General features: G+C 33.4%; 9 protein-coding genes, 2 long non-coding RNA genes and 3 pseudogenes across 12 annotated transcripts in view; 1 reads left to right on the plus strand and 13 right to left on the minus strand.

Moving 5' to 3' along the window:
• Positions 1–1,336, minus strand: part of LOC128183454 (uncharacterized) — a 2,275-nt gene extending 939 nt beyond the window's left edge. The window contains exons 1-2 of the mRNA XM_052852436.1: positions 1,045–1,336; positions 648–821 (exon numbers count right to left, since the gene is read on the minus strand). Coding sequence (XP_052708396.1) covers positions 648–821; positions 1,045–1,336 — 466 coding nt within the window. The remainder of the gene's footprint in view (positions 1–647; positions 822–1,044) is intronic.
• Positions 1,337–6,018: 4,682 nt separating this feature from the next.
• Positions 6,019–26,938, minus strand: LOC128186318 (uncharacterized). 2 transcript variants are annotated; one of them, XM_052856117.1, is made up of 7 exons: positions 26,801–26,938; positions 26,473–26,658; positions 26,179–26,369; positions 7,953–8,214; positions 7,596–7,781; positions 6,687–6,759; positions 6,019–6,581 (listed from the first exon to the last, which is right to left on the minus strand). In XM_052856117.1, the coding sequence occupies exons 1-7, from the start codon at positions 26,844–26,846 to the stop codon at positions 6,377–6,379; spliced, it is 1,149 nt and encodes a 382-aa protein (XP_052712077.1). In that variant the 5' UTR covers positions 26,847–26,938; the 3' UTR covers positions 6,019–6,376. The 2 variants fall into 2 exon arrangements, with proteins under 2 accessions (XP_052712077.1, XP_052712078.1); XM_052856118.1 differs by lacking the exon at positions 7,596–7,781.
• Positions 14,365–19,310, minus strand: LOC128186319 (uncharacterized). The gene is made up of 2 exons (XM_052856119.1): positions 17,686–19,310; positions 14,365–14,958 (listed from the first exon to the last, which is right to left on the minus strand). Exon 1 carries the CDS (start codon positions 19,066–19,068, stop codon positions 18,220–18,222), a length of 849 nt encoding a protein of 282 aa, XP_052712079.1. The 5' UTR covers positions 19,069–19,310; the 3' UTR covers positions 14,365–14,958; positions 17,686–18,219.
• A 3,705-nt stretch (positions 26,939–30,643) lies between the features above and the next one.
• On the plus strand, positions 30,644–32,607 carry LOC128185193 (uncharacterized; annotated as a pseudogene).
• Positions 32,608–37,288: 4,681 nt separating this feature from the next.
• LOC128185550 (uncharacterized) lies at positions 37,289–44,615 on the minus strand. The gene is made up of 3 exons (XR_008243825.1): positions 44,526–44,615; positions 37,609–37,687; positions 37,289–37,504 (listed from the first exon to the last, which is right to left on the minus strand). It is a non-coding gene; the product is annotated as an uncharacterized LOC128185550 (long non-coding RNA).
• On the minus strand, positions 39,079–43,309 carry LOC128185548 (piggyBac transposable element-derived protein 4-like; annotated as a pseudogene).
• A 12,160-nt stretch (positions 44,616–56,775) lies between the features above and the next one.
• LOC128185551 (uncharacterized) lies at positions 56,776–62,481 on the minus strand. Its single transcript, XM_052855121.1, has 6 exons — positions 62,270–62,481; positions 60,474–60,664; positions 59,152–59,410; positions 58,776–58,946; positions 57,443–57,521; positions 56,776–57,242 (listed from the first exon to the last, which is right to left on the minus strand). Exons 1-6 carry the CDS (start codon positions 62,427–62,429, stop codon positions 57,101–57,103), a joined length of 1,002 nt encoding a protein of 333 aa, XP_052711081.1. The 5' UTR covers positions 62,430–62,481; the 3' UTR covers positions 56,776–57,100.
• A 1,943-nt stretch (positions 62,482–64,424) lies between these two features.
• On the minus strand, positions 64,425–69,531 carry LOC128185552 (uncharacterized). The gene is made up of 7 exons (XM_052855122.1): positions 69,445–69,531; positions 69,026–69,307; positions 68,764–68,826; positions 68,278–68,637; positions 67,109–67,510; positions 66,666–66,741; positions 64,425–66,145 (listed from the first exon to the last, which is right to left on the minus strand). Exons 2-7 carry the CDS (start codon positions 69,165–69,167, stop codon positions 65,752–65,754), a joined length of 1,437 nt encoding a protein of 478 aa, XP_052711082.1. The 5' UTR covers positions 69,168–69,307; positions 69,445–69,531; the 3' UTR covers positions 64,425–65,751.
• A 134-nt stretch (positions 69,532–69,665) lies between these two features.
• LOC128186156 (mucin-3A-like) lies at positions 69,666–74,957 on the minus strand. Its single transcript, XM_052855900.1, has 6 exons — positions 74,634–74,957; positions 72,722–72,787; positions 72,294–72,626; positions 71,081–71,932; positions 70,834–70,912; positions 69,666–70,513 (listed from the first exon to the last, which is right to left on the minus strand). Exons 1-6 carry the CDS (start codon positions 74,698–74,700, stop codon positions 70,201–70,203), a joined length of 1,710 nt encoding a protein of 569 aa, XP_052711860.1. The 5' UTR covers positions 74,701–74,957; the 3' UTR covers positions 69,666–70,200.
• An 8,898-nt stretch (positions 74,958–83,855) lies between these two features.
• Positions 83,856–95,008, minus strand: LOC128185194 (mucin-5AC-like). The gene is made up of 7 exons (XM_052854853.1): positions 94,981–95,008; positions 91,888–91,947; positions 91,414–91,767; positions 90,753–91,137; positions 85,594–85,640; positions 85,233–85,311; positions 83,856–84,992 (listed from the first exon to the last, which is right to left on the minus strand). Exons 1-7 carry the CDS (start codon positions 95,006–95,008, stop codon positions 84,908–84,910), a joined length of 1,038 nt encoding a protein of 345 aa, XP_052710813.1. The 3' UTR covers positions 83,856–84,907.
• A 5,756-nt stretch (positions 95,009–100,764) lies between these two features.
• LOC128186269 (integumentary mucin C.1-like) lies at positions 100,765–109,855 on the minus strand. Its single transcript, XM_052856065.1, has 6 exons — positions 109,407–109,855; positions 108,363–108,419; positions 105,212–105,538; positions 104,385–104,813; positions 103,898–103,976; positions 100,765–103,678 (listed from the first exon to the last, which is right to left on the minus strand). Exons 1-6 carry the CDS (start codon positions 109,540–109,542, stop codon positions 103,306–103,308), a joined length of 1,401 nt encoding a protein of 466 aa, XP_052712025.1. The 5' UTR covers positions 109,543–109,855; the 3' UTR covers positions 100,765–103,305.
• A 1,900-nt stretch (positions 109,856–111,755) lies between these two features.
• LOC128185195 (uncharacterized) lies at positions 111,756–124,219 on the minus strand (annotated as a pseudogene).
• A 2,662-nt stretch (positions 124,220–126,881) lies between these two features.
• On the minus strand, positions 126,882–127,645 carry LOC128182990 (uncharacterized). The gene is made up of 2 exons (XR_008243511.1): positions 127,484–127,645; positions 126,882–126,961 (listed from the first exon to the last, which is right to left on the minus strand). It is a non-coding gene; the product is annotated as an uncharacterized LOC128182990 (long non-coding RNA).
• Positions 127,646–127,721: 76 nt separating this feature from the next.
• Positions 127,722–130,127, minus strand: LOC128185196 (uncharacterized; the record flags this gene model as incomplete). Its single annotated transcript, XM_052854854.1, has 5 exons — positions 129,788–130,127; positions 129,479–129,607; positions 129,149–129,205; positions 127,968–128,294; positions 127,722–127,846 (listed from the first exon to the last, which is right to left on the minus strand). Coding segments are annotated over exons 1-5 (678 nt in total), but the record flags the coding sequence as incomplete, so codon positions are not given.
• Between the last annotated feature and the right edge of the window lie 13,304 nt (positions 130,128–143,431).

Genomic DNA, 143,431 nt, shown 5'->3' on the forward strand with positions numbered 1-143,431 from the left:
GGGATTATGACTATTTGTGACGGTTTCTACATTTTGTATTTTCAAACATCATAAATGTAATAAATTTGTTGGGATCTTTTAAGTTAACATTAACAGAATTATATTGAAAATATATCAATGATGTATTTAACGCTTGTGATTCTGAACATATACTAAACTGAAAACTATATGGGGCAAAAATCAAAATCGATATGTCCTTCAAAATATATCTATAGGTTTTATTAACGACAAAGTAATTGACTTCCGAAATATTTATTGCATGTTAAACAGTACTAATCATTACATATGTATTCAAACGATTAACAAGTGTGACCTCGATGTGCGGTTTTCCCTTAAGGCATATTTACAAAATTAAAAAGTATTCGTGTACTTTAATCATTATATTGTAACACGTGTTTATTTATCAAGAATATACTGTTATATATCAATATTTTGGTTTTTTTAAACTAATAACCGAATAACTAGGTAAGATTTATTCTTCATATTTCTTTTTGTTGTATGTCCGGGGAGCTGTTGTTGAATGCACACTGTATATTCAATTTTTTGACTGATTAAATGCTTTCTAATATCTGAAAATGTTTTAATGAATTAAGAAGTTTTTGAAAAAATTCTGATGTGAAAATGTTTTTTGGAAAAAAACTGCTCACTTGTTTTCCAATCAGTTATTTCTGAGTTTGTTTGTTGAACAAACACACCGTTTGTAGTCTGATGCAAGTTTGAAAAATCAAAAATCAACATCTTAGTTGCAGTTACTGTTTTACTTGCAGAAGTTGTATTTCCGTTGATTGTCATTTCAATGGTCATCGTTTTGTTTTGTAAGTCTGTAAATAAACATAATGGATAATGTTTTGTAAATTTGGTTAATGTGTATTTAAATGGTTTTTAGTTTCAAATGATCACAACGAAGTTCAATAACATATCTTTTTTTATGTTCGTAATATATAAAGTGTAAAATACATGGCATGACCTTACATGTATTTACTTAAATTGTCATAAATATATAACAAGTATGATATGCTAGTATGATCGTTAGATTTCAATTACCACAAAAAAGTTCGAATTTTCCCAGTTCAGTCGTCTCGTTGTGGATCTCCATGTTATCATCGCAGTATTCAAGCGTATCACTCACATAGAGATTTTTATAGATTGTATCACTTGAGTTTAAATTCCAGCAAGTAACACCGTCAAACAATGTTCTTATGATTGGTAGATTTGGAAAGGCAGCGATAGTATACAAAATACATACACCAAGAGTATTTCTGTCCGTAAAGTTTCGAAATACTGATGTAAAGTTTATGTTAACCTTGTAAAAAATAAACAATAAGAATGTCATCATATATATATATATATTTTTATCTATATCTTATCTTTGTTTGTTCAATTGATTGTCGCAAAAATGGCGTGCGATTGTATCCATCATCCATATTTTACAATATTATGACACGCACATCACTTTCGAGTACACATCACAGTTCTTACAGGTTTCACTTAAATATAATATTGTACTATTTATCGTTAATTGCAGATATATTTTTAATGATGCAAAAATTAAAGTCGAATTGTTTCGTCATACTTAAATCACCCCTGCGAATGTTTTTGTCATTCAAATTTTAGACCATGTAGTTTTATTTGACACTTTCAGTTTCGCAGTAAAAATCGTTCCTCGTGTTTATAGTATATTTCATAGAATCTAGGCAGTTGGATTCAAATATAAAATCTAGACGTTTATTGATTTTAAACTTTACCCCGATAAATAACGTTCTAGAAATAAATGTGACAATAGAAAAATAGTTTTTTTTCGGCTTTTCCAAGAAGGATGTTTAGTAGCGTCCCCCCCCCCCACCCCCCCCCCCCAAGGATAAATTTTCGATCCGCGCCTCACCTAGTAATATCATCAACAGTGAAATACACTTTACTTTTTTATGCAGAATGTTCCTTAAAAATGGCTCAATATACTAAGTTTTTTACAAAACAGACACCCATTTTTTTCTAAAAAGCATGGTTTTACACACCACAAGCATCAAATATGGATATGCTTTTATTAAGAAAACCAATGTTGATATTTTCAACCACGTGTAGAGTGGTTGAACACAAACGATAACTCTCTTCTGAATATCATCGTTCAATTTAAATAACTGCCAGATGATGAAATAAAACATACTTCTTTACAAATTTTCGTGTTTTAACATAAATCAAAGTAGGACATGATATAAAAAATGACCAGAACCTACGTATTTTGAAAATGTTATCCGAACACTTATACTTCCGCTCATATTTCACAGGAACTGAACAAATCTCAGGGAATTCTCGGGAAATTCGAGAACCTCTGAATTTATACTGTTTACTTAACCGTGATAAAGAAAACATTCCGAACACATTCGCAGGGTTGAAATCCAAGCAGATGTATAGCGATGCATACTTTTTTTTCTAAGTGTATCATGAACATTATGCTTACTGTTAAAATCAAGACCATGGTATATTAACAAGTGGTTTTGTTTTCTTGGAAATAAATGCTTTCAGAGTTTTAAAAACAATTAAGTTGCAACAAAATAATAACGTTGACTAATTAATAAAAAGTGATAATAAGAATATAAAATGACAAATCAACGTAACTATTCGTTTGTCTTTTTCATACCGTAAAGGATAAAAAGTAATATGAAAACCGGGCTGTAGAATTAATATATTATCCATGACAGTTGCTCGAAAAGGTCTCTTCTAGAATTTCCTTTAAACTGTCTAACCGTGTTGAGATGTTATTACAAGCTGATGGTATGATTTCTGGAAAAATCCAACTGGCTGAATAGGTGACAGAAACTAATGGAAAACCTGTATGAACGAAAAAAGATTTTAAAAGATCCTTGTTGAACTAGTGATACTGATTTCTAAAACACGATTTCACGTGACCCTGTATATATATATATATATATATATATATATATATATATATATATATATATATATATATATATATATATATAATTCATTTCCTCAGTTTATACTAAAACTTTCAATATCTTAGTGTATCTAAAAATGAAATTGGTAGATGTGACTTTGAATTTTAATTTTTTCTAAGTTTAGAAACAAAATTGTCATGTAAAAAAGTGTGCATGGTTCAAAAATGATGAGCGTTTATTTTAGAGACACAGCAATATCGATTATAACATAGTTCAACATTTTGTTATGTGTATCTTATAACCCCGCCCTCTCTGTTTTATACAAGGATGCAAAAAGCTTATAATTTCCTCTATAACAGGAAGAAATGAAGGACAAGGAGCGTTTTAAATCAAAATATTATCTAAATATTTATCGAATAAATACCGTAAACCAATTTTTATTCGCAGCGACTTTATCTCGCGATGAACTGCCGATAAACTCGCGACCAAGCCTTAACTTGAATAAAAGTTGGTTTACAGTTTTATGTTTTGTCATCTGTTCGTGAAAATGAGAGGTAGGCTACAGTCTAAATATTCTTTCTGTCAGTTTGCACAATATTGTGTTATGATTAGGAGTTTTTGCATGGACTGTTTTTACGAGATTAATCTATGGCGAATGATTATTTTATCTCAAAATAAGTCGGATTTTTATCCAAGGTTATCTAGGGTATCGTACCATTTATTTGCGTTAAATGACATGTTATTGTAAAGAGATCCAAAAGTATTGAACGTTTTTGCATTATGGGTAACCATCTCTATTTCACAGGTTTTGTCATGTTTACTTAATATGTGTTATTTAAACAATAAATTACGATTTGTGAGTATAACAATTAGGTACTTTGCACGAGTGTAAAAAATTTGAGGCTTTTTGAACGCTGGAAATTATTTCGGCACATTATTCAATATAATTCTATGTGAATTTTTTTTTCCGAATAGTCTCGAAATTCAAATATTTAGCACATAAGACGACGTTCCTTTTAGAAATAAAGAGCATTTGTAAACGTTATATGTACCTAAATTGTTTAATGTATAGGCATTTAAAATGTTTGATTTACATGTTAAGATGTTTCAGACTAATATCCATTTCCTTTCTTTGTCATTTTTAAACCGACCAGGAAATTACTTTTTTGCTTTATTATTTTAATGAGTTTACGTTTATCTTAAGTACTACTTGTACTTTTGTGTGCTTTCAATATCGATTCAATAGCACAAAATCAACCTACAATACATTTTAAATTAAAACACGGAAAAATACTAATGAATCGACTCTCTAAAAAAGATATTCAACTGCAAATTTAAGAAAACAAGTCTATTTAACACTTAATAACCTTACGCTTGCAGGTTGATAACAAAGGCGTCCAATTTTCATTCTGACAACTGTATGACTCCTTCGTAATGCCACTAGGAAATATTTATCCACGGTAGCACTCAGCAATACACGTTTTATTTGTTGAACACAATATCAAAGCGTTTTCTACAGCCAGGTCTATCATATTTCTCAAACAAAAACTGGCCATTCCTGCCACGAAAATTACGATATTCGATTGATATACAGAATGAATATATTAATGACAAGATGCAATTGACTGATAATGATACTTACATGTGCTGTTCAGAAAATTATCTTACCTGTTGATTGGATGAGAAAGATCACTGTAAAACGTACGTTCATTTTAATTAAAAAAATGGCGCGTGTAAAACTTTACAAACAGGACACAATATCATACATTGTCAAACACAGATATTTTTTAATATTAAAATATTTTCCTTAAACACAAATATAGGGCTACAAAACACTGACATTGTTTATATGCTGCACATGGTATTGTTAATTGGTATACTTTTTTTTATATAGCTTGTAGTTAAACTTTTATATGTATAGATGTATGTACGTGGTCAGTGTATTCGATATCGAGCAAAGCTAATTATGAAATTAACTGACCACAACTAAGGAATACGGAATCATTCTTTGGGTATTCTGAGGTGATACTTATGGTCAGGCTGTGATCAAATCACAAAAGCCCAAAGGTCTTTATGATGGACTTTATCATGTACAAATGTACCGATTATGATGATAACCTCATCATATTCGAAGCTAATTTTGGAATTAACTGACCACATCTAAGGAATAAGGAATCATTCTTCAATTCTTATGATCAAATCACAAAAGGCTCAAAAGGATTTATGATAGATTTCATCACGTACAAATGTACCGATCATAATTAACCCCTGATCATAATCAAAGAATGATTTTTTATCCGTTAAATTTATTTAATTTTCAGCAATTGTACGATTAAATATTAAAACATTGACATTGATACGTTATTTTCATTTTGTATAATTATGCAAACCCAACTTACGCTTTACACTACGTCATTTGCATTTATAGGAGGTGACAAACTAAAAAAAACTATAAGTATTTAATATCCAATTACTTATTAGGTTTGTTTCTGACCGTCAGAAGCAGATCTTTTTATGTTCTTGAACAACCCAAAATATTTCGGTAAGGACACGTAGTCAGTAACAAACTTGATAACTGTTTTGTTTTGTCAAGGCCCTAAAATGTTGGTAAATAGTTCATAAATACGCAGCCATCTATTGGCGGCTTGGTACAAAGATAATGTCATTTTCTAGGAAAGGCGTTACGGTAACGGAATGACACATTATTTCAGACATTTTTATTTCATTTTTATTTTTATTTTTGAAATTTTGTTCTTGGTTTTGGCATTACCAAAATAATTATGATTTCTTTCGATCTTGTTAGCAATGTAAATAAAGCCATTAACCTCTTCATCTAGTAATATGATTGTCATCATACATATGAAATTGCAGTCCTTTTCCTTGTTTTGTTTTTCAGATTTACATCCCCTCTGCACTCCAAATAATCCAAAATATACAAACATTTTTCATGTCTAAAATAGTCTTTGGTTATTATGTATTCAGTATATTATCTTTCTTTTTTTATCGGAAATTAAAAGGAACATTCATTTTATTTTTAACCGATATACACCAGAGGTTTGAACGCACATCAGCCTGAATGAAAATAAATATGAGCACTTTTTCTATGAAAAAAAGTAGTGACTCCTCAGATTTTTACGAATTTGTTTAATAAATCAAGCAGAAACAAAATAGGAACTGGTTTGCATTTTAGAAGAAAAGTGGCAAAACAAGGTTCCAACAGTTTTAATTCTTAATTTTAAATAATCGTTCATACATTTATATACAAAGGAATTGCTTTGGTGCTATCTCTAAGACATGAAAATTTAAAATGCAATAATCTTGCACGTACATGTAACAGGTGTATCTTCTCTTAAAATAATTTGCACATGAAAAAAGTCATGGTCACGATTTTGTACTGACATATCTTGCTTTCTTTCTAATCGAAGATTGCTGTTTTTGTCTTTAAAGTTTTTTTGCGTAGTTTTGGTTTTGAATTGCTTTGTTCACTTTGACGGGTACTTCAGAGCTGTATTGGAATCTTCTAAAATATCACAAACAGTATCCATATTGTTCTTACAGTCTATAACGTTATCGGCGCTTTGGTAAAGTTCGTTTTCAATAAGTTCTCCTTTAAAACCAGAATGCATGTCTTGGCTTTTTATTCTGTCTGGCATTTCTAGTTTTTCAGGTCTTTTTGATGACGAAAGCCTGAAAACAAAGTTGATAAGATGTATATTTGCCCGATTTAAAGAAGAAATTTGAGTCGACACATTTTTATTAAGCACTTAAATTTAAGGTAACAAGGTCCCTTACCTCATCTTAATGCAAACCACTACGATGATAAGAATTAAAGACACTCCTCCGGCAGCTGCAGCAATATAAATTTCTTAAAAAGCAGGAAAAAAATGTGGTCATATATATATATATATATATATATATATATATATATATATATATATATATATATATATATATATATATAACAGATAATCATTGATAAAACATATTACATACCTATTTAATGGCTATGAGGATAATAACAAGTTTATTGTCTCACAAAAAAGCTACTATTTCACGATGCAAATCCAAGAGAAATTGTTGCTTTCGAGGTGGACTATAAACTTGTTATTTTCCGAACAGTTTGTCAATAGGTATTTCATTATACCATTTAAAACTTTATTTCTTGGTGGTTAACAAATTAGGGTTATCGGACTTGGAAGACACCAGAGTTGTTCCGAGGTTAAAATAGAGGAAATCGCATGCTGCTGGTAAATAGTTTAGATGACTATTTACCATGGGCAGATAACACGGAAATTATTTCAAGGTAAGATAGAGTAGCATGTTTATCCGTTGTAATTGTACGTAGAAAATATACAAAGAGGTATAATAACATTCGATATATGATGTCTTTACCTATAAGTATATATTCTAATTTAAATATTAGCATATATTTTTACTAATCAATAATAATGACATGTGTTTGACATTAGGCACTCTGTAAAACCAAGCCTAAACCATTCCAAAAAAATGCATTTTAATGCTGTAGGTCCTATTTTATCTATTTAGTTTTAGTTACATTTACCATAGGTAGCAAAATTTATACATGTAAACAAAAATATTTATACTAAATTTGATATCCATATTCGGTCTTAATCTATATATTGTACTTTAAAGAACATATATTGTTTATACAAAAAGTCGTTTTATACTTTGAATACATACTGGAGATGGACTCTAGACCACTCTCAGAAAATTGCACTTTAAATGTGGTAGGTGTCATTGTGTTTGAATAGCCGTAGGTTACATTTAACTTTGCATCTGTTTCAGATGTAAAATTTCCCAGGATAGTTGTCACTATTGTTGATACGGTTGTAGTCATGTGTGGAGTTGACCCAGTTATTTCGAAATCTTCACATGGAATTAATGAAAAAACTTATAGCTCAATATATACTAAAAAAGGTAATTCAAATAAATTCGCAATACCAAAAATAAAAAAAACTATCGCATATGAATTGAAACTTTTTAAAAAACTTATAATAACAAATATATTCAGAGAAATATGCGACAGCAAAATATTACCACAATAAAGTTCATTTTGTCCTTCAGCATCCTTTGTCACGTTGTAAATGACTTTGCCAGTAGAACAGTTCTCGTATCTATCATGGATGAAGAGTGATTTAAGAATCGAAGAGTTTAGTGTCGAATCATTGCAAGTTACTCCTTTAAACATATCAGCCAAGGTTTGGTTCAATGAATTTGATAGCGTTGTTATGGAAATGCATGTATCAAGACTTTTCCAGTTAAAAAAATGTTGGTATTCTGCTTTTAGGTTTACTGATACCTGCAAAGATAAAATAAAGAGTAATTATACCTTTAACATTAAACTTGAATGTTTTCTATAACAGCATATATATATATATATATATATATATATATATATATATATATATATATATATATATATATATATATATATATATAATCCTGCTGCCGCCAAAAAAAAATACAATAATATTGAAAAAAAATTGGTGTTTTGAATAGTCAACACTATTCTCAGAAGAGCAGTTACACAACTTTCACTCATGAAATATCATCTACATGTAAAATACAAGCTTATAAACATATTAAATTGTTCCGCTCGACCTCTCCGATTTTTATGTAATCGATGCTACGTTTTAAGGTCTTCTGCTTCCGAGCGGAAGACTTTACTATTATTCTGAAAAAAAATTCAGATTTTTTAATGTTTTCTTGTATACGCCAACTTTGATCCTTTATATCTCGCTCGTTTGTTCACCGATTGTTTTGACATTTTCAGGTCTGATAACATGCCGCGCGATGTTGTCGTTTTATATTTTACTTGATGAAAATCACCATCCGATTTTGATATTTTCCCCTTTTAATAAAATTTAACGACTTCTTTTGTCAGATGGTTTTAGCTTTAATGATGACTGACAGAGTCTCTAGGATCGGCTTGTTTGGCAGCTGATACATTGAATTGGTGCAAGACATATTTCTTTTGTTATTTAAATGCAAACAAAAGGAGTGGTATAGGTGTTGAAACAACGGTTAGAAAAAAATGCCAACAATTTCACGTATTTTCCGTTTTAGTTTTCTACCTGATAATAATTTGTTATAAGATGTATTTTTAAAGTTTTTGATCTTACCGAGACCTTTCATTCGGTATACAGAAAAAGGGGCTGGTCCCTATAATTAGGGAGGTAGAGGCGTCAAAAGTTTTTTGTCAATAACTTGTAAAGGAATAAAAATTTCTAATGCATTATTGAAGCAAAGCTGTAAAGAAATGAATTCCAAATCCTTCCGTAGTATTCAGTTTGATGGTTTTGTTACTTATAGTCAGTATTTGCAGAAACAATTTTTGTCAGTTCGGTCCATTTTTGTGGAGGTGTGCACGTTTAAGAAGTTATAAAAGGGCTTCTTGTAATCCATTAACTGATACATGCAAATGTTCTAATTTATATGTACATTTTCATTTCATAAACATGAAGATCTTTGACCTTATTTTTGTTGTTTGTTTCATAACGGTGCCCCTCTCTATATTTAGATGCATAACGAGACTCAGGTAAACGATCGATAGCAGAGTCGCTAGCTGTATTCAGGCCGTCGCCCAGACGACAGTGCATGTGCCCAACTGTTTTACTGTAATGAAGACATCTTAAATTGTTCCAGTACTTGGAGATTTGTTAATAGCGAGCGAAGCGAGCTCTAAGAACCAGTGTGCGCGGGAAAAAGAACGAGCTAAACCTACAGTTCATCAAACAAAATTTTTTGTCTACGTCCCATTATGCTCTCTAATTTTTCACCCGTGGTGCTATGCAAAAAATGGCCGACTTTTAACTTGTAATTTACGGTGTCTTAAAGTTTGGAGACACGTTTTGAGTACCGCATATGCTTTGGAGAGACTCAAAAGATTTGTTACATGCTTCCATACCTTCGTATTGAGTCGAGAAACGTAAACAAAGACGGAACAAAGTCATGGATGACGTCACAGTGCCCTCGCGCTATATTTTCCGCGATAAATTTAGAGGTGGATCAAACATATGTAATGAGTGTACTAGCTATATCAGTAAAGACTGCAATTACTGCCTCATTGACATATGATTTGTTTTTGATTTTTTTTAATATAGAGATTATATAAATAAATATTAGCAAGAGCCATACTTTAGTGTCATATCGATCCATTTTTAAGCTAATTCTACATGCATGTACAGTAGGCAGGTATACAAGTATATAAGTAGGGACGAAATAAACAATCGGACATTTTGAACTAAATAAAAAGGAAAAAATGAACAGAAAAAAAAAACAGTTAAAAAATTTATGTAGATATTGCATATAGTCTGGCCATTAAATTTAAAAGTGAGAAATTACACACCTACAAACAGGGACCAGGCGCTCTCTCTCTCTCTCTCTCTCTCTCTCTCTCTCTCTCTGTCTGTCTCTCCTGTCCGACAAACTGTACCAATGATGGTATAAAGTTAACACGACTTTACCACATGTATGTCACCATGCACCTTGTAATAATTGATCTTTTTTTAGCGCAATAGGTCTAACTGCCAGTTAGCCTTACGTTGTATCCCGCATCAAATTTCATAACAAATGATTTGTTTACATGTGATTAGCTGCATATGACAAAACATATTGAATTAAAACATTAAGATGTTTTATGTCTAAAAATTGAACATAAAAAAACGTGACATTCCGAGTCATTCGCAAACATCCAACTTCAGTTCCACCCCCTTCCTATTTGTACAACAAAATTTTATGTGCAACAAATAAAACCGCATATCACACTTTTTTTAATTATGACAATTTTTCTTATCATAATTTTTTGTTAACATTAAACAAATTAAATATAACAGACCGAGTTAATACTTCAAAATAAAATCAGTCTATATAAACTTTACAATGTATCTAAGTAGCTTAATCAATTAATGGTGAAAAACGACATTAAAAAGATCAAGTAAAATTTCATTCCGTAAGAGTAAGAACAATGGGGTCAGTACATCTCTAAGTTTTTCAGTACTGTCTGATTTGATTTGAACATATTTTATTATGCAAAATAATATTTACATAATAGGATTGGGCAGCAGGCAAAGCCTATTTAAGCCTTCTCCACTAGGTACAAGGTAGTCATATGTATAAAATACAAGACTTGTGGAATTAAATGATACAATTAAGGATACATGATTTTTTTGTGTAGCAAAGTGAACAAAAGAAAAAAAAGAGGGAAAAAAAAGATAAAATTGACAAAACCGGTTATAACAAAAGTAGAACAGAATTATCAAGTTTTGTCAATAAGGTTACAGCGTATATATATAAATATAGGTATATGCATAATTTTGTTTACATTTTCAGTATATGTGTTAATTACATTATTTTCTTTACACAAATCTTCTGGATTTTTTAATGTATTCATGTACAAGCTTGAACAATTTAACATTTTCATCATATGAAACATCATTATCTCCATACAGTAATAGATCTAAGGTAATTGGTTTTTGGAGATTTAACATAGATATTTGATGAAAGAGACAATTCCTTTCATCATTATATTTTGGGCACTCAAAGAAAAAATGATTTGCATTTTCAGTATGAAAACCACAATAATCACCAACAGAATTTTCTCGAATAAAATCACAAAATAAGTCAGCATTTAAACTGCTAGCATTATTTCTTAGTTGACAATGTATATTGTTATACTTTCATGTTAAATACTGAAATCTGATTGGTTAAGACGCAGTTAATAATATTTACTATTACCCTCAGCGTTAGCAACGCACTTGGCAACGGGTAACATTAAAAAATGTTACATGCGCGAAAGTTTTGCGCGTACGGTTCGCTGTAGAATTCACGTTATTCCTATATAAAAGCAGTAAAATTTTCTTAAAATTTTTAAAAAAGACATTCAGTATAACAAAATAAATAGTGCCTGTTTGGGAGGATAACAGTTGAAATTGACATCCCTCGAAAACCATTGTCAACCTCCGCTTCGCGTCGGTTGACAATGGTTTTCTCGGGGTGTCAATTTCAACTGTTACCCTCCCAAACAGGCACTATTTATATAATGTTTTCCCTCCGAATCCCTAAATTAAAAAGTTTTGTTGGATTCTTAAAAAAATGTTTCTTAATAGCATTTGAAAAGCAAGCCAACTTTGGAAGACTTCTAATAGCTAGTGGAAGATCATTCCATAGCTTAACTGTAGATGGTATGAAACTTTTTAAATAAGATGTTGTTCTGGCTTGAGGGATAGTGTAAGTAGATTCATCATGATTTCTTAAAGGATATGGGGTTATAGGTGGAATACATGGTTCTAAAAGATTTTCAAGGTAAGTAGGTACCATGTGCTTTACCATCTTATAAAACAAAATTAACTTGTGCACTTTTCTTCTTTCTGATAACATATCCCATCCCAATTCATAATACAACTTTGTTCTAGAGGAATTGATTCTTAAGACTGTGATAATTCTAGCTGCTGTGATTTGAACATCTTCTAAAAGATCTGATTCCCTGTCATTGCAGTTGTCCCAAATAACATCGCCATATTCTAAAACAGGTCGGATAAAGGACAGATATATTTTTATTAATGCATCGCAACAAAGTGTGTGTTTGAGCATACGCAACATGTTTAATCTACTACAAGCTTTTTCATATATGCCTTGTATATGTAATTTCCAGTTTGCATCACACTGGAAATTAAGTCCTAAATGAACATGATTATTTTGTATTGTAATAACAGGACCATTATTACCAAATTTAATAGTAGGATGAGGAATATTTTTCCGAGTAAAGTTTAAGTTTATAGTTTTTTTAGGATTAAAATCAACCATCCATTTTTTGGACCATTTATCTAACTTTGTTAGAGAATCTGCTGCTTCCATAATATCCTGATCAACAATAACATAGAGTGATGTGTCATCAGCAAATAGTCGAACATTATTGGACAAGTCAGAGGCAATATCATTAATGTACAATAGGAATAAGAATGGCCCTAACACTGATCCTTGTGGGACACCAGAGTTAGTAGGACCCAATGAAGATGTAAAACCATCTAAGACTACCTTTTGTTTTCTATTCCATAGATAATTTTTTACCCAGTTAATAATTTGACTTGAAATGCCATACTGTTTTAATTTAAGAATGATACCCTCATGCCAAGCCCTATCAAAAGCTTTGGATATATCACAAAATATGAACCTTATGTCTTTGCCTTTGTCTAAATTGGAAACAATAGTGTTGTAGATTTCAACCAGCTGATTAGAGGTTGAGTCTCCACTTTGGAAACCTGATTGATATTTGTACAAAATGTTATTTTCAAGAATGAAGTTATTGAGATGCTTGACTATAATTTTTTCTAATAACTTACATATAACAGATGTAACTGATATGGATCTATAGTTATTTACATCATCAGGAGTACCCTTATTTTTAAAAACAGGAGTAACCATTGCGATTTTCCATATGTGGGGAAGTACACCATTACTTAGTGACATATTGAATAGTTTAGCCAAAGGTTTGCAAATAACATGTGCAACCTGTTTTAAAATTCTTGGTGTTATGGAGTCAGGACCTGATGGCTTAGATATATTGATAGCTTGTAATTGATCCAATACTTCATTGTCAGTAATATAGTGTGTGTTCATGTGATGTAAAGGTGGGTCTGGTACATTTTGTACTAAGTTTTGGGACACAGATATGGTAGAAATATTTGTAAAGAAATTGTTAAATGCATTAGCTTTGTCTATGGGATGAAATAATGTCTGACCATTGACTTTCAATGGAGGTGATGGTTTGTGTTTGTTGTTTAATTTACAAAGTGATTTAACTATTCGCCACCATTTACCAGGAGGAATTGACTTATTAATTTGGTCGGAATTTTTTTTATTATATTTCTGTCGAGAAGCACGTATTTCATCTATAACTTTATTACGCAAGTATCTATATCTTTCCCAGTGTAGAGGATTTTGGGTTTTTACAGCTTTATGGTGGATACGATTGCGCTTCCTCATTAAAACTCTGATTGTGCTATTCATAAATACTTTATCCCGTGGCCTTATTGTGACAATTTTCTTGAGTACATGTTTGTCTACAATAGTTTTAAAAGTGTTTGTAAAATTTGAGTATGTTTTATCTATATCTGTGGAATTGAAGACTTCTACATCCCAATCAACATTACTCAACTCGTTATTGAGTTTATCAAAATCAGCATTGTTGTAGTCAGTAATTTCTCTCCTATAAGCATATTGTTTGTGTGAACAGAAATGCAAGTCAATGCCTACAACTGAGTGTGTACTACAAAATGGAGGAGATACAGTTGTATTTCTAACTAAGGCTGGGTTGTTTGTAACTATTAAATCAATACATGTACCTTCTGTGATTGAAAAGTTTGTCGGTGTATTGATTAAATTGTGTAAGTTGAGTTGTTGAAGTATTTGTTTGAACCTTGTACTTTGATTTGAAAAAAAACATTGGTATTAAAATCACCCAGCAAAAATGTTGGGAGATTATGATCAAGAACTTTGTTAAGGTTTCGGGCGAGTAAATCCCAATAACTAACTAAAGAAGAAGGCGGCCTGTATAATGTACCTATCAGGAATTTTTTGTTATTTGTCTGAATTTCTGACCAAACAATTTCTAACCCTTGCATTGATAAATCAGTACGTTCGTAATAACTTAATTTGTCAGAAATATATATTGCAACACCACCACCATATCTATTTCTATCATTACGTATAGGTGGATGAAAGCCATCTATCTGTATACTTTCGTTATTAATAGAATCATCAAGGTGGGTTTCACTAATTGTAATTATATCATACATTGATAATTCCGCAGTAATAATATCTAACTTGGGTAAGAGGCTACATACATTATTTTGTACAATACTAAGAGGTTTCGTAAAAGAAGTATTGTTATTTGGTCCTGGGTTGGTTTCAATATTACCTAACATGAGGAGCAAAAAAATAATGCAGAAGAAGTGTAAATTTCTCATAGAGTAAGAATGAAAATGAACCCCTGTCATCTCAATATAGGTTGAGTTTACCTTAATCATGTGTATCAAAAATATAGCTTAGGTAGCAAGGGACAGTTTCGAATAAAGTACCCGTCAATATTTTTGTAAAATTGAGAGTTGCAGTACTTGAAGGCTTATGAGTGTTGCCAAAATTCATGAAATGATTTTTAATGATTATCATTAGTTAGAGGGATGTCTGTTGTTGAAATTGATATGCAATATGTAGGCCCCTTATGTTAGGTACATAAGAATCAAAAGTAAAATGCGAAAGCTGCGGCTATGACTGTTGTGCTGACTTTACACAGTGAAATTGCAAGTTACAGACGGGAGGTAAAATAACACGAAAAGTAGGTGGATGGGACATTGTTAACTATACACCGGTAAGTTTCTGACATGTGATAGTGCAACATGCACGCGGTACGGAAGGTCAACCCTCTGCAGGGAATTAGCTGGGGGAGGTCTAAAAAGCTGAAAAATCATGAGAAATTAGCAAAATATGAAAGGGTCAAAATCTCATAAAAACCAGTCTGTCGAGAATTTTACAGGTTTTGACTAATAATTCTCTTCAGAAATTGGTGATTGGCCTTATAAAGAGTGAATTAAAGGTATTTGTGCTGAGTGGGAACTGAGGAAATTCTAGTTACAGAGTTCCGAAGACATGCATCCCTTGGCTACAATGAATTGTATAAAAAAAACTGTCCCCTGCCACCTTCAAGACTACATGGTATTTTCATATTTCTCCTTTAACTGTAATTTTGAGTGGATTTTGTACCATAGGTAATACTTTTTGTGAAAATGGATGATTTTCTTGGCTATAGATGTCATTACATGATTTATTAGCTAAAATATTCAGGGGGAGTAACTCCCTCTTAAATGTGTAGAATGACCACCACCAGAGTAAATTGGCTAAGAGAGTAGGTATTTCCTATCCTGATGACAATCAATAGGCTTAAGTTAATTACTGAGATAAGAATAAATACTTTAAAACAGTTTTTATCAATTAAATCATTCAATTTATGAATTTGCAGCCATTTTGCTGTCTGATTTTATGAAATAACATTAAGCCACCTGACTTATATCCCCCAATTCTTTTAAAACAGCATATTTTTATTTCAAATGAACTTTACATGTAGACAAATGCAGTTATCAAAGTATACAATATGTCAAAAAACTCAAGTTTTTGTTCCTTCCTATCAAAAAATGGTATTTTAGATGTATTTACAGAATTGAAAAAGCCACCCCCTCTTTCCAATGGACTCCATAACCATTACATGTAGGATATGTAAATGTACATTGGACCTTGAAATAACATCTGCTATGATAATTACTCTTGAAATGAATAAAAAAACAGCATATTTTTACCCTTTTATTGTATATATGCATCAAAAATGTAGAAAAACATGTAAAATTTGAACATTTTTCATGGAATTCTCATCCGTCCCCAGGTACCCGGGTGTGTTTGAATTTCATTTTAATTAAACGCACACATCACACTTGTAGGTCTTACTAATTTAGCAAAGTTAAAAGGAGACTAGAAACCAGAATATGTAAGATATCCACTAAATATGATTATAGGCTTACTTTTTCATGAAAACAAGAAATCACATGTAGGGCGACGTGACTTTTTGTGAATAAAAATGCTACAAATCATCCATTTACCAAAAAAGATCAATTTTAAATATCAGTGATGGTTGTTTTCAAATATGTGTAAGAAATGACTCAAGGAAACTGCCAAAAGTTTCATAATATTAGGTTAAAGTGTTCAAACTAATCCTTCTTGTGAAAATCAAAAAATAGGGGGAGGGTATAGATGTAGAGGGATTTCTAAGTGATGTGATGCTTTTATCATGATAATATCAAGCAAATGTATGTAGTATTGAATAAGGTTTCTTATTTAAGGGGGTTGAACAAGAGTTGACCTCTAAAAGATTAGGTAAAGATGCTTTATTCATGGAGAGCCCTATGAATCTGTGTTAAATAGAGGAAAGTGGAAATGGTGGGTTCACTTAAATGGCCATATTTTTCTTAAACCTCAATGGAATTGTCAAAATGTGGAGTACTTTTTCTCAGAAAAGCATAAGCCTTTTAATTTTAAGACAAGATGACTTTTCAGAGAATGTTAGTGTATGTTCAAGGTAGCAAGGGACAGTTTCGAATAAAGTACCCGTCAATATTTTTGTAAAATTGAGAGTTGCAGTACTTGAAGGCTTATGAGTGTTGCCAAAATTCATGAAATGATTTTTAATGATTATCATTAGTTAGAGGGATGTCTGTTGTTGAAATTGATATGCAATATGTAGGCCCCTTATGTTAGGTACATAAGAATCAAAAGTAAAATGCGAAAGCTGCGGCTATGACTGTTGTGCTGACTTTACACAGTGAAATTGCAAGTTACAGACGGGAGGTAAAATAACACGAAAAGTAGGTGGATGGGACATTGTTAACTATACACCGGTAAGTTTCTGACATGTGATAGTGCAACATGCACGCGGTACGGAAGGTCAACCCTCTGCAGGGAATTAGCTGGGGGAGGTCTAAAAAGCTGAAAAATCATGAGAAATTAGCAAAATATGAAAGGGTCAAAATCTCATAAAAACCAGTCTGTCGAGAATTTTACAGGTTTTGACTAATAATTCTCTTCAGAAATTGGTGATTGGCCTTATAAAGAGTGAATTAAAGGTATTTGTGCTGAGTGGGAACTGAGGAAATTCTAGTTACAGAGTTCCGAAGACATGCATCCCTTGGCTACAATGAATTGTATAAAAAAAACTGTCCCCTGCCACCTTAGGTATGAAAAGTTGGGTGACAGGAGCTCTCTATACATCGGATATGCTGTGGAAGTACATAAAAAGAAAACCGGTTTGATTGATCGTAAGAATACGGAAAGAAATTGAAAATACAGTCAAAACAGAACATATATACAAAATAACATGTAAACTTTGAAATACATGCAAGAATAGGGTTTTCTTGCGAAAAGCATTTCACAAAAATAACATTCCAAAAAAGAATCGTCACATGAAGAAAAAAAGACGACCTTTGAGTGTTTGAAGTATACAATACAGCAAACAGTACAAATAAAGATATGTAGATATAGATTACTTGTATATACAGACTCATATTTAGATACGAGTAACCAGCAGAAAAAAAAAATAAAGAGTTATTTAATAACGTATAACAGTGAAAGTCATTTAGAACGCATCTCTGGAATAGCGCATGAACACGTCAAAATGTATGGGGGAAATCCCATTCTAAAAATAGCACAACGGTATGTAGGATCAGTCACACACATGATGAAAGCGGGGCGCAAGTAAAACAGTTTACCTGCCTGCCGGGGTGGACGTAACCGGTTGTGGTCGCTCACTACGAATAAACTCCTTCAGTTTGTCGATATCTGTGGACCGTGTGATAGTCCACTTCTTCCCGGTGTGGGTTTTCGCCATAATCCGCCCATCATAGGTCCATACCGAGTTGATGCGTTTTTCTTTGAATATCTTCTTTGTAGCAACAAGCAGGTCCATGCGTTTTCTCGTTAGGGACTCATTGATGAAGATCTTGTGTGCATTCAGTTCATTTTGATTGTACGTTTTGAGGTTGCTTTTCTTTGCGTATACAAGAGCTCTGTCACGGTAGGAAGTAAATTTCACTATGATATCCCTCGGACGATCATCCCGGGGTTTCCCAACACGATGCGAGCGCTCAACTTTATCTAATGAGATAGAGGTCTTGTCGGGTCCTAGTATAAGCTTGTTGATGACGTTCAAAGCAACTTCGTCAGTATTCTCTTCCTTACCCTCAGCAACACCCGTAATTTTGATACAGTTCCGTCGCGAGTATTGTTCCAAGTCATCTAGTTGATATTCAAGTGAATCAATGCGACTTTCGAGGGTTGAAACTTTCTCTAATAATATGTCAGAGATGTGGGATCTGAAAGACTCATGATTCAGGATAATGGTCACAGCTTTTTTAGTGGTATTTTCATCTTTCGAGAATGTCTCAAGTAGAGTGTTCAATGTATGAAAGTCCTGGTCAAAGCCAGTGTCTTCTATGTAACTAACGTTAGATTTTGCCATTGTATTACTAATGTCACTTTCGCTAGTGCTGATTTCTGATCTGGGGCGTTTCGCTTGGTGTTGTCTAGGTTTATGTTTGTTTTTCCTGTTTGGCATGATGATTTACCACAAATAACACACACGCATGGTGAGCTTTACTCAATGGCATGTACAATGCAAGTTCAAAAAGCTTATAAAATTCGTTTCTCAAAGTTTAGTGTAGATTTACTCACATGAAACAGAATTAGAATCCAAACCAAATCCAAAAGTCACATAATAATAAATTTACTAATGCAGATTTTTCACTTAAATTTGTTTTTCGCTGGTCAGGATTTTTCAACACCCTACATGGCGGACGACCTTGACCCAATCTTTCAGTACTGTCTACGTTTGTCAGTACTTCTGTACGTTTCTCAGTACCGTCAGTAAAAACGTTAGTACTTTTCTAAGTTTATCAGTAATGTCAGTACATTGTCAGTAAATGTCTATGTTTATCAGTAAAAAATGGGAATGTCAGTACTTTGTTGACTAAGTAGTGGCTGGGCAAGTCGTAATTAATATCCCTAATAACCGTAACTTAAAATAAGGGGCTTTGGATTCAAATAATATGTTTTACGGTGCTACCGTTCTGGCGAGCGCAGCAAGAATTACAAATACCTTGCATCATTGTCAACCTAGTGTTATTTAGGTATCAACGAACGTTTAAGAATTTTTGAGAGAGTATTGTTCTACAATAAGTATGGTTAAGGTATTAATTTTAATGGTTATGATACATACAGCGCAACCCCCCTACCCCGATAGAGAGAGAGAGAGAGAGAGAGAGAGAGAGAGAGAGAGAGAGAGAGAGAGAGAGAGAGAGAGAGTTTGCATTGATTTTGAATTAAATTTACTAATAGTTTACCCGGGAATTTATTTCCTAATAAGTTAACTTGCAATCCTAATTTCATTACCAATTCTTTATCATTCCGCGGCCTTGGTAAGAACATACACGACATACATGTAAATGTAGTACGTGTACTAGTGTATTCTATACATGTAGGAGTTTATACACTCACACATACACACACACACACACACACACAGAGAGAGAGAGAGAGAGAGAGAGAGAGAGAGAGAGAGAGAGAGAGTTTGCATTGATTTTGAATTAAGTTACTAATAGTTAACCCGGAAATTGATTTCTCGATCAATTGATCAAAGAACCTGAAACCACATGTTAAACATTTGGTTGACACTTGACATTATTTTGTTTTTCACTCGGTCAGTGGTTATTTCGAAATGCATAAATATTGAACCACTGTTGCACAATTATATATAGATATTGTGCACTTATTGATCTTAAATTGAATTTCTATTTAATCCAACTTCACCTCTGACATGTGAAAAAAAAATTTACTCAAACACATATATGGCGGAACTGTCATGGCTTTTTATTCATATCAACATTCACAGACAACATGCCACTTGCATGCAGGCACGTAGCATCGGTTTTGAAAGGGGGGGGCAGACTCAGCCATAAAATCTTGACAAGCAAAAAAAAAAAAGGAAAAAAAGGAAATATCATGGCGTTCCCAAAAATCTTCAAATTCCTAATCCTTGGGGGGGGGGGGGGGGGGGGGGGGGGGGGGGGGGCTACCGAACTATATCACTTCAATTTCAATCCTAATTTCATTATTTTCATATCAATTTCATTTCCGAGGATAGAAATGAAAAGGCCAGGAGCGCATGCTCAGGAATAAATAAAGTATCAGTCATGATGTAAAGAAAGATTTAAATTACCTAATTTATTCTCAATAACTGTATTTATCTGTAAAGGATAAATTTGATTATATAATAGCTGATGTACACAGCGCTTCTTGACAATTTACAGTGCACGTTAGCGAGATTTGGAACAATGAGGTGACTGACACACGTGTACATCTATTAATATAATTATACACACAAAGTATAGGTGATCATTTCGAACGGTGTGTGTTTATCTGCACGTGCTAATTATGTTGAATGTGTTATTATGCGCTATTGTAAATAACTCAGGCAGGTTACATGTGTCCTCCACTAAATTTCTATTTTACAAAATGCAAAACACGGTCATTTGTTTAAATACATGTATTAAGATGTATAAGCGGTTTTGTCAGTATACAAGTCTAACTTAATTTGTGTCAATGTGACAGAGTCAGATGTTTAGATAATATCTAGTCTCCTCAAGCTTCAATGTAGATAAATAGGGTTCATTTCTAGATTTATGTTATTTCAAAAAGACAAAATAACTCATTAACATGTTCGGCCTCTGTCCCAAGCGCTTCAATCTTAACGCGATTATAAGTATGCGGAAGCACAGCGCATTAATTTACTATGTAAAATGCGGGGACCCCAAAATCATGTTTTTATGTTCTCCCAGGGGTGGGGTGGGGGTGGGAGTCTGAGCCATATTTATTTTCTATGCAGATTTAAGAAATTAGAATTTTCTATGGAAGGTGCAAGGGGGGGGGGGGGGGGCAGATCGCCCGTACATGTAAATCCGTGCATGGGTAATACGGGTAGATTGAGTGCTAATTACTAGGTGTTGATTTGGGTGATCACGTTTATTGATGTTCAGCTCAAGAGTGTCTATTTTTTAAACTGACTTTTCGTTTCTAAACAATTATCAAAACTAAAGCTAACAACATAAATATTTTAAAATCCGCCATTTTCTTTTTTCTAAAAAAAACAAGGCTCAATTGTTCCTTCACATATAAAATTACATATAAAATTGACATTTTTTTCCAAGATAAATGTTATCAATAAGTTTATTAATCGTTTGATTCTTAATTATAATTAAAAAACATTACTAAATACAATTCCACACCTTTTAAGCTCTAGCGGGAGTAAGAACAATGCTGTCAGTATTTGTCAGTACTTCTCTAAGTTTTTTAGTACCGACAGTAAAAATTGTCAGTACTTTTCTAATTTATCAGTACTGTCTAAGTTTATTAGTAATTTTCTAAGTTTATCAGTACCGTCAGTAAAACCGTCAGTACTTTTCTAAGTTTATCAGTAATGTCATTACATTGTCAGTAAAATTAATGTCTAAATTTATCAGTAAAAAAAGGGAATGTCAGTACTCTTATGACTTAGTAGTGAGCGTTTCGTGTTTTTTATTTGCAAAACTTCTACAAACGATAATATCAAACAACCTTCAGCAGCAATTTATAAATTATTTAATTTAAGAAGTATTTTATTCAAGTAAATAGATACATTGAAATAGATTGAACTGCAGGCATAATGCCTATTCATGTTCTCTCCTGTAGTCAAGGTATAATATGAGTAATTATATAATTTTATATAAGATATATATACATATATATTGCAACTGAATTTTGTATAATAGATTAATATTATAAATAGCATTTGAAGGAGGTACAGTGCAAAAAATAAACAAAACAAATAAAAAAAAATGAAAAGAAGGGAGTGTAAGGAAAGTCAGTGGTACCCATTTTGATACATTTTTTATACAATGTGTACATTTTTACCTATTGACTTATTAAAATCTGTTTGTACTTTTTATGTAAAAACGAATTTTATCCAAAAATAGTAAGTTATTTTGAAATGTTAGTTTATCACTTCCAAAAAGTAGATTCTTAATAATGTGATTGGTATGGAATTGTCGTTCATATAATCAAATAGAAATTTTCTTTGGGAGGCATATAATGGACAGTGTAAGAAATAATGTTTAGAGTCTTCCACTTCAAGGAAGCACTTCTGACATAGCGGAGAAGCAATAAGGTGGTGTGACTAAAGGTCAGCATTTAAGTTACTACTGTTATTTCTCAACTGACAATGCCAAATATTTTCTAATCTTTTGCCATGGTTAAATAATTTATGCATATTCAGTTTTTTACTATTAATATTTGAGGCTGTTCTTAAATGCTGAAACTGTAGTTATATTTTTTGTATTCTGAGGTAGATTGTTCCACAATACAATTGTAGATGGTATAAAACTATTGAAGTAAGATGTGTTCTTGCAACAGGAGTGCGATAGATGAAATTGTTACGAAGATTGTAGGTATTATGTGGGGGGAGACATTCACCAACAATATTAGATAAATATTCAGGGGTATAATTGTTTAATATTTTGAACAATAATATTAATGTATGGTTATTAATTTATGGTTATTTCTACGTTTTTAAGTGTTTCCCAGCCTAATTCCTGGTATAGGTATTGTTTAATTGAGTTTCGTCTAAGACCAGTAACTATTCGTGCAGCTTCAATCTGTATACTTTCCAATAAATTACTGTGTTCATCTGTACAATTGTCCCAGACTACATCACCATACTCTAACACCGGGCGAATAAATACAAAGTAAATTTTAATTAATGATTCCCTATTTATTTTATATTTAAGAATGCGTAGCATGTTTAATCTTTGGCATGCTTTTTCGTAGATATTTGATATATGATGTGATCATCCCCCATTTGATTGCAAAGTAAGTCCTAAGTGACAATGATTATTTTTTTGGATTATATTGTTTAAAGTGTTACCAAAAGAGACCTGGGGATGGGTTTTTCTTCTTTCTAGAAAAGTTTACATTTATTGTTTTGTTTGGATTAAAATCCACCAGCCATTGATTAGACCACTGTTTGATTTTTTCGAGATCAGCTGTTAATGATTTAGCTGAATTATTTTCATTATCATCAACTACTACAAAAAGTGATGTGTCATCTGCAAAGAGTCTTATTTGGTTGCATATATTTTCAACAATATCATTAATGTAAATAAGAAAGAGGAAGGGTCCTAACACTGACCCCTGGGGTACTCCTGCATTAGTGGTTTCAATTCCTGAGGAATAGCCCTCGATGACAACCTTTTGTGTTCTATCAGTAATATAGTTTTCTATCCATCCAAGGATTTCTCCTCTGATTCCATATTTTTATAATTTATAGATGAGACCTTTATGCCAGACCTTATCAAATGCTTTTGATATGTCACAAAATATGAACATAATATCTTTACCTTTATCAAGGTTAGATATTATGATATTATAAATTTCAGTAAGCTGATTCAGAGGGCTGGAATCAGAGGGCTGAAATCCTGATTGGTTTTTAAATAAAAGATTGTGGTCCGTCATATAATTGTGCAGGTTTTTGAAAAGAATTTTTTCCAGTATTTTGCATAAGGTGCATGTGAGTGCAATTGGTCTATAGTTTGAGGGGTCCTCTGGGTTGCCCTTGTTCTTATATACAGGTGTAATATGTGACAATTTCCATATAAAAGGTAATTCTTGATTTTGAAGTGTAAGGTTAAATAATTTAGCGATTGGATGCTTGATTGAAGGTATGACATTATTAAGAATCTTAGGTGAGATACCGTCTGGGCCTGGAGGTTTGGTGATATTTAGATTTGATAATTGATCAACAACATCTTGGGCTGTGATGTTAATTCTTACTATGCTGTGAGGGGGCCCTGGGTCCTGAGGTGGAAGTCTTGGTTCATTAGTTGTTTCTATATGTGATATGCTTGCAAAATGTTTGTTAAGTTCTTGTGCTTTATCTACTGGGTGTATATATATTTTACCATTTGATTTTATTGGAGGTGGTACTGTTTTTTATTGTTACACTTTGATAATGATTTAACTATATGACCACCATTTACCAGGAGGAATTGATTTAAATCTAGTATTTGTGATGTAAGTTTCTGCTTATACTTGTTTTTTTTTTCAGTACGAACCATGTCAATAACTTGATTTCTTTAGCAACGATATTTGTTCCATTGGTAGTTTTTGTAGTAATTGGTAATTTATAAATTATTTATTACATACTCAATTTTTAGGAGATAATTGAATAAATTGTGCTTTATAATCGTACTCGCGATCTTCCGTGGAAAAAAAATTGCATGGAAAAAATGTTGTCCAATGTTCATCAAATACGCTGTAGCCTTAGCAATCGAAAATAATTAACTAACTGCATATTGATAGATTGACATATTAACAAACATTCAGACCCGCAATGTGTTTTTTACAAATTCTATAAAATGTAGACTCAGTGACTGAATTCTCTACCGTTTTCTGTTTGGGGTATTTTGAATCACGTGTTTTACACTTTATAGATAAACACTGTATGTAAAAACTTTAAGTGTTGAATTTTTAAAAGGTATTGTGTACATGCAAAGCCATGCAATGCTAGGGTTATTAAATCCGAACACTATATATGGCCAGGGTCGGACTGATACTGATTCTGCTTGTTCTACAAATAGCGAAGTGTAAGACAAAGTATTGGGGTGTTATTTTTTAAACAAATATTTAGTATTACTTTTTAAAAACTTGCATTTCTAAACAAAGTATTTCATCGGAAGCATTATTAGTTACTTAGTTACTGCATATATGTAGCTCTCGGTTAATATGAATATTATTTTTTTTTTGGGGGGGGGGGGGGGGGGGTTATGGTAACTTCATATTGTCACAATCTGGGTTTGGGGCGGCGGAATATCGGGATTACCACGAAGGAGGATTTCTCTAATCTCTGTCTCAAAACTCTGGGAGTTATTCATCCTCATTGCTGAGCAGAATTCAGGGGTCACTTCGTTGGTACATGAAGGACCGACTTGACCCGACTCTTGGTGCCAAGGGCAAGCTTGGGGGCCTACCACTGTTGGGTGTGTTATTCCCAAGTGGGTTATACCAGTGAAGGCATGTTAGAGTTATGGCCCGAGTCAGAACTTGAGATTTACTCCTTTGGTTGTGGCAGTCACTCTGGTGGGCACCTAGAGGACTTTTCCCACCACAGTCGCCTGTGGGGCACTATCGCGCCAAGGACAAGGGGAGGTCACCACTGTAGGTGGGTAGTGTTCCTTGTGTTCTGTCGGTATGGGCTTGCTTTGTATAAGTAGATTGCGATAAAACTCGCCACTATATGTAATTACAGTTTTATTATCGGAAATAAATTCTCATGTTTATTTTCTTGTTGTTAATTCTAATATGTGGTGTATCTGGGATTAACTAAATATTAAGAACATGATATTGGTAAGTAAACATCATTTTTTTTTACTTTTGAAAACCGAATATAAGACTTAGTGAAAAATTTACAAATTGAATATTTTACAAACACGTAACAAGAGATGCAATATGTGATTAAAATTACTGTTTCCAAGTGTTTTAAGTTTTTTTTATCATTGTTAAATTTTACAGGCATAATATTGATAAAAGAAATTATACCATTCATGCGATTAAAGCTAATAAACTATGTGCTAATATATACCTGAAAAGTACGTATTGAATATGTTAATTTCACCATTGTGTTGATAAACAAATCATTGCAGAAGTTGGTAAATTTCTCTTCAAGCTTATCTGTGGATTCTTTCAGTCGTATCAATACATTGTCACATAATATTGGTAAGACGTCTTTCATTTCCCAGATGGCTGCATACGTGACATACACTACAGGGAAGCCTGGTTAAAGTTTAAAAACAAACTTTGAACAAATATTTCAGATACATAAAACCTTTTTTTAATAATCGAACTCATATAAATTGAAGTACAGCAAATTACTTACGTTTACATGCTAATAATAAAGGCGTCCATACTGCATTCTGACAGTTATACGATTCCTCCCTGGACCCAGTAGGGAATATGTAACCGCGGTAACACTTAGCATCACAAGATATGTTGCTAGTGCACGATACAACGGCGTTCTCTACGGCTCTACCAAAATCCTCACCAGAGCAACCATCATCAAAGGCTGATGTGCATGTAAAACAAATAACACATTGATAAAAATCTACGTCATGTTTCAGCGAGGATATTTTTTTTTTCTTTTGTAGAATACAGTTTATTAACAAAAGTCTATACATGTTAAGATTGAATCTATGAATATAACTTACCTGCTACATGAACAAAATACAATATCACAGCATATGTTGCTTTCATTTTATATGCAGGAAGATTTAACGAAATACATTTAAAACAGGAAAACAAAACACAATATCACAGCATAGTTTGCTTTCATTTTATAAGCAGGAAGATTAAATGAAATATATTTGAAACAGGAAAACCCGAATGTGTAACCGGCAGCCACCGATGTACGTATATAATTACATCCGCTCTTGTTTTATATTATTTGTGCACTTGTTTCAGCGATTATAACTATACCTTATTTTAAATTTAATTTAACTTCATATCATGCACTGTTTATAATTCATTATTGGTTTTTTTTACCTCATTTATTACTGAATGTCTCTTAATTCTTGTAGCGAATGATGTAGTTTAATTAATATTCGTGGAAAACAATGTTCGTGACTTTAAAAACAAATTTACAGTTTCTAGGATACGTAAATCTGGGGCTAACTCTATGTTAAATGTCCATCAATGACCATTAATTTTCATTAATTAACTCTACAACGAAAACCCCGACATCGTTATTTGAGGAATGATTCGATGAAAACACATTATCCTATATCTATTCACAAATATGTCCGATTGCATCTTCATATCATGGCGTCGTAATTTTACACATATCATAAATTCTGTTGAAGATTATGCCAAGCGATGGGCAAAATCTGAAAAAAGAAGACCTTGATACCTTGTCAGAGTGAGTTAAAAGCATCAGATGTATATCAAAATCTCGTATTATACGATTGAGAGGTCAAATGAAAACCAAATATCCTTCTGTTTTCAATAAAGCAGAAGTGAGGAAAGAACTAGACAGATTGCACGAGCGGTATGTACTGGTCCCTGCTGATAAGGCAAGTAACAACATTGTCTTTGTTTGTATGGCACATTAAAATAATTGCATTTTCAAAGAACTAGATTTCGATTCATAGTATTAAATCCTACTTACACCCATAGCAGCCTTTTCAAGCAGGAGATACTTCAAAATCATAAATCGGTTTTGGATATTTCTAATATCCCCAATCAGCGAAATGAATTTGTTTTACCTTATTTGTACGAGGGTTGTCCCAAAATAGCGTAGACAAGTGGCGTTATTCAGTTAATCGAAGACAAAGGAAGATGAAATTTGTGCCACAAAGGGTTCAAGAAATTTGCATTCAAACAATGTTTTAAAATTGAACATTGTTTGAGATTAAATAGTGAAATGAAAGCATGTTAGATCAGAAATTCGACATGCGGCGCAATGTCAAAAACAAAAAGTTAAAATCAACATTTTGAATTGAAAATTGGGAGGAAAATTACTTTTCGAATGAAAAAATTCAAATAAAACATACACTGATATTTGATAATAATTCTATTATTTACTCAGAAAATGTTTTGGCTATAACAAAACTTTTAAATATTTTATAGCGCGTTTTGTGACAAGTTGAAAAGTTAACTGGTAATAAAATGACGTTGTCAGCGCGTAAGGCGGCGCAGCAGTAACTGATACAATTTTGTAAAGACCATGAAATAAATCCTAAGCGGCTTCGGAAGTAAATGAAATTAACAAAATCGATGAGAAATGCGTTTTGTGAATAAGTAGTTAAACAACATTGAAACTATTTGAACAAGTATGATGACAATAAGTGGAAAAAAGAAACCCCGAACGATATCAATGGACGTCAAAATGTTGAACGACACATTTCGGTAAGACGGACGTTAGACAACAAGTAATACGGGGCAAGTTTGGAGCCGACAGATCGTTTGTACTTAGAAAATGTTTAAAAAATACAAAACTAGAAATATATATTGAATGTGCAAGCAGGGTACATGTTCAAAGATAATATAATTTCTAAGACATTATCAGAAATAAAACGTAAATGTTATCGTAAGCGATATGGAGGGTTTAGCAACAACGTAAAACTGGAAATTTTCGACGTCGCATATTGCGCCGCCTGACAAAACTTGTTGTTACTAATTATTCATTTTCTCGAGAAATAAAAAAAGTACAGATTTGAACTTTTCAGCATTGTTTGCCAAAGGGTCATTGAAAAAAACACAGAAGTCTAATGAAATTGCTGTGAAAAGATTATAAATTATGTGTCCTGTCTACATTATTTTGGGACAACCCTCGTACTGGATTCGAAAGCTTCACAAAAGTGCTTACAAACAAAGGTATAGAGCAGGTTCCAGCAAATGTTCTACCAAACCTCTCTCTTTACTCCTTACTGAAATTCTTACAGTATTGAAGGAGAAACTTCAAGAGTACTGTACAACAATATACTCCAGAAGTGGTGTGAATCAGATGTGGATACTTAAAAGCTCTGAAGAATTGTTAGAAACTTTGAGGTCACAAAATCTTACCAAAATCAATAACATCAAATCTTACGATTTTCAACGCTTTATACAATCATTCTCCATGACAAATGAAAATCTAGGCTTTTTGATATCATCTTCAGTTGTTTCTTCCATAAAAGTTGAAGTCATAAAAATGCGTACCTTGTCATTGGAAATCTAAGAAATTATTTTGTTAAAAACCATTCTGATTGGACACACAAGTACTCTGAAGTTGACATTAAAAAGATGCGCGAGTTTCTGATCGACAACATCTATGTAGTTTTTGGAAATCAAGTCTTCCAACAATCTGTTGGAATTCCCATGGGTACCAATTGTGCCCCATTGTTAGCAGATCTATTTTTGTATTCTTATGAAGCAGAATTTATTCAGAAACTTGTACGAGAAAAAAATAAATGACTTGTTTAGAGAGAGAGAGAGAGAGAGAGAGAGAGAGAGAGAGATCACCAGACTAGAGATTAATGGGGGGCTTGGTTTGAATACCGTACTGGTCCGTAATTTTTTCATCTGTTCTTCTGTTACAGTATCAATTATCTATTATACAGTTTTTTGTATAATTATCTAAACCACTATATCAGGTCAAATTATTCAGAAGTCTAAAGCCATCAGACATTGATGTGGAGTCAGCCAGGTGTGAAAACACAAAGGAATGGAGAATGAGATGCCAGCAACATCTCTCTCTCTCTCTCTCTCTCTCTCTCTCTCTCTCTCTCTCTCTCTCTCTCTCTCTCTCTCTCTCTTGGATCAGTATGTAATTTTTAATAAATCCGTAAGAAAAAAATGTTATCTTAATTATTGATTTATATATATAGTTTAAATTAACAACATTTTTAACTCTGTTTTGAAGGATATTTCTAGTTACCAGTCTATCTTTTTGATTTCATGTGCCAGTGGCCATGTTTACAGAGGATGTTGCTGATCTATGAGATCTATCCGCAAGGGAACTTGCAGAACCATAAACTAAAGGTGTTGATCAAATCATAATTAAGATTTATAAGGCTTAACATTATCATTTTTCAAAATTATGAACAAAAACTTAATATATATTGCGGATTATAAGAAAGCTGAAATTGCTCCAACCCAGGTTATACAAGTATAACTTAATAAGATATTGAGTTCATTTCTTATAATTTAATTTTCTTTATTTTCTTGTACAAATCGAGTGCATTTCACTTTTAAAAATAATATTAATCTGTTCAAAATTCAAACTTAACGTCACACGGATTAGTACGTTTTCGACTTTAATGCATTGTGACGTGTCCTGTGACATGCAAACCAGGTTATACAAATATAATTTAATTCTGGTTGTAAGGCGGCATTTGATTGAATAGAAAATTTTAGTTAAATGTGTATAACCTGGTTTGCACAGATCAATATCATGTTTAAAAGTTAAACGGACTCAGTCTGTACACCAAATAACAGATAATTAAATTATAAGGAATGAACTTTGCGGATTATAAAGCATAAATTGCCCCAATCCAGGTTATACTATATTGAAGATGGTACTAGTATTTGATATTGTATGAATATATGTTACTGTATTCCAAAGTGGTGTGATTGTCAACAAATTTAATTTTAAAAAGTTAGATGGAATCATTTTAGCCATATTAAATATTATTTAGTTTTAGTTATTTATAAAAAAAAAAAAAACTCCATTTTTTGCCTTGAACTACATTTTCCCAATATCATTACCCAAAGCTCTTTTTAAGGTCAGATTTTTATAGTCTAATTTAATGGTAACAACCGTCCATTTCTCTTAAAGAAGGCATTTAAAAAACCAACGTTAACTGATTCCAAAATGATTTTAAACAGGAAGCAGCATATCTAAAAGGAACTAGGAACATAGAGTATGCCTCGTGGAAGTTGACCAAATTGTCGTGGTGAAAAAACACTAGATACATTTTGGTCAACAGAGGAGGAGGCTAAAGAAGAACTTAGCCATTTCATTGGATATGTACAAAGGTATATCTTACCTCATGCAACTATGCTTGAATGTGACCAATTTTTAAAGCTTAAATACATAGGAGACATATTCAGGATACTCTTGCTGATACATGCCTGTACCAAATCTGGTGAAGGAAAGATAAAAAGAAATAGGCTTAAATTATATATGTTTAACCACCTGATATTCTTTCTTTTCAGGGATGTTAAAAGGGGTGTTCCAGGGGAAAGGCTCCGTCAGTTTGTGGAAAGGAAACTGAAAGTTCCCTCTTCAAGGGCGAAACCTTGTTTTTCAAGATGATCCATTTCATTTCTTAAAAGGGGCAGCCTAGAAATACCTGTTGATGTCATTGTATTCAATGAGGAAAAAGTAAGTACTTTTTGTGACAATAAACTACAGATTGTTTTGAACAAGATTTTTTGAGACATGCAATATAAGCACTTCAAGCCTTTCTTCTCTTTTTTTAAATTTAATGCTCGTAGTTGTATATATTGATTTTAATAATTGCTGGTATTTACATGTAGGTGAATTTATTAATTTTTTTCATTCAACTTACTGATATTTACGCCCGCAAATTTAGAGAAATGTTTTATTTAAACCTATCAAGTCTGAGTGGCAAACACTTCTCAGAATCTGTATGGACCTCCCTTCACTAAATGAGAAACACACCATTGTATTAACAACATCGTTGGCCAGTGTCAGCGACACAAAGAAAGGATTAGAATAAATGTATCCAAACAAAGCTACACTGGCGGTTGTCCTCTTCAACAGCAAAAGTGGGTACAGTTGCAAATCTTTTAAAGACAAAACATTTCATTAAACTTTTAAACTATGAAATAGGCCCAATTCATTGCAATTAAAACAAATTGTATCAGTAATCATTTGTAACATGAAACATCAATCTTTTTTAAGTAATTCAACATGTAAAAAAAAGAAGAAGATAATTTAAAGTTAATTTTTAACCTGAAACTAATTTAAAGTTAAATATTTTAACTTGAGCAAATACATTAAAGGTAACTACACCCAGCCATTTCTCTGCATCACATCCAGCAAAACAGGCATCAACGGTTTGTCAGCCCTGATTGAAGGAAATACTAAGTCAGCGTTCTATGAAAAGCTACTCCTTTAAGCATCACAAAAAATGGAATTCTACGGGTACTTCACTGTGCAAAAGGTAAGGCATATTAGAAACAAACCTAATTAGATATACATATAATAAACTGGTTCTGAACTGTGCATTTAAGGCAACATACACATGTAGACCTTGTGTTTATTTATTACGTTTATGTCTTTCAGGTGAAGCACTACAAGCTTGAGTAAAGAAAGGTCTAACTGTAATTGGAGTAGACACCAGGAATTATATGGTCCGGTCTTGTAATAGAGCACTTTTTAAAAACAATATTACCCATCAAAAACGATGAATTAAAACAAGTGTTTTGCTTTCTTTTAAATCAAAATCAAGCTATGTCTCAGAAATTGAAGTTATGTTACATGCAGTATCCTGTTGAACAAAAAAGACAAATGTACAAGGACGTTATATGTAGAATTATCTTATTTTATGCATAGGATGTTCAAAGCAAGCAACGACTCCAAATACTTGTCTATTAATTTCCTTCATTAATTCTTAATATCACTTAAAGTACATCTCATGCTTTGATTTTCTCATTAAAACATCGCTAAACAAACAAAATGTCATCCATTAGGTGAAATAATCCTGCATTAAATCCAGAAAAATGGTCAAGATGGCTTAAAACCATCAGCCGTCCAATGCCCAAATTGACTCTAGACCATCAGTTGTCCAATGCCTGCATTGACTCTAGACCATCAGTTGTCCAATGCCTGCATTGACTTGGTAGACCATCAGTCGTCCAGTGCCTGCATTGACTCTATACCATTAGTCGTGCAATGCCTCCATTGACTCTTCATCATCAGTCGTCAAATGCCTGCATTGGCTTAGTATACCATCAGTCGTCCAATGCCTGCATTAACTCTATACCATCAGTCGTCCAATGCCTGCATTGACTCTTGATCATCAGTCGTCCAAAGCTTGCATTGGCTTACTAGACCATCAGTCGTCCAATGCCTGCATTGGCCTATAGATCGTATAATGCCGCCATTCTGTCCACATGAGGTTGTTCAATTCAAACATTGACAAATTAAAAGTAAAATTGAAACCTTACTTAATGACAAATGATACTTAATAAACTTTCAAAACGAGCATTGTTTAAGTAAATAAAAAATAATTGACACAAATAAAAAGTAGATAGAACTGTATTATATGGTGTTTTTGTCTCTCAGTTAATTTCATACGTCATCTTTGAAGTCATCGTTTCGTAAGTTCTATGATACAACGAGCTTGTCAGCAAATGCAATCTTCCACTGGGTCGCATGCAGACTCTCGTTTTTCATACTAATTGTTAGACCATAATTAACCACCTACTTGTCTACGGACTTTTCCGCCCCTCCCCCTTCGATTACGATAAAGAGCACACGGCGGGTGTGACCGGTCAGCAGAGGAAGCTCACTCCTCCATGGCACCTGATCCTACCTCTAACTTTTTAGAGGTCCGTGTTGCTCTGCTTTGAATTTGTATTTCGTTTTATGGATTTTTGAAATGGTTGACAGTTAGTTATTGTCATTTTTTCATCACTGAAATGCGAGTTGCGTTCATGTATCATTTTGGTTGCCATATATTATCTATCCGGTAAAATTGTCTCATAAAATGCATTGCTTCCTGCTGCCGATACATTAATTTATTTTACAGGCTTGCTTAAAGTTTCCCTTGGACAAGTTTTTACAAACCTGATCTGATTCATATGTTAACGTTAAATATATCTCCAAACAAAAAGGGCACTTGTAACAGTGGTTAGAATGTGTAATACGTACTTCGATCAACGTTACAAAAGCAAAACAGATGTACATGTGTGATAGCTCTAAGATTTATTTGAAAGCAGCAACAGGTTGTGCGATATGTATTCCCGGCAATGTGGTATTCGTTTGCTTTTACTTTTACTAAACTGGGATAATGCTGATCCGTGCGCGTACACGTGTCACCCGTGGTTTTTTGTGCCTATCCGGTGACAACTGAAATAATGACCAAGGCTTCTTTAATAAAGTTTACGTCGTTTATTCTTGAGTGTCCAGCAAAAAGTCATAAGATATAAGATGACATATAAAAACATAGGTAATAAAACAATGAGTCTTTGCACTGAAAACAATATGAAACAAAATCTTTAAGTTAAGATATTTACTGACCACATCAATTAGAATCTATGATTCACATGTGCATATAATATCAAATGACAATGGATGTTCAAATACACTAAACAATCACTAAACAAATGGGGAAATAAACTTAAATGGAGAACTTGCTTGACCATGATGAGGTACGCTATTTATGAAGAAGAATTGATAAGTACCAATCAACATGAAAAAATAAGAAAAATAAAGGGTGGATCCTTAATAATGGGAATAATCATCCGTTGGAGCCTTGTAATAAACACCGAATGGGACTAAGAAATAGAAAAACCTATCTATGCAAATAACACCTGGAAGTATACAAATTTCAGTTGTCAAAGACATAAGTGCACATGTACCTGAGTATAAAAACAAACAAAACTACAACGATGCTACGAAATTGCTAAAATATTGTATTAAAAGACATATCAATACTAACACATTGTTCTGTGAACAACCGGTCATTGCAAATAATTGAAAAACACATATTTCGTGGAAAATATCCTGTCAGCGTACAACTTTCCATTTGTGCGGAAACATAAACACATTATATAAACTCTAAACCGGTCACGTGACAATATCTGGAATGTGAAATTGCAATTTTACAAATGTTGAGTAACTTAGTTTTCTGAATCTCAAAAAGACACAAGAGTTGTAATTGAGTAGTAATCAACAACAGCGTATCCTTGAATTATTATTTAAAATGATTAATTAGTAAATTTAAAACTGATCACGCCACATGCGTTTTTCCGGAAAGAAAAAATTCACAAAGAAAATAAATAAAGATTTTAACTTACTAATTTTGAAATTAACAGAATAAAATAGATTTACCAAATCAAAAGTAATTTTGTTAATGATAGTTAAAATGAATCTTTGAATGCATTTTAACAAAGATCTGAATAACATTTTGTGACAAATTAAGCAACCCGAATATACAAATTGTATTTTCATGCTCTCTATGAAAATATTGTACAAGAAGCATTAAACCAAATAAACACAAATAAATCAAATTATTACCTAATCAAAGGGATTTTGTTGTTTTATTACAAATTAAATAATTGCATCTATTTTGAACTGCCGGTCAATAGACGGCAATCTATTAGACCGCCGGTCAATAGACTTCGATCTATTGGACCGCCGGTCAATAGACTGCGATCTATTGGACCGGCAACGTATTTTAGACGCGGGTATGTCAATGTTACATGTACATCCTTTCGATAGTTCTCGGGGAATGTATATTCCTTTACATAGACACTGTTTTTAGTACTTGGTGAAACCAAATACAATGTTATCAAAATGGAGTATCAAATAATCAACAGGTTTAAAGCTTTATATGAGGTAAAAGACTAATTAAAATCTAATGGGTTGAAGACTCCCCCTTCTTTGAGTAAACTAATATTAAATTGAGATGTTGTAATGCATGCAACAGGCTTTGTGCATGTAAAAGATGAAAAAAAATCTGAGTATATTGAATAATGGCACGAAAACCATCTGCAATATGCAAATTGTAAACCCCGAAAACTAAAAAAGGAATTAGGTAATAAAACAATTATTTAATGCTTGAACAGTCAATAGACCAGAATTTGTTCCCTTGATGCAGGGAACAGCTCAGTATGATCTATTGCCCTCGGCCGTTGGCCTCGGGCAATAGATCATACTGAGCTGTTCCCTGCACCTCGGGGAAAATATTCTGGTCTATTGACTGCTCAAGCATTAAATAATTGTATATTATAAAATTGGAAGTTGCATACTTATAAATGGTATACATAAAAATAAAAATATAGTTTCCTACCTGAAATAATGACCAAGGCTTCATTAATAAAGTTTACATCGTTTATTCTTAAGTGTCCAGCAAAAAGTGACGCGCTGGGCACTGGATACAAAAATCAGCCTGGTCGAGGTAGGGTTCGACAAAGGGGTAATTATCAAAACAACAAAAATATATATAGAGATACATATACCCAGATTACCTCTCGGAGGCCTCTCACAGAAAAGATACCTAAAAGATCAGGTCTAACAAAGAAACTTAATCCGATGACCTAACACTAATTGAGTCAAGCTGACATCAAAATAATTCGTTAATCGCATTGCGTAGCTTCGCGTAAAGGATATTTGTTGATAAATAAAATGGAATTCAACGTGCAATCAAAATGTGTAAATATGTACCTAACTTCTTAACTTGTTGACTTTAAGCTGAAATATGTTTTAATCATTATTCTGGGATAAAGAAAGGATTAACTTAGGAATAGTCTTCAAGATGCTAATTTTAAGATAGAAAGAATAATTTATTTTTATATCAAATTTATTATAAAATATAGAAGAGGGTCAATAAGAACTTATGATACATCTACAGAAGCTGAACAGTGATTCTTTTGAAGTGACAAAAAGTGCCGCTCAGGCAATATTCATGTCAATGTTAGTGTAACACTGAAATATGTTCTGCGATTATTTAATAAAAACATACGCGAACATATAAGACAGTAAACTTAGTTCGGCATTTCTCGGAGCAAATGAAATACAGTAAATATCATACATGTTATTTAAATCATTATTACATCTCTCATTACATTTTATATCATGCAGTAAAATCTTTCATACATTATACGAAAAAAATTCTTATTCTTGTTACATCTGACATTTTATAAAAAAAAAAATTAAGTTTCGCAGAAATGAATACAAGGAACACAGCAAGAAATATACATGCGTTCCAAAATCTTAAAATTGGCTCACAAATCAAAATTCCGATCATTTAAATTTCATTTAATAAAACCACATTTACAATAAATAAATTTACATTTTCCTAGATTTGTGGACTACAGTGTTCTGGCAAGCATTCTCAGAATCATGATTTGGTGTCTGGAAAATATATCCTGCTTTTTCATCTAAATCGCCATCCGTGTCATAATCAAACGCAACATTGAGCCGCTCTTCTATGCATTTTGATATCTTACACGGATACGTGTTCGGCTTTTCTTCTTTAAAGCGCATGTTGCGGAAGAATTACCCATCATGATCATAGCCTCTGTATTATACCCATTACCATCACAATCTAACACGTCATCTACACTTTTGTAAAGTTCGTTTTCTATCATTTCTCCCTTAAAGCTGGTATTGTCTTTTCCTGTGTTTTGTTTGTCGTTTCATTTTAATATCATCTGTCAAGTTTTCAGTATCCTTTATTCTATACAAATATCAAGGAATTTAGATGACTTTGAACATTGTTTTTATCTATTTAATGTCAAATTCATTATATTTTTGAAAAAATATAAATGATCATAATCGTACCTCTTCCGTAAGCGAACTATTGAAATGATTATAATAGAGATCAGAAATACTCCTCCAGCGGGTGCGACGATGTATATAACTTGAAAAAGAATAAAAAATAAACGGTTCATGAAACATTAACAACTTTGGTTTAACCAATGTTGAAAAAAACAACAACGCATAATTCTTCTAATGATTAAAACATAGGTATTTATAATTTAGTAGAATTGATTGCATTTATGTATACAAACTACATGTATATGTAATATATTATACATTGTTTCCGATATGCGATATCAATCGCCTGACAATATCCAAACACATGATGCATTTTGTCGCAAAACTGCATTCTCTATGTTATTAAATGCTTACTTGATTGTATTTTTAAATCAGATTTACTGGAAAACGTTGTAGATGTTGTAATTTGACTGATATTAGAGTTTTGATCGGTTAACGAAACCTCAGTCCTTTAAGTTGTGCTTTGATTGATATTTTTCTCGTTTGACGAAACTTAGATGTTTAAGGTCAAGATGTAGTAAATGAGTGTCTTTTTAATGCTAGAACCATTATGACGTCATGATTTATTTTATGAATCTTTTCCCGTATTTTACGGCTTTAACCCTTTAACCCCCAGAACTTTTCACAATTTACCAAAATCAAGTTATATAATAACAAATTGAATTTAACTTTATACTGGTAATTTTTTTACTCAAACAACCTTATATGGAATGAAACACATTTTTTTGCAGATTTTAAATTTGATTAAAAAAAAGTCAAATATGCGGTTGCCATGGCAACGTTTTAGGCTTAAATCATAAAATAATATTTTTTCATAAATTTTTCATTGAATAGTGGAATATTTTGATACCATATTGAACGATAAAGTAATATACAGAATATTCTACATAAAAATACATTGTAAAGTATTATTGAACAGCTGGAGTTCTAATCAAAACAATTTGAAACAACTTTTTTGATGTTGCTTTGCGCAACATTTGGCATTTTCTGATCAAAAAAAAAGTAACAACAATTGTAATAAAGTTTCAAAGTGTGTCTTTAGTGACCCAAAAAAGGCAATAACAGTCTACAATGTGGTTTATAATGTTACTGACGATATGTTTTTTTTTTCTAATAATACATCCTTGAAAACGCAGAAACAATAGTTACCATAGCAACAAGACCACAAGCTTATCAATAAAATTATTTCATTATGAATACAACAAAATTCATATGGAAAGAAACCAAGAAGCTTTATCAATTTTTCAAGAAAAACAATGAATAAAGAATTCAGCTTTAGTATACAATAGAAATATTAAATACATGTACATAAATTAAAAATGGTTGTCATGGCAACAGTTACCAACACACAGTGATGAATAGTTTATTTCTTTTCAATAACATATTTCGATTATTTTTTAGATTTAGGTTTTAAAAATACATGGTACACGACAAAATCACCTTTGAAAAAAGGCAAACCATTTGAGTGGATTAGATAAGTGCTTGGAGCCACCAAATAAATTAGACACATATTATTTGAACAAAACATGCAATTATAAACAGACATTACATGATATATAAACCTATTCCATAAGCAAGTGATGATAAGTGTGATAGGCCTGAAAACAAGCTCCTCTACACAGATGTACATTACAAATGCTACAACCAAAAAATGTGTCACTTCTTCTGCCATTCTTCTTGCACTGTTTGCATCTTCCTCGCGGTCTTGTCAACTTTGTGCTGATGTGCCGGTTGATGTTAGCAACACTTATACCTGCAACTCCCCTTCCACATGAAGGTGCCCGCTTTCTGCTAGAGAAATCACCATTAAGTTTCTCTGCGATAGACAAGTTGCAGTCAACCATAGAGATATGTTTTGTTGGTTTTCTTGTTCCTGGGGTTTCAAACTAAAGAAGGAATGTGTTGATCAGAGAAATTTCAAAAATATAGTTGACCAGATACTTCCAAAACTTTTTGGATGGACGGCCAACTGGACACTTGGATCTGTATTGCTGTGCTCTGTCTACACCATAGTAGTGCTGTTGGTAGTGCTCAACTGCAGGCGGGCGCTGAATGATGATAACACCACCACCCCGAACCCTTCTTTGAGCTGGGCCATCTCCGAGAGGGTCAGATGTTGTAGATGCAATGTGAACCTGAGATTAAATTTATATGAAAAATTAAATAACCCTGTCTTTTGAATCATTTGAAAACATGTTTACTCTCACAAATATCCATTGTTTTTTTCACGTAAAAGAGATAGGCACTGAACCTAGACTTTTACAAATACAACACCTATTTTACCACATAAAAACTACGTACAGGTTTAGCATCATTCCATACGGTGGCAACAAGGTTATTATGTTGCATCTGTTCAGCATCTCCTCTCTCAGGAAGGTGTGGGTTCTTCAGTTGTGAGGGAAACCCTTTCCTGTTTTCCATTATAGTCCCGCAACCATATACACCGTAGGATTCAAGAGTTTGGAGAAGAGGAATAGAAGTGAAATATCTGAAGGAAAAGAAAACCAACAATAAAATGAACTAAAGGTGGTATGGGACATCTGTCAATATTAATGTGGATTAAAATAAGTTGTAATTGACATACTTTCAACGGTTTAAAATTTTCAAATTTTACAATATTCAACCAAAAAATAGCTTTTAAAAATATTCTATCTGAGAGGTAAAAATTGTAAAATCCCCAGCCGGATTCGATCTCATGACTTTCATATTCGTAGCAATCCCTCTAACTCACTATACTAAGCTGTTAGGTGACAATATTGGGAAAGACTCTAGCTACTTATATAATTACAATTGGTTTTATTGTTTATTTCGATAAACAATACGTCACAACATGGAAGTGTCCCATACCACCTTAGTTTCAAAATTTTAATAAAATAAGATTAAGAAAAAGTCATATGACTGATGGACTGATTCTGATTTTTTATAAAGTCGTTAAAAATATGACTGCATGCACGAGACACGTAATTGTATGTTCCTTTTATAAATTTAGTCATTTCAAAATGAGACATCAAACTTAATTTAATAATCAGAGACAATATTTTACCCATTCCCATTTCAGTCTCGAGCAACTATGACAGGATAGAATGTAAACATATGTAAATAATCCCCTAAAAATTGAGTAGTATGAATAGGGTCATGATTGTAATTCAAAACTTTTGCCATTGGTTTACATATTTGTCAATATAGCAGAGACATACTAGTAGAGATATAGTAGAAGTATACAAAAGTTTTCTATTTCACAAGAACATAAATGTGTCACATTTCCTGCAAATAAATGAAGTAGCATTCAAGCGTTTCATGCATCTCTAGAAAAAGAAGCCCCCCCCCCCCCCCCCCCAAAAAAAAAAAAATAAAAATTAGATAAAACACACAACTGATAAAACCTATTCTGTGTCACAGCAAATTTATGGTGCATAAACTCTGAAATTCTTATAACCTTTGTTCATAAAAAGTCATTTTAACTTGCATGTAAACAGACTGACATTCTGACAATAATTTACCTATCAAAGAACACATGATGACCTTTCCACTTCAGTGGCTTGCATAAATGTTTGACGACTCGTTCCCCTAGTGATGGGCCACACATTGAATCATGTTTACCAAGATACACTCTGTAATCATTGGTGTAGCCACTTTGTTCACATCTCATCCATATCTACATGAAAATAAAGTTTCCATGTCATAACATTTATGATATTTAACGTTTCAATATTTTTTCAATTTCACATAAAAAGTGTCAGTAAACTTACTGGGGTTTTTTAAAAATAAAACTTTTAAAATATTTTTTAAAAAATAATGATCACTAAGGGAATCCAAGGTTTTGAAAAAAGATATGAAGATTACAAAAGTTATAAATATTGAAATACCTTTAGACCGCGCTTTATTGGTTTTCCTGGCGTGTACTGCTGTGCATAATGGTGTCCCTTGTACCTGTAAGAATATGAGAATTGAATCATAATATAGGCAAATCTATGCATACTGGATAAAGTAATGTAGTAGGAAAGGAAGAATGAACATATAAATATAATGAAAATATATGGCTTGACTGGAAATCAAGGCCAGGACCCAAGCAGCTCTCACTAGCATTATGCTAACAAGTTGCGTTTAGAAAGCGGATAGAACAAGAGCAAGGATGAAATGCCATGACATGTACCTTATCATTCCTTCATCTATACTCTGACACTTAGCTGGTTTGTAAAACTTCTGGAAATTTCCTCTTGGCATGTCGGTAAGTGGTCTGATTTTATGAAGTCTGAAATGTAATAAAACATGTATTCTAAAATGTATTTGGGAGGGGGGTGGTGGAGGATTTCAACTGCAAGCCCACACCCCCTTTGAAAAATTCAAAGTTATATAGTTCACATAGTAAAGTACCGTAACTAAAAATAGATCTTGGAACCCACCCACCCCTTCCCTGGCAAACAGAATTTCTGCATCCGTGTATACATGTAATATACTTGTTCACTGAGTTAGTAGTTTTGTATTCTAGTTTTGATATTTCGGTTTCAGTCAAAACTCTAAACCATGATCCAAAACTTGACATGCCAAGACTCTACTAATACTGAACCACTGATTGTGACTTAGGACATGTCATTTACATCTGGTTGTTCATGTTATTTTCTAAGTAAAATGGTATGTGAATAGAAGTAAGCTATGAAAATCAAAATCAAATACAATTTATATTACTTTCAAACAACTTGAAGATAAAATGATCCAGTTTACATTTCATCTGGATTTTTTTTTACTTTTCTCCCTGTGCAATCCACGTTTCGGTTAGAATCACTCACATGAGGGACCAAGTTTTATTACCAAAGGAAATGAATCATATAAAAATTGTTTCCAGTATTTGTTCAATGTGAATTTTTTAGCACATGCTTTTCTGTTTGCTAATTTTTTTTTACAAATGCGTCTTTACAATCTTTACAAAAAAATAATAATAGCAAACAAAAATATATCAAGTTCCCTCACAAAAAGAAATTAGTTTTGTATAAACCAAAGCAAAACCATGTATGATGGTGATCCAGCAGGTGCTTGAGCCTGGTTGTCATTTATGTGCAGATACTGCAGCAATTTTTCAAACCTTGTCCTTGTCATGCATTTCTTGAAACCTTCATTTCCTGGGAGAATGAAAACCAAAAATATTAATTCTTAGGGGGTATATTATTTAAATTACTCTTTCTGTGTGGCAGGTTGTTGTTGTGGTTTTTGTTATTCTATTTTTTTTTCAATATAATTTGGTGTATTTTATATCGTACAAGCGGCTTAGCTTTAGTGAATTTCTTGCAATATATGCAATACAAATCATATATTTTACTTACCAACAAATGGGTTTTCCGACCAGTACATATCGATGCGAGGTAACTGATTTATTCCCATGATGATATTCAGTCCAAAGAAAGCTTTCATTTCTGGGCTAGTTGTGGGGTACCAAATCGAATCGCGGGAACCTTTGCGAGTCATTTCCTCTCCTGAGCCGCGGTTTCAAAGAAATCTTCGTTTATCATAAGATAAAAATACTTCAACAAGTCATCGTCAGGCTGTAAAGTATGATCTGGGCCTACTTGTTCAGTAAATGGTGCTATGTCCACTGGGTGGAGATCGTAAGACCAGAAGTCATCATCAGTTGCTTCTGTTTGTTGGCTGTCAGGCTCCATTGATGACTCTGTCTGCTGTGTATCATCGTCACTGTCTGTGTTCGATGAAAATTCATGTTCACTAAATAGCTGGAGATCTGAACCCTCAGACAAGGTATCGCTATCGTCATCTGATGAACTGTTCTCCATATCAAACTCAGAAATCCCGCGCTTGTTCAATGTTTACATTGTAGCGTAGTAACGGGAAAGGGAGATAAATTCAGCTTGTTGTGATCTCGGCAAAGGACTTCGTATTTTATAAAATGTTGACAAAATATATATGATTATAAGAAGCAGTTACTAGCTTGATCCATTTTAGTTTTATATACAAATATAAATACGTAATGCAATCGATACTAGCCTTCACGGCGTGGATGAAAACTAAAAAATATATGTACAACAACGTAATTTACTATTGAACCCTGTTTATAATTTTGTTCTTCTAAAAAATCACATGAAACGTGTATAAAAAATATCAAGGATATTATAAAAAGTGGTGTATTACTTGTTTACTTAATAATTACGGGGATTTTTTTTTTATTTAAATCGGTGCTTTCGAGCTGTAAAAGCCGCCCTTGTCCGACAATGCGCATTCAAAATGAAGAGCTAAAAATGATTTTAAATTTTAACTATGATTTATTTTTTAAGTTATTAATCATTTTTCTTTAATTACTCCTGTTTTCCCGAGGATTTGTATTTTCTTTTGATATCTAGTTCTTTAGCATACGATATAAAATAAGCGAGTAATTAAACTTTTAATACATGTATTACCAAAGTGCGTCCAAATGCGTCAATGGGGGTTAAAGGGTTAAAGGAATTATGTAGGAAATAAAACAATATTTTGACATTCTATGTTCAGTCACGGGAAAAGTTATCCCGGTACCTATATTCAATTTGACATCATTTCAAAGAGGAGGTCAAGAGCTTGTTTAATGCCGTTTTTGGAGAGACTGTAGGCAGTGTAGATAAAAATTTAATTTGTCTAAAATGGACAAAACTCCGAGATTTGTTACTTTTATCCTTCATATTTCATAGAATATTGTTGTTTAAAACATGGGTTTTCATTGTGTTTACCAAAAATTTAAGCCCCGGTACCTCCTATGAAACAACGATATTGTTATGAAGCATCATTAAAAGAATTTATATCTTAATTTCATAACCCTGTAGGCATCTTTCATTTACTAGATCTTGACCTTAAAGTTGTACTTGGACTGATGTTGGAATTTTCATTGCTTGACAAAACTTCGTTTTCTAAAGTAGAGCTTTGACTGATACTGAAATCAATACCGTTAAACGAAACATCAGTTCCTAAAGTTGGGCTCTCCGGGGTACTCATGCCAATTTGCGTTGTTTCTGTAGCCAATACAGTAATTGTAGCTGTGTCTGTATTTGTAAAACATAACCATATCTAAACAATTGCTGTACGAAAAATTTTCTCATCAAATTTAACTTAACAAAAAACTTCATCTAATACAGAATATGTGAGAAAGCGATGAAGAAAAAAGGTTACCACAATATTGTGTATAATTCTTCTTATCAGACGTCGTCAGATTGTGGCGTTCCATTTCAGGAGGACAAGTATAATGTTTGTCAAGAACATGTAGATTTTTAGATAAACTATGATTACTTGTGGTTAAATTTCCACAAGTAACGCTCTCGAATAATGATCCAATGACTTGAAGATGTGGAAACGTATATATATTATAGTTGATGCATACGTTCAGATTGTTAAAGCTCGTGAAATTATGATATTCAGCTTTGAAGTTCGCTTTTACCTAGCGAAAAAATGAAAATGTTTTATTTCTGATGTGAAAAATAAGAAAATGTTCCACATCAAAATATATGGCAGTATATCTGTCTTAATTAAAAAGTAAAAATAACATGACATGTGACTGTAAGGACAGGCGGAGAGAGATCGAAATTATTAAGTAACATCCATGCCTATAATATTGACCAACAATAAGATATTGCAACAAATGAAGCAGCGTGTTGATATATACATAAATACATACCTGAAAAGACAAAAACGAATACGTAAATTGAACTGTTGCATTGACACCCAACTCCTGGCAATTTTCGGCAAGTGTTTTCTCTAGGATATCTTTAAGCTTGATTAATCGTGTAGATATATTTGGACACTTTGATGGTATAACCTCAGTTAAACTCCAAATGGCTGAATAGTGAACAAAAACCAAAGGATTTCCTAATAGTAAAAAAAAGTCATACATAGAAGTTATCATTTACACTTTCATTTACATTTTCATTATGCAGGAAACACACACTTTTACATGACTTTAAAAAGTTACCAAAATGATATAATGTAGATCAAGTCCACTGGAACTCTTTGGCACTCTCAATCATGTGAAAGAAAAAACAACGTACGTTTACATGAGGGTAACATAGGCGTCCATACTCCATTCTGACAGCTATAGTATTCCTTCGTGGACCCACTAGGGAATACGAAGCCTCGATAGCATTCAGCAGTACATGACCAATTGGTCGGACATGATATAAAGGCGTTATTTACAGTCATGTTCATATTTAATGAACAGCAATCAGTTGTTTCTATAAAACAAATAAATCGTTGAAAAAAAAAATAAGATGATCAAGAAAAAAAAATTTATTTGATGTTAAAGTAAATTAAAACTTACTTGATAAAAATATCACAGACAATATCAAAATACAACGTGCTTTCATTTTAATCAGGAAGATTTAGTTTGAATCAAACACCGCATAGGTACTCATCGAGGTCAAAATATATAGTTGGACGATTTTGCTAACAATATTCCGACCGCCTTTAAAAGATTAATAGACAGCTTTATAAAGTTCACAACGTATTTCGTTTAAATCGCTCTGTTCATCCAACGTCTAAAAAATGATGATTTTATCACTCAAACTTTATTTTTTTCTAATTCTTTAATTAAGGAAGCATAAATAACATCCAATATGATTACAATGCGGAATTCCATCTGCTGTTTACAGAGTCGTTCTTACGCTAAAAGACCAACTGTTATTTTTTTCGTTTGCCGTATCATACTACATCATAATTAAACTACAATGTAACTTTGTTAGAGCCATGATGTTGATTTAAGGTAAACAGACAGCTGATAAGTAACAGAAATCTGGAAGGGCATATGTATACATCACGGCGGACATTACATTATATGTAGAGTATATAATTATTTGGCATAGCCAGCAGTACTAGTGGTAAACATATTATGTCACATAACATAGGAAAATATTAATAAACATTCATAGTAAGCACGATGACTAGCGCATGCGTATCAATAACATTTGGGATTAATCGGCAAACATTGGGCTAGTACGGTGTCTGCATCAAATTCTACAATTTTTTATCAACTGAGACTAGTTGAATGCAATCAAAAAAGGTGAAAGTGCGAAGTTGCGAAGGCGAAGGAGCGAAAGTAGTATCGCTCTTTCAACATCGCACCTTCGCACTTTTGCCTTCGCATCTTCGCGCTTCGCCGTCGAATCTTTGCAATTTCGCTCATTTGCCTATCCAACTTCGCATTTTCGCATCTTCGCACTCTCGCATCTTTGCCCTATAGGCGAAAGTGCGAAGGTCGAAGTGGCCCCATTGGAACGCCATAAAGGGTTTAATGCACTTGATGAGACTTGAAGGTAGACCGGAATATGGTTAGAGAATATTATCAGATGATAGGTTAAGCAAAGAAGATATTAGACTTTTGTTCATAAATCTCTTTTAAGTCTTATTCAGAGTTATTTGAAAAGCATGTCAAAATTTTCAAAAAGGTGGCTCCCATCAGCCACGCACCTCCCTTCACTTGACTATACACAAACTTAGTGTTTCGGCGATGTGATACGAGGTTAATGAGTAACAGATGGTTTTCAAATAGGAATGGGATTATGATTTAGAAGAAAGGGGTATCCAAAAAGTTTTACAAAAGAAGCAGACACAAGATATCGAATTGATACAAATGTCATTATTATGTGACATCCCTCGTTTATGAACTGATCTAGAAGGGCCGGGGAGAGGGTGTCTGGACCTCCCACCGGAAAATTCAATATTATTAATTTTACAAAGTTAAGAGTAAAGGGGAAGAGGGCGACAGCTGCAACCCATCCCATGGAAAATATAATATTATTAGTTACACGTTGTAAACCAAAAATATGCCTCGAACCCCCACCCCCCCCCTTAGAAAAAAAATTAAGGATCTGCGCAGGCTGTTAAAAATAAATTGTCAAAAGTGCGTCCTCTGGCACTGATGTCATTTTTTTTAGCTAAAATAATCTTTAATTAATAGAGAGATCCACAAAAATAGAAAGGCAAAGGCGAAGAATCAGGGTAACATAGGCGTCCATACTCCATTCTGACAGCTATAGTATTCCTTCGTGGACCCACTAGGGAATACGGAGCCTCTATAGCAATCAGCAGAACAAGACCAATTGGTCGGACATGATATAAAGGCGTTATTTACAGTCATGTTCATATTTAATGAACAGCAATCAGTTGTTTCTATAAAACAAACAAATAGTTGGAAAAAAATAAGATGATCAAGAAAAAAACATTTATTTGATGTTAAAGTAAATTAAAACTTACTTGATAAAAATATCACAGACAATATCAAAATACAACGTGCTTTCATTTTAATCAGGAAGATTTAGTTTGAATCAAACACCGCATAGGTACTCATCGAGGTCAAAATATATAGTTGGACGATTTTGCTAACAATATTCCGACCGCCTTTAAAAGATTAATAGACAGCTTTATAAAGTTCACAACGTATTTCTTTTAAATCGCTCTGTTCATCCAACGTCTAAAAAATGATGATTTTATCACTCAAACTTTTTTTTTTCTAATTCTTTAATTAAGAAAGCATAAATAACATCCAATATGATTACAATGCGGAATTCCACCTGCTGTTTACAGAGTCGTTCTTACGCTAAAAGACCAACTGTTATTTTTTTCGTTTGCCGTATCATACTACATCATAATTAAACTACAATGTAACTTTGTTAGAGCCATGATGTTGATTTAAGGTAAACAGACAGCTGATAAGTAACAGAAATCTGGAAGGGCATATGTATACATCACGGCGGACATTACATTATATGTAGAGTATATAATTATTTGGCATAGCCAGCAGTACTAGTGGTAAACATATTATGTCACATAACATAGGGAAATATTAATGAACATTCATAGTAAGCACGATGACTAGCGCATGCGTATCAATAACATTTGGGATTAATCGGCAAACATTGGGCGAGTACGGCATCTGCATCAAATTCTACAATATGTAATCAACTGAGACTAGTTGAATGCAATCAAAAAAGGCGAAAGTGCGAAGGCGAAGGAGCGATAGTAGTATCGCTTTTTCGACTTCGCATCTTTTTACTTTCGCTCCTTCGCCAATGCAACTTCGCACTTTCGCATCTTCGCACTCTCGCATCTTTGCCCTATAGGCGAAAGTGCGAAGATCGAAGTGGCCCCATCGGAACTCTATATGGAGTTGATGTACTTGATGAGACTTGAAAGTAGACCGAAATGTTATCGGATGATAGTTTAAGCAAAGAAGATATTAGACTTTTGTTTATGTATCTCGTTTAAGTCTTATTCAGAGTTATTTGAAAAGCAGTTTTGAAAAAATTTTAAAAGTGGTTTCCATCAGCCACACACCTCCCTTCACTTGACTCTAAACTTATTATGTTTCGGCGATGTGATACGAGGTTAATGAGTAATAGATGGTTTTCAAATAGGAATCGTATAATAATTTAGGTTTTCCTAAAAAAAAAAAGGGGGGGGGCTGAAAAGGGAATCAATATAGGTTTACAAGAGACGCAGACACAAGATATAGAATTGATACACATATCATTATTATGCGACATCCCTCGTTTATGAACCAATCTAGAAGGGCCGGGGAGAGGGGTCCGGACCTCCCCCGGAAAATTCAATATCATTAATTTTATACAGAAATGAAGAAAAGGGAAAGAGGGGGTGCGGCTGCAACCCATCCCCTGTAAAATAGAATATTATTAGTTACACGTTGTAGACCAAAACTATGCCGCGGACACCCCCCTCCTTTAGAAAAAAAATTAAGAATTTGCGCAGGCTGTTAAAAATAAAATAACAAAAGTTCATCCTCAGGCACTGATGTCATTTTATTTAGCTAAAATAATCTTTTAACAATAGAGAGATCAACAAACATAGGAAAACAAAGGTAAAAGTTCGAAGGTGCGAAGGCGAGAGTGCAAACTTGCGAGGGCGAAGGAGCGATAATAGTATCGCTCCTTCGCCTTTGCAACTTCGCACTTTCGCCTTGTCTTTGCATCTTCGCACTTCGCCGTCGTATCTTCGCACTTCTGCTCTCTCGCCTTTGCAAATTTACACTTTTGCATTCTCATCTTTGCACTCTCGTATATTCGCCCTAGAGGCGAAAGCGCGAAGGTCGAAGAGGCCCAATCGGAACACCATAGCCTCCGACTTCAATGAACTAGAATGAAACAAATAGAATGTAACGAGACTAATGCATTTCATTGTTCCCTTGAAAGAAGTGGGAATATTTTTAAAAACGAGGTATGTTTGGAAAACGTTATGAATCTGTAATGATTAGTTAAATATTATCCAATTATTAGAAAGGCTAAAGTAGTTCAATGCAGTTTATGGTTTCATCAAGTTTCTTTGTTTTGATAGATAGATAGATAGATAAATAGATAGATAGATAGATAGATAGATAGATAGATAGATAGATAGATAGATACCATAATTCAGATCAACATTGTACAATTAAACAATTGTTGTTTACAGCTATAGTTTATTATCATTAAATAATTAAATTAGCATGGGCATGACTAATATTTCCTAATCATTGACAATAAAACAGACAACAATTGAAAATCACCATGTTTACGGAATATTATGTGTTTTAGCAAAAACGGACAATTTTTAGCATCATGTAACGTCGGAATACAAGTACATGTACCAGCAATTGCGGCCGATCTATTCGTGATTGTTATTGAAATACACCAGAAGAAATATGATCTTATTTTTCTCGTCTAGATAGGTATATATATTTGATCATAATGATTTTTATAAAAGTCAAGAATGAAATTAAAATTGTTAAGGGAGACATGCGTGTAAAAAAATATTTCAATATCTCTTCAAAATTTTGGTAGGAGAATAATAAAAGATTGTAGTCCGTTTTGGTTACATAAAATCCTCAAAAAAAAGAAGAAAAAATGTATGTAAGTTTTAGATATGAGATTTCCCACAACCAGTAAAAGTAAGAAAAATTCTCAGAGCATTTTGTAATACAAAATGTATTGAGTTTAAAAGATTAATTTGTTCAGCATATACAAAATTCAAAACGTATCTGCCAACAACTACCATACCCACCCCCCCCCCCCCCCCCCCTTCAACCAGTATGTGACTGACAGCTACACACGAGTAAATGTATAAATAGATATAACCTTGTCATTTCTGTGCATGATATTAAAAATGTCGATACCATCCATTTAAAAGACTAATAACCAATACAATTATTAATAGTACATGTAGTCTATAAAAGATCATTCCTTCATTTAAAATGCCATATGTACATATGTATAATTTTTTTCTCACTATTTGACTGAATATTTTTGTATCAGAGAAAGAGAATAGAGACAGAAAGACAGACAGATTCCTTCTGCAGAAAGTCTCATTTTTTTGTTTAATTATGCAGCTGCTTTTGTAATAGTTTTGAAAAGTTTGCAATAGTGTTTAATACCTTCGGGATATGCACCGCACGGCTGATTACATTGATTTCACAAATGTTTCCCGCTTTTACCAACAAATAAAACACATTAGTTTGTAGAAATAGCTATACCTTTCACTACAACTTAACTTTTTTTAAAATCAAATTATAAATATATGGAGCGCATTAATTCATAAATGTTTTATTTAATTTGTAATGAATAATTTAGGTTAGTGTAAACCATAGTTTATTATGAATACAACGTACAACATATATACAATGATGCATAATTAGGCAAGGATTCGGAAACAAGTAAACACTTATATTAATCCGTTTCCTTAAATATAATTTACAAATTATAAATCACTGAAGTGCCCAGGTTGGAATGTCTTTGTAATCACGTTTACGAAATATTTACGTCTAAACAAACAATGTGTATGAAAAAAAATATGTTATGGGAAAAAAATAAGATGCAGGGTGAGTAAGATAATAGAAAAGATGTAGGATGTGTGAGAAATGTTTATGTTTGAAAACGTTTTGATGCTGAAATAAATTTGTGAACTGCTTTGAAAATTGTTTCATTATTTGCTGAAGAAAGATTTGTATCCCCATATAGTAATATGTAGACGTCAGTTTGGAAAGGTATAGTATCCAGGTGCAACATTCTTGCATTGGTATATAGGGGGCATTCAAGAAGATAGTGTTCGTTAGTTTCGGGTTTACCGCATGTGCAGAGTGGGTTATTAACTATATTGCGACTGAAAAGGTGATGTTTTAAAGTGCTGCATTTTAGTCTAAGCCTGGTATGAAGAATCTGTTCTCTACGGTGACCGAAGTAATAGTAGTTGGGAATTATGTTTTTGGTATGCAGTATGCGCTTTAAGTTTGATAGGGAAGGATTTTGTTTCGTGGCAGAAGAGAGATTATTCCAGAGTTTGGTTGTTGATGAAAGAAATGAGTTTTGGTAGTACATTGTGTTGCATTTGACCTGAGTGATACGTTCTGCATTTCTTGTAGGATAATTGTGAGTATCGCTACCTCTCGGGGGGATTAGGCTGGTGAGGTAAGGTGGTGCGAAACCGTGAACTATTTTGTGATACTGCAAAATCTTATGGTTGCGACGCCTACTTTGAAGGGTTTCCCATCCCGTTTCTGTATAGAGATCTTGGATGCTGCTTAACTTAGTTGCTCCTGTGATGATTCTGGCTGCTTCAATATTAATGTGTTCTACCTTTTGTGCTAGTTCAGCTGTAGTATTATCCCAGATGACGTCGGCATACTCAAGAATTGGTCGAATGTACGAAAAATAAAGAGTTTCTAATGATTTACGATTAAGCTCATACTTGTGTTTTCTTAAGATTTGTAGACGCAAGGAGGCTTTTCTAACTATATCATCTATGTGCATTGCCCACTGTCCGTTGTTTGAGAAGTTTAATCCAAGATGTTTATGCGTAGACACTTCTTGTATTAGACTTCCATTAAAGTATAAATTCGGATGTTGATTCCTGTGTTTTTTGTTAGTTATGAGGAGAGACTCGGTTTTGGTTGGGTTGAAGGTAACAAGCCATTGTTTAGCCCATATATTGATTTTTTCTAAGTCACTGTTAAGAACATGTCCAGCTGACCTAGGGTCATCAACAATAACGTATAGCGTTGTGTCATCGGCAAACAGTCTAATAGATGATTTAATATCGGAAACAATATCGTTAATATAAACTAGAAAGAGTAAAGGCCCTAATATAGATCCATGTGGCACACCGGAGTTTATATAACCCCAGTCTGACTTTTCCGAATTGAGAACTACTCGTTGTTTTCTGTTGTTCAAATAACTTTCAAACCACTTTAATAATGAACCAGATATCCCCGCTTTTGCAAGTTTGTACAGTAGGCCCCTGTGCCACACTCTGTCAAAAGCTTTGCTAATATCACAAAATACAACTCTGATTTCTTTTCCGGAGTCAAGAGCTTTGCCTATGTCATTGGTGATATCTATTAATTGATTTACTGTGGAATCACCAGGTCTGAAGCCTGATTGATTTTCACAAATGATATTGAATTTCTGAAAATATTCGTAAATCAGATTGTAGACACATCGTTCTAAAATTTTGCCAGTAATAGAGAGAAGGGAGATTGGACGATAGTTGGTTAAGTCGTTGGTATTTCCTTTTTTATGAATAGGAATGACGTGGGCCATTTTCCAAGGGGCTGGAAAATAAGAAGTACTGAGAGATTTATTGAAAAGCTTAGTTAAAGGATAGCACAGAATAGACGCAGCTTCTTTGAGGAGCCTTGGATTGATGAGATCAGGACCGCAAGCTTTACTTGTGTCAAGATGGATCAGCATTTTCTTTACGTCTTCATCAGTTATGACAAGAGAAGAGAGGAATTCAATAGGTGTAAAATTGTTATGTAAGGGAGGCAACACAGCTAACGAATCATCTACGTTAGACTGTTTACAAAAGAAAGAATTGAATAGATTAGCTTTGTCCGTATCATTTTCATATACTTGCTCATTGTCGATGATGGGAGGTATTCCAGTTTTAGACTGTGATTTAGTTAATCTTCCAATTAACTTCCACCATTTTTGCGAACCCTTACAATTATTGATATCGGTTGATAATTTTTTAAAATAATCGTTCTTTGCATTGCGTATGACATTGACGGTATGGTTTCTTATAACTCTGAATCTGGCCCAATCTTGTTGGTCGTTGGTACATTTCGCTTTAGAATGTTGGCGTTTCCGTTTCCGAATTAATTTTCTTAGAGAGTTTGAGAACCAAGGAGGGTCATGACGTCTTATGACTACCGTCTTGTATGGGATACACATTTTAGCCTCGTGAATGACAATTTGATTGATTTTCTCAATACAAGCGTCTATGTCTAATTCCAGCAGTATTTCATCCCAGTCAATTGAATTTAATCTTTCACGATATTCATGGTAATTACCGTGGTTGAATAGCCATATGTCTCGCCGAAAGCATGTTGAAGAAGAGAGCGGTTTACTAAGAAGACCATAAATGGGACAGTGATAGCGAGAATATTGGCCCAAGAAGTTTTCTCTGACAGAGGATTTGGCAAGTATATTTGGACTGCTGATAGCGATAATATATAGTAGGGAAGAAGAATGTTCGGTGAAGTGTGTAGGTTCAGTTAAACACTGCGACATACCATACAAGCGAAAAATGTCTTAAAAACGGTTCGAATTACTATTGGAAACAAATAGGTTTGCGTTGAAGTCACCTGTAATTATGATGTTTGTTATATTAGTGTTGTAGGCAAGATCAAGCGACAATTCAATGTCATCCCACAAAGAGGCAGGCGAGTTAGGTGGACGATAGAATGTGCCGTAAAGGTATTTTTGTCCTTGGACTACAAATTCAATCCAAACGCATTCAACCGTAGGGATTTCAAGATCAGCTCTACGTTTGGCAAATATGTGATCTTTGACATATACAGCTACTCCACCGCCTAGGGTACCTGTGTTTCTGCAGTAACAGAATGGGGGCTGAAAGTTTGTTAGATGTATTTCAGAGTTTACTAGGTTGTCTGCAAGCCAAGTTTCTGTGAATGATAAAATGCTGTGGTTGAGTAGTTCAGTTTCTAACAAATCAAGCTTAGGGATTATACTTTGTACATTTAAATGAACAAAAGAAAAAGAAATTGCAGAAAATGTTGAGCTATGGGAGGTAAAACTCGAGGAATCCGAGTAGTGATCAAGATGTTCAGTAGGTGAAGGGCCAGGGTTAGTTTCGATATCCCCAGACAGTATATTCAAACAGAAAATATATAATAAACACAACAAAGCGTTGAATATAAAAGAGACTGAGACAGAGTGTTGGCTAGAAAATATACATGTATTTGAGTGAGTTTTAACATTGCGGGGTGATGATTTCATTAGGACGCTCATGTCCTTGTGTGTACTAATTCCATAAAACATATGGGTTAACAGCACGGCTGGTAGCGAACAAATACCGTTTTGTAGCATAAAATTAATGCAAATAATATCAATAAGACTTAAATTATGTTTAGTACGGATACAAATACAGTACAAAAGACCTACTCTGGCTCGGTAAGAAGATATATCAACTCCCATCTAAGTGATAGGTGGGTGGTATTTTATACGTACATACATATTGGAACGAACCAGAGCAGGTTTTAACAGGTAAACAAGAACACAGTAAGCGTGATCAGCATGTACAAAAAACACATCCTTTGAACTGTGAAAAAGTAATTGTAAGTGACAGGAGATTGCAAAAAAGCAAAATATATATACAAAAACACCATGGAGAGGTTTGCGCATGGAACAAGAGTGTATATGAATGTGGAAGTATCTATAACATATAATTAAATATCAGTATGCTGTATTCATTAGGGTTATATATTGTGTTATATATGTAAATGATGCGATAATGAAATGAGTTCACATATTGTTATAATACACAACTCAGTAACATTGGATTAGGTATATTGATGGTCGAAATTGGTACCAATTCGGACGGGTGTGGCCCAGACTACGACTCAGTGGTGGGCGGTACGTGGCCGAATGGGACAAGGTCCGATTCCGCGCGTATGTGGTGTACTCTATCAGAGTTGTCCCTGACGGAGATCTTTCCGTTTGATGACCATGCCTTCTTCAGCTCACCGTTGCGACACAACTGCCTGCACAGATACAGTAGCTTGTCTCTATACTTTGTGAGGTCTTCGCTTACCGAAATTCCCTTGGTTTGAACGTTGTTCTGGAATAACTTGGAACTGCGTAAGATGCAGAATTTGGTATCGACCGAGTTGAGTCTCGCGATAATTTGACGGGGTCCAGCTCTTTGTCTCTTTGGGTGTCCAACGCGGTGTGAGTTTACAATCTCGTCGGGAGAAAGTTTAATCTTTGCCTTGGAAGTCGCGTCAAGTATTTTGGCCTTAGTATCTTCTGAACTAGATTCAGGAATGCCGGATAATCTTATGAGCGGACGTCGACCATACTGCTCAAGCTCGTCTAGATCTCTACGTAGATTCATGTTATCTCTTTGAAGTTGTTCGATTTCGTTTCGTAATGGCTCAGTCTTTTCCTCAATCATGTTAGAAATTTCATCGCGGAGAGAGTCTTTGATGGCCTCTCTGACCGCCTCTGCTATTCTTTTTATGTCATCTGCCGAGATGGTTACATATTGTGGGTGGGAGGACTGACCATGGGTGCTCGGATCTAACTGAAGGTTTGGATCAGCTGGTGTTGACATGCCGATGGGCGTTGGAGGTGATGGTTGACCAGCAGGTGTTGTGTTCAGATCACTTTCGTGAAGGGAACCTTCTTTTGATTTTTTGGGTGATCGATCGACCTCAATAAAAGATTTAGAGAGATCTTGTAGTGCTCTTTTCTGTGACTCGGACATACGGAGTGAATTGTTGGACGAATAAAGTTAGTTACAATACAATCTAAGCCACAGCATATATCACAATCAGTATAGGCATACAAAGATGAGCAACCAAATGAATTCAGCAGTAGGAGATATATGACGAATGTACATGAATAAGTCCCTTGCAGGTTTTAATGGATTGTTTACAATCGAATGGGATACTCGTCACATAACGGTCATTGATCGGTGAGTTGTTGTCAGAGCGGGACTAACATACAGATTATCTAAACTTCAATTTTACTACATTTGTTTCAAGATATTCTTGTTCCTAGATAATCTCATTACCTCTGTGAACTCGAAGTCCATTCCACAAGCACACACACAGGCTTTTTCGGGAGAAGTTACATGATTTTGCTGGAGCTCTGCGAGACCGTGCACTACCCAACAAGGGCAACAACAAATTTAGGTTGTTGAACATATAACACTTTAGTGCAAATTTCATAGAAAAGTACCACCGCAAATTCTTCTCATTTTCATTGGTTCTGTTGTCTATGTGTCTTCAGTTTTAGAATCAATATTTAGAAATCCAAAAATACTTGTGAACTAAAATGACGATTGATACGTTTTAAAATGAAGTGGATTTGTTTTACATCCAAAGGACGATGTTTTATGCCTCTAACCAAGCTCATACATTAAAACACTAATATAACAGAATGATAGTCTATATTTTCACAGGTTTCTAATGCGTAATTGCCGAACGAAAGCTTTATCGTTAATTGTTGATGAGCACCACTCTGTATTAGGAGCGACTTTCCTGTCTCCGCTCCCTTCTGTATCCGATTACGTCATAAGTATGTGTATTATCTGCCATGTTGATATACTGTGTCTGTCCACCATTTATTATCGTCTCATATGATTTTTCTCTCTTTTGGTCTTGGGCACTATTCAAAATCAATATATATATATATATATATATATATATATATATATATATATATATATATATATATATATATATATATATATATATATATACATATTTGTAAAAAATACTGTATGAAATAATTTGCATATTTGACCAAAAACAATTAATATTCAATATAACATTTACGATAATGCGTAGATATAAAGTACATCCTACCGCTTTTTAAGACGAACTAAAAAAATGGCAACGCAAAGTATCAGAAAAACAGCAGCAGCTGGAGCCAAAATGTAAATACCTTCAAACATTAACTAAAGAAAATTATATTATGATATGGATTCATTATCTTAAAAAAAGTTAGTTTAGTAACAAGTATCTTCACAACATATTGTTTTAAAAAGTTCGTTACCTTGCGTTAAAGTATAATTCATGTTGACTTGTATACAGTACTAACCAAATTTCATTACACTCTGATTTAGAATGCTATATGAATTATTTATTATCTTTTGCATTTAAACGTGTATAGTAATAATATGACTTTATAGTCTGTCCCAAGATATTTATGCAGCATATTTGGACGATTTCTTTCGCTCGAAAAAATTCACATGAACGACAGCTAATTTCTTACTGAGAATGGGGAATGGGGAATGTTATAATTTTAACATTCGGAAGTCACTCGGAATACCTCGCACAATTTTTCAACGTTATCATCCGGGTCTGCTGTAATACAAAATCCCCGTAGACATCACATATTTCAGTCGTGTAATGAATCCTGATAAGCTAGGGGTGGCGTTTTAAAGAGAAATCTTGGATTTTTTTCATACTTTTGAACGAACATCGTTTGAACCCTGAGTTATTTTACAATATCGAGTAATCAAGAATATTGTAAATCGGGGATATCTTGGGGACAGGGTATAGAAAACATATACATTATTTTGTAAATTATAGCAGATTACCGAATGAGATTATATCATCCTATTTTCAAATTAATTGAAAATAATAACTTTGATTGCAACGAGTTTTTTCTTACTTATGATTTAATCGGATAATTATATTTTATTTCTTTCTAGTGATTTTCTTTATTTTTTCTTAAACCTTTGCAATATCGTCAGAGGACATCCTAATTGTTTGCCTATGCTGCTTGTTTGTTTCGATTTTTATAAAAATGCAATATTCTAAAATTGACAATTACAGCATTCTGAATTAGCAAAAGGGAACTATATACAACCTGTACATCCCAATCGGTCAGACGACATTTCATTTGATAAAAGTACTTATTATTATCTTCAACAATCGTGCTGATTGAGCAATCAAATTTTAACAGAAACATTCAAATGAAAGTGATAATATATGATTGCAATGATGTAAATGTACATATTAATCAAGTCCTTAATAAGAACATTTAGGTCTTTGTTCTCTCTGATCTCGCCCCAGACCGTTATTAATCCCCTCATTAAAGACAAATGAGGTTTCTTTATATTAATCACTAAAAATTATTATGTTTCAAATGTTAACCTATATTATCAAATATGTTTAGAAAATAACATCTTACTAGTTTTCCAATTCGAATTGCTTGAGTTTGCTTGCCTAGAAAAAAACTCAGTTGAAGTCTGGTGCATGTTTGAAAAATCAGAAGTATTTATGTCATCATTTACAGCTGTAAATGAAGAAGTGGTTTTTTCTAGGATTGGTGTTTCGAAGGTTATCAGTTTGTCTCTAACGTCTGTAATAAGTAATAATGGATAGAGTTTATTATACTAAGCAAATGTGTTATTTAATAGCATATAATTTCAAAAGAGGTGCAGCAATAGATAGTGGTTGGTTTTTTTCTCTCTCATTTAATCACCTGACATACTGTGTTATAGAGAGAGAGAAAGAGAGAGAGAGAGAGAGAAATGGATGGATGCAGGTTCCAGAATTTGCTTTACCACAATAAAGTTCCAATTTGCCAGGTTCAGTCGTCACGTTGTGGATCCCCATGGTATCATCGCAGTATTCAAGTATATCTTCCACGACGAATTTATTGTAGATTATTTTACTTGAGATTAAGGTTCCGCAATAAACATCGTCAAACAATGATTTAATGATACGTAGATTTGGAAAAGCTGCTGTATTATACGAAATGCAAATGTCAAAACTCTGTCTGTTCGTGAAGTTTAGATATACTGCTGTAAATTGTGCGTTGACCTTAGAAGAAAAATATATTAAACAATAAAAATATGACTACAATAAGTACAATAGGTTGAGAATAAGAAAATACATGTATTAATCATGTATTAACATGTATCTTTTGAATAAGCGTTATCTATTATTACATGTACTATTATCATATTCTTATACGATGTAAAATGAAATATTAAGGATCGTTTTGTTTATCATGCTAGATTCCTATCATATTCATTGTTACCCCCCGCAAATACTGAAGGAAGGGGCGGCATATAAAGGTGGAATAACACACCTGGAAAAAGTCACTCGAACTAACGGTACATTATTTGATTATAATAGACATAATGATAAATAAACTGAACATATGTCAAAAAAGCGATATATTTGCAGTTTGGGGATAAAAAAAAAATAACTTAAAAATTAAATTTAGTCAGGAACAACAAAAGCCCCAAGGCTTGCGGGATTCAAACTCGGGATATACGGACATCCCGACACTTTATCCACTCGGCTTTGGAAACAGTGACATGTACAAGCTGTCGTCCGTGCAATCCTTTTCATTAAAAAAGTGTTGTTTTGATCAGAGGTCAGTAATTTTTTATGATGATGAGCTATTCGACATAAAATAGGGTCTATTCCCCTGTCATTTTGTCCGTGTGAGTGAGTTAGAATGAAAATGATTTAATAAAGTCGAACGCACCAGAGATCATCCTTTTTTTCAACTGAAAGTAGAAACGGCATTGCATCAAAAGTCATGGATGTATACTTTAATGAATTCGCGATAATTTACACAAAAAATTTAAAAGTTTAACTTTTTCTCCGAGGTTACAACGAACACAAAAAACAGACTGTATGTTGTTAAAAAAAACTTTTTTCTGGTCTTGCATCCCACTTTTTCCTTTTATCGGGAGACACAAATTCTCTAAATTAGCTTGTTAATTGTTGCGATGACTTCTGATTACAAAATCATATTAAGAAGACTACACACTGTGATAACTGGAAAAATAATATTGAAACTCAAAATACCAAGAAATATATTAAGACAGTTATATGTATACATGTATTTAAACGAAGCAAACTTTAGTACCTTAAAGGCAAACAGAGAATATGTTAACATGACTGTAGACTTGATATTCAATAGCCGGCAGTTTCCCGAGAGTGTCTCTTCTAACACTTCCTTGACATTGTCTAATCGTGATGAGATGTTGCTACAAGTTGAAGTTACAATTTCCGCAAAAGTCCAAATAGCTGAATAGGTAACATTAACTACAGGAATACCTATATAATCAATAAAAATATCTTTTTCAAACATTAACAAAAAGTTATGAAGTTATAAAATTCTAGTTCTTATATAAAACATACCTCGTTCTGTATTTCTGTATCAATCAGAAACTCAGGTTACTCTAGACTAAAACATTTGATATCTGTGTGTACCCGACGATTGATTGTTGTACATTTAGATGTAATTAAGTAAATAACATACATAAACAGAGAGATTTCAAAACTAAAATATTTTTGGAGTTTAAACCCTCAAAAATGACATAGTTAAAAAGTGCATAAGCTAAAAAAGATGCAGCAGGACACTTAATTAATTAATCTTGGACAACGTTTTAAAATTAAACTTGTATCCTCAATTTTCTTGAATACGGGGAGAAGCAGCGGCTTAATTTTAATGAGTTTTGTTCTTTCTGTCGGTCATTTTGTTCAAACTTTAGTTCTCTACAGTTGCAGGAAATGTTTTAAAACAGATGCAAATGATTATTCTCTTTAAAAATGGATCGGACTTTTATGCTTTGCCAAATCTTTATCATCGTACAATCCGTTTGTTGTTTGATGTGCCATTATTAAGAGATCTAATACAATAACATATTTTTTACATTACCGATTTCACTTACATTTCACTTACATGGAACCATTACAAGCACCATTACAGGAATATTCAATTAATTAACGGAACTTGTCTTATGTGCTCAATTTTGAATTTCGCGTATATTAAAGTAATGATATTCAAACATTTAGTCATATCAATTTATATTGACAAATATGCAGAATTCCTTTAATTAAGGAGGAATGTTATTTTGCCTGCCTTCAGAGAGCCTAAGTAACTCTAACCTAAATGTACACTATCTGAAGATGATTTTAGACAATGCAAGTACAGACGGTTTGCTTGCAATTAAATTCGTTTTTTAGAAAAAGATTTTAAAAGATTTTTCTAAATATATTCTTATGTAAAAATTCGACTTTTCATTGAGACCCCACTCTACCCCCGATGATTATGATTTCAACAAACTTAAATCTACACTACTCAAGGATGCTTCCACTGAACCTTCCAATTAGTTTTTAAAAGAAGATTTTAAAGGTATTTCTCAATATATTCCTATGTAAAAAAATCTACCTTTATTGCCCCCCCCCGCCCCCGATCTTTATTTTAAAAATTTGAATCTAAAATATCTGAGGATGCTTGTACACAAGTATCAGCTTTTCTAACCCAATGGTTTTTGAGAATAGTTTTTTTAAAGCTATCAACAAATTGTTCATAGTTCTTAATTATCTCCATTTGAAAAAATGATTGGCCCTTCGTTTTAACACACATTAATTTGTTTCTTCTGAAAATGCATTTTGCTAAGTTTGATTAAAACCATCTCAGTGGTTATGGAGTTCAACATATAAAAAGTTTACAAACAGACAAACGAACATACAGACAGACGAATGCTCGGCAAAAATAATCAGAATAGCTTACTTGAGCGGAATCACGGAAAACCTACCACATGTAATTACTTCAGTTTTTAATAAGATATTTCAACTGCAAATCTTAAAAAACAAATCTTTTAACAATTTAACAGGGAAGTAAATAGATGAAATTGTTCACACTCTACAACTTACGCTTGCAGGTTGATAACATAGGCGTCAAATTTCCATTCTGACAACTGTATGACTCCTTCATGTTGCCACTAGGAAATATGTATCCCTGGTAGCATTCAGCAATACACGTGTTATTGGTAAAGCACGACATCAAACCGTTATCTACAGCCAGGTTTACCATATTTGTTGAACAAAAATTGGCCGTTGCTGTCAACAAAATGAAATGATCTGCATGTTTCTACAGAAAAATATATACATGTGAAAGACAAAATGTTATTCTCATATCATTAGTACATTTGTGTAATGTTATAGCCTGCTTACCTGCTGTTTGGATGATAAAAAACACCGTGTAACAGGCTTTCATTCTCATTTGCGATAAAATAAAATGGCGCACGTTAAGGTGAATAATAGTCGCACAATGCCGTTCATAGTTGAAAAAAGGATATTTAAAAAATCTGAAATATTCCCCGTTTAAAAGATAAATAAACATCGTCGAAACCATGATATTGTGTCTGTGTATTATTTATCATTATACATGGTTTGTAGTTAAAAGTATGTTTAAACATGGTCAGTAAATTTCATATAGGACGAAAGAAAAGCTAATTATTCAATGAACTGCCACCATTTAAGGTAAAATAAAATTAAAAGGTGATAATATGGGTCGCGTGTGATCAAATCATATAAAACCCGAAGAGCTTTATGTAATAATTATTTGATCGCGTACCGACCATATTTATTACTTCATAACGTTCAAAGAATGATTCCCAATCATTTATATTTAATATATAATTTTCAGCAAGTGTACGATTTAAGTCATTGACACTGACACTTTATTAGGGCTTTTCGACTTTTGGTCAAAAGACCTATTGTTTTTCTTATGTTTTACTATTATTATTTTTATGACAGGGTTTTCTCTATGTTTTTTTTTTTGAAAACGGAAGAGAAAAATCAATATTAAATGTTAAATTCTTACAAATATTGTACAGTTCTTCCGTGTGTCACTTTTTGGACTTCCGGCTTATATTCTTCCGATTAAAACATGCAAAATACAAAATATCAAAAGATCCCTTGTATATATTTTACTTTTTAATTATCGATTTTAGAATTCGATACTTCATGTTATGATGTACAAAATCGTAATAAAGCAAACACTTCTTTCTATCTCTTAATATTTACAAGATATTAGGCTTCAAGTTTGAGATAAAAAAGTAAAATTTGGAATGACCAAATTTTTAAAATTAGGCTTTGGAAATGTTAAAATTGTCATATTTTTTATATATTTCAAATTTTGTTTTTAACCATTGAGAACTTCCTGTTTTAGAAGTTGATAAAAATCGTTTATGGGAGTTTTAATGTTAAACTAAATTCACCCGTGTCACGTTTAAAAATTAATTTAAAAAGAGTAATCTCGCTTTGCTTCAAGAATGTAGAACATAAACACTCTAGGCATACCAATTTTTCAGTCGGAGAAATGAACAAAAATTTTACATATATTGAAAAAAAGTCCTTTTGATGCTATAATCATAATTACCTTTAAAGTTCTTAAGTTATCTTTCTTTGAAATTGCATTACTTATAAGGTATTTTTAGACAGCTGATTATACATGTACTAAGGCGTTTAAGACTTTGTAAAAAAAGAAATAGATATGATTTCTCCTGACATTTTAAATAAAATAAGGAAAATGGACTGTCGAAGACAAAAAAAAGTTCTAGTTTTCGTTCGTATACTTATGCAAACCTACATGTAGCTTGCACTTCACACTTCGTTATTTGCTTCATGTACTAACTGTATTGGACCATACGTTACAAATGTGGGGTAAAATTAACACAAAGACGCTGGGGTATGTAATTGTGTACCTGTATATATAAACTATATTATACTGCAACCTTTGTAAGAATCATATATATTACGGCCAGCCTATATGTGACACAAAATGCATATAACTTTATTCTAATGTTTTGATAAAAGTACTCCAAAATAATGTCATTATATTTAAGGGTTAAAAATCAATTTTATCGACTGTGTATGAAATATATATGATCACGGGACTGCAGCTGGTCGTTAAATAATTGGAGAATACCACTTTTTTGCTATGTCGGCAGGTATAATTTCTATCCTACGGTAGTTTCAGGGTTGAACTCATCTTCAAAATGAAAATTCTGAATATAAAGCCTAATGTGATTTTCAACAATGGAGTACATGTATAATCATAATTATGCATAGTAATAAGGAAACTAAGACCATACACGTAATGGCATAAATTTTATGAAATAACCTACCAACTGTAATTAATCAAAAAGGATGATTCATAGCAATTTATTACCATGTGCATGTAAATATACTTAAAGTTGAAATGTATTTTTCTATTAGCAGAGACCCCGCATACAGGCAAGTAACATGTAACATATACGTTCAAATTATTTAGATACACATGACTATCACTTTCTACATGAAATCACATAATGAAAACATATTATTATATCAATTCATCTAATTATTGATAGTAAAGTACCGATGATGTAAGTTGATACAGTAGAATAATTATACGAATTTCAAATATTTTATTACTTATCAGGTTTGATGCTGATTGTCTACAGAAATATGTCAGATGGTTAGAGTTCATAGAAGGCGAGGCTAACAAATCGAAATCTTTCAAGCTCTTTAACAAACCATATTTCCGTTTGTAGGCAGTAACAAACCTAAGAAGTGCTTTTTTTCTCAAGGGCCAAAATGTTGGTATATGCATAAAGAAAGAAAAATAATAAAAGAAAACGTTACTGACTCCATGTTGCTGACTATAATAATAGATGTGCAAAGTCTAATTTGGTTCTAGACGAGTGCAGAACACACCAGGCCTTCCGCTGATCATGAACCAATGCACCCATGTAGATATTTTTTTCTGTGTGTTTCAGACCTTATAATTTGTTAACCGTTATATACAATAATATCATATGACACAAATCATAAGGTGCAATTAAGCAGCAATAGTTTTGATATTTTGTGAACATACATGAACATGTACTTTCAAAGACGGTCTTCAGAACTTGTGAAAAAAATTAACAATTCTTGATAATATGTAAATAAGGTTATACAACATAAAAATGGACATGATTGCATTCAATTCATTCAAAACAAATAGTTACATGTACTGTTTGTAATTATGGTTATCCTCTCATATAATAAATGTACAACGACATTACAGTTTATTTACATAAGTCAACAAATAAATAAAATGAAAAAAAAACTTTATAATTTACCAAGATATTGAATAAATTAATACTTCTGCTTTGAATCCGAGTTAAATGTGGGGTGTTTTTTTAAAGAACAAAAATTACTTTATCATTCAGTTTATCATTACAGTTGTTGTTTTTGTTGCTTATTTATCCTGAATTCATGTTAAATTTCACTGTTGAATTGAGAAAGGAAAATTATATAACAACCATGTAATTTTCAATCGGATTAAATAAACCACTATATTTTGTTTACTCTCTTCTGTTAAATATCTATAAAATGAATCTCTTGCCGCCGTTAACAGTCACATAAACAACTGAATTGTCGTTAGAACTTCCCCTTGAAGTATTTCTTGCCGTTTGATCTAGTCCCAAATTACTTCTTGGGATGTCTTTTCCCTCTTTATTCCTCACATAATGGCTGGTTCTTTTTGGATTGTTTTCCTTTGATGTCGCTCCCTTGTACACGGTCGCATACAACGCTGTTTGCTGTGTAGGTTGGTCGTCGTAATAGTAAAATTCAGGATCGTTTTTCATTCTGTGGTTTGCAGTGTGTGTTTCTCTGTATGCTTTATTCTGTGGATGTGTATCCGTTCCGTTAGATGAGGAGGCTGTTGACGTTTGTAATCGTTCCCGACTGGACATTCGTTCCTTTGCGTCACGTCGCCTTAAAGAGAACATCCAGCAAAATTAACGAATCTATTAATATTATTTCAAAATGACTGATAAATTACACCTTATCAATATTTCATTTTACTGTATGAAAAAAATGATAATAAATAATGGTATATTTTGTATAATTATATGTTTTATATGTATATCAAGAATCAATACAGTAGCTTAAATTATTCTAATGATAATAGCAACATTTCTATGAAACTAAGTATGATATCAAAATATGCATTCTACGGTAAAAAGAATTTGTGCGAAATTAAAAGACTGATGTTTAAGGAGAATATATTTTGAAGTGACATTGTAATCATGAAATATTGTTAAAAGTATGAACCAAATCAAAAAATAGTATTCATCATATGTTTGATTTTAAATTTCTATCATGTTTGCATGTGTGAACGTTGAATATGAATACATTTTGGTGTTATAAACTAAGGTATATTTGCTTCCAGTTACACCACGTAGAATCAACAATGAAACATTAAGGAGAGCAACATATTTTTTGAATACTCTACCTTCTATACCATATGAAGACGAGACAGAGAATTCCAATCAAAATGACTCCAATCACTGGTATAACAGCATATAAAACTGAAATGTAATGATGTGCTGTTAGATTGTTTTGTTTAGAAATGATTAATATCTTTTTTAAAAAGTGCATAAAAATAAACATTTACTATATAATGAAGTTGTCAATCGATTTTCTATGTAGAAATTTTAGTTTAGATAAGAGGCTATTAAATATTATTGAACATATTTCAATTCAAAATCGGTACATTAGCTCCTACAAAACCTTCATTGAACAAAAGTTTAAATTCTCAGTAAGCAATAAAACGTGTTTAAAAATATCAAGTCACCCATACATGTGCTTTGCATGTTTAAGATTTAAAAGCCGATTTCTAAACATTAATCATAATGCTTGAAAGAATTGCCATTTATGGATTAAAAATTACTGTACTATTGAAATCTGAGGTATGAATAACTTTTTTGACGTTTGAAGTAACATCTTCCTTGCCCACTGAAGATGTCTTTACAAGGGTCGTTGTGCCTGTACTGACACCCATTGTTGATTCCACTTTCTCAGTGTCTGTGACTGTCGAGGAAAGTACATCGCCAGATGATGTGCTGTAAGATGTTGATGTAGCTGTCGTTTGGGAAAACTCAGTTTGCGTAGTGCCCGATGATACCGTACTGGACGTTGATGTAGTTGATTTCACGCTCGACGTCACATGTGATGTCACAGTTGATGTAGTAACAGATGAAACAGTGGTGGAAGTTGTTGGTGTGTCCGTGGTATAGGGTTGGGAAGGGACGATGGTTACCCCAGGATTAAAACACTGCACGCTTATAGGGGATTTCTCTGTAAAATGTATGGAAGAAGGGACAGTGGGTTTGTTGTCTTAAGGTCAAGATCTAGTAAATGAAAGGTGCCTACAGGTTTATGAAATTCAAGATATAAATTCTTTTAATACTGCTTCATAATAATGTCTTTGTTTCATAGGGTGTACCGGGACTTAAAATTTTGGTAAATACAACGAAAAAACGTTTTAAACAACCATTTTCAATAAAAGCAACAAATCTTGGAGTTTTGTCCATTTTTGACTAACGAAATATATCTTGATTGCCTACAGTCTCTCAAAAAACAGCATTAAACAAGCTCTTGAACTCCTCTTTAAAATGATGTCAAATTGAATATAGGTACCGGAATTACTTTTTCCGTGATTAAATATAAAATGTCAAAATATTCTTTTATTTTCTACATAATTCCTTTAAAGCCGTAAAATACAGGAAAAGATTAATCAAATCAATTATGACGTCATAATGGTTTTAGCACCAAAAAGACACTCTGAAATCATTAACTCGATCTGGACGTTAAAACAAGATCTAATTTTTTTCCAGGACTAACTAAAAGCTCTGCTTAATATGTGATTGAATCATTGAATATTTTATATTGACATGTTAATATATGTCGACGTATTTCGATATTAATTTAATTTCCTTTTCCTTTGATTAATACTTCTTTTTCCTATTAAAAAAAGAATTACGAAAACATGTATAATTATCTTCTTTGAAATCTTTTGAGATACTTTGATTAAACTGTAACCATGAATCGTGGCAGTAACTTACCAAACCTCAACGAGAGACGAAAACAAAATCCATCAGACCAGGATTCGGAAATATTAGCCAAAGAAATCACAATACTGGAACCTTGATAGAGATCGAGTGTATACTCTGTATCTACTATGGTAGAACATTGAACAGTTCGGATAGTTTGTGTAGCATTTGCTATCTCTATTTGTAATCCACAGTCTCCTGGAGGTATGATGGTACTTTCCTGTGAAACGTAAAGACTCGAAAATGTCTGTGTGCTCAATATTTTGACCTCACACATACAGAAGGGAGCACTTGCACCAAAAGAAGGCTGGTAGGCGTCAAGTGTAATTTGAGAGTTCAATTCCATGTTCTGATCGTTGCAAAATGAAACAACTAAAGTAAACATTAAAAATTGATATTAAATTATTTATATGAATTGCAAGTTTTCAATATGTACTACATTAAGCATTTGCTAATGGATTCTTTAATATCTTCATAACATTCTCATTAATCATTTACCTGGTATTGATTTTGTACTGGCCAAATCTTTGCACTTGTTTACCATCGTGTTTCCAGCACCATCTTTAACACAAGAAAAGTATGCACAAACATGGATAACGATAAACTTCAACCATCACAAAAATCGTCGCACATGAAAAAAAATTGTCATACATTGTAATATGAAGGCAATCTGAGAATTACAGTAAATAATAGATCCGACGAAATAATACTTTCTTCATTATTGTGCGAAGAAACATTTTTTTGTCTTGAAACCACTTACCAGATATTAGGAACAGCAATAGCAACAACCTTTCTCTCGAAATCGACGCCATATCCAAAATATTACTAATCGAAACTTGTCCTAATACCCGGAAGAGTTTGAGTAAAGTATTGTTGCGTGTAGTCAACAAAGGGCAGTTCATTCCTCATTGACAAACATTTGATACGAAAACTGTATATTGACACCTCCCAATACATGCATAATTGAACTAAACACTGTGAATTCTGGATTTTAAACACCGTCATAAAGTTGCTTTCAATTTCGAACCACTAGGAAAGATACCTGTGATAAAGATCAGTTTATCGTAAAACAAGAAACGAATCCTTTCTACTTGATTACTCCATTGATTTTCTTCCACCCATTGATCAAAATAAAAGATGCCATTTAATAGGAAAAATTGAAACGTATTTAATAAAAACCTTTCGCATGTTTTGATCCTATTTTCTCTTTGACTGGGCTTGTCTGGGTAAATGAGAAACCAGGCAATATAAAAGTTGCTACAAGAATGTTCTATTCCTTAGCGCACATAGCAGGAACGCAGTCGACCTTGGGGTAAGTCAATAACTTATTGAATAAACGACAACGCTGTCATTCATAGCGAGGGAGATCGTAGAGAACAAAAACAACATGCAGACTACAAGACATTCGATACAGTTTAATAATAAAAATTTAATTTGATTACAAAAATATAAACATTGCTGCATAGATTTGGCATATAATCTAAACAAAGAAACTGTAATGTAAATGTGTGTGTACATTGTGTTATTTCGATATTGAGTCGATGCATTTTGCATTCATTTTTTTTTTATTTATTTTGCATTTGATAGCAATGCATGCATTATAAATAGACTTTAAATGCAATTGTAAATGCGAAATAGATGTATGAGTCTTTATCATGTATTTAAAGCTCCAATATCAATATTTAAGCATATAATATACAGCGGGTTAAAATATATTTCTATAGTTCAGAAATCACAACACAATCCACAAACAGTCACAAGGCTACTACATGTATATTTGATCACACCGATTTATATAATATCCGGTTTCCAAAATTAACTTCCTTATACGTTTCTTCCACACCAATGATAATTAATCATTACCATACCATGAACTCGATAACCCACTCACTGACTTACGGGTTTTCTTATATTTTAAAGCTGTTCAATGAAGTGCTAAAAATACACATCCATGCCATTTGGCGCTTGTCTTCTGACACCGTTATGATTAACACTATCAATATTTCTGCTGTAATCTTTGACACTGTATCGTATAAATGTGCCTTTCGTCAAGTTCTTCGGATCAAGCCCTTCGTCTTCATACTCTATTTCAAGTTCCTCGGGACTTTTCGAAAACTCTGTCACAATGCCTGAATCATCTTCATATGCATCATATCCAAAGTTAGTTTCTCCCATTTGTGGATATTTATTGGAAGAATCCACGCTGTCACTGTAAGAACTATCAGGCGGGTACTTGATTTCGCGACTCCTGGGGAAAATTAAAAAAAGCATGAATGCAAATCATTATAAAGTTCAAAAGTTAACACTTATGAATAATAGTGATTTGTAGTAATATCTTAAATCATGAGAACTTTGCGTTTGTGTTAATTTTATCTGAAAAATTAAGAAGATTGATAAGATTTCGTTGTCAAAAACGATGTAAGAATGAGAACTCATTAAACAAATTATAATAATACGATGAACTTATAATCAATTAAATACTTATGTTAAATTAAATCAATAGAAAACGTGGCCAATAATAAAAAATGTTTCATAGAGCATCATAGTTGAATATAATATTATATTTACCTCTGCCATTTGATAAATACAATTATTAATGCTGCGAGAAGTACCACTCCTATTAAGACGGCTGGAATAATCCCATTCCCTTTTAAAATAACAAGAAAAAATATATTTATAAAGCGGGTTCTTCATGCTCATGATACTTTTAAGTACCTACATTAAAGTGCATATTAGCTTGATATCCGATCAAACGATTAAACTGGACAAAAATTAGAATGAAATTAATATTTAACTACAGCAGTATTATTCTTACATGGAACTTCTGCAGTTGCTTGTCTAAAGGTGGTCTTTGCAACTGGAATTACTGTTGTTGCTTTCTGCGTAACCGAGCTAGTGCTTGTGGACTCGGTGACCCCATGAGTTGACATTGGTGGTGAAGCTGTAGACACCGTTGTTTGTTGTGCAACATTGATAGTAGAGGACTCAGTTGATACAATTATAGAAGTCATCTGAATGTTATTGGTAGTTGCAGGCAGTGTTGTTGCATTAGTGGTTGTTTGTTGTTCACCACTCGCTGTGGAGGACTTTGACGTGTCAGTGGTTGTGATATCTTCTGTACCACTTTCTGTGGACGACAGTGGCGGCTCAATTGTTGTGGTGTCTTGTACACCACTTTCTGTGGAGGAGTTTGTTGTCGTAATTGTTGTAGTATGTTGAATGACACTGGTAGAGGACATTTGAGTGGTTGTCTGTGGACTTTCAGTACTGCTGAGGAGATTAGTACTTGTACTTACATTCTCTGTGGTGTTTGGAACAACAGAGGTGGTTTCTAATGTGGCGATTACCGTTGACGTCTCTGTTGTATCTATCGTTTGGCTACTTGTTGTAGAGGAATTCAATAAGGATGGAGTGGAAGAGTTGTCTTTTTCTTCTGTGGTAGCGATTGGATGGTTTGTCGATGACGATATACTCTGTGATGACGTTGTGACAGTGATAGATGTTGTGGTATCTAGTTTATCCGTGGTGGACGGTGATGTCTGACTAGTTGTTTGTTGTGTGGTTGCTTCTTTAGTAGGTGTTGTGGTTGTTTCAGTTGTTGATACAGATTCCGTCGTCATTAAAGAAGACAACGAGTCGCCTGTACAAGAAATGTTCAGCGCAACATCTGTGAAGATATAATATTATGTTTTTTGTACCATTGATTTTATATCTTTAAGATGTATAACTTGCAATATTAATACAATTCTAAAGACCCCCCCCCCCCCCTTAATAAATCCATAACATCGTCTTTACTATATTATGTTATGCAGTTATGCAAAAACATTTTATAATTACGGTTTTTCAGATCAGAACACGATTTGTATCAATTATCCACAAAGATAAATTTTCAAAAATAAAAACTGACATTAATGAATGAGAGGAAAGCTTTACTAGGTGAACAATCATTTCAGATCGACGTTGTTTTCTTGTAAATTTATCTTTAAAAAAAATTATTGAAATGTCTCAGAAAAAGGTGAAGCCTGTACCTGACTCAATCAGTACACAGTAGTCCGTACTTATGGCTGACTTTGGACCAGTGATGCTGATGTCAACTGAGGTATCCGTAAGATTTGAAGAAGGCAATTGCATGTCATCCACGAAACATTGTTCTGCATTAGATTCACCATTTACCGAAAATATAAGTGCACTACCACAACCAACTCCCGGATGGTAGTTATTATAATTAGAGAAGTTAAACTTAGTGGGTGTGTCACTGGTCACAGTACAGACACAGTCTGTTGTGCTGGAGTCCTTGGCTCTGAATACATCCAACACCACACGAGGCCCAACAACATGGTTGTTGTAACACATCAAAGCAGCTGCAATGGTATAAATGCTTTATTGTTTGATTTTTTGTCATGATCGTCATACATCAGCTAAATATAAAACCGTATCTTTGGTTACAATCGTTTACCTGGAATGAAGGCTTGCTCTGCCTCATTGTAACATGTTGAATAACCAACTACATGCACAGGATGTTCTGAAAGATTGAATGATGGTCATTAAGCGAATTCGAAAATGTAACGTGTTTATATATATTTAACTCTTGATTTAAATAATGTTATATTCTAATTTGACTTTATGCACGCCTTGAATTTTAGCAATTACTAGACGTTTATATTAAAAAGTGGTTTGAAAGATCTCTTTCAAAATCTGTGAACACAAACATTGAAACAATTATATAATTATAATATATAATTTTGTTCCTTTTTATTATTATCTTTAGATATGACAAATACGAATCATTTCTGAGAACAAGGCGAATTCCATAATAAAGTAGACGTGCACCATGTTAGATAAATACGATTTTTAATGTATGCATGTACACATATATACTAGTATACAATCATGCTATGTTACATGTACTACAAACAATGTATCTTTTTGATGGTTAACCAAAAGTATTATTATTACGCTGCAGAATCCGTTAATCAGCTTTTTTCATTCATTTTTTTTTTCAAAGATGGTTTGACTCGCTGGTATGAATGAAATTTATGATATATTTGAAACCCTTATCTTTTTTTGGCATCAAGAAACTCTGACCTCTGTATTTAATCATTAAAAAAGAAATTAACGTAACATTCTTCCGCAGTGTAGTAGCACTCCTGAGAAACGCTGTACGTTAACAATGCTTAACAAATCGACACGTGATACCCTACCCCTGGCACAGAGAGGTGTCCAATAACCGAGTGACAACTGGGCCAAGGAAATTAAAATAGCAATTGAAACACAAGCCTACCATCCTGCCACATATTTTTTCTTCAATTTGTGATTTATTTAAAGAAAACAAATTGACACAAATAATGAGATTCTTCTACACATGTACGTGAAGTGAAGTGAAGCGCTAAACTTTAATTAATTTTTGTTATTTAAAAAAAAAAAAGAGGATTTATGTTTAAGCTGTCCACAGGCTTACAGCGAAATATTGTTGATACAGCTAACTAGGAAGAATATAGGATTTTTTTTCACTTTTTTTTCATTTTGTAGCCCACATCTACTTATTTATTTAATTTCCTATTTTAAAGGTACTTGTGTGAATTTTAGAAACGAAAATCAGAGTCTGTGAAATTTCAATTACAGCTAATTTTCTACTTCAATTGAGGAAGTAAGTATTGAAACCACCTCAAACTGGTGAATTTAGTCTTTACATTATATTGAAGTTTACTAATGCGCACAACAAAAGAATACACTGAAAAGAACACGGCATTTAGATGACAAATTCATGACACAGGAAGTAAACAGTAATGTCTGAGTTTAAGATAATGGGTGTGGTTTTGGGGGGGGGGGGGGGGGTATGATTCAACCACAACTAATTTAAAACGTAAATGAAATCTGACACGCAGCAGCTTGAGTTTACGTTACCGGAGGAGTCCTATCGACCTTTTTACTGACAGAGATACAGCCGTGTCCAACAGATGGCGCGTTTATTGAATTTTGGCGCTCTGTTTTGTTATCATTCCATCCTTTAATCTGACTAAAGATTCTGTAAATATCCTACTCTCTACATCTTGCACATCACTTAAATTCATGCAATTAAGAATGTGGGGTTTTTTTACTTAAATTTATTTTCTTAATGTCCATTCTTGTTTTAATTTTATAAAAAAAAAAATCATTATAACAGTTCTCTCTTAGATGACTTAAAATAATGCTATATAATAAATGATTGTAGATGATTCCTGAAGAAGTTTAAAATTAATGATCATTTATCAAAATCTTAAAGGGTAATATTAATGTTAAACGTATGCAAATACTGAACAAATTCCAGGTTTGTTTGATTATGTGTCAAAATAAAGTTCATCAAATATTTAAAAATTCAATCTACAAACCTATTAACGAGATTAAAACACATATCATCCAAGGAAAAAACGAAACACATCTTGGCGGGGCCATCATTAATGAACGGTTTGAGTATCCCAGGTACACATCCTATATGGTGTCATCACGGCTCGTGCATTTTTTTTACTCTGAAATACAATAGTCTACGCCCTTCGCACCCAGATTCTTGGGAAGAAAATTCCAGACATTTAATTTCCTTCAAACACTGAAATAAAAAATCATAAATTTCTTCCGTGTATTTTGTGCTTGTGTTAATTTTCCTACTATTGCTTGATCATCGGAACACCTTTGTATTTTGAACCAGCGCGTGGTATATTACAGACCCTGAAACGTGCTACTACACCTCTAAAACGAACCGTACCGTTCCGTGCAAGAAACGAACCGTACCGTTCACAAAACGAAACGTACCGTTCACAAAGCGTACCGTACCGTTCACAAAACGAAACGTACCGTTCACAAAACGAACCGTACCGTTCACAAAGCGAACCGTACCGTTCACAAAACGAACCGTACCGTGCAAAAAGCGTGCAAGATAATTTATGCAAGACCCGCCTCCAGACGGACAAAAAAGCGTACCGTACCGTGCAATAAGCGTGCAACTTCCATATACGGCTTATTGACCTAATGTCTTTCGATGAATACGGACGGAGATTATCGCTGACCAGTTAAGTTCAATATTTTGTTAGATTTTTTTTTACTGGATTAGAAAACACATAGTAAGATTAAAAACTGTTATTCTTATTAAAACAGTTACAAAATATTTTAATTTAATTTCCTTTTTAAGACCGTAATCATTTCAAAACTTGCATCGCCGATTTCTTAAACACTGTAAACTATTAATGTTCACACAATTCGTGGTTATACTATTTTGATTATTTTTATGAAATGTTTGAAACATTGGGTACATACTGGACCTTACATAGCTTTCAGTGATTCTCAGGAGAGAGAAAGATGAATGAGAGAGAGATGAATGAGAGAGAGAGAGAGAGATCTTTAATTGAGACGTTTAAAAAATAGCGTATGTTTAGGAATAAATACATTATGGCTAAACAAGGGTTGAAATATTATAATATATGTCTATAATTTTATATCCTTTTCAAATTAAAAAAAAAAGAATGCCGACTTAAGTTACGCGGACCTTTTGATTTGTTAATTAATCTACAGCTAAACTTTAAAACAATTAAAAATGAGAAAAGAAAACATTTCAGATCATGTTTTTAAATATATGTGGATGTGCTGTAGTAAATGACAACCACATATTACCGGTGACTCGAGTGATTTGTACTTCAACTATTTATGTAGCAATAAATAAACAAAAAAATAGCTGGTAATGGCGACGTGATTTCAAATGAACAAAAATCACTCGTGCGATATATGTGTACAGAAGCTGATCAGAAACACAACAGCGTCTTTCATCTTGGGTTCTATACACAACAGGTGCTCTTGTCTTATTTTGTTTTTTGGCAGTTATTGTACTTTCCAACTAACTCTGAATATTGGGACGCTTAAATAGGTGTACACAAGATGCCGGTATTCACACCTTTCCATGGACACCTGTTTGGTAACTCATTACAACCTGTCGTGTGTATAGTCTGAATATATCTTACTTCTACTTTGTTTGTTTCGTGGCTTTTCTTAATCTCTAAAAGAACAAAAGAACTGTCTGTAGATATGTACACAAACAACTACACGTAAGACTATCGGCGCGTGGATCCGTAGAACAATTCAGCGACTCTATACATGCGGGATTTTCACAAATATTAACTTGCAATAAAATATCATTTACCGGGTACATTAATGTACCAAAAAACTGATTAATTACATTGTAAATAATTGAATGGAATTTAACATTTTGCAAGAAGATGTAAGCACAAACACAGCTTTTTTTAAATTTATTTTCAATCTAATATGTGTGATGTGATATACATTGTAGCGTCAAAATTTTAGCCGTCGCGATCAATCTGAATACATCGTCTACTGTACAAACTTTTAGTCATTGTGTTGAAATCGTTTTGAAAACCATAAGTCTAAAATAAATGAATTAAATTCATACAAATAAAAATCTAGTAATTCCAATTTGTTTGCACACAATTACATACACTCTCAGAGAGAGAGAGAGAGAGAGAGAGAGAGAGAGAGAGAGAGAGAGAGAGAGAGAGAGAGAGAACTTGTGTGTTGATTATATTACTTAAATTAAAGTTTTATCACTGAACTATATTATTTTGCTTTAGGTTTCTATAGTTGGTCATTTGAGCGGGATTTTATCTCAGGAATCCACGTGCTTCGCCTGTCAATCAGTTTAGGTAAAACAGTACAGATCACGCCATGTGCCGCGTGCTACTTGGCTCCTCCTATATGGCTAGAAGAAAATTATCGAATAAAAACGTTTTTGTTTTATGTTTTCTCTCCCTATTAAAATAAGTGTTTCTATTTGAAATTATTCAACAATAATTTCCTTCCGACTTTATGATTACATAACTCATGTACTGGCGATCAGAGTCTTTTTCCCTCGCTGTCGTATTATTTTTGTTACTAGATAAATTCATAATATGTTTATCACTTAAAACATTCATTTGTTGATTACCGCGTATTTTTTTTCCGTGACCTGTTTACAAGAAGTATGTGTGTAAAAAGGTAAATAAAATATAAACAGGTTAGTCAGCATCTGTAAATCTTCAGCTAAATCGCATGCATACAGTGAAGAGCGGACACTTGTTCAACAGAATGATAAATATCGCCATTAAATGCTATTGACTCGTGTATATCCAATTGCGTACATACCGTAAGAAATATGTACATGTATAGTTTAACGGAAAAACAAAAACTAATAGTCATATTTTGACTATACACGCGATCTTAGTTCAGATTAGAGAAGCGATGACGGGTTATATGTAGGTATGATCTGTGTATACGAACAAGTGCAGAAAATCATAGAATCAATATTTAAATGAATAAAAATTCGTGTCAAAAACTATTTAACAAGTTGATTGCGAGATTTCTTATCTGAAATTCATTGTTTATCTTTTCATTAACTGCGTGTAATTTTACATCGTCTATTCACTAAGGGAATTTGATCGGCAATAGTGCTACAGTAGTACGCAATAAAGAATGATCATAAGAATTATGAATAAAAAAGAAAGAAAGATGCTTGTAAAAATAACAAATAGCCGAGAATCAAGACAACGATTAAGGAAAATTAAGATATATCGGAATAAAGTCGGGGTAATTTTTTATAGCAATTTTAAATGGATTAGAAATATTTAATGACTTCAATTCAAGTACATGTATAGAAATAAAAACTTAAGATGCTTTGTAAAATTATCGACAGCTCGCTGATTTTACAAAAATATATCGGATTAAAGTCAAACAGTTCTTTTAATCTATCTTAATGATTACAATTATCAAAAATTAAATACTAATAATAACAGACTAATTAAAATAAAAATTACACCCGCTTCCCGGTTGTCACTGAGTACACGTTTCACAAAACGTATCAGAAACAGGGGAACGCATGAAAGTTCTGATTTTAAATAGATTGAAATACATTTGTAAAATATCATATAAATAAACATTTTTTTTTTATTATTTTATGTCATAATTACCACTTTGCTGAAGTAGATCGGGCAAAAACTAAACGAAATTATATCGAGAAAAATCAAAGCGTTCAGGCCCCGCCTACCTCATTAATAAAGCGCGCAAACCGTTCACAAAGCGTGCAGCTATTTTTAGCAAAGCGTACCGTGCAAGAAGCGAACCGTTCCGTTCACAAAACGAACCGTACCGTTCACAAAGCGTACCGTACCGTTCACAAAGCGAACCGTACCGTTCACAAAACGAACCGTACCGTTCACAAAGCGAACCGTACCGTTCAAAAAGCGTAACGAACCGAACCGTGCAACTGGTGTAGTAGCACGTTTCAGGGTCTGTAGTATAGGTAAACATGACACATGAGGGGAAAAGTATGAGCACGTTCCGGTTGAAATTTAGCATCTAGTTAATTATACGCTGACCGCGTTGAGGAGAGTCTGTGGGTTTTGTACGGTAATATTTGAACAATGGTAACATGTTTCCGCGACGGCCGAGTGATCACGAAAAATCGAATAGATGATAAAGTTAACTTTAATGTCGTTCTCTATAACGCCATTACGGTATATAGCGGGGCGTTACCCCGACTCAATGTTTAAAGAAGTAGTTTATACTTCAAACAACGATACATTTATTCCCTAGACTCTGAAAGTAATCTTACAAAAGGTTTATATCTATCAAGGTAAAACAGTTCAGGTGATCGGTGTATGATGATGGATTTACTCTGACAAATGAATAAAAAATAATAATGACATTTTTTTTTCTTATTTCTAGATATATTATTTTGCTTGCCTGCAAAACTTCGTCATGTCCTTGTTTTTAATGATTCCTTCACTTTGAAAACGTTTCATTTTAATTGTATCAAAATTTAATGTAAAAATGATATCAATAATAGTTTAAATTAAGATTAAGTCAATCAATTAAAAAAAAAATTCATACGACATATATTAGAATACTTCAGAATCTTTAATTATACGAATGTTTTAATTTGGTTAAATATGTAAGCTTAAAACTTTCGTCTTTTAAAAACAAAAGCACAGGACTGACCAGTAAATATTTAAATAAATCCATGAATATTTCCAATAACAAAAATAGGTGTTTTTTTTTTTAATTTTCATCAGAAATTGACGGTAAATGTCCCTGACCTTATACATAAAAGACAATAGCACGTGTAAAAGACACAGCAGCTGCTTTACTTAATGATTTCACCTTTATCTGAATTCAGAGTATAATGTCTCAAAGTAGTATCATCCTGAACGAAAACACGTTAAAAAAATTTAGAGAAAATCAGACAAGATGGATTTGTTCTAGAGAATAAAATGGAGTATATCTCGGCTGTCAGTTATATACATGTAAGAAAACGATGATGTATTTTTTATTCATTTATCGCTAGCGACAAAATACTGGAATTGTTTATACAAATGACCTACAGAGCATGAAATTCTCTCAATTTAATTCAATGACTTCAAAGACGCGTAGACAAATTTACGAGAATGACGTAAGCTTCAGTAAAACCAGTTATTTAAAGCACAAAAACAAAAACTTCTAAAAAAAAATGTACATGCCATTCTCAATAAATGTGTTTTTTTTAATCAATTTTACACAGTATGGATACGCATGTACTTTTAAAAGCTCTTCGTTATAAAGCCCCCCCCCCCCCCCAAAAAAAAACCAAACAAACAAAAAATACTTTATACATGTACATAAACGTGCATCATCATTCAAAACCAAGGTCTTCTTTATGCATATGCTGGAAGCATTCCTCGGAAACGTGACATGTAAATACATGTACATACAAGTTAAATAAAAATCCTTGTTTATTCAATATCACATGATACGGCAGTATACTGCAAAAAAAAAAAATAATAAATAGCAAATTAAATCACCGCTTGACAACCAATCTATGAAAAGAAAAATTTGTAATCCCTCGTGGGATATAAACACAAAATTTGAGCAAAGATAAAATTTGAACAAATCTCGTTTATTTTATTCAGGTTGTGTAGTTTCTCATTTTTTTCCCAAGATGTTTTTATAGAAATATCTGTACGTGTAGGAAAACAAAAATATGCCGGAGGCAAAGTTTTGCATAGATTAATATATACCAGTAACTCAAAATTTTACTATTCCAATTTCAACATGCATAGAATTACATAGTCCATGTATACGTCGCCCCGATAGTTTAATGGTTTAATCTAAACATGCATTGCATGTAAATATAGACAGGTACATTTAGCAAGTACAGGTAGACGCGGAAGCGAATGTTCTTTTGTGTCAGGGCCGACATCTAGGGCATTAAAATAATGCAAATGAATGAGACACAGTCGACGACGATGACGACGACAACAAGAACAATGTCCTCACCCCCCCCCCCCCCCCACACCGAACCTATAAAGCAAATACATCTGTACAACCATTGTTACATTTATAACTCGATGAACATAGGCGTCGGAACCGGGTGGGGAGGGGGGGGGGGCTTATCAAGATTTCTGACAAGGTCTAGCCCCCCCCCCCCCCCCCGACTTTTTATTTGCTTTCGATGCCACTGACGAATCATCCATTATGGTTATAAATATTGTCAACTGCGATGTTATCGAACATGAAATGAAACATTTACATACTCCGTATCTGCCTATGAAAAAGACGAATTCATTATCATTTGATTGATTGTTAATTCATAATTTTATTTATATACAATGTAGGTATATATTTAAAACATAAGTTGGTTAATAGGACCGGTTCGTGTTGTAACATATTACATGTTATTAGAATCCTATATTCCTAATGAGTATATACCGAGGAAGAAGGATGGTCAACAACTTAAATGTACCAATTAGATCTTTCTAGATTTTAAGATTAGAAATGTTTAGCTATAAACCATTATAATTTGATTTTGAAAATTCACATCATTTACATTTTGAATCACTTCTAATTATATTATATAAAGAGATGTAGATGTATTTGTTTATCTATCATAATTACTCTCTATACAAAGTTTCCAATATTCAAAATAACATGAATTGAATAGAATTATTTTTTTACAATAAATCGTGCGCAGTGAAGCAGTAGAAGTCATTTGACAATTTCACACATACAAGATTGAAATGATATGTCTCCGATCCGTCTGTTTTATTAACCCGTGGAGGGATAATAAACATGTAAGTGATACGACAAAAATGTAATCGATATCATTTTATTTAATGTTATGCAAAATACCGACCCGTGTATAAACGAAACCATTTTCCGCTTGGTTAGAAACAATGCTAAAATATTCAACGAATTCTACACCTTTTCATTTGATAACGTGTTCGCATCACTGCAGTTTGTGTTGACAAGAGTTTGATAAAGTCTTCAATAATTGAACGAAGGATTGGATTGGATCTACATTTTTTTCTTTCAGATTGGATCTTAGATTTCTTTTATTTATAGAATTACATTTTTTCTTTCTATTCAGATTTAAATGAAGATAAATATAGACAAATAATATAATCTATTTAGAATTCGGATTGTCTGATATGTAAATAAACGCTGCTACACTGACGGGAAAAGCGTGTTGATACAGCTTATTTATCAAAATATGTATAAACTTACAGGTTAATACAAGTGTTTATATCTAAACAGGTGACCGTAAAATGAAACGCATAAACTAAAGCTTAATTACAACATGTACATGTATACATGTACATAATTATGTAATTAAAATCTCGAAGGGCTTAGTACATGTACATAGAATCATTAGAATGCGGGTCCCTATTTGTCTGTGATAAAACTATAAATCAAATTTTGATTTTATTTGTTCAATGATTCCATCTCAGGCACGTAGCATCAGGGGTGGCCGGGGGGGGGGGGGGGGCCTTTTTCTCGTACAAAATAATTTTCTTAAATTTACATAGTAAAAATAGAATGATCATGGAGGTGCCCCCCCCCCCCCACTTTTTTGGGAGTATGTAAAAAATTGGAATAGAAATGAAAGAAACCGAAGTTATAGAGTTATAGATCTACGCCCCCCCCCCCTCCCACGGATTAGGATTTTGAAGATTTTGGAAAACTGCCTTTTCCTTTTTTTTTTTTTTAATTTTATTTGCTTGTCAAGATTTTTTGGATGAGCCTGCCCCCCCCCCCCCCCCCCCCCACTTTCAAAACCGATGCTACGTGCCTGCATCTAAGTAACATGTTCTTCAAAGGGTGTTATCGTTTGTGCTTCTTGGAAACATTATTCATTGCACAAAATTACATAATACAAAACTTTTGAAGAATAAAAACCGTACCCCCTCTATATATACATGTAATACGCTTAAATTGTTCTTAAAAATCATTTTCTTGCAAATGCTGTACATTGTTGTGATTCACAGCCAAGGTTTGCATGATAAAAATAATGTACATGTTTCAAATATAGTATTTTTATGCACATATATTGAAAAAATATCGGTATATAATATAATAAGCAATCGTTCTTTGACTTATTTAATTGAGAGTTCATTACAGTCGGCAGGTGATCAAATCTATCTTTAGTTAGGCCCTTTAAGATCATGTGTCCGACCCTAATTATCTCCAAATAAAAGCCAGCCGTGGAATGTTACTTTTATTCCTTTAATTTATCATGAAAAAGGCATTCAGAAGTTGGAGTTCTATTCGCTATTCACTATTCGAATAGCGAATAGAATTCTGTGGTCGGTTCGCTATTCAAATTACCGTAAACATGCTAATAAACGTAAATTCAAAAATCCATTCCTTTTATAAATACTACCATTAATTTTGCAGCCATACGGAAAAGCATTGAAAGTATATTCAACTGGGACAGGATTGTTCCGTTTGTACCTTACGTTGAATTGACTCTATTTAGATATTCAACACAAACCTGATTGTACATTGTATTTCTTGGCAGATGTCACCACATGCATGTAACTCGAGTATATTTCTATCAATATCCCTTGTCCGAGCTTCCTGCATCGTTTGTATTTCTAGCGCTGAATTCCATGCTTGTTACACGGATATTGAAATTAATCGAATGGATGTTGAAACTTGTATGCATAACACAAGGACATTCGATTGACAAAATTGATATTTCAGTAAGATTTTCCTTCTTGTCTCGTTAATGCACATAATTTATTGGATTATATTTACACATATTTTTGAAAAATGTAGCAAGTCTAAATAAGAGAGAATATTATTCTTTCATTATTGATCTCAATTTTCAATAATAATTGATATATAATTTAAACAAACAAAAGCTCTATATGATATAAACTAAAACTTATGCAGAGATGTGCTATTTACATGAATTACATGTATATCGTTAAACAAATGATGAAACTTAAAAGTTTTGTAGGCTTTCATAACTGATTTATTTACTGATAGCTTAATGGTATTGACATTTTAATGAATTCTACTGAGAAATAGTTTGTAGTGTTCTATATAGATACATTTAACTTATTACTAGAATGCAGACAAGATTATCGCAAATAATATGCATCTTTTTTTTTACTTATTATATTTTATCTTCTTATTCAGCAAGCTTGGTTAAAATATAGGAAGACTTTGAGCACATGACTTCATTTGGTGTTATTTGATCTGAACATTAGATCTGAAGCGTGCTCGGTCACTGCTGTTCAGATGGAATAATGTACTATGGACGTGTTTTGTAGTTTTATTCCTCAGGTGAAATTAAGTCATTACATGTTTTAGCATTTTGACCCTTGTCACGCCTATACGGCCATGTTTTAATGTACGCTGACCATGAATTTCAATTAAAGGAATACCAAGTCTAGTAAAACGATTGGCAAGATAAAACAAGGTGATAATGTTAAATGAACAGTATACGTATTTAAAAGGTGTGAAAAATCTTCGATTTAATCACATGCTCGGTTTTTGAAGCACAATGTTCAGGAGACAATTCGTTGATAAACCTTATATGCAAATATTTCACTTAATACAAACAAAATCACCTTCAGACAAAGAGCCAATACAATGTCCGATTTAAAAAAGTAAACAAAATTTATTTTTTAAGTCAGACTGTATGGGCTTCTTCAATTAATTGCTCTTTGCCAAAAAATCTTCCTGATTAATTTTATAACACATATACCTTGTAACCTGCTTTAGAGCAATTATTAAAAGGCCCCTTACGAGCGTGATAGAGTGGAGCCCGGTTTTACAGTATTATTAAATCAACTTTGTTTCTAAATTGGAAATTGTGTGTTAGGAAGCTACATTTTGTAGAACCAATAACTCTAAAGATTCTAGGTAACCGTTAACAGAAACAATGTAGTTCAAAGATAATGTAAAGAATGTCAGTAACAAACAATGCATACTGAGTAGAAATTGATTAGCAACATTTGGAAAAGCAATTTATCCCCCTTTTACCCAAACTGTACTCTAAAAAAAAGCAGTGTTGCGGTATTTATTTTCGTTTTGATAGGGGTTGAAGCGCAGAGTCAATTGTAATGAAATGCAAATGTTTATTTGTCCTTTACGGATCGAAATGACCCAGCCCATGTTCCTAATATCATATTACAATAAGAAGTTCGTGATGCTCCAGGAAAAGTTCCGACACAAACACACCAAAAAATGCTCGGGATTTACAACGAAAATAACAATGTTTTTATAAAATTGAAATTAAAAAATATGTAAGCACATGATTACGGTGCTTCAATGTAGCTACGCCTGAATGCTGATAATGAAGTAGTCAGTTTTCGTATGTGAAGTCTCGGGAATATGGCAAGTTCACATTGCTGCTGTTTGTATTCTTGATCATATTTTTGCGATTATTCCTTGAAAAATAAATTGCAATTCAATATTTTCGAAATATGGCAAATTAAGTTAGATACAAATGTTTGCGAAAGAGCTAAATACTTTTTAACTACAAATTGCAAATAATGCAACAGTGACTGCAGCATACTAGTATACAGATTATCAATCAATTCATCACAAAATTGATCATCAATTATTTTTTACTAATTGGAAAGAAAATCAACCAGTTTTTTTTTATCAATCAAGCACCGGTCACTTACCTATATTTGTAACAGACAGCCATGGCGATAGAAAATGTAAGAATTATCAACCCTCCTATCGCTGGAATCGTATACTTCCCTGCAAAAAAACCCCAAACCATATATTGTAGATAATGATGTCATTGTATAGCATAATAACCCGAAGCCAATTTCTATCATAATAACTTAAAAATTGAATTTTGGTGGCATTTATACTTAGTGGTAAATACGGAATCATAATGTACCAGGAATATGGACAAATATCCAATCTATATCAAACATCGTTTAAAATAATATAAATACACTTAGAATCACAATATGCTATAACATGAAAATTAATTATTATTGTTTATGGAATACACAACAGACCGTTTGTTCTTACATGATGATGATGTTAAGGAAGGTGATTGAGATTTGACAGTTGTTATCGTAGGAATCAGGCTTGGGGCGAATTACATTGTAAAGTAATGCATTGCATTACCATTACTTCATGAATTTGGGCATTACATTACCATTACCATTACTTGATTTTCTTGAAGTAATGCATTACATTACCATTACATGAGTAAAGTAATGCATTACCATTACCATTACTTTTTTTTTTAAAGTAAAGCTAATAAAAAGTTTTTGCAAATGTTTCAAATATACAACACTCTTTAACATATCTACAGCTTCATGCTCAGTATCAGGTTCAAATTCAATGAATAAACAAGAGTCATTCTTTATTTGCTCAATATATAGTCATATTGTGGCAATATGAACAACATATTACATAAGTAAAATGATATTTATAGACATTTGGCATGATACAATATCAGATATGAAATAAAGACACGGGATAACATGCGTAACAAAAAACAATTTATGAAACTAGAGCAGAGCTCGTGGCAAAGCCCCGAGTAGGTCTTCCGTTGTTGCTGCGAGTTGAAAATATAATGTACTCGTGATTCATGTCAGGAAGTGTATTTCTTTTTTAAACTAAACCCGCCTACAAAACACGTAAACTTTTCTCAAATATAACTTCTATATTAAAATATTTCTAAATTTTTTGAAGACTATGTGCAAGTTTAGAATTGCGTGCTGACAAAATTTACAGACCCTAAAACGTACTACTACACCAAAAAAGCGTGTGGCCTACGTGCGAGAAACGTTTCGTGTAAACCTTTTAGAGTTTCATGTAAACCGTTTAGCGTTTCGGGCAAAGCGTGCGAGAACCGTGTAAAATGTTCATCAGATTTCATTCGGAACTCTCTAACAAGTTAATTGTTTCAAAATGGCGCCCGTGTTTTACATTACTTTAACAAAATAGAACGAATTTTTAACAAACAAAAGAAAGGTATATGTATTAAAAGACGACTAGTTACAGAGTACATGTATATTTAACGTTTTCATGCGATGTTTCAGTACTGAAACAATATTAAAATTCGCTATAATACATAAAAAATATTAAATACAGTTAGTGAAACATGATTTCTATTTGAACAAACCTAAATCAACTTTAACTTGCACGATCATGTTTTGATAGGCATGTATTTTTATTATTTATTTACATCGATAACTCCTACTGATAACTCTTACTGAGACCATTCGGCTGTGTACAAACAGCACACATAACCTCGGACATCGGGTGAGACCTGCACCTGGCTGAACCTGTCAATCAAACTCTGTGTATTTGTTTTCATTGGATGGTCAGGCGTCTCTCTTTTGTCCAAAGCCAATGGAAAATTAATGACTTCAAGGTAATCGGAATCAGTATTTGATGAAGCACACAATTTAAATGATAGAAAATTTATTAATTATTTGAACAAAATTAAATGTAAACATAGAGAGGAAAAAAAAAAATATTATTATGGGAATCTATACGCATGGTACTCAATTCAAATAGATTATATTATGATTTTATTATTTTATGTAGTAAAATCACCCTTCCAACTGTTACTCAATTACATAATAATTGATGACCTGGGGCTATAAATGTTCTGAGCTGTGTGCGCTGAAGCGACACAGGTTCTCGGTCGCATGCGGCAATTGAATTAACACAGACTGGCCGAATAAACAAAGGGGTGGGAAAGTGAAACAAAATGTTACACATAAGAAGAATTCACCAAAAATGATTTTCGACAGATCTTGTTATCTTTTCTCCAATTTAAAAAAAATCCAGCGCGAGCACCTGTCAGCGGGGCGGGAGGAAAGGGGGGGGGGCAGCAATGAGTTCGCTTCCACAATGAAACTAAAGAAGTGATTAATATGTGACCGATAGAATCTAATCTAAAGTTGTTTAAACTCATGTGAATATTTTTTAAAATAATAATCGAATGCCTCAATTCAGGGCATTCCTTTATCGTGCTAGCCCCTACCGCAAACATGGAACTTTGATTATAATTTGATTTCATGTTTAAACTACCTTGTACGCTATCGTATAAATCAATGCTTAATCAACTGTACAAGTAAAATCAATTTATATTTTCATCTTAAACCAATATAATAGTTGAAAACATAATAAAATATAGTTGTGTCCGTGCAAAATATGAAACATAAACGCGTCATAAGGTACATGTATAAGAATACGAACCGACGGCGGATCACTTTTCCACTCGCGCCGGATCTCCTCAGCCATGTGCGAGGGATGATCATCATTTAAAGGTTTAATATTTGAAGGGGGGGGGGGGGGGGTGTTGATTTAAAACATTAATTGTACAGTTTTTAAAGTACTTTAATCACCTGAACAAATGAACCATTAGTTTATGTCTAACGATTTTTCCGATTTGGAGTAATATCGTTCATTAATATTCATTTACACTCAAATATTTAATTAAATATATATACAAGTAGGACAAACTTTTATAACATAAAATTAAAACAGTTCTTGTATATACGGCTATATTAACTCAAACACGTTCATATGCATGTAAGTGTAAGTCGCGGTGTGCGAATCTTGTGTATTAAATAACCGCTTACCGCTAGGTAATGCAGCCGTGGCTGATCTCCTCGGCCGTGGACGAAGAATAGATTACGTAAAGGTACAACGCACAGAAACGCACAGCTCAGAACCAAGGAAGATTTGAAAAGCTTGCAGTATAATGACCTTATTCTATCAAATAGAAGTTATATATTTTAAACTTAAACCCCACAATTGATCTATGTCTATTATTGCTTTAGAGAATGACATTGCTTTTATTAATTAAATGAACTATTTCTTACTTGACATCCACTCGTTTATTCCACAAAAGATTTTGTGTAATCAAAACTAAAACAATTCTTGAGTTCGCGGCTAAATAAACTCATATATGAGAGACGCAACTCTCGTGTATTAGATAACTGCTGACCGCTAGGTAGACCATGGTAACCGATTTTCTCGGCCGCGGGCAAGGGAGAGCTTACGTAATGGTACACACACACATGCAGCTCTGATTCAAGGTAGATTTTAAATGCATGGAGTTAATAACTAAAATGTAATGCACAGAGTTTTTTAATTTCAAATTTTGTGGTTTACTAGAAAAGAAAAAGAATGTTTTGTTTTGCAATTGCCGTTTTTAATGATTGTGCACTATAAGAACTTAACAACAATGACTTTAACTCCTAAAGGAAAAGCTTATACTCCAACAACAACAAAAACTCTTATGAATTAATGCCTCCTGTATAAACCAGCATACTTTCTGCGGCAACTTTATGCCAGTTGTACGCACAAAGACTTTCGTTAACTTGTCAAATGAAAACAGGTACATGTCAAAATGTAAAGCTTTTTACACTCATCCTACACAAATCACTTACAAAATAACATTGTTACGACCTTTATGAGATCCCAACAAGCAACTTTTCCAGCGACAGCCATATCAAAATCCTAACCGTTTTTGAGTTATTAAGCAAAATTTTTTAGAGGCTATTGGCCCTTAATTTAAGGGGCCAGCCCTTTTTTATTGGTGTTAAATGAAAGCCCTTGATATTCTGCACAACTTTTATTCTACATGTCTTTACAAAATATTTTTCGTTAAAAAGATATAAAGGAAAATATGTCTAAATTTTTGCACTTTTTGGAATCCTGTTTTTTGACCCCCCTACCTTTTCCTAAATAAAAAACGTAATCTAAAAACAAAAACTAATGTGCACCACTACAATGTCTCTGCTATTCAAATTCGTTGGATTCCCATTCCCTGCTATCATAGTCTCGGAGCCTTTGTCTGGAAACCAAAGGCCCTAAAAAAATTTAAAAGGGGAATAACTCGTTACCGGAAAGGGAATTCTAACTTTTATGAATTGATGAAGATAGTGTTTTGTAAAGTCCATTAGCCCTGAAAATTTGAGCAAAAACCGTTCAGAAATGAGCACGATATGAAGCCTCAAAGTTCGCGTCTAGGAAGAAAAAAAAAAAAAAAAAGAAAAATAAGAATAATCTTAACCAGCACAATAATAGAAAGGTCTTCCGTTGGAAACGGAAGACCTTAATAATGTTGCGGTTTTTAAAAGCTAAATATAGATATATCCCAAGAATACACAAATCTTTATAATTTTATAAACAGATGATTTTTCCCAGTTATATTTCTTAATATATTTTAATCGTATTTCTTTTTACGGAGGACACTTTAAGACAAAAGATTGCTGTTGCACTTATGATCGAAAATTCAAAGGGTTCATCTTTTAAATGCATCCATCTTCCGGGCAATACTAAATAAATGTTTTGCAGGAGCAGTTAAAGTTTTGGCTGGAAAATACTGTTTGACGATCTTTATCTTAGAATATATTATAATAAGTGCAATAATAGATTAAATACATAAATCTTGTATTTTCTATCAGTCCAAACTAATGTACAATGTAATTAATATACAAGAGAGAGAGAAAGAGACAGAGAAAGAGAGAAAATAAGTAAGATTATTTTCAAATGGGTTATAATATTGGAAGTGATATTGATTTTCATCATGGATGGACAGTGCATTCATTTTGCTTTTAAAAGTGCATGTCTGTCTCCTATTCTATTGTGACATAGCAAAGGGAAGGGGATTGGGGTGTTTAGCACTTCTTATAACAAAAGATTGTTTTGATACTTAGATTATCCTGGGGGCATAGTGTGTTGTTGACACATTTCTTATTGAAGTGCAAACTAATTGGAGTAAATTGTTTCAATGATTAAAAACTCTTAATAACAACACTCTTAAAAATGTTATGTAATTGTGCTGTTATCTTTAGTAATATAAACAATTCAAAAATGAATTTTAAAAAACCTTTTTTAATAAAACATGTACAATTAAAACATTTTTTTCTTAATTAGAATTATTTCTTTCTTCTTTAAAAATAAATTTAATCAAATTCAATTTCAACTATTCATTTATTCATCACATTTTTTAAAGTGAACATGCATAAATATGCACAGTAATGCAAAGTAATGCCATGTAATGCCAGCATTACACTAGATTTTGGAAAGTAATTCATTACATTAGCATTACTTGTAATGCTAATTTTGAGGCATTACACATTACTAGCATTACTTTGAAAACATGTAATGCATTGCAATGCATTACCATTACATTTAGCATTACCCCAAGCCTGGTAGGAATGTATGTGGATGGAACTTGTATTGATGACATAGATGCTGTTGATGTCTCTCTTGGTGTCCATTTTTCTGGGGAAATCACCATTGTAGTAGTAATTGAAGATTGTTTTGATGTTGTTGGTAACGTTTTGGAAAATTCGGTCTGAGTAGAGTCCCGTGATTCAGTACTGGACGTTGCTGTCACCACATCTGATTTCTCGTTTGACGTGACGTATGTCACGGTTGATGAGTCAGTGTTTGTAGTCGATGGCAAGAAGGATGTGTTTGTTACTGCTGAAAGTGTGGTGGAAGTTGTTGGTGTGCTTCTGCCCGTGGTATAAGGTTGTGAAGGGACGATGGTGACCCCAGGATTAAAACACTGCACACCTATAGGGGAGTTCTCTGCAAAATGTACATGTTATAGAAAGAGCCAATTTGTTTTAATTACAAATACATCGAAATTTTACAAAAACAATAATTTTCTAAATTGGCGATTTTTTTCTCCTTTATGGCCCATGTCTTTCAACGACTTCGTTATGTACATGTCGTTTGCTTTAGTTTTTCGTATTTTTACATGCACAAATTAAACAGAAATACCATAGCAAATCATGATTTGTTCTTTGTTTAAGATATCATTGAAAAAAGTAATAAAACTATTGTTTAAGGCAATGTACTTACCAAACCTCATCGAGAGATGGAAACAAAATCCCTCCGACCAGTCTGTAGATGTAGTAACTAAAGAAATAACTATACTGGAACCTGGGTAGAGTATATACTCTGTATCTCCAACGTTAGAACATTGAACAGTTCTGATAATTTGTGTAGCATTTGCTATCTGTATTTGTAATCCACAGTCTATTGGAGGTACAAGGGTATTTTCCTGTGAAACGCGAAGACTCGAAAATGTCTGTGTGCTCAATATTTTAACCTCACACATACAGAAGGAAGCACTGGCACCAAAAGAAGGCTGATAAGCGTCAAGTGTAATTGGAGAGTTTAATTCCATGGACTGTTTGTTGCAAAAAGAGACAACTAAAGTAAACATAAAAAATGGATAATAAGTTATTCATATGAATTACACGTATTTTATATGAACTAGTATTTGATAATTGATTCTTTATTAAATTCATAACATTCTTATAAATCGTTTACCTGGTATTGATTTTGTACTTGCCAAATCTTTGCATTTGTTTACCGTGTTCCCAGCGACAACTATCACAAAAAGTATAAAGTAACAAAAAAAGACACATCAATCTCAAATAGTATACAGATAGTTGAACATGAACGAAAAAGTCACACATTGTAAAACATAGACACATATGTTAGAAACAACAAAGAAATACCTTGTTCTGTATTGAGGAGCGTATGTCACAGTTGATATTTATTTTAGATTTCTTTCTTTATTTAATATTCATCAGCATTGCTGATAGAACGTAATGCTGTGTGTTTTAATGAGTGCATGTGTGAATGTTGTGATTAGCCACGTGTTTTTTTCCTAATTTTAGCATTCAGTGACCAGGTTCAGGTATATACATCTCATTGACCAATGACAGATGACTTTTAAGTCATTAATATGCATGTGTTACTAACTTTGATGACTATATAAGCGCAAGTCCCGCCAAGCCTAGTACCCGAAAATTCTACCCTTTACGGCGTTAGATCCCTGTGCCATTGTATTCCTTATATTCAAAGATTCAGTATTATATTTATTATTCAAGTCCTTGATACATAGTAAAACTACTGTTATAATACTGCAACTAATCACATCCAGTGATAGCGTCGGTAAATTATTATAATTGGGAAAACCATTGTGTTTGTAATTAAGTCAAATATGTAGCAATTGGCTTTTCGGGTGGGTGGGTCGGTGGGTGCGTGCGTGCGGAGTTGTGAATGTGTTTAATTATATGTCTTCTAGGTTTCTTTTCTTATATTGTATACAAGCATAGGTTTCACGACCACGTGACATATAGAAACATTTCATCTTAAAAACACTTACCAGCAAAAGAGAACAACAATAGCAAGACCTTTTCTCTCGAAATGGACGTCATATTATCCAAATTAAGTCTCATCAAATTGCGTCGTGTCCTAATACCTGGGAAAGAGTTTAAATAATTGGGATATAGCCAACAAAAGGCAGCCCATTCCTCATTGACGAACATTTGATACGAAAACTGTATATCGACAACCCCCAATACATGCATAATTGAACTAAACACAGTGAATTCTGGATTTTAAACACCGTCATAAAGTTGCTTTCACTTTAGAATCACTCAGAATAATACATGTGATATATATGTTACATTAAAGTTTTAAAATTCAGAGAATTTAAATTGCTATAGATAGTTTTAAATTCTCTGAATTTTAAAACTTTAATGTAACATATATATCAGAATATTTTAAAACAGGAAACGAAACAAATCATTTCAACTTGAATTCTCCATTGATACTCTTCATTTACCCATTATTCAAAATAAAAAATGCCTTTTGAAAGTAAAAATTAAAATGTTCTATATAAAATATTTCGCATTTTCGATCCTAATTTCCCTTTAACTTGATTTGTCTTTGTAAATAACAAACCAGGCTACGTGACAATTATAGCCAACAAAAAGTCGATCTTGGGTGCAGTCACGAACTGAAATGAAGAATCGGCAACGTTCTCATTCATATTGGGTAAATTACATGCAGTCAATGAAGAAAAATCATATTATTCAATGAAAATTTATTTTGATTACACAAATATAAACATTTTTGATGAATTATCTACAAGTATCTTAACAAACTGCAATATGAATGCTAAAATAAATTCTGTAAATTGTTCATAAAATTCATTTGGTATACGCATCGTTAATTTGCTCATGACTTACAATGTAGCAAAATTTACATGTACATTATGGATGGAATTTCAAATACAGGCGTAAATACAAAAATCTTGTAACAGCTGAAGTAGAAGTATATTTAAAGCACTTAGTCTATTTTTTTTTATTACAAGCAAATCATACATACAGTTAAAAATATTTTATTTCTACTTCATAAAGTTTAACATCATTTTCATCGGCAATTCCAACCAATCCAAACACGATGAGTGAAATTCAACTAATCGGAAGTGTGATATTCAGCCAAATTAAGGCCAAGGTCTCGGGTCGCAACCAGAGATACAGGTCAATGCAACGATCTTAATTATATGAAAGTTTAGTGTAAATCAGTCACCATGACAACAAGATAAATAAATGAGCGCTTATTTCATATAGGAAATACATTATACTACGTGATAACTGAAAAGTTTTGTTGAGTGTATGTAATCAAATAACACGAAGCTTTTCATTTATTTTTTTTATTTTTTTAAACGGAAAACAGTTTCCGCTAAATCAAATGCGTGACGCATATTATGCATATATATGAATAAATACATCAATAAAGAAATTTGCTAAAATAGCTGTACTCTAAATTTTTAAAAATCATATTTTCGCCAAATATTCTCTACGCCAAATACAATACGTTTACAAAATTATCAATCCATGCATCATTCAATTAATCGTCTGTAACTTTTTACCAAATGTATCTGTAAAAAATACATCAAACAATTACATACCGAGCAATCGAGTACTTGTTTCTTACCTGTGATTATAACAGGCAGCTAGAATGATGGCAAACATCAGAATTAGTCCGACTCCTATCACTGGAATTGTGTAACTCCCTGCAAAAGTTATGTATTATACAGATGTCATTTTATATTGAAGTAAACCGAATTGTAAATGAGAAAACCCAGTTCTAGTGTTAGTGAAATATAGAAAAATACTACACCATTTATACCAAACAACATTTGAAATAACTTGAAATAAACATCATGAGTTCTAATGTAAATGTACAATGATTATTTTAATCAAGAATGACAAATCACGGTTATAAGATTGAAATCAATTTTCTGAGCAATACACAAATTATTTTGACTTAGAGTAATAGTTTGTCAAAAAATATTAAAGAAAATCCATAATGATAATTATTGACTTATGGACGATACAATAACTCGTATGTTCTTACATGTTGGTGATAGTGCAGCAGTAGACCGAGATTGGACAGTTGTTATTTTAGGGTTATGTTGAAGAAACTAAGAATCTGTTGATGATATAGTTGCTGTTGAAGGATCTTCTGTTGATGACATATTTGCTGTTGAAGGATCTTCTATTGAATACATAGTAACTTTTGAAGGAACTTCTGTTGATGGCATAGTTGCTATTGATGCCTTACTTGGTGGTGATGTTGTTGTAGAAGCCATCGTGGTAGTGGGAGTCGTGGATTGTTTTGATGGTGTTGGTGATACAACAGTTGATGTTGTCTCAGCTGGTGACGATGAATATGTTGTAGTCGTTGTTGTTGTTATTGTCGTAGTTGTTGTTATTGATGGAGTTGTTTGAGTTGTCGAAGGTAGTTTGTCTACATTACAGGTCAGATTAAGTACGATATAAGAATCACCTAGAGTTATAATGATACATTTCAATATAATAATTGATAAATTAAATTCATATGATTAGATTCAAGATGCGTGGACATGTACATGGCACGAAAGTTTAATTAAAACAGATGGCGTAAAATACTTTAAACGGGGTAGGAGGTTGAAGTTTTTATGCATTCGTGATTTTTTTTTCTTAAAGTGATTAGAGAAAATGTCAAACTTGTACCTGACTCAATCAGTACACAATAGTCCGTACTTATGGTCGACTGTGGACCAGTGATGCTGATGTCAACTGAGGTATCCGTAAGAATTGAAGAAGGCAGCTGATCGTCATCCACGTAACATGATTTTGAACGAAAATCACCATTTGCCGAAATTATAAGTGTACTACCACAAACATTTCCCCCCGGATAATAGTTGTTATAATTAGAGAAGTTAAACTTAGTGGGTGTGTCACTGGTCACAGTACATTCACAGTTTGTTGTGCTGGAGTCCTTGGCTCTGAATACATCCAACACAACACGAGGCCCAACAACATGTTTGTTGTAACACATTAAAGCAGCTGCAATGGAATTGATGCATTGATTAATGTTTTATGTCTGCAATAGTCATACTAAACACGGGGGTCGGGGCAATGTTTGTGGATTGTCAATCTTTTGACAGATTCGATTTATTATATCAGGATAAAAAAATACCAGAAATAAAAACATAATCTGTTTCATTAAATTAAGTGATGTTGTTATTTTGTTGATGAGTGGCTTTCATGAAATCCACGGAAGACAGCTTCCACGAATTTAAAAGACTCCAGATCGATATAATTTCTTCTTTGATTACAATTATAGCCTACCAGGAATGGATGCTTTTTCTGCCTCGTTGTAGCATTGCGAAAAACCATATACGTGTACAAAACATGCTGAAATGAAAAAGACAATGTTTAATATATAGCTCATGCATCTATTAACGGTTTATTATATAAACTTTTTTTGTTACATTTGAATTAAAAGTCAGATAACAGCCGATTTTTTAAAAGTAACTTTGCATTTAGTGTTTAACTTAGCATTTGTATAAAATATATCTGTTAAATATAGAAAATACTTATGTAATAAAAATCAAGTCTTTTAAAAAAAATTTTCCTATCACCCGTTGATGAATTTTATTAAAATTGAAATCTGTTCTGTAGTTTTAGTTAATTTTTCCATCATCTGTTCATCAATCTTAAAAGCTTCAAACTGGGTCCTTAGTTTCCATTATACAGATACATAACATTAACACATTTTTATTTACCAAATCACAACGGAAAGAAAATCAAAATGATTGACAAAATGCGGTAAAGACCATTTTCACCGGTAGAGGACTAATAAGATAAATTTAATATTGAAATTGCACACAGAAAAATTGTTCTGACTAAGTCAAAAAGAATTTGCAATGAATTTAACACCCCAACAACAAATCCATAAGATGCATAGTGCATTTGATACTCCGGGACTTATTCAAAGGATTTAAAATTAGGCATGCATAACATTTTTTTTAAATACAGACAGGCAGACGAAGATGGGAATGTTTAATTGTGCTATTGCCAAAATTAAGGTCATGCAAGAACACCCCATAATGATGGACAGTTAACCCATCGTCAGTGGTTATCCCCTTTTATGTGAAACAGGAATTTGAAACATTATGAAAGTAAAAGTTGATAAATATTTTGTTTATATAAGGTAATGATTATTGTATAGATTAATGATGACCAATTACATGTCATTACACAAACCTGTTAAAGAGAGCAACACACTAATCATCCAGCGATATCCGTTTGTACATATATATCTTCTTGAGGCCATGATGTCCTTACTACTAACTGGTCTTGGTTCACATCCTTTGCAAAATTTCTGCGTATTTCTACCTGCATTTGCTACTAAAATTTCACAGTAGAGATAGAATTACATTTATTTTAAAGTCTTTGAACTGAAATGGAAACAAACGTAAATATGACCGTAGCTATTGTATGACCATCTAGTGATACCTTGAATTAAAAATGTAATGTACATGGAAATGTACATGTATGTGTATGCGTTGGTTTTTCGGGTTTTTTTAATTCACAAATCATGCTACTTATACATGTTCCTTGTTCTAATTAGCATCCGTAATTAGCAACAGTTACACGGATGGTTAATATTATAACTGATACTAGTATTACATTAAATTATGATATAAAATATAGAAATATCTATGTTAAAACAATATCATTTTGACTCTGTGACTAATGAATAACCAAGAAATCCTAATAAATAAATAAATTTATAAATAAAAAAATACATGTAAATAGGGTCATTTTAAATGATCAACTTCAAAGCAACTTTAGTATGATATAGATGTGCGGTTACATGACTCTACAGTAATTACGAGAATAAATGGTCTTTAACATAGATAGTCATCACAAATAGGTACATGAGTTTGACAAAATTTACTGTAAAGTAATCCCTTCCCCAGTCCCACTTAAATGATAGTTGCATGTAAATGAGTAGTTTTATTAACATGTATTTGTATTTTAGATTAAAACTTGAATAACGAGAAATTAATTACTATCCAAAATATGGATTACATTTTGTATGCTTTAAATTGTTAAGATGGAATGTCCCTCTGATATGAGAGATAACTTCTGTAGAAAATATCCTCTCTTTCTTTCTGAAAACTCACATTTATCAAGACATGTATAGTCTGTCCCAAGATATTTATGCTGCACATTTGGACGATTTTTAATAAAAATACACATACCTGTGAAAGAAGTGCAATTGAAATCGATGAAAGGGAAAATTCCCAAGATAATTTCATTCACACATTATTATTTTTCCTACTTAAAAATCCACAGGTAAAAAAACAGATTTCTGACGGAAAATAATGGGGAATGTTAAATTACACATTGTACATCTTTTCTCCATTCGGAAATCACTTGGAATATCTCGCTTATTTTTCAACGTTATCCTCTGGGCTTAATAATGGCTTATGCAATGCAAAATCCCCGTAGACATTCTATTTTTACAATGTAGGGCCCCATTTTATGCTGGAAAAGGCTACATATATTTAGATTCAAATAATTTTTAAAAGATGAAATTTGGAAGGAACACCATAAAAAGGGCAAGCGATACGGCATTTTCTCATAATATCTAGCTCCAAACAGGTCTACCCTCAAAACCACGTGTTTTCCGTTTGTATATAAACAGACTACACGCTCCCCAGGAAGCTACTGCATATGTCCTGAAAGAAGTAGTCCAGGTGAAAAAAAGATCATCATCTAACAAAATACATGAAATATCCTACTCAGTGGTACAAAAAAAATTAAAACTGAGTAAAGGAAAATGTAAAATGCACTCAATGTAAAACTTAATTCTGGAGTATATATGGAACTACAATTGACTAAGTTTGATTGGTTAAAGCTGAACACCGCTCGTAAATAGGAACCGCACACAGGTACCTGGTATATAAACCCTTCGATTTCGTTACACCCGATTGCACATCTGAAACTCGTGGCCGACGTGTAGCTATAGTGTTCCTTTCGTTGTCTTTGGATTTTTATGCATTTAATTGTTATTTATGTGCACATTATGTCTGTAAATAATGCAATGACCAGTTCATTTGATGTTACAGTTAGTACTCTCCTGGTTTGAAAAAAGTGCGTAAAACTTGACAATTTCATCGCGACCGAGTAACATGGCGAAGCAAGATGTACGTCCACACAGGTGAGACCTCTACAGCGACATACTTTGAACTGTTAAGAGGTCTATGGCTTATATAGGGGTGTAGGAAGAGCGGTGCTGAAAGAGAAATATGGCGGACAGTGCTTATTTACGAGCGGTGTTCAGCTTTAATTACCGGTGTGATACCTTGTGCAACAAAGTGCTATATTCGGAACTAAACAGCAGCGCTTCACGCATGTGTTCACTATGATTTGTAAGATGATTTGACAGATTGTATATAACTATATGTTATTTTAGATGCTTTTAATAATTTCCATTTTAATGCTGCGATGGTAAAATTTTGGGTTTTTTTAATCACTATGTCTAATTTTCTTCTCATCATGAATACACACATCAATTTTTGAGAAATCTAGCAGCACTTCATCACTTTATTATAATCACTTTGTTTCATTAGAATCTCTTGGTATTGACTTTGATGAAAATCAAAACGAATTTGTTTTTCAAAAATAAAATCTATAGAACATAATATGTTACATGTACACATGTATGAATTAATATACAGGAGAGTTAACGTAAAGGCTATATAGAAAAAAACTACGTTACTTCTTTTATATCACATCCCATATCAGCTGAAGATTCCAAAACCTTGGCCAAAACGGATTATATCAAATAAGGGTCTGATTAACAGATACAGGTACATGTCTAATATGTTACTTTTAACTTGGAAAATACTATAGTCTGTCCCGAGATATTTTTGCCACATATTTCCTTAATAAATTATTCGATATTTATAAATACCTCTTGGTTCAGACGATGTTTATTCAATAGTATGAAAAAAAAATCCCAAGATTTTCCCTCTGAACCCCCCCCCCCTCTAGCTTGTCGGATATCAATACACGGTTAAAAATAGTCTACGGGGTTTTTCCATTGCCAAGGAGATTAAGACGCCCGGATGATAAAGTTGAAAAATTACGCGAGGTGTCCCGAGTACTTCCGAATGGAGAAAAGATGTCAACATCCCCCATTATAAATCTCCGTAGGAAATCTGTTTTCGTTCCTGTGATTTTTTACGAGGTAAAAATGATAATAAGTGAATGAAGTTATCTTGGGAATTTTCCCGTTCATCGATTTTAATTGCACTTCTGTCACAGGTATGTGTATTTTTATCAAAAATCGTTCAAATATGCAGCATAAATATCTTGGGACAGACTATAGCTACAGGAAAGCGACGGAAGAAATCTACTGATGCTAGATTATGTCATTTTGTTACATGTACATTGCCAAACCGGCCAGATTGTATTTATGTCACCAGGCTGATCGATTATATTTCGATCAATTTTTTTGTTCGAGCATCTCTCAGCGTGTAAATTACACGGATGTTAAAATAGATCAAATCAATGAAGAAGTTCAATTGTATAAATACCGCACATGTTCAGTTATTAATAATCAAATTTTTTGGTCTTATTAGCACCATAATTTTTTTTCCTATGTTAAACATATTTTTAAGAATAAAAAAATTATTTTGAAAAGAATAAACATGAACATATCTTAACTTTTCATTTATTGATATTAGTAATAATTGAGCACCTACACGTAGAGCATAAGCAGTTATATTTGCATTTTAAAACTGAAACCTAAGAAAAGAAGTAATATTTATAGTGTAATGTATCCATATAAGGGAAATAATATATTAGTATAATATATATCGTATGAACATGACAAGAAAAATGTTTGAAAGAATTCACATTACTTAATTCCTATTTGTTATATATACACACCCGACTCTCAGTCGCTTATGTCCACTGTCTAAGTAAAACGAGGTCAGTATTAGCATTGTGACCTTTCTCTCACACCTCTACAGTCGTGTTTAAATAAACGCACACAATGAAAGTTAACTTTAATGGTGCTCAAAGTCATTTAAAGGGAAAACATAAAGTAAAACGACCGATGAAATAAAACTATATAGGCGAAAATGTGACATCAAAAGTAAACGTGTAGTTCAAAGGCGTGGACTTAATGACTTCGAGTTAAAATATACGCACAAAATGTACCTGTGCATGAAGTTAAGCCATAATTTCACTGTTTTAATATTTATAAGCAGATTCATCCATTGAGTCTTCAGATTTTGATTCCAGTGCATATGTAATTAAATTGTCTTAATTTAGAGATAAATATATTACGAGTTAATAAACGATATTCTCTACATACAAACAAGCTAAAAGCCATAACAATCGAATCAACGTACATGTATATATCTGCAAAATGATTTTTAAAATAAAAAAAAATATAGGATACAATTTGGATAGTACATAGATGTAGAATAATATATCTTGAATGACAGGACCACTCGGAGTTATCGTTCTTTGTACCTTAATTTGCCCTGTTTTCTTATATTAAAAATTTTCGGTACATAACAAACAATGTTATATGGCGTAACTTTTTTATTCTCATTGATTCATCGATCGATACTGCTGACTGTTTTAGAAAAAGGGGTTATCTACAGGCCAATAAGCAAGTTGGATAAAAAACAGTAATCAGTTGTCTATTGATTAAACGGCTATTTAAGTCCGCATCTTTTGGTAATTGTGTATGAGAAATACCTCGATAACTCCAAGAATAGCAATGAAAACATGTAAACGGATAACTCCAAGATAAAGGAATGTCTGTAACAAAAAGACGTCAAGTGTGAAGGAATTAACAACAAGAAGAAGACTCATTTCTTTGTTTATGCGTAGAATATTGTGAATATACTTTTGAAGGTGAAACAATGATCAGGAACGTCTCTGTACAATATTAAGTACAAGGAAGCGATTTTTCAAGAAATAAAAACATGATAAATTTAAACGAACATTTAAGATGAACAAATGAATTATATGATATGAACAGAAGCTTATATTACACTTTTATACACGTACAAGTCATAATATATGCAACTTCACAAAACAAGAGGCCAATTGGCCTTAACGGTCACCTGAGTAGCATATATCCCATACTCAAACTTGTCATGGAGTCTCCTATATGCATCTTATTAATTAGGTTTCATACTGGAGTAGAAAAATTATAAATTTGCAATGACGACCACATTTAATTCAAAAAGAACTGTGAAACCTATAATTTTGAAGAAAAATTAATTAAAAGATCTGGTCTACAAAATCATGAATTCAGTTTTCCTTTCAGATGTGTGGGAGTAAAGAAGATAATTTTTTAACGTTATATGCATCAACATATATACATCCATTTTAGCACTGCCCTAGAGTCAAAACCCATACCCCAGGGGACATGAAAATTAAAATTTCAGTAGAGGACTTCTTGGTAAACATAATTATTAGTCAGTTTTTTTTTATACACTGGCAGATGTGTGAGAATAGAGAAGATTTTTAAACATTATATGCATTAACACTATATTGCCATATTGCCCCCCCCCCCCATGTCCTGAACCCCTGACACAGGGGCCATGAATTTCACAATTTAGGTAAAGGAGATTGTGGATATCATAACCATGTATTCAGTTTTTTGCCCTTATGTGTGGGAGTAGATCGAGAAGAAGATTTTTTAAGATTTAAAACATTTTTACTATATGGCCATATTGGCCCCACCCTAGAGCCTGAACACCTAACAAAGAGGTCATGAATTTGACAATTTTGGTAGAGGGCCTCATGGACATCAAAACCATGCATTTAGTTTTTAACAAATATATATGGGAGTAGAGAAGAAGATTTTCTAAGATTTAATACATTTTTACTATTTGGCCATATTGGCCCCACCCTAGAGCCTGAACCCCTGACCAAGGGGTCATGAATTTTACAATTTTGATAGAGGGCCTCATGGACATCATAATTATGCAACCAGTTTTTTCCTCACATGCATGGGAGTTGAGAACAAGATTTTTGAAAATTTGGCTTTTTTTTTGCATATTTGGCCCCGCCTGTGGCACCCCAGGGGGGATAGAGCCATAAATTTCACAATTTAGATTTTTCTTACCATAGAGATGCTTCACACCAAAAATGGTTACGATTGGCCTCATAGTTTTCAAGAAGAAGTAAAAAATGTAAAATTGCATTGTTAACGCACGACGACGGACGAAGACCGATAGCAATAGGTCATCTGAGTGACTCAGGTGACCTAAAAATCATCATATTGCAAAAATGTAGTCTGTTTACATAATAGATATAATTGATAACTCAACATGTGCTAATAAAATTAGATATGGTACAATGCAGTGTAAGTTATAATATGAACATGTTTAATTCACATACTTTTACCAGTTAATCAAACACATTTTATCAATTTAACAATTAACATTTTTACAAATTGACAGAACTTCACAAAATACAATTTAGATTATGATTGCATGAACACTAAATGGTATTCAGTTTGATTACGTCATAAAGCATTATTTAATTAGCCAATCACCGGGTTGCTTCTCTCATGTCAATAGATGACGTCTACATCTGTCGTCTGCTTGCTCTGGCTCACTGATAAGTCTTCCTCGGCAGGCATTACATCTGGGGGAGGGTTAATTGTATCTAAAGATTTATTAACTACGGCGTAGACTGGCAATTCATTGCTGATTGGTTGCTTGACGCTATGACGTATGAATGTTCCTTCACTCATATTGGTCGATACGGACATATCGTCTCTGACGTCATCCACAATGACAGCTTTGATTTGTGCTGTTGCTGATAATGAACTAGTCATTCCTGGCCCATCCTCATACATGTTCTTACTAGAATATGGTGAGTTGATTGTGTTGTCATAGGCAAACAATCCGTTTGTGCTTTGGTACATCTTAGAGCGGTTTTTCCTTTTTAACAGAACAATCAAGTATATGTTAAATAGATAAAATCAATTCATCAATACGTTGAATGTCGCTGTAAGTAGTGACTCCAATTAACATGATTTCAAATTGTTCAGTTTATTACAACTGTTACAATTATGTTCTGTTACTTTCTACTGTTAAGTGGCTTTAATGAATTAATTACATGTACCTAATTGTTCATTGATAGAAAAATATGTCACCCACCTGTGATTGAAACAGGCAGCCATGACGATGGCTATTACCAGAATTAGTCCTCCTCCCACCGCTGGAATCACGTAACTCCCTTAGAAATTAAATAATAATAATTTATTCATGACCTTGTACAGCAGAGTTAACCGAAAACAATCTAGCAATCATAGAACACGGTTATAGCTAAGAAAATGTGTGTGCCTTGTGTGTATGGTAGGGATTGAAAACTCAAAGAAATAGGAAAACAGAGACAAAGAATCTCATATTACACCTAGCTTGTTGAAGTTTCAGAAGGAAGCTTTGTTCTCTACGTTTTACTCGAAAAAATTTAAAATGTTTTCCATTCGGAATGATAAGCTACTATTCAGTCCAAAAATGCACATTTTCTTCTAATAGAATTCCAATACTCAAAAGAAAGGAAATATAATAATGTTTATAGAAGTAATACTATTAATACATGATAATGAATATTTGGAATATACAATAAATTATATGTTCTTACATTCTGATGATGTTGAAGCAACGGGTTGAGGTTTGGCAGTTGTTAGCAGAGTCCCAGATGACTTGGTTGTTGGACTGTATGTAGATGGAGCACCTGTTGATGGCATAGATGTAGTTGATACAGTAGTTGTTGTTGATGCTGTTGTGGGAGCCATTGTTTTAGTGGTCGCCGTCGTTGGTTGTTTTGTTGTTGTTGTTGTCGTCGTGGGCGCAGGAGTTGTTGTTTGAACAGGTGGTGTTGTTGTCGTCGTCGTCGTGGGTGCAGGAGTTGTTGCTGTTGTTGGAACAGGTGTTGTTGTTGTTGTTGTTGGAGCTAGTGTTGTTGTAGTTGTTGTCGGTGTTGTTGTGCTCGTTGATGGAGGTGTTTGGGTTAACGTAGGTAAGTTAAGGTCTCCATTACAGTTTAGAGTAAGAACATCTGAAGAATCATCTACAACAAATTATTGTAATGAAACGAAATTTCATAGTACTAGTGTGAAATAAATTATTAACAAGAATGCAAATGGTTTTTGATTTGCTTACAGGGTCATGATACATTGTACATATTTTGGTATGCATTTATAAGAGTTCCAGAGCATGTAGTATGAAATAGTTGTGTCGGCCTACAACCTTGACAACTAATTTTCTCTAACAGAAATTACATTATTATAAAGTCACTTTTTGAAATTATGTTATTCATAATCAGACATCTTTGGATGAACGAATCTAAATAAATGTTTTATCGCTGTTACAAATAACTTATTTAAAAATGCTCGAGAAATTTAACCAAAAAATATCATTTACATGTATCAATTATTTAGGTTCGTTTTTTCCCCTGTAATTGCTTACTTGTATATAGTAACATGCAATAACCAGAGTCATAACTATAATTAGGCTTATCAAAGTTCAGGGTAGCTGGTTGAGATGGGGAAACCACGACATTCCCGGATACATAACATCTGATGATGAAGGCAGTCCCTCCTGCTTGTACTCGTATATCACTCCCACAATTGCTGTACTTTGGTTGTATGCTAGAAAGAACCGCAAATGTGACACTGGTCAATTTTGATGAAGACAACGTACATCCGCAGCTTGTGGTATTTGATTGGTAAGTGAGGAACCCGTCCAGAACGACGCGATTGGCTGAAGCTGAAGTCTGGTAGCACAGGGATGCGACTGCAGGAAAGATTAATACATTTATATGAGTATTTGAAAATTTTCGAATAACATGAACTTTTTAAATCAACTTTCTTTTAAATCCAATACAATACAAACTGATTTGTAATCTATGTGGGATGAAGGTATTGTTTTTTCATAAGATATGGTTGCGATTATGAAAAAAATATGGAGACTGACACTTTTAATTTTCATCTTTTTTCCTTTGAAGAGGATCCAGTTTGCAGTTTATTTTTCTAGTCATTTGATATTGAGTTCACTACTTATCATTTTATTAATAAAACATTTTAAAATCATAAAACGTGAAGTGTCGTTCATCAAAAATGTTAATAACGTAACTGAAGTGTAGCTGCAGGACTGTAGCTCCCGCTCTGAAAAAATTCGGATGGACGACCTGGGAGCTACAGTGCCTACCATAGGAAAAATCTGCAATTTACGGCGCACAAAAAATTGCGCTAGTTTTTGACTTGTTAACCTTATTTTCACAGAAATTCTGTAAAAATAATTAGTACCATTAATTTCTTCAGCCAATTTACTACTGATATCGTCACTTTACTTGCCTCAGACTTTCTCTTAAAAATGATAACCGACCTCAGAAAATGAAGTATGTTAATTTACGTCGAGATCGAGAGTCGCCATTTTTAAATGTAAACAAACTTGCACCACTTTAATTTACAGGGCTGCTGATGGTGTTTAAAAGAATATCAGAGGCAAGTGAAGTGACGATATCTGTAGTAAAATGTCCAAGGAATTTTTTGGGATCAAATATTTGTACAGAATATGATCGTAAATGAGATTAATCGGTCCAAAACTAGCGCATTTTTTGTGCGCAGTAAATTGCAGTTTTTTACTATGGGAGGCACTGTAGCTCCCAGGTCGTCCATCCGAATTTTTTCAGACCGGGAGCTACAGTCCTGCAGCTAAACTGAAGTGGTGCGTATGAATACACAACAATATCACAGGGGCCAAGCCCGTTTTAACATTAATTTCAATTTAACCATAAATAAAGAAAGGGGTCGAACTCTGACCCAGATAAAAAAAAACTACCAGCTCGCTTCAAAAGCTTTATAAATCAATTATTTTTTTACAACACTTGCAATATGCATGTATTTTTCAGAAAAGCAATGTCTACGATACACTCATGCCGAATTTCAAGTTGATGGGTCTTAAAATAGCGGAGATAGACGTCATTATTCTCTCGAAGTCGCCAGTTTATTTTTACTCGGACATTTACCGGTCCAGGGCTCACGTTGGGATTTTGCCTATGACAACAGCAGTATTGCAACAAGTCGAGAAACATTCGCACTAATCTTTTAAAATTTCACATCAAACGCACGCTTAAACACGAACTTATATTCTGCAGCCACATTGACTTCTGACCAGACCAGCCAATGTGATAGAAAATGTTGAATTCAATTTCACTGGTTAATATTCCTGATGGTCCAATCAAAATCAGTCTTTCTCGAACTAAACTGAACTTTATTTATTTTACAAAGATTGATAAGCAAGTTCTACAACTTATATTAATATCTCTCGTTGGCACGGATGTTAGCGTGAGGGGGTCAATGGTGTGGGAAGAAGCCGTCAAAATGGCTGACCCTGTCAGAAGTCAATGTGGCTGCAGAATAAAAGTTCAGTTCAGACCCTGAAGCGGCTGAATTGAAAACAAAGGAAAAATATATGCGATGGCTTGTATAGTATTCACTGTGCAGCAAGATTTCTTAAATGTCGTTTTAAAGTGAGTTGGATCTCTGGAATATGCAACTGGGCATAACCAAAATGAAGTTGATATGTCGACAAAGAAAAGTATGAATGTGCGACTTTTGTAAATTATGTGGTAATTAGATTGCCAGTGAGGTACTTAAATGATATATCTGACGCTTGGAATACGCCGAAGGAGTTGATGAACTATAGATTTGCTTTACCACGCTTCATTCTGATGCCCGATCATGTACAACTGCGTTCGTTGATTTAAAACTCATCGATAGCAAACGAACACTTGTATATAACAAGTAATAACTCAAAAAAGCTTGCCTGACTAAACAAAATTATTCTATGGAAGCACGCATGTATCAATTAGGCTATCTTATAAGAAATGAATTTTAATTTTCGCTGCTGATAATAAATTCATAATTAAACGGAATGTGCAGATTAAAGAGGAATTTTTCTTCGATCTAGTGCATGTACATGTACATTATATCACGTAAAAAAATCATTAAATCAAATTGTTTTAGGAATGTACACATAATAACTGCATGTAAGCTTGGAAGCGGAAGATAAAAGTTTAAAGATGCATAATCAACTAAAAGGTATTTTTAAAAAGTTCCAACCATAAGAAATATAGATATTGAAGCACGCATTGTTTTTTGAAAGCGTGTGGGTACAGCTTATTCTAAATCCTCTTGACAAACAATGAAAAAAGGGCGAATTCTCAAAATCATGAAAAAACCTTAATTATAACTTCATTTCAATTAGAGTTCCTTAATTTCAGTTTAATTTATTACATGCTCCGACAAAAGTAGAGGGGGCGGCAGTTCCATGATATTTCCATTGATTATAAATGGAAAGTTAAGAAAAGTGCCTGTCCAAACTTTTCTCACTTGAAAGCAATCATTTCTAACAACCGTATTCTAAGAGGATATTGTATATATGCGGCTACCAATATACTGACCTTGTACCTGAACCATGCAATGATGAAGGCATCCCTTTTTTAGCCAAATGAGTGTGACAGTGTATTAAATGTGCATGCAATACACTTTTTTCTAATTTAAGGGTTTTTTATATTATTATTGCATAATTTAGAATCAAGTAGAACTAAGCTTACCTGGTAGAGAATAAGGTGCTGAAGTCTGTTTGCACAATGTTGTACTTTCAACATGGTCTAAAATATTCATAAATAAAATTATCACATAGTTAAAAAAATTAAAAATTCTTTATATTGAAATGACTGTTATACAACCAATAGATTAAATAGTCTCTCTCTCTCTCTCTCTCTCTCTCTCTCTCTCTCTCTCTCTCTCTCTCTCTCTCTCTCTCTCTTTTTTATTAGCACGAATACATCTATCTTCCTTGAAATAGAAATAAAAATGCCAATATTCAAAACCTGTTTGTAAACAGATAAACGTGTACATTTCCCCATTAATTCTTAATCAAATTCACGGGTCAGTTGTAATGGTGGCTGTTTACTGCTGAATGGTAACACTATTGGTTTTTACTTCAAATTAATGACCCGAGATCTAGAATCTGTCCCCATAATGTTGTTGTTCCACAAAGATTCCATAATTCAAGGTTTGTCGACAAAACGAGTTTTACTTCAATTCTTTGTACACGAAACATGTATTTGCCCCGGATTTCGCTATACACGTAATTGCTATTGAAATATAAAAAGGTCCTGTTGACAATATTTTAATGCATTCTTCATTAAACCTCGTCCTTTAAATTCCTTTGTCACCATTGTTTCTTCCTGGTTGTATTTAAATGGCCGCTTGATTTATCTCTTACACATTTACCAATCACTTCATCAATAATTGAAGCATTCGGTCCGGCCCTGTGTTCTATATGCAATATACAGAACCCTATACTTGAAATAAGTGCTCAAGAATATTTTTACCCCCACTAAACTATGCAATACAAAAAACAACGTAACTACTATTTATATCCTAAAATAAATGTGGGATCTGTTTAGAAAACATTGAATCATTTCAATTAAGAAAATTCATTTCAACACCATTTGGTGTTTATTTTTTTTTTCAAATTGATTTGGAAACACGAAAAATGAAACTATATCATGCACAAAGAGTACCGATTTGATGAATCGGTCATTATACAACCGAAAGTGGCAACTGAGTTTTCAAAAAATAATTCTTACCGAAACAAAATGAACTCCAAAGCACAAAATATAGTAATATTCCCCAAATCCCTTTTTGTTGATGATTTACGGAGTGATTTACAGGTAATGTAATTCTTCTACCCTCCATATTTGCAAGTCGGGCGGATCGGTTCATAAAGTTTGCTTTGGACGTATTAATTCTGTCAACAAATTAAAGACCACGGGCCTGCGACACGAAAACTAGATTCCAATCGTGGGCGATTAAAATTAAACTAGTACTTGGAAGAGCCTTTCCTTGAATAAGTGTGGAAAAGGCTTATTCAATTCATGCTGCACAATTAAATGCCGACACACATTCAATAACAATCGCAACGTGCAGCGATCGAGTTATGAAGAAAGATTTCTTTTTATAGAAAATCTTTGTGCTAAACCAGTTTCTATCTCCTTGTGTAAATTTACCAAGCGCATTATCGACTATATCTATTAGGTTTAGCATAAATAATTTACAAACAGGAAGTTATCTAACCTGAAAACGATTTTAACAATTCAATTTTTACCTGAATTTATTATTGTTTCTTTTTGTGATCTACTTGTGCGTTAATTATTTATTTATTGAGAGTATTCCCTATCCTGTTCTATTTTCTAGTCAGAAATCAACCCCGCCTTTCAAGTCTTTTCTGTTGCTTTCATCTGTGAATTGTATAATTGCTCAGTGAATTTTCTTAATATATGTTAACACAGTTTTCGAACTTGTTGAGAAATATGATTCACTCTTTAAAAATTTGTTCAATCTTTCGATGCATCTATTTAACACCTTTCAAAGAAGCTTCGCCATAAATCAAAGTGTAAAAAATTAAATATAAAAAATATTAATACATTATGCTTGCATCTACGTTTGCGCTAAATTCTTGCTAAAAAAAGATCTATGTACGTCGTATGGATATGTAATGCAATAAGTTGTATTTCATGTACAACTCAAAATATACTGTAACTTGGTATTACTGTATATATACAGGGTAATTTATGCCCCGTGTAATTTTCGCCCTTCTTTGGTTGCAAACGGTTTCTCCACGTCGACAAAGTTGTGTTTAAAAATATATAATTGAGACATTCGCCCACTGACAACGAGGGCGAAAGGGGCAAAAATAAAACCGGGGCGAATATTTCTCTGTATACCGTATATAATTATGTTTATGTAGTACATGTATTATACATGTTGTTACGGTGGATGTATTAATTGTAAGTGCCTTTGGATTAATTAGATTAACAAAAAATGCACCATGATGGGTTTAAGGAGATAAACACGTGTGGGCTAGTTTACAATGCATTTAATGAAGATGTATTGCTGACTGTGTACAGAACACGGAATAATAAACTAGCCCATATAACGGATATTTTTCACTATTGATTTGACTATGGGTAATGCATGTTCTATCATTTAAGCAAAGTGAAGTATGCAGTGTGTTTGTCCTTGGACTTTTAGTTTAAAATCCAATTAATAATAAGCATTACCAATTCCCGATGCCATTGCTACACTGTGATATTGATATAGGCATGTAAGTTATATGTAATATGTAAATAAGGGAAAATCATGCATTTCCTTAACTGTTCAGTATCCATGTGTTTGCTGTTTTGGTCGTTCAATCAATGCAAATTTAATACTGATGAGGATATTAATAGTTGTGGTCCATCAAAATTTCAAAATTACACAGATTTAAGGATCCGATATTGTAAAACTTAAATACTGATTGAAAGCAGAATGCCAAACTGATGTATGTTTAAAAATATCAAAGTTAAATTTTTTGGCTATAAATGAATATAAATCAAAGTACTGAAGAACTGTCGGGAGTTGATTTTATTGATTATTAATTTATTATAAATTTTAAATCAACGATATGTTATTTTGCATGGCAAGTAGTTTCTAATCTGTATTTGAATTACGCACATATTTCATATATGAATTCTCGAACTTTTTCGACAATAATTTCGAGAAAACCCGGCCCATATGAATCATGTTGTGTAACATTTAAAGATAGAATTAATTCCATCAAACTGTGCATCAGTAATCGAAATGTTCCTAAAATTTTACACGTCTGGATCCAAACAATATTGAACTCTAGTCTCGTTCAACCAGACGCTCGACTTTCCCCGTTAATCTCCGACTACCAAGAGAGACTCTTTGCTTGTCGGAGATTTACGGATACAGCCGAGCGTCTGGTTGAACGAGACTATATTGAACTCTGGCGTAGGAATACATACAACTACAAAAAAAACCCAATTAAATTGTTCGTACTATATAAAATCTGACTATTTTCAAGGTATTTATAAATACGTTTTTTTTAAAAAAAAAAAAAAAAACCAATGGTACAGCATGCAGTACACCGAATTTATCTATTATTTTCAAGATCTAAGTCTTGTCAGCGGTGATGATTTGTGCTTAGGTCCAAACACTGTTTCACTTTCGGTTTGCCAGAGTAACTGCATAGGAGAGTTGATTAAAATCAACTCCAAAAAACCAAAAGCATGTCGCTTTTACCTTGATATAATGAATTGGTAACTGACACATACACTGAACAATACTAACATATTACTTTTATATCATTACAATATAACATCATATATGTGTGCTGATGATTCACATGCAATCTCTGACGACCCTTCCTCATACTTGTAATCAGGAGAATATGGCAGGTTGACTTTGGTTTCATTGACATACACTACAGTTCTGTCGTTAGATGGCGTTTTGTATTTTCTCCTTCAAATAATAGAATATATATATCGTTATATACATGTACACTGTACATGTATGACAAGCAATAGAAGGAGACAAAAGTGTAGTTAGAATGAATTTCCTCTACACCAATGATATTGATAATCATATTTTCTTACAAATCGCTTTAAAAACACATGTAAATATCAATGGTGTTTTATAAAAACTGGACAAAATATTTTCTTCACTTAATAAAAATTGTTTGCGACTTAAAAATCATAATAAATATGAACATTTAATATATCATACCAATAATTAGTTTTGTTTCATTTTTTAACAATCAAAATGAATCACATTAGAAAATAATCACGTTCTTCCTTTTTCAAGAGGCCCACGGGCGTTGAGGGTCACCTCAGTACAATAGCCCGTAGGAGTCTCGGGTTTGCATTTTAAGCCTCATTTAGGGGTCTTAACTTTAATCCGAGACCACTTTGACTGTTACCCCGCTTTTATTATTTTAAATCATTTCATAAAAGGTGAGTTGATAGTTGGAAATACCTCGGATTATCAATATAAGAGAAAATGTACACCTTTGGTAGAACATGATAAGTACAGATGTCCTTCAATGGACACTTATGAATGAGAATGTTGTGAAATGTAATAGCATTGGCGCACTTCTGTCATTGAAGTTGCACCATCTTATCCTTTTCAGCTATCAGAGTATTGTGAAGTCAAAGGAATTTAACATATTTACAGTGGGCTACTGTGTAAAATGAGTTTCAAAATCGCAGTATCTGATGAGGACATACGAGTATACGTAATACTATATAGGTGTGAAAAAGAAGAATTCCTAAGTTAAACTTTTAAGATTTAAATAAATACATGTTTGGTACTAAGCTCTATAAGCCCTAAGGCATAACATCCTGACCCACGGGCAATGGATTTTAATTTCAGTAGACGGTGTTAGGACCCCATAGCCTTGCGTTATGTTTTTCTACATATGTCCGAAGAGAAGAGAAAATGAATTTTTTAAAAATGCACTTTTTTGCTGCATTTTTGCTCTCGCAATGAGACTTCGGGGGTGATAAGGTAGAAAAATGCACAATTTAGGTACCTCGAATCCTAGAGATGCTTCAAAATAAAAATATTTACAGATTTGTTTAAGTTATAGTTTTTAAAAAGAAAGTGATGATGTAAAATTGTTAACAAAAGAGGCGCTACGGTCAACGTATGACTTCCAACAACGAACGAAGACCAATAATTGCAATAGGTAACGTGAGTGACGCAGGGGACCTAAACATTAATTAGCCGTTTCCTTCTTCCTATAGAGCTCTGAAACAACAAAATCAATTAATCACTTGTTTGATTACCTGTAACGGAAGCATCCAACCAAGACAATGACGCAAATCAGAACAGTCCCCGCCCCTATTGCTGGTATCGTCTGATTCCCTGCAAAATACATACCAAAAATTGCATGTAAATTTTATAGATAGCATGAATTATTTTGGTCAACCGTTCAAATATATTAATTTTGTATAACTTCTTATTTTGTCTTAGTAAGACTAATCTTAAATGTAGAAAGAACTAGAAATGGTTCAAATAAAGAAAAATACGAGATTATTTCCAAAAAAATAAGAATAACTAGAGCAAAGCTCGTTGCAAAGCAACGAGTGGGTCTTCCGTTAATGTCGGAAGAAAAGCCGGAAGTTTCTGGAAGAAGCAGAGCTCTTTAACCAACAACAAGAGTAACTTAAATAAAAAGATGAAAAAATCGAATTATTCCTGGTACGACTTAACAAAATCCGAATGATTTTAAGTACGAATTAACAAAAATCTTTCTAATTTCAAGAACGACTTGACAAAAAAAATCCGAATGTGTTCAAGCACGACTTAACAATTATTTTTGGTACGAATTAATTTTACTTTGAACATTACGCTATTTTTTAAGCCGAGGACGTGGAAACAAAATTTCCGGAAAAAATCAATTTTTAAACCCCGATATCTCTGTAATGCATCGTCCGATTTTCAAACGGTTTTCAGATTTGAATTCACCATGGCCAGTTCTATAAGACTGTAATATTGTCTTATTTTGTTCAAAAAAATGAAAATTTCCAAAAATTGGAACTGCTTCCGGTTTTGAGCAAAATTAATGAACAAAATTTTAACCCCCCCAGTACATTATAGAATTGATACATCTATCATCAGTAAAAATTTCAAAGCGATATCTTTAAAGTTTACGGAGATTTCTTCCGGACAAAATCACTTTTTTTAAATTTAAAAATGGCCGCCATATTTGAACGGAAGTGACGTAAATGCTGAAACTTTAACACCTTTGAGGCACGGTATTTTTACAAAAGCTCTGAAAATTCCATTGAAATCTGATGAAAACTTTTTGAGATATAAAGCAGAGAAGGAGTCAGAAAAAAAATAAAAAATAAAATAATAATAAAAAGAAACCGAAGAAAAACAAAAGGGTCTTCCGTTGGAAACGGAAGACCCTAATAATAACAAGAGGCCCAAAGGGCTACATCGCTCACCTGAGCAACAATGGCTTTATATGGGTGTACAAAGGATATTGTTTCATATGGCCCCTCGGTAGAAAAACAAAAAAGAATACCATAAAGTAAACTGTATCCAAATTTTACTCTTATTTTCCTACAATTAATCTTTGACATTGTACCCTTATGAAATACCAGTTTTACCAAAAATAAGATCCTATGCAAGATATAAAACTAAATTTTTGGTAGGGGTACACTGTTAACTCCAATTCACTTTATTTTAGTTCTGCCCCCTCCCTTTATAAAACAATCTAATTATATATAAGAATATGCATACATGTATATATTGGTACATATTTATCTTCAACTACATTGTACTAGGTAGTTTTTGTATTTTATTTAAAATATTCCTACATGTGAAAGTAGAGAATTGTACCTCAAGGTGCTCAAATTAAGAACATTCAAAAATTTGATTGGTCTTCCGCATTATAAACGATTGTTGTTTACCAGGCGTGAACTCGTGCAACGTTTTATAACCTTACTCACTTGATCGATGAATACACTCGAAAGAAAATGGTATCATGTGATATGTTAAAGAGCTATTACATGTATAATCAATGCATATGCGTCGGAACTGGGTGGAGGGGGGTCCCTCTCACTTTTTTTGGCAAAGTTAGACATTTTATGTCAAGATTTCTGATAAGGTCTAGCACCCCCCCCCTCTCAATGAGCCTCAGACTGCAATGTATTGACAAGCATATCGCTTTATTTTACTAAGGCCCACCCTTTATTTTAATCTTTTTTTAAAAGCAACATTAACAAATGGCTACAAATCAAGATGATTTTCCGCTGTAATTTATTTTCTTAGGAATATTGATAATACATTTATCCCCGTAACAGTAATGTTTTAAACTGTTTTAAAGAGGTCGTTTTTTTAATTGTGTCTAAAAAACCACCAAAGTTGGTGGAGATTCATCATATAAGAAGAGGGCCCCAAAAAGTAGTTCCAGCATATCATCCTTTTAATTTTTCTTTACAAGTATTTAACGTTTAGTGAGACATTTCTAGTGATAAATCAAAATTTCAGCGTCAACCGTAGAATTATAAGCAAGATACAGAACTCACAATTCTGCTTGGTTTGAGTCAATTTTTTGTTCACAAGAGTTAATTACATTCAACTTAAGATTTTTCAACTGGGTATTTCCTATTCAGAATGAACAAAGCCATGGCCTCAGTTCTGTGAGCAAAGTTCTGTATCTTGCTTATAATTCGAAACTTGACACAGCTGAATATGGTTTGTAAAGAGAAAATTGTAAACAATTAAAACAGAAGAATCATGCACTAATAGAAGAAAGAGCACAATCTATTTTTCATAATATATACATTCCTAAATATTTCTAGCAGCAAAAACAATCTCCGTTTAGACTAAAAATGCACAACATCTTATCAAAACACGTTGAATTATAATCAACCATACGTAGAGATCGTACTGAATTCCAATAGAATGTATAGTGCATCAGATTTTACTCATTTTGCGTAGGTAAACAATCAACTGTCTGATGCGATACGTAAAAATTCCAAAATACAGGCGTAAAAAAAAGCATAAACGAAATTCAAAACAACGTGAGACCACGGTCACGAGTGAAAATGTCAGTGCATTGAAAGATTTAACCTCAATTCACTTCACGAAATCGGCACAAATATGTTTAGCATGTTTCAAATATCCCTTCGCACGTAAACTGTTGCACAACAAGCAAATTCATCTTTGCCAGTTTGACCCGTTTGTCATGCGTCAACATTCAAACATGGCTGCTTTATACAAAAAACTCAATCGCAACTTCTCGAGCCTTTCCGGCAGGCTCGGAAAAAGACCCCGAATGTATTACCTAGGCGTCAATGACAACCCCCCTTTTTATAAAACTTGATATAAATACAACACATTTTACGATCTGTTGAAATGTAAGCTAGACTTCATTAAAGTAAATGATTTATCCTAAAATATAACACAGAAGCGACTTATAAGGCTTTCTAGCCGATACATATTTTAATGGGAAGCGACTCCATTTTGTATAAAATTCTAACATCCAGTAATGTTAATAAATTCGAGGTGTTTTTCCGAGCCTGCCGGAAAGGCCCGAGAAGTTGCGATTGACAAAGAACTTTTGTTTTCGATATGGAATACCAAACCCGAAGTTATAAACTGATTGACCGAGATTATCTCTATTTTTATTTTCGTAAATTACTCAAATTTAAAACAGAATTCGCCGATAATTTTTGCAATTTATATTTTCCTTTCCAAAAGGATTATTAATGCAAAATTACGTTGAATTTGACTCAGTAGTTCTTGAGAAGAAGATTTTTTAAAATGTAACCTCCTTTTTCTACACTTTCGAGGTTTTCTCCGCTTTGAATTAAGATTGGTCTTTCATTTCTGCAATTTATAATCACCATTCTATTGGAATGCTTTGTGCTAAATTTGGTTGAAATTGGCCCAATGGTTTTAGAGAAGAAGTTCAAAATTTGAAAAGTTTACAGATGGACAGACGGACGGACGGACGACGGACAAAATGTGATCAGAATAGCTCACTTGAGCTTTCAGCTCAGGTGAGCTAAAAACGCAAGTATTTGTCTTTAACAAGATTTTCGATAATACATCGTTACAGTACTTCCAACTGAAAACTAACTTCTTTTAGTTGTAAAAATGTGTTAAGCACCTAAAATCCTTGATTCTCTACGAAAAATAGCAAGCACTGCTTTACAGAAGGCACATATTGAGTTTCCTTAATTTACAGGCTCCCTAAATGAACTTTATTTTTTATTGCAATACATTTTAATATTAATAGCGCAATGAACCTTAAGTAGTTTCTGATGTAAAATAAATGAAAATTGCATGCTTACACATTGAAGATGTCGAAGACTGTAAAACTGATGTTGTCAGGGGTATAAATACTGCAGTAATTGTAGTCACTGGAAATAGAACATTTGTTATTGTCTGCGCCAGTGTTGTTGTTTGTCTCTCTGTCGTTATTTTTGTCGTTCTTTGTGTTGTTGTTGTCGATGTTGTTCTCTGTGCTGTTGTTGTTGGTGTTGTTATTTGTGTTGTTGTTTGAGCTGTTGTTGTCTGCATTGTTGTCTGAGCTGGTGTTGTCGGTGTTTTAGATGGTAGGGTCGTCGTTGTTGCTATCGTGCTTGAAGTTGACGTAGGAAAGTTAAGGTCTCCATTACAGTTAAGAGTGAGAAGGTTAGAATTATCTACAATTATAGTAAACATGGTATAATTTTATTACGTTTAATAATACGAGTTTGATGTTATTCAGAAATGACATTAGATATTTATGGTGTTATCTAGTTTTATCTTTGTTCACCTGTGTTAAAAAGTACACAATAATCAGATTGATAGCCAAAGGCAGGCTTTTCAAAACTGAATGTAGCTGGTTGAGAGGAGGAAATTTGAACAGTCCCGGAAACATAACAGCTGATGATAAAGGAGGTCCCTCCTGCCTGTACTCGTATGTCACTCCCACAGCCGGCGTGATTAGGCTGTAAGTTATTCAGCGCCGCAACACGAACAGTGGTACTTTCTGATGAGTTCAACGTACAACTACAGACGTTGGTGGATGACTGGTACGTGAGGAATCCGTCCAGAACGACTCGATTCCATGTGACAGAAGTCTGGTAGCACAATGAGGCAACTATAGGATCAATTGTGAATACTGTGATTACATAGACATGTATTATTAGCTACAGAACTCCAGCTCTAAAGTGATATTCAAGTTTACATGTCGTGCTTCTACATGTGTTTCACATTAAAAATTGTCATTTACGACGCACAAAACTTTGTTTTAGTTTCGGACTCATACATCAAAGCTTACAGATTGCAGCGAACATGCTATTTATCAAGAAGTTTCTGTAAGAGGCATACACATTAAAGGATAATCACTATCATTTGAAACAATGATATACGTATATTTAACTAACATCTGACAATCTTGTTATTAAATTTTTAGAATATTTCATCCAAGCATCGTAAATAAATGATAGTTTATGTTTTTCCATACATTTAAGAAAAAATCTACTGGTTTATGTATATCTTCCTTGCTGTGACAAGGAATTGTTATGTGAAATTAAAAAAAAACGAAAAAATGTAAAAAAAAAAAATAAAAAATAAAAAAAAAATGATCAAACCAGTTAAAAATGGAAGTTATTGTTTTGAATCGTTTGCTGTGTGATATTTGTTGTCAATGTGAAATGTTTTTATGTTATTCCAAAAGTAAATATATCGTTGTTTCCTTTTTTCTGAAATAGAAAGGAACGAATTAACTTTACGTTTAGTTATGTTCCTTAGTTATAAACTAATATCAAGCAAATATATACATGGAGCTATCACTGCATAGTTAACAAAGTATTGCAAAGCACACCGGGTGAGTATATAGTGAAGTTTGTGTGGTGCCTCAAATGGACACAACTGTGATAGGCTGAAGTCAATAAAAATGTATCGAACACAAGAAATAGCTTTAACAATTTCTTTTAAAACGACCTCCGTTTTAGAAAAAAAACATTCAAAATATATAAATCAAATAGTCGCAGGTTACTTCATTGATCAAAATGGAACTCAATGTTTAAAAGTCATTGTTAAAATGACCGTTTAAATGTTCATTTATTTGCTAACTCGCATGAAAGATTCATTTGGTCAAGTTTGTCCCGCTTTTTAGGTATTCGAGAACATTTTATGGAATGATCCATTTACAAAATCTGACTCATTAATGTTTGTTACATCTGTTAACTTGAATAAATAACTTTTGAATTAAGGCCATGTACATAGAAACCGTGTGAAGATATTTGAATGCACAATTTCCGAATCGTAATTAATGTACACTGTACAGCAGTCCAATTAATCTAAAAATTAGCCCATACGTTTTTATATTAAATTTGTTATACCGTAGTATAACAAATAAAACAAGAGGCCCACGGGCCACATCGCTCACCTGAGCAACAGTAGGCATGACCAAATCAGCTTCATGGAGTCATGATATAAAATATCTGGACAATGTTATATAATACATGTAGATCCTATACAAAAAATATGTTTCCCCCTGGATATTCTTATATTTATAATCAAGTCCCTTTTCTAACAGTATGGTGTTATAGTCATATCACATGCAGCATTGCAGTTCTCAAAAAGACCCTTAACAATTGTTTATATACAGGATATAAACCTACATCAAACTCTGAACTGTGAGGCCCAATTATCGCCCAGAGGCCAAAGTTCAAACAATTTTTAAGAATCAGCAATACATAAAAATGCTTGCATATAAGTAAAAGCATATATAATAAAATTTCAGTTTTTGTTAATAATTAAAATGTTTTCCTTTGTACAACTGAATCCCCAATGTGGCCTCACACTACTTCTAAAGATTGGGATTTGAACAAATTTGAATCTACACTATCTGAAGTTGCTTTCACTAAAGTTACAGCTTTTTTAGGCACATTTTTTTAGAAAATGATTCAAAGGTATTTTTCTATTTATTCCTATGTAAAATGTCGTCCCCCCCCCATTGTGGCCCCACCGAACCCCCGAGGATCATGATTTTCACAACTTTGAATTTTCACTACCTGAGGATGCTCCCATACAAGTGTCAGCTTTCCTGGCATAATGGTTTCTGAGGAAAAAAATTTGAAGGATTTACTCTATATACTCCTATGTAAAAATTCGTCTCCCCCCCCCCCATTGTGGCCCAACCTTACTCCCAAGGGTCATGATTTTAACAACTTTGAATCTACACTACCTGAGGATGCTTCTACGCACGTTTCAGCTTTCCTGGCCTAATGGTTTTGAGAATATTTTTAAAGATTTACTCTTTATATTCATAAGTAAAGATGCAACCCCCATTGCGGCCCCATCCTACCCCTGGGGTTCATGATTTTCACAACTTTACACTTACACTACCTAAAGATGCTTCCATATAAGTTTTAGTTTTCCTGGCCAAAGGGTTCTTGAGAAGAAGATTTTTAAAAATTTACTCTGACTTTATAATCTCATGTAAAAATCTGCCGCCCCCCCCCCCTTTTTATTGTGGCCTACCCTACCCCCGAGGGTCATTATTTACACAACCTTGAATTTACGCAAGCTAAGGATTTTTCAACATTAGTTTCAACTTTCTTTGCCGAATGGTTCTTGAGAAGAAGATTTTTAAAGATTTACTTCATATATTCCTATGTAAAAAGTCGACCCCCAGTGGTTGCCTAACCCTACCCCCGAGGGTCATTATTTTCACAGCTTTGAATCTACACTAGGATGCATCCACAAAGGTTCAGCTTTCCAGACCAAACGGTTCTTGAGAAGAAGATTTTTAAAGATTTACTTTGTATATTCTTATGTGAAAATCTGACCCCCCTCCTCCATTGTGGCCCACCCTACCGCCGAGGGTCATCATTTTCACAACCTTGAATTTTCGCAAGCTAAGGATGCTTCCACATAAGTTTCAACTTTCCTAGCCTAATGGTTTGTGAGAAGAAATATTTTGGAAAGGACTATATATGATATGGGCCTAAAATGGCCCCCTAAAATGAACATCATCATTTTACTATAATTCTTTGTTTTCTTAGAACAGATATGTATGTGATGTGTTTACATAATATTCATTTTGGTTCAAGTGCCCACAATTTAGAAATATGACATCGTAAAGACAACCTTTTCCCGCCATTTTTGCATTTTTAGCATAAAACTGCTTGTATTCGAGCAGTTTTTCCTTCCGAAAACATAGAGTGCATGCTTGAACAAACAAAATATTCTAATCAGAGATATATCTAGCCAAGACTAATAAGTGACAAAAAAAATTTCCTTGTTCAAGAATGCGCTCTATATTTCCCATTCGTAAATAGATAAGAAAAATGTCAATTTTTGACTGATTTTGATTAAATTATAGAAATAGCGTCACTTCTGACGTCATATTCTGCCAGTGAGTGCAAATAATCAAATAAATAGATGAAAAATATATTTTATATCAACTCTTCTAAAAAATAAGTGAACATTTTATTGTACCCGAAACACTTAAAAAATGGCAAATTATGGGGGCCAAATTTAATTCTTATCATATATAGTTCTTTCTCGAAAATTTTCAATAATTCCTAATTATCTCCTTTTGCAAAAAGGCGTAGTCCTTAATTTTTACAACTTTGAATTCCCTCAGACTAAGGATGTGCCAAGTTTGGTTGAAATTGATCAAGTGGTTCTGGAGAAGATGTTGAAACTATGAAAAGTTTACAAACAAACGGACGGACAGACAGACAGACGGTCGACAGGCAAAATGTGATTAGAATAGCTCACTTGAACATAGGGGCTTATTTTTTTTAATTAGATTGCAATACATTGGATGCATCGTGTACCTGAATAAACCGCATGGCTCTTTTGTTAAAGAATGCTCTAGGTGAAAATTATTTGCATGAATGTAATATATGATTTAGAATTATTTAACAAGTATATTTGTGAAATAAATGTCCAGCAACAGTATTTAAACTTTTACGTGCTTATTACCATCGATTTTACGTTGAAGATTTATTGACGTAATGTGTATAATCATATACATGTAGATATAATTGGAGTGACCAGTTGCGTAATGGAATTTTAAAATAGCACGGATCATTTCATCAACAAATTCATTCAAGATCTGCGCAATTATATAAAAAAAATAACACATAAGAACGATAATATAATTACACAAGTAAGGAAGAATAAAAGGGCTGACTATGTACAATATAATTAGGTATATTCACCGAGTCAACAGAAGACTAAATGAATATAGATAAGGAAGTAATTATGCAATCTAAACGAATCAGTACATGTTATTACGAAAGATATTTTTAAGTCCTCGATCATTTGCTATTTTGGTTTTCTGGATGTGAAAAAATAATGCTTAACACATGTCTAATGAGAATTTAATTGCAAGCAGTTTTTTATGGCTGGAGAAATGGTCCTCATTTACAGTGTTACATGTATGCAAGCTATACAACATGCATTGATTGGGTTTATATAAATCTTTAAAGGATAAACCTTAATGAAATGGATCCTTTCAATTCTTGTCATGGATAAGAACGTTTACTTATGGCAGAGTCATAATCTTTCATTTTCACAGACTTAATAAATACTTTGCATTTGAAAACTTCATCGACCGATTAAACAGCCTTCTCTGTATGAAAGGGGAAATCATGTATTTAGCATAAACCAACAAACGAGTGAAAATTTGAGGAAATTAATACTTTGTGCGTTTTGGATATAATATTTCTAGGTAAAAACAATTACTACTACTAGTATGGAAAATACATTAGTGGGCTATATATACCCAAATGTCTTACCTGGTAAGGAATAGAGTGATGAAGCCTGTGTACACAATGTAGCACCGTCCCCATAATCTGTAATATTCATGAATATTATAAAATTTTGATATTCAACAAATAGTCCTTTAAACTATATAATTATATCAATCCTAATTATTATAATCCAATGCGTCCTGTCTTTGTTTTTTCTCCTCCAACATATAATTTAGTTTTGTTAATCATATTCTTACCTAGAATTATCAGTATCCAAAAAAGCGATTTATTTAAAATTTCTATTTTTCGTTGGTTTACGGTTAAAACAGTATTTCCCCGTTTCATGTCGATAAGATGGCTGGATCGGTCTTAAACTTTGCAAAGGCAGAATTACTCCTGTAAACATTGAAGACTACGGCCCTGCGACAAGTTAAGAGTGTTACCTGAAAAGGTTTTAAAAATTGTAATGACCTTTTCCAAATTAAATGTCTATCCTTTTATACACATAGATACTATAGGCTCATTCAGTACATGTTGCATAATACTTACGTGCAGCAATCGTGTTTTTGAGGAACAATTCTCTTTCATAAAAGAAATGCTGCAATGCCACCCTGTATCTAGTCTTCTGTAAGTTTACTCAACGAATAATTGATAAATTTAGGTTATTTCTATTTATAATATATACAGGTACATTTAAATAGCAAAATTACTTCCTGGTCTTACTTTACTTACTTTATCTTTGGTTGATGCGGTCCCATTACATACACTTTTCTTTGAATTGTCGTGTAAATATACTCAGGTTCTCTGGGTTTTTCAAAAGGTATAATTGCACAGATTTGAATTTTTTGAAAAAGTGATTCACACAATTTTGAAAATGTATCCCCTTACGCAAATGGTCGCTGTGGATCTTAAGTGGTGTGGCCCTATATACGCTTAAGATCAATGCATATTCAACGGAAAATCAATGGTCATAAACCAACAAACTTTTCGAAGATGCTGACACAACTTAGGGTCAGACAGAATGGATTGCACAGACGTTCATGTCAGTAGACTACTTACATGTACATGGACATGGACATGCACGGAGAAACGGTAGTTTTCTATTTTATAAGTTTAATATAAGACACGTTAAATATGGTGTACATATGTAATTTTACATATATGCAGACATGCTAAACCACCAACACGCATTTTGGTAGTTTTGGTAGACACAAATTGTTTACAAACTACAGTACTTTTGAAATAACAATGAGTATTTTAATTGAATTTGTATTATTTGTCCGACTTAAAGATGATAAATTAGAGGAAATTTTATAGGTAGTTATCGCTACCTCCATAGCCCGCATTAATCATTAAAAAGTCATTTTACTGTGTTTAATTACATCTTTCTTTAAACCAATTTATTGATGAATTTATCTTAAAGTGCAATTAAAAGTTACAAAATTATTGTTATTGCACATTAGTACGTTAGATATAGCCAAGTCCTTTTGTATGGGAATTGAGTCTGACATCATCATGATTATTTCATGCAATCCGTGAAGTTGCTTAGTTGTTAGCGATCGATGAGCTAGCTACATGTAGAACTGGATCTTGTACTTGTAGATTACAGCCTTGTCAGTTTCAATCGAGCAATTATTCACAATGATATCGTGGTTGGGTTTTTTTTTCTTCAGGAAATACATGTAGAATAGAAAATACTTGTTATATGTAAATATATATTTTATATTGAATTTATCAATGAGAAATTCATTCTAATTTAACGAAATTCAGTGTCTATTTATACAAATGAAATATTGCAATAAATCTATCCATCCAACAGATATTTCACGATAAATTTTAATAAAGAGAAAGTTATAATGTATGTATTAACCAAGAGCGTTTTACGAATTCACATTCCAAATGATATCATAATTAAAAATACAAAATGTGGTCGTTATACATCGAATAACTAAGAAAACCAAAGCACCGGAACTTTGGATGACTAATAATTACACGTACATGTTCAATAAAAGTGTTAAAATAATAGACCTATTAGTAAAACAATATTGGTATAAAACTAATCTGCGTAATTCAAAAGTTGTTATGTTTGGGACTTAGTAATCCTGTCCGAAGAAAAAGATTTTCATAAAACATGCAGTTATCGTTTTATGAACAGAGGTTACATATTGATTGTATGAAAAACATACATGTATATTGCATTCATTAAGAGAGAGGCTTTGCGTCGGTTGGCAATGGTTTTCTCGGGGGTGTCAATTTCAACTGTACCCTTCCTAACAGGCATCCGTTGTCAAGAGTGTTGCTAACGCTGAGCGTAATAAACTTCGTCTTAACCAATCATATTTGTAGTTTTTAACATGAAAGTATACAGTCATGTAATAATTTGCTGAACATCACATTTATGGTTCATTTGCCTTTGAACTGAAAATCAGTTATGCTATGCACTGTAATTGAATGGACATAACCTCATGTGTAAAACCATATGAAAACAACAGAACAAGAGTTTTAAAGTGTTTTTCATCTCTCTAAATTTAAAACAAAACCGTAAATCTTGCCGAACTGATGTAAGTTCTAAAATATCAAAGTTGTAAATGTATATTTTGGCTCTAAATAAATATGAAAAACAAAAAGCATGTCACTTTGACCTTGATATGTTCAATTGATGACTTACATATACATGTACACTGAATAACACTAACATATCACTTTTTAAATCATTACAATATGACATCATATATGTGTGTTGATGATTCACGTACAATCCCTGACGACCTTTCTTCATACTTGTTATCAGGAGAATATGGCAGGTTGATTTCGGTTTCATTGACATACACTACAGTTCTGTCGTTAGATGCCTTTTTGTATTTTCTCCTTAAAAAATAGGATATGTATCGTTACATACATGTATGACTAGCAGTTGGTCGAGTCAAATGATTAAGTTTAGATTACATTTCTTCTATAACTATGATATTGATATATTTCATACAAATCACTTTAAACACCTGAGAATATAATTTTGATATAAAACTGGACATAATTTTTTGATAACTTATAAAACTTTTTGTGACGTAAATCACACTATATAATTATGAACATTAGAATAAGTCGCATTCATCTAAAAATGATTTAACAGCAAGAAATAATTCTTTATTTAACAAGAGGCCCACAGGCCTTGACGGTCACCTGTATACCATAGCCCGTAGGAATCTCGAGTTTCATTTTGGAGTTTCAACCCTTATTCGAGACTCCTCTGATTGTTACCCCCGCTTTTATTATTTCATGTTTGCAAACGTCGATTCATAAAAAGGAAATAAGAAAATGTCGGATTATTTATATCATACTACCAAGGGCAAAAACTTGTAAACTTTTGGTAGAACAAAACATGTACATGTACATGCCTTTAATGGTCATTTGTCAAGAGTTAAATGAAACTTTGTATCCAAGAATGTTGTGAGATATAATAGCTTTGGCGCAATTTTGTGATTGAGGTTGCATCTTTTTATTCTCTTCACCTATCAGAGTACTGAATGTGAAGTCAAATTTTCTTAGGGCTGTTGTAAACAATAAGCTAAAAAATCACAGTATAAAAAGAGGAAACATATGTGAGAAGTTCAGAAGAATTTCCAAAGTTAAATTTCTGTTCACTATTAAGCCATATTGGCCCTAGGGCGCAAACTATTTTGGTAGAGGGTGGACATCAAGACCATGAAATTAGTTTTTTTTCCCACATGTGTTGGAGCACAGAAGAAGATTTTGAAATATTTTTTTTTACATTTTAGTCCCCGCCGGTAAGCCCCTGGGGTGATTATGTAAAAAGATTGCACAATTTAAATTCTTATTATTCTATATTAGCTTCAAACTAAAAATAGTAACGACGTTCGACGTACGAGCGACGTCCGACAACGGACGAAGACCAATTGCAAAAGGTCATTTTAGTTGCGCAAGTCGCAAGATCAGTTGTTATATGGCTTTAAACAACAAGATCAATCAATTGGTCGGTTACCTGTAACGGAAGCAGACAACCAGGACAATGACGCAAATCAGAACAAGCCCCGTCCCTATTGCTGGAATCGTCTGACTCACTACATAGTAAATACCAGAGATCCTCATATATATTTTTTGAAAATGACAGGATATATTTTGGTCAGTCGTTTAAGTTTATCTGTATGACCTCTGATTTTGTCTTAAAACCTAGTTTTACATGTAGCAAGAACTTTCAAAAAACTGTTCATATACATGTAGTACGCAAAAAACAAGAATGTGAGATTGTATAAAAGATAGGTAAATATCACGCAAGTATTTGTCTTGAAATCTTGATCAAGATTTCTAATAATACATAATTGATAACTTCCTTTGTACGTGAAATTTTCCTGCAAATTCAACACTGTGCTTAATTATTGCATTAGAATACATCGTAACTTTATTAAGCACCTACAAATCCATGATTGTTTACGACAAAAAACAATGGCAAACATTTCTTTACAGAAGCTACAGAGAAAATTTTCGTCAGTACATTAACGGTTTTTTTAAAGGAACATCATCCAGATTGTAATATTTTGCAATTTATTTGGTTTCTCATTAAAAAATAAAATTTGCATGCTTACATATTGAAGAAGTCGACGGCCGTACAAGTATGGTAGTTTCAGATTGTTTTGTAGTTATTATTTGTGATGCTGTTGTTGACAGTGGTGATCGTTTTGTAGAAGTTGTAGTCACTGGTGATATAACATTTGTTGTTGCCGTTGTTAACAGTGTTGTTGTCTTTGTTGTTGGTGGTGGTGGATTGGCTGTTGTCGTTTTCGGTACTGTTGTCGGAGCTATTGTTGTCGTAGCTGTTGTTGTCGGTGTTTCAGAAGTTAGTGTCGTCGTAGTTGATCTTGTGCCTAATGTTGATAAAGGAATTAAAGTTGACGAAGGAAAGTTAAGGTCTCCGTCACATTTGAGAGTGAGAACGACATCATTGACATCTAAAAATATAATATACATGATAAACTTTATGTTTTATTCTGTCAGTAATATGTAATTGACATCATTAGGAACTTCAAAAATCCTATTTCATCTTATTTAGTTGTGTCTTTATTTTCTTACCTGAATCTATAAGCATGCAGTAATTGGAGTTATAGCCATCGAGAGGTTTTTCAAAATTAAGCGTAACTGCCTGAGTTGGGGAGACTGTGGCACTCCCGGTAATAAAACAGCCGATGCTGAAGGAAGTCCGTCCTGTGTGTATTAGTATGTTACTCCCACAGCCGGCGTAAATAGGGTGTAAGTTATTCAGTGCCTTAAATCCGACAGTTGTACTTTTTGATGAGGTCAGCGTACAACTACAGACCGTGGTGAATGATTGGTAAGTGAGATATCCGTCCAGCACAACTCGATTGGCTGAGGCTGAGGTCTGGTAGCACAGGGAGGAAACTAGAGGATTAGTTGTGAGGAATGTCTTTACATAATCATATAGTATAAGCAGGCACGTAGCATCGTTAATGAAAGTGTGGGGGTGGCAGACTCATCCAAAAAATCTTGACAAGCAAAAAAAAAGAAGAAGGAAATTAGTACTTTCCCAAAATCTTCAAAATCCTAATCGGGGGGGGGGGGGGGGCTGCGGTGGTATATAACTTCTATATCAATCCTAGTTTCTACTTGTTTCATATCAATTTTTTACATGCAAAAAAGTGGGGGCGAAAACTCCATGATAATTCAATTTTTTATATGTGAATTTAAAAAAATTACTTGCTGCGAGAAAAAGAGGGGGGCAAGCCCCCCCCCCCCCCCCCACACCACTGATGCTACGTGCCTGTATAAGCTACAGAGCTATTATAATAGCATTACGGAAAATTCGTGTAATTTACATTAGTACACCTTATACATTAGTGCAATTTAAAAGCAAGTGTCAAATATCAATTATAATGATTTGACGAATTTGTTTGACGTACGCCCTTTCCAAAACTCAATCGCAGCTTCTCGGGCCTTTCCGACAGGCTCGGAAAAACAGCCTTCCGGAAAGGCACGAGAAGTTACGATAGTCCAAAACTGTGAAGTTCCATACTTTTAACTTCATTTTCAGAGTTTTTCAATACAGACGCATTTTGTCGGAAAACGAATCTGACTTCACACCAAGAAATTTTAACAGGAAATAGACAATTTGGTGAGCTTTCATTCAAGAGGTCCCTTGTTGCTGAACAAAAATTAGGGCCGGAGCTATATGGACCCTTAGATTAACATTACCACCTATTGAAAATGCATTAGTGGACTACACACAAATGTCTTACCTGGTAAGGAATAAGATTTAGAAGCCTGTGTACACAATGTAGTACCGTCCCCTTGATCTGTAATTATTCATATCACAATGATTTGATATTCAGCAAATATTCCTATAAAATATCTATATCATTCCTATTTATCATAATCTAATGTGTCCTGTCTTTGTTGTTCTCTCTCTCTCTCTCTCTCTCTCTCTCTCTCTCTCTCTCTCTCTCTCTCTCAATTTTTAAGAATTTTAGAACATCTACAAGTTTCTCTTTCACAAAGTTAATTAAACATAAAATGTGAAAAGTGGCTATTGATAATTTTGTTTTGTTACATTGTAATCAAAGTCTTACCTAGAATAATCAGTATCCAAAACACAAAATACATCGATTTACTCAAAATTTCTCTTCGTCGCAATTGGTTTACGGTAAATACAGTATTTCCCCGTTTCATATCGAGAAGATAGCTGGATCGGTCCAAAACTTTGCAAATACAGAATTATTCCTGTAAACATTAAAGACTACGGCCCTGCGACAAGTTAAGAGTGTTGCCTGAAGCAGATTTAAAAAATTGTAAAGACCTTTTCCAAATTAAATGTCTATCATTTTATACACATATAGATACTAGGTTCAATCAATACAGGTATGTTGCATAATACTTACGTGCAGCAATCGTGTTTTTGAGGAACAATTCTCTTTTCATAAAAAGTTGCTGCAATACCAATCTGTATAGTCTTATGTAAGTTGGCAAATTTAGCAAATATTATCTTACATCAAGAGATTCAAAATCGCGAATGATCAATGATTGAAAAATATAATTCTTTATAATATATACAGGTACATCTAAATAGCAAAATTACTTCCTGATCTAAATTTATTTTGTTTTTGGTTGACGCGGTCCAATTACATACAACTATCTTTCTTCCTAATCTGTAATGATTTGTCCGTGTAAATATATTCAGTTTTTTAAAGGGTATAATTGCATAGGTTTTGAATTTGTTGAAAAAGTGATTTACACAATAAATTATTTTGAAATTGTATCTCCTTACGCAAATGGTCGCTGTGGATATATCTAAAGTGGTGTGACCCCATATCTATACGCTTTAGGTCAATGCATATTCAACGGAAAATCAATGTTCATAAACCCTTACGAGGCTTTTAAAACAAACTTTTTGAAGATATTGACACAACTGAGGGTCAGTCAGAATGGACTGCACATACGCTCATGCCAGTAGACTTCTATCATGTACATGCACGGAGAAACGGTAGTTTTTTATTTTATAAAGTATGTAATACGATAGACGTTTTGTGGTGTGTACATTTTACATATGTGCAGACATACTAAACCACCAACATGCACATTGGAAGAGACAAATGCTATGTTTACAAACTAAAATTATTTTCGAAATGATGATGAGTATTTCAACAAAATATTTATCATTAGTCCGGCTTATACTCTATCCCGGGACAGACTATATATACTGTGTCCCAAGATATCATGGATTTACATTTTGCTTAAATTGCATGATATTTATAAATATCTCAGGGTTCAAACGATGTTCATTCAAAGGTATGAAAAATTTCCAAGATTTCTCAGTAGAAACGCCCCTGTTAGCTTATCAGGTTTCAATACAATGCTAAAAAATGTGATGTCTACGAGAATTTTGTATTGCAGCAAGCCCGGATGATAACGTTGTAAAGATGTGCGATGTTTTCCGAGTGTATTCCGAATGGAGAAAAGATGTATACATTCCCCATTATAAATCTCCGTAATGAATCTTTTTTTCCTTCCTGTGAATTTTTCCGAGTGACAGATGATAATATGTCAATGAAATTATCTTGGAAATTATCCCTTTCAACTATTTCAATTGCACTTCTTTCATAGGTATGTGTATTTCTATTAAAATTCGTCCAAATGTGCTGCATAAATATCTTGGGACAGACTATAGAAATGATAGATGAACATATATTTCAAAGGTAATTATCGCTTCATGTACCTCCATTTCCCGTATTAATCTTTACAAAGCCATTTTACCGTGTATATTCACGTCTTTCTTTTAACAAATTTATGAATTTATCGTAAAGTGCAATTAAAAGTTACAAAATCACTGTTAATGCACATCACAGTAGGTAAGAGATCATCGATCATGATTATTTCGTGCAATCCGTGAAGTTGCTTACAGTTTTCAGCGATCGATGAGCTGGTTAGAACTGGATCGTGTAGATTTCAGTCCTTTCAGTTTCAATCGAGTGTTATTCACAATTTGTTTGGGTTTTTTTAAATACAGGAGAAAATACTCAATAGATGTAAATATGGATTTTATATTACATTTTCCAATGAAAACTTCTTATTAAAATATCTAATATTAATCTTACATTATCTAAAATTTCATTTAGATGTAATTCAGTGTGTTGGTAAACATATACCATATTGTACTTGATTTATCCATCTAAAAGATTAACCACGATTAGAAATTTAAGATTTAAGCAAGTGCTTAAGAATTCATCGTGTTTATATCTGTATTCACAGTGTGTGTTTTCATTTAAAATTCGTCGCAGCATATTTTGAGTAAATTATGAAATTTTTCAAGCGCGTGAGAATAGTTCATACATATAAAATGTCATATTATTCATCAAAGCAGTATTTAAATTATTATGGCGTTTCAAAGTATGTATCAGTACCCTGTGCACGGATCTTGGGGGTGTCGTGAAAATTCAGTTTTGTTTAATTCACATGTAGAGTAAATATACTGAATCGTGCGCCGACGAAAAAAGTTGCCTTCGGTAAATAAAATACTTATTTACTGACTATTTGGACGATGAATATTTTCTTTATGGTAAACAAATTCGAGTTATCGGTCTTTGACGTATGCACTCGGATTACAAGGAGGTATGATAAAAGAAATGATGTCATTTCTTTGTGTGACAGTCCGATATTTGTGAGCTAGCTTCTTTATATCAGAGCGTCACCAGTGGTTACAGTACTGATACCCTTCAAAATCGGACTGCCTGAGGTAAATCAACAATGAAATTCAATGACAGTGTTTTAAGTACGATGTATGCCTTAAATACTTCTGTATGAAAAAAATATCTGACAATTCTCGGCGCTAACAGGCCTAGAAACTGATATTTTTCATACGGAACTGTTTGAGGAATATATCTATTCCATTTGATGTGCGATTCAACATTCAACACGTTATTATTTTTACCTTTTTGACGTGTCTGAAAATAATTCTAGATGAAAGATGATATGGATAGAAATGACGATGTCCAAAACAATAGCCTTTACCCTGCAGGTTTGTCTCAAGTTCTTGATGTCCTTTGATTTCAGAGGAGAGATGAGCAGATTTGCTCCGAAACAGCAGGCTGTGCGTTGCACATGTAGCATTAGTGTGATTGAACATTGGATGCATTAAACACGCAATAAAACAATGCACTGGATCTTTGTACTTGTGTATGCATTTTAAGTGTCCAGTTCTTTATCGAAGTCTTGAGCAATTATAACAGAATGGTACTAACATGTACACTTCTTTTGCATTTGACACCAGTCCAGATTTGACACTCACCTTAAATCAGCTGAAAATCATAACAGTTTTCAAAGGTGCGGTTTTTCTTTTTTAAGTACTGTCTCACTAAGAATCAGACAGAGAGTGAATCATAGTGGTTACCCAATTTATAAAATCTATTTTTATTACAAAAAACTAAAATTCAAGCTGTTGCTATGGAAATATTTATGTCATATCTTCTATAGCAACAAGACTTTCAATGGCTCTGCACATTTAAGGAAAAGAGCATGATCTTAATTTCCATGACAGCAAGGAAATGAAAATATGAATTCAATATTTGAAAACACTTAAAGTGTACATTTTGTTGACATTCCTCATTCATATTTTTAACCACGGTGTCTTATTCTTAGTAAGATCACTACTTAAGTATGTTGCAATATTTTATCCAGTATCACACATATCTGTCAGTTTTATGTGACAATAATAACATAAATGTAGAACCATTTTAACAGGAGCTTTGACTTTGCGTATATGTGTGTCAAACAGCAATTTGACATAGGCCTGTCTATTTCATTGCTGACCTCTCAGCTATTGCTATTTGAAATCATGTGATCCTTCTGTTGTTATTCTTTAGACTTTTGAAATCATAAGTCAGTTGGAGTTTTATGATATTTATTAAGCACTGTAATCGTATAGTGGTATAAAAGCAATATATAATCAATCTGCTATCAGTCTAAAATCCATCTCCTAATTATTAATCAAATCATAAGTATATAAATCAGTAAAATAAAATAATCAATTGTTAGAATATCCTTTCGGGTCACAGTTCATAAGTGACTTATAACGAAGTCCATTGTTAAAGGTTAATTACAATTAAGAGTCTTGCATCCGTTGACCGCTTTCCAAAGTCCAATCATCATCGAGAGTTTTATTCTTCCTGGTCATTCCGCTAACACCACGAGTTCTAACTACGCAGTTGTCCCTCTCGGTCAATGACCTTTAACATTGTTCACTATACACTTATTTCGTCTCGAGTGCACAACAAGCTAATGACTAATTAACGTAAAGCAGAATACAATCATAAAATTATATTTCATATATATACGGCTATCTGGTTACATACGTCCCCCTAACAAAAGAAATATCCCCGAGGGAGATTTCTTTCGCCAGGTGCCCGGTGTGAGAAATTATCCTTCAAACTCTTCTAGGTCAGATGAACTTCCTGGTGACACACCGGTCAGAACATCTATGTTAAGAGGTTGAATGAAGTGACCAATTTCCTATACCGGCTTGAGACACAATAATAGTCTGTCAACAAACATGTATACTTCACTCATGACAATATATAATTGTTTAGCAATTCATGCAAAAGTCAGTAATAATCATATAACTTTTGACAACAATAGTAATCAATACAAAATAATCAAAATCAAATATAATTGCAATTAGATACAATCAGAATTGTCCAATGTCCAAAGTTCCACACAGGTAACATATAAAGTCCATTATAAAATGTTAATTCAAGCATAAGCGCCGCTAGAATTATAATAAAATACATAAGCATATATAAATGTTACACAGTCCAGCGTACATAAAAGTTACACTAAAGTTATTGATTTCACACAATTGTATCCATTTCGAATAATCGGAACGATAATCAAGAAAACGTTGTGTAATTCGGATTCGAAGAATTCCATTCGCAGTTCTCAGCTCACCACATTTGATTTCAAATATGACATTACATAATTATTTCAAAAACATTTTACATTTTCACAAATTTGAACATATTAATTACACAATTTTCATAAGCACACCAACGGCACTTCCTGCGCGGATGGCGAGTTTGCTCCTCGCGGAACATCGACTGCGTTCCTCTATTTCTTAGACATCAACGCCCTTTCTGCAAGATATTCGCGTGCCAAGTCCGGGTCCGGTCCATAGCGTTCAGGTCTCGGATAATCGGAGTTCCTATTCTCTCCGGTCAACTGGTATGCTAATTCTTCAGTGATTGGTCCAATAGCGTGAGCGTCTGCAATTGATCGTCGTGGTTTTCCATAACGGCGAGGTCTCTTTGGGGTTGTAGTGTCCTTTACTATGGGGTTCATTTCAATAGTCTCTTGGGAATTTCGTTGATCAGGATTAACACCAGACAAATTGTCTCTGCCAGAACTTTCCTCATCTCTGTCACCACCCCTTTTTCGACAACCCGACCAGCAACCACGGCACTTATATCCTAACTTTTTGATAGTTTTACGTTTCATAATACAAATTCCAAATACAATAATTATTGCCAAAATCAAAAATACATAAAACCAAAGACTTCCCACCCAAGGTAATGATTCCATAGATTGTAGTTCATTGTTTACTGGCAATTCCGCCATTAGTGTGTCCATAGGGAAAAACTTTAATATCCTTTAATTTATCGGGAATCTTAATGTGTCCCATCCCCGGAAATTTGATGTTAAGGTGATCCCAAAGTGTGTGTGTGTTTATGCCATCAATAACATTTTGAAAGGAGTCACACATATTAAATTGACTTTCGCGATTATAGTAAGGAGGAAGAAATAATGAACCATGAAAACCTTATCCAAACTCAAGATGTTTATCTTTACATTTATTATTTTACCAGTAATTTTAAATTTCTTAGAACGACAAAGTTTTACGGTTTCTTTACATAATCGCGGGTTCCGATATTTCGAATATGTGTAATCTCTGTTACGTCTGCGGTATTTCATTATCAGTCAAAATGTCAAAGGGACCACACTACTGTACCTATTCAAAAGCGAGCAATACATACAAAGCAAGTTTACTCATTCTTATTTATATTTACAACACATTGTACAATTGCTTTAATCATGTCGGCCATTTTATCGGCAACAATAGCAAGACAATTTTCTACATGCTGTTGTTTGCTAACAGCTATATTCGTACGAGGTTTAGGGACTGGTTTACGCAGTTTGCGGATTTGTTTACGGGTGAAGCCTAGACCTACTTTAGAATTTATTTCACCAATTTCCATATCCTCGTCTAAAGGTAAAGCTGGGGTATTTAAAGGTATCTTATAATTTTGAACATGATATTCACTTTGATCTGACTCAGGGTTTTCATCCGATTCTGACTTAACAGTCTGTTCATGCTCGTCCTCACTCTGTCGACCATCCATGATCTGTTTAGCTCTTATGCGTCTCTGAAGTTCAGCTAAGGGTATATCTTCTTCGTCTGAAGAATTTTCTCTCTCTTGTTGTTTAAACCGAGTAGCTCTTTCTAATGGCTCTGGCTGTACCTCGCCATCATCTTCCGAAGATGATTCCTCCTCAGGTGGTACCACATAATTGGTTTTTCTCAGAGTTCTTCCACCTTCTTCAATATCTTGTGGGAGGGGCCAGTGCGAAATATCTGCCAATCTCAATTGCCGTGCGTGGCACTTGGTGATAGATCCAGTTAATTGATCCTTCACAACAAAACTGACTGGTCCTTTCTGTTCAATAATTCGGTAATAAGGGAGCCACTTTTTATCTAGTTTGTTTTGTCTCCTGTTGTTCTTGAGATAGACTGGGTCTCCTACCTGGAAATCTTCATCTTTGCTCTTCTTATCAGCCTGGGCTTTCTGTTTCTTCTTGGCTTCTTTCAAATTTCGATGTACTAACATAAACGCCTTGTGCTGTTCTTGAAGGGCGATCTTATGTTGATCTTCTCCTGCATATCTTCGACGAGGTTTCAGTAAAGTATCAAGGGGTAATACAACGTCTCTATTGTACATCAGATAGTATGGGGAAAACTTTGAAGATTCATTCGGGTGAAATCGAATGGCTACCAATGTTTGGTTAAGATGAATATCCCATGTTTGGGCATTGTCTGTTATCTTCTTAGCCATTACGTCATGAAGAGTGCGATGGAATCTCTCTACTTTGCCGTTGCCTTGAGGACTGTAGTAAGATGTTGTGATGTGGTTAATGTTAAGTTCTTTCAAGGTTTCTTGTACCTTTTGATTTACATTCTCTGTTCCATTGTCTGTGAGAATTTGAAGAGGACAGCCATGTCTGGGGTATATTTCTTCCAATATAAGGTGCACTATATTGTCAGCTGACTTATCAGGAACGGGGAAGGCTTCCGGCCATCCAGAGTTAATGTCAATGAAAGAAATTATATACTTGTTTCCTGTCAGTGAAGTTGGATATGGTCCTGACAAATCGAGTCCTACCTTAGCCATTGGAAAAGGTGGTATATCTGTCTCTTGAAGTGGAGGTTGAGTTCTCTTATTGCTCCTCGTTTGGCATATTACGCATCCTTCTATATAAGAATATAACCTCTTGTATAAGTTTGGCATATAATATTTTTGTCTGATTACATCATACGTTTTGTCCACTCCCATATGTCCAAGTCCATCATGGTATTGTTGTACTACCAAAAGTTCTAACTCACGTGGTATATACAAGCGCAGTCTCGGACCTTCAGAATCTCCATCTGAAAGATAGTACATTAAGCCATCTATTTCAAGAAACTTCTTTTCTTCGGTCGCCGTTGCTTTTCCTTTAGTCAACCTATTCCTCAGCTTTTTGATCTGCTCATCATTTTGTTGACTCTCCTTTATGTTTATTTCTTCCGGTAAGTCGATGAAAGGCTTGAGCAATTCGTCCTGCTGTTTAACTTCGCACCTGGCTAATCTTTTGGGTGAGAAAGCATTTGAGTTTAGTACATTTACTTCAAAGAAATTGTCTTTAACATCCGGTTCATCACATTCAGATTTTTCTTCCGCTTCATCATCAGAGATAGTGGACGGTAACCTGGATAAAAGATCTGCACAGCAATTGAACCTTCCTTCTATGTATTCTACCTTGCAGTTATATCCAGCGATACTCAAAGCCCATAATTGAATCTTTTTATTTTGCATCGGGGATTCTAAAATATATTTGAGCGGTTTGTGATCTGTCCGTATAGTAAACTCAGCACTGTGAAGGTAATGGTCCAGCTTCTGGAGGGCATAGTGGATTGCAAATGCCTCCTTTTCTATGGTTGACCATTTCACCTGGGTTTTACTCAGCTTGTGGGATAGATAGTATATCGGCTTATCTTCTCCTTCGTCAGTCTTTTGGGTGAGGCAAGCTCCGATACAATTGTCGCTGGCATCGGTGTACAAGATGTATGGCTTATTAGTATCTGGATAAGCTAATAAAGGCACTACTGTTAAACTCTCTTTAAGGAAGTCAAACGCTTCTTGACAGCATGATGTCCACTTGAATCTGGCATACTTCCTGGTTAAGTCGATCAATGGCTCCGCAATCTTTGAGAAATTTGGTATAAATCTTCTATAATAACTGCACATACCTATAAAACCACGGACTTCTCGAACTGTAGTGGGGGCTGGTAATTTCTTAATGGCTTCCACTTTCTTCGGATCCGGTTTGACGCCATGTTCATTGATAATTAAACTAAGATATTCAGTCTGCTCTTTGAAGAAGCTACACTTCTTTAACTTCAGTTTTAGTCCATGCGTCCTTAGACGATCAAACACTTCCTGGATATGATGGAGGTGATCTTCCGGTGTTTCTGAGAATATGAGTATGTCGTCCAGGTATGCGATAGCAAACTCCTCTTGTCCTTGTAGAACGATGTTCATGAGTTCTTGGAAGACTGCTGGGGCATTACTTAATCCAAATGGCATCCTATTAAACTGAACAATCCCTTGTGGCATGCAAAAGCTGTTTTTTCTTTACTTGATTCTTCTTATTTTACCTGCCAATATCCACTCTTTAAATCTAGTGCAGTAAAGTACCTGGCCTTACCGAGCAAACAAAGAATGTCATCAATCAATGGGAATGGGAAAGATACTGGTCTTACTATCTTGTTTAAACTTCGAAAGTCTACGCACATCCGGTCTGATCCGTCTTTCTTCTTTACTACTACCAGAGGAAATGACCAAGGCGACTGTGATCTTTCAATAATCCTTGCGCTCATCATCTCTGTTATGGCTTTGTCGATTATCTGTCTTTTATTGAGGGGAACTCGATATGGTCTATTCTTTATCGGGTGATGGTCTCCAGTTTCTATCTTCATTTTGACGGTGTCGGTCACTCCAAGGTCGCTGTCCTTTTTAGCAAATAAGTCATTGTTTTTCCTCACAAGTCTTTGGATGGAGTTTTCGAATCTTTCAGGCACATCAATCTTTTCTTCATTGTCCTGTTGGGTTTGTATTTCTGAAATTTCTTTTGGTCTTAATGCGGTGACACGTCCTACTATGTAGCCTTTAGGGATTTTGTAACTTTTGTTGGTTTGATTAACGAAGATCATGGGGATTTTTCTGTCTCTTCGGATAACACAAACTGAGTCTTTTAAATATAGTCCTGGGTCCTCCATGATACAATTATTGTCTATACTGTTCACTTCCACTAAGTCTTTTATGAAAGTTCTTCCTTCGGGCTTCAACGAAGGAAGAACATCTTAGTTTTCCTGATTTTGTTTATCAAAAGTGGCGCGACGGGTCCAGATTTTGGGTGATCTATCATTTTGGTCTTTAAAATCACGTGATCGATCTTGACGATCAGCTGACCTACCTCTATTTTGCTGCGTTCTTGAAAACCTGCGTTTGCTCCAGCAATCTGCACGCAAATGTCCTATTCTACCACAATTCCAACACTCAATCGGTGGGCGGGGGCTTTGCTCAACATAATGCACAGACTGAGTATTATGAAGTCGTTTATTTAATTGAGGGCGGGGCCTAACCTGGGGTTTATTAAGTGGACAGAATCTGGCCCTATGACCAATTTTCATACACTTAAAACACCCTTTGTTCCTCGTGTGGTCAACCTCCATGGGTTCTTCCTGTCTATTGTCTGTCGAGGACAAGTTAACCAATCTTTCACTTAATAAAGGCGTTGTATTGTCAAACTTTGAAACAGTCTGTCTATTGTCATTCGGCGTAGTACTTGTTATACTTGACCCCCTTATTGCTAGTCTTTGTCTTAAATTTTGTTCGCGCATTGCTACCTGAATTGCTGACTCCAAGTCCTTGGGGTTTTCTCTAAGGATTTTCATCCTGAGATAGTCAAAGGTCAGACCGTCACAGAATATGTCTACAAGTTGTTGTTGGACTAAGGGATCTTTTAATTTGTCTTTACTATACGCGTCTTCCGCGATTTGCAACAACCGTTCCGCGAATAACTGTACACTTTCGTTTGAATTTTGCCGCGTCCTGCGCATTACTGCTAACGCGTGTTGTGAGTCGGTTATCTCCGCGAACCTGTTTTTTAAGGATTCTTTTAAATCGTTCCACGACGGCATTTCTTCTGACGCGTCTGTTTCGTCCAAATATCTTTTGATAAAGTCCCCTACCGAACCTTTACTCGTAATATACGCGAGCATGGGGATTTCATGACTCTGTTTCCCAGACAATAAACCATATTTTTCAATTTCCTTTATCCACTGCTTGAATTTACTAGCATCTCCTTCGAAAGAAGTTATCACAGAAGATAGGGGCACTGAAAGTGCGGATGTTATAGCTTTAACCTGACCAATGAAAAAATCTTTATCATCACCCTGATTTGGGACTCGGTGTCGAGGTTCATTAGTTTCATACAACCTTGCATCATAATATGTGTCAGTTTGTTTTTCAAAAGTGTTTTGTTTTACCTGTTCTTGTTCTGAGAATTTTTGACCTGTTTCATGCCCTTCCTTTTCTTCACTTTGACCCAACCCCGCAAATTGTTTTTCCAATTGTTCCATTTGATTTTTAAATTCTTTTCTATCATAACCATTTCCAGTTGCCATATAGGTTGCTGATCAGAGTTATTTACTTTGAGATAGTGAACAGAGATATTGAGAAAAAGTTCTTACCTTAACAGTTCAGTTTGTCTTTAGCACTTCGTTTTATCCTGGTCACTGGCACCATAAAAGTCTATGTGATCCTTCTGTTGTTATTCTTTAGACTTTTGAAATCATAAGTCAGTTGGAGTTTTATGATATTTATTAAGCACTGTAATCGTATAGTGGTATAAAAGCAATATATAATCAATCTGCTATCAGTCTAAAATCCATCTCCTAATTATTAATCAAATCATAAGTATATAAATCAGTAAAATAAAATAATCAATTGTTAGAATATCCTTTCGGGTCACAGTTCATAAGTGACTTATAACGAAGTCCATTGTTAAAGGTTAATTACAATTAAGAGTCTTGCATCCGTTGACCGCTTTCCAAAGTCCAATCATCATCGAGAGTTTTATTCTTCCTGGTCATTCCGCTAACACCACGAGTTCTAACTACGCAGTTGTCCCTCTCGGTCAATGACCTTTAACATTGTTCACTATACACTTATTTCGTCTCGAGTGCACAACAAGCTAATGACTAATTAACGTAAAGCAGAATACAATCATAAAATTATATTTCATATATATACGGCTATCTGGTTACAATCAACAAGATTTGTCGGGCTTCTGAGCTAAGACTACGCAATCTGTGTATATTTCATTTGAAAACTGCGTTATTTTTTACTTGTTTTGATGCAAAAAATGATATTTAGATGCTACCAAAAGTACAAGCTCTTGTTAAAATGGTTCTAAATCCCTGAAAAGTTATTTAATGTTATTGTGTGAAGAAACTCGAATAGATAAAGTCAATTTACATGTATAGAAGTACAGAAATGCAAAGTTGAAAGTGACTGAGATTATAGTGCTCAAAGTGGTATCAAAGTAATTAACGTAATTTTTACTAAATGGATCGATATTGAGATGAATCAGAGATATGGTACAGATTACAATTTTCAAATTTTCTGTACGAGTTAACATTATATACCGGTATTTTGTACCTTGCAAATATGTTAGACAAATTTATATGGAGGGTGCAATGGATGATACATAAATCGTGTTGTTCTGTGCAGGGGCAATAGAAGAGTCCTATGTAATTTTTAACAGGAAAGAAATTGATTTTGTTTCAATTTTTAAGTTTCAAAATTTTTTAAATCAATTGCATATACCGATTGATCACCACTTTCCCCAGGTGTTACCAGTAAAAAGGAATGTGCATAAATGTACAGACCACCAATATGCACACTATAAATATAAATAAGGTAATGTCAATCGTAACACTTACTATCTGGGTCATCGTTGAAAGCGAGAAAGTGCAATAAACTTAGTAAAATAAACCAGAAAGCATAACGCATTTGATAATACATGTATAGAACAACAAAAAACCACGAAGCGGCACAGGGGATACTTCAATCACCTGAACAACAATGGCCAAACTCTAATCAAAGTCGTTTATGGGTCTCTTTTGTGTTGTTTAGTGATCATTAAGCTCTTCCGCTCGGAGCGGAAGATCTTACTATTAGAATTTCAGATTTTTTCTTATTTTTTTTTCTTCTAGACGCCAACTTTGATTCTTAATATCTCGCTCGTTTGTTCACCGATTGTTTTAGAAATTTTCAGGTCTGATAACATGCCACAAGATGTTGTCGTTTCATATTTTAGTGGATGAAAATCGCCATCTGGTTTTGAGTTATTCCCCTTTTAGTAAAATTTAACGACTTCTTTTGTCCGGTGGATTTAGCTGTAACAATGACTGACAGAGTCTCAAAGATGGGCTGGTTTGGAAGCTGATACATTGAATTTGTGCAAGACATATTTCATTTGTTATTTATATGCAAATAAAAGGAAGGGTATAGGTGTTGAAGCAAAGGTTAGAAAAAAATGCCAAAAAATTCGCATATTTTCCGTTTTAGTTTTCTACCTGATAATAATTTATTATAAGATGTATTTTAAAAGTTCTTGGTCATACTGAGACCTTTCATTCGGTATACAGAAAAAGGGGCTGGTCCCTATAATTACGGAGTTAGAGGCGCCAAAAGTTTTTTGTCAATAACTTGTAAATGAATAAAAATTTCTAATGCATTATTGAAGCAAAGTTGTAAAGAAATCAATTCCAAATCCTTCCAAAGTATTCAATTTGATGTATTCGTAATTTGTTGTCAGTATTTGCAGAAACAATTGTTGTCAGTTCGGTCCCTTTTCGTGGGGGTGTGCACGTTTAGAAAGTTATGAAAGTGTTTCTTGTAATGCACTAACCGATACATGCAGCGCGTAAAGATGATTCCACATAAAATTCCCAAATGTTTTTATTCATATGTACATTTTCATTTCATAAAGATGAACATCTTTGACCTTATTGTGATCGGCTTCGGCCGATCACTGTTGTGTCCATATGAGGCATCCGGCAAATGCTTCCAAGTGCGCACACATTCCGCTTGCATAAGTAGTGCTTAAAACTTGAAGTGGTTTAGTATTTATATAACATTTTATTCAGTTTTATTTCAATTCATTTACCTTAAGAGATGCAAACATGCATAAAATACAGTTCGACCTGTTAATTCAAGAATGCACATTTTGTCTCACGCGTAAGAATTTCGATCGAAAGATTCATTCAGTAATGCAGTTGACCTCAATGAACTGATCTCAATCATAAGAAGATGCTCCATGAACTGACCTCGATCTATTGATGTTGCATAAAAGTAGCTAGGAAGACGGCTTGATTTATAAACAAGGTTACGTTATAATGCGACCTCAATAGCAAGTTATGATGGCATTCAATGTTTTTCAGTCGCATTAAATTATTTCAATACAACTCTTTCTTTGTATACGTGTTAATACTCTTTGAATAGCCCTACTCAGTATTCTGAAGAAGAAGAAGAAGAAGAAGAAGAAGAAGAAGAAGAAGAAGAAGAAGAAGAAGAAGATACATTAACATTTAATAATTACGTTAAAAATATAAAACTAGACAAGGAGTTTACGAACGGCTTTCCCCAAATTTATTT

This window comes from Crassostrea angulata, chromosome 5, assembly GCF_025612915.1.
Source record: "Crassostrea angulata isolate pt1a10 chromosome 5, ASM2561291v2, whole genome shotgun sequence".
In the NCBI taxonomy this organism is placed as follows: Eukaryota; Metazoa; Mollusca; class Bivalvia; order Ostreida; family Ostreidae; genus Magallana; species Magallana angulata.

Coding starts and splice junctions, on each gene's coding strand:
- LOC128186319 (XM_052856119.1), bottom strand. CDS start 19,068: ATGCCAAACAGGAAAAACAAACATAAACCTAGACAACACCAAGCGAAA.
- LOC128185551 (XM_052855121.1), bottom strand. CDS start 62,429: ATGGTAAACCTGGCTGTAGATAACGGTTTGATGTCGTGCTTTACCAAT. Junction 58,947..59,151: donor CAAATTGGAACTTTATTGTG/GTAAAGCAAATT, acceptor TACTTATTACAG/ACGTTAGAGACAAACTGATA. Junction 57,522..58,775: donor CAATTCGAATTGGAAAACTA/GTAAGATGTTAT, acceptor TAATGTTTGAAG/GTATTTACATTTTGGCTCCA.
- LOC128186318 (XM_052856117.1), bottom strand. CDS start 26,846: ATGAAAGCAACATATGCTGTGATATTGTATTTTGTTCATGTAGCAG. Junction 26,659..26,800: donor GTATTTTGTTCATGTAGCAG/GTAAGTTATATT, acceptor CATGCACATCAG/CCTTTGATGATGGTTGCTCT. Junction 7,782..7,952: donor ACAAAATGAACTTTATTGTG/GTAATATTTTGC, acceptor TTCCATGTGAAG/ATTTCGAAATAACTGGGTCA.
- LOC128185194 (XM_052854853.1), bottom strand. CDS start 95,008: ATGGCTTCTACAACAACATCACCACCAA. Junction 91,948..94,980: donor TACAACAACATCACCACCAA/GTAAGGCATCAA, acceptor TTTTTGTGATAG/TTGTCGCTGGGAACACGGTA. Junction 91,138..91,413: donor CCATCTCTCGATGAGGTTTG/GTAAGTACATTG, acceptor TACATTTTGCAG/AGAACTCCCCTATAGGTGTG.
- LOC128186269 (XM_052856065.1), bottom strand. CDS start 109,542: ATGAACCGATCCGCCCGACTTGCAAATATGGAGGGTAGAAGAATTACA. Junction 104,814..105,211: donor TTGCATGTTACTATATACAA/GTAAGCAATTAC, acceptor AATTTGTTGTAG/ATGATTCTTCAGATGTTCTT. Junction 103,977..104,384: donor TGCTTCAACATCATCAGAAT/GTAAGAACATAT, acceptor TTAATTTCTAAG/GGAGTTACGTGATTCCAGCG.
- LOC128186156 (XM_052855900.1), bottom strand. CDS start 74,700: ATGATGGCCCCGCCAAGATGTGTTTCGTTTTTTCCTTGGATGATATGT. Junction 72,788..74,633: donor TGTTTTAATCTCGTTAATAG/GTTTGTAGATTG, acceptor TCAATCTTTCAG/AACATCCTGTGCATGTAGTT. Junction 70,913..71,080: donor AGCAACTGCAGAAGTTCCAT/GTAAGAATAATA, acceptor TTATTTTAAAAG/GGAATGGGATTATTCCAGCC.
- LOC128185552 (XM_052855122.1), bottom strand. CDS start 69,167: ATGAACTGCCCTTTGTTGACTACACGCAACAATACTTTACTCAAACTC. Junction 68,827..69,025: donor ATTGCTGTTCCTAATATCTG/GTAAGTGGTTTC, acceptor CTTGTGTTAAAG/ATGGTGCTGGAAACACGATG. Junction 66,742..67,108: donor TCATACCTCAGATTTCAATA/GTACAGTAATTT, acceptor ATTACATTTCAG/TTTTATATGCTGTTATACCA.